We start from the raw sequence: 144,179 nt of genomic DNA, 5'->3' as shown, positions 1-144,179 counted from the left end.
CCAATAAGCAGGATTTCCTATTACCTTTCTGGCCATACGAAATATGACCTGGTTACCGCTTTCTGTTCAGAATCTACCACTCAAACAGTACTTGAGGGTAGTCCTAATGCTATCCTATGAAAGGAGCAGGCCTCACAGTTGTGGAAAACAAATGTATGAGTTTTCCACTACCAGGACATATAAAACACACTTGCATAAGTCCTGCCTTTTACCTACATAGCACTCCTCCCTATAGGTTAACTAGGGCCTACCTTGGGGTGGCTTATATGTAGAAAAAGGGGAGTTTAAGGCTTGACAAGTACCTTTAAATGCCATGTCAAAGTGGCAGGGAAACTGTAACACACTGGCCTTGTAATGGCAGCCCTGAGATATGGTTATGGGGCTACTTATGTGGGTGGCACAACCAGTCCTGCAGACCATTAGTAGCATTCAATTTACAGGCCCTGGGCATATGTGGTGCACTTCACCAGGGACTTACAAGTAAATCAAATAGGCCAATTGGGAATGAACCAATGTTACCATGTTTAAGGGAGAGGTTATAAGCACTTTAGCAATGGTTAGCAGTGGTAAAGTGCGTAGAGTCCTAAAACCAGCAAAAACAGTGTCAGAAAAGTGGAGTGAGGTAGGCAATAAGTTGGGAGATGACTACCCTAAAGGCTTTCAGGTCTAACACACCCCTACCGGGAGAAGATAACCTCCATGCTAACCTCCATCCTAGGAGTACAGATACCTCATGCCCCCATTTCCTCATACTCGGTATACTCACTGATGTAGACCTGCCCAGGAGACAACTCCCATTCGGCTTATTTGGTTTCGCCAGGGCGAAACAAGATATATTTAGGAGCTGGAGCAGTCTGGCCCCTCCCTCCCTGTTTCCCGGGTCTCAGTCATGACATACCGCATGGACGCTGAGAGGGTGGTGTACAGCGCATGAGGCTGCTTGAATAAATTTACAAAAATATGAGGCCCCTGGAGAGCCCAATATGGACTAGAATGGTCCATCCTGTATACACTGGTAGGAGGGTTAATATACCCGGTAACTGGAAGGACTTCCGTCCTACAACCAGAGACCCGACTTGGGGTCTCATGAGACCGGGAAAGAGTGGAGGGATAGACCCCACCTCAGTGTCACAGTTTCAGGGGGCAGTGGGATACTTAATCTAGATATGTCTCGACCTTTAAAATGTACAGTGTTCTGATGGCACAAGCTATGGTGCTGTTTTTTTTATTTTGTGTTGTAAAAATCAAAAAACAATAAAATATTTGTTTTTAAAAGCCTTACCAGTCTCCTTTTACAGGAGTTGTTTACTTCCATCAGTGTGTTATGAGTAAAACGTCTATACACACTGTGGCCCTCGTTATGACATTGGCGGTAAATGGCGCTTACCACCACAGTGACGGCCGCCAACATACCATCCGTTCGCCAAATTATGACACACACCAATCTGACAGAATACTGCCACATACCAAATCCGCCAGCCCAAAGGTCAGTGCTAAAGTGGCGGTACCAACACCCTTACCGTTATGCCAACAAAACAACGCCCACCACATTATGACCCACAAATCATCACGGCGGTAAACCATTGTTGGTACACACCGGCGCGCTCAAAATGGACACCCAAATACTACATTACACATTGGCCAATACCAAAAACACACACCTGACACTCATACACACACACACCACACACACCCACCCCCAGCACTATAAAACACACACACACATTACCCACAACCCTTTACGAATACAAATTATTGCCACCAGACTGACACCAAGACCACTGCGACAACCAGACACACACACCACATATACCCATACATCCCTCAAGCACCCCACTTCACACACCAAACCACAGTACCCAGTACCCACATACTTACACACACCACACAACACCCGTGTCCCCACAAAGACACCCCCGGTTCACAGATGAGGAGTTGCGGGTCATGGTGGAGGAAATTGTCAGGGTAGAGCCACAGCTGTTTGGAGCACAGGTACATCAAATATCCATTGCCAGGAGGATGGAGCTATGGCGGAGGATCGTGGACAAGGTGAACACCGTGGGACAGCATCCAAAAACAAGGCACGACATCAGGAAGAGGTGGAACAACCTATGGGGGAAGGTACGTTCTGTGGCAGCAAGGCACCAACTCGTCATATGGAGGACTGGCGGTTGATCCTCACCTCCTCCCCCACAGCTCACAGCATGGGAGGAGCACGTCTTGGTATTACTGCATCTTGAGGGACTCACTGGAGTTGCCGGAGGACTAGACACTGGTGAGTCAACATTTACTACTTATCAACTCCCATACCTGCATGCCATCTCACCCCCTCACTCCCATCACTCCACTCCATCCCACACACTGCACCTACACATATGACTAACCCGATGCAAAGCCCTGCATGCTATACCAATGCAGGGACAGCCCTCCCAGCCCTACATGGACACCCATCACAAAAACATGCACAGCATGGAGAACTAACAATCATACAATACATCACCATACACAAAAAAAGTGGCAGGGCAACAGCAACGATAGAGGGGAAGATAGGGATGCACAATATGTTGCAGACATGAAGCATAATACATCACTTACATCCCCACAGGTGCCCCAGCCAATGTGGGCACAGAGGAGTTGCCACAACAAACCCGTCCCCCAACAGAAGATGCCCCCAGTGATGACGATAACTCTGGACTTCTGGATGAACTACCTGGCCCATCAGGGCACACCAGTCAGTCGTCACCTCAGCCCACTCCCAGTCAACCACAGAGCATCCTCCTTCAGTATTCAACACCACAGTACCCACCCAGCATCCCCACACCTGTGTCCCCAGAACACGTCAATCAGCAGTGTGCCTAGCTGTACAGGGACCCCAGTCCACACCTCGCCCCCCAAGACAATCAGCGACCTGGGGTCAGTGGCAGTGGGCACACCATTCAAGGGACAGAGGCACAGGGCAACAGGGACACTGGGAGGACCACTGTGTGCCAGGGCGAGAACAGGCCCAGAGAACTGACTCTCCAGGAGGCACTCATCAAGATCCTGGGGGCCTACCAACAATCCCAGGACACTATGGACCAGATCCTTAACAACATGCAGGAGAACAAGCGGCTGCAGCAGGAACACCATCAGGAGATCAGGGAGGACTTGCAGGCATTCAACACCACCATGATCTCCATAGCAGGGGTGCTGGCAGGCATGGCCAACATCATGAGGGAATCGACAGCACACCAGCGGGTCCCTACCATTAGCCAGTCAATTGACCATCCCTCCACTTCCACTGCAGTTAGTGGGCAGAAGACCCTGCCACAGAACCCACAGACCACCAGCACCCCTCCCCCTGCAGAAGGTGAACCACCCCGCAACTGTTCCCTGCGACCCAGACAGAAGCCAAAGACATTTGCCAAGACCAAGACCACTGCCAGGAAATGAGACTCCTGATTGTCCCCCTGTGTCCCACCCTGTCACCTTGTTCACTTTGAACTGCCTTTGCTCCCCTTCCTATGGCCTCTTGCATACTGGACCTGTGCTACAAACAGACTGGAACAATACCCTGGATTTCCCTCTACCGTCACCCCATTCCATTGCACTTTTCAGTTAATTATTTTCACTACAATAAACACCCTTGAACACGACTCGAGTGACACTGTTTTATGTCTTGAAAATCTGCTTTTATGGGAACAGTCACATCTAGTGCAAATGATCTGAACACTGTGATACCATACAAATAATGACCTGTAGCTGTCTGCAGTAAACACATCAGGACACTGTTGTCATATCACCAACATCCGTAAAATTACAAGCCATAGGTGACAGTAAGTCGAGATGCAAAGGAAGCAAACACCTTCATGATGCAGCCACACAGAAAACATCAATAGTCAGAGCAATGGTCAGTTCCACTGTCTCACCTGTGTGTCATTGGAATTATTGTCGTATAACTGATGTTCTGTTGTCCTCATCCTCATCCTCTGCCTCCTCGTCCTCACTGTCCTCAGGGTCCACTGCTGCCACAGTGTCATCTCCAGTCCCCGCCACTACTATCTGGCAGACCTTTTCGGGTGAGTAGTACAGGGATCCACCTGTCAGATGTAGGCATCTGAACTTGGCCTTCAGGATGCCGAAGGTCCTCTTGATTATTCTCCTGGTTCACCCATGTGCATCATTATAACAGTTCTCAGCCCTGTCCTGGCATTCCTCACAAGGGTCAGGAGCCACGATTGGCTTGGGTAGCCAGAGTCACCTGCAAGTATTGAGGGACAAAACTTAGCCTTACACAATGCTATGGGGATAACACTTTGAGGCATCCACTGACATTCAGTGGATGGGGACTCTGGCTCATCTATTAGCCACACCCTGTGCCTCTATAGTTGGGCCATCACATTTGGGATGCTGCTATTCCTTAGAACAAAGGCATCATGCACCTACCCAGGATACTCGTCAGTAACGTGGGAGATGTACTGGTCCACCAGGCCCACCATTTGCACATTGAGTGAGTGGAAACTCTTCAGATTCCTGAACACCTGTTCATTCTGGCGGGGGGGGACAAACGCAATATGTGTACCGTCAATCTCCCCAATAATATTGGGAATATGTCCCATTGCATAGAATCCCGCTTTCACAGTGGCCAAATCTTCTACCTGGGGGAAAGAAATGTAGCTGCACATGTTTCACCAAGGCAGACAATACTATTGCCAGCACGACTGAGAACATTGGCTATGACATTCCTGGTGCCAGTGCCACCGTCACTTGGAAAGAACCAGTTGCCAAGAAATGGAGCACTGATAGAACCTGCACAAGAGGGGGGATCCCAGTGGGAGGACGGTTAGCTGATATCAGGTCAGGCTCCAATTGGGCACACAGCTCTGTGATTGTGGCACTGTCCAGTCCATATGCAAGTATAATGTGCCTTTCCTCCAGTATAGCCAAGTCCACAAGGGGTCTGTACAAGGGGGGTTGTCTCCTCCTCCTATTCATCCACAGTGTTAAGTGTCTAAGGGACACAGGAGTGAGTAGGCTGTCACAATTTGTACAACGGAACCACCACCTCAGTGTTCATACAGCATTAATGTGATGGGGCAGTGGGAATGGCAATGTATGTGCAATTTCCATAAATAACGCAGTTATGGAAGCTCTGTATGTAGTCCGGCACCATGAAATGGCGACCGCCTGTCCTGTATCTAGGGACAGGTGGAAGTGAGGTAACTCCGCTGACGTTGGGCATCATATCGGAAGGCGGTCTTGCACCGCCGTCCAATTCCTCATTGGCTAATATAAGGCTCTGTGGAGTACAGTGGCCAATAGGGATCAGCATTGGCAGTGACGGTGTACACCACCGCGGACGTAACCACCATTTTCTGTCTATAATCTCACTTGATTCCTGACTTTCTACAGGACAACACCTACACTGCGTGTGCTGCTGTGACCTGTGTCTGGAACCTACCATGGCCCATGTGACCAGGGAAAGGGCCCCTGCCTTCACTTCGATGGAGTTGGAGCGCTTGGTGGATAGGGTCCTGCCCCAGTATGGACAGGTGTATGGGCCTCCAGACCAACAGGTGAGTACACCTTGGGCATGATGCATGTGGGAGGGTAGCATGGAGATGTGTGTGCAGGCATCATGTTATATGTAGGGTGGTATGTTTGGTAGTAGTGTACATGGTGTGTGCTGGGCGATGTGTGCCAGTGGATTTAGACACGGGATTTGGGAGCCATTTGTGTCACAGGCTGGATTGTATGTGTAATGCTGGCCTCCTGTCTGTATTACCTCTGCAGGTCAGCGCCCATCAAAGAAGGGATAGTGGCGTGCCATCGCGAAGGACGTGCGGGCCCTGGGGTTCTACAGCAGATGGAGTACCCACTGCAGGAAACGGTGGGAGGGCCTGAGACGCTGGGCACAGAAGGCCACGGAGGCCCATCTGGGGATGGCCTCCCAACAAGGAAGGGGTGCCCGTCAGAACCTGACCCCCCTGATGGCCTGCATAATGGCGGTGGCCTACCCAGAGCTGGATGGGCGCTTGAGGGCATCATAACAGCCACAAGGGGCCTTACTATAATAATTGGTAGGTGGCATGGGATCCAGGTGGTGGTTGTGAGTTAGTGGGTGCCTCTTAATGCCACATTGCAGCGTGATCCAGCTCAAGGGTAATGGGTGTATGGCAAATGCAGGTAACCTAGCTCATTTCCATTCCATGTCATTCAGGGCGTTGTGGGTGCCAGGAGGTGTGCAGTTGGTGGTGTATGGCCCTCATCTTGCTGTGGCATCTAGCCAATTCAATGGCAGTGCAATGCATAGTGCTCAATCCTGATCCCTGTGTGTGACGGTGCTGTGTATGCCAACTGTGGTGTTGATGCTGTAATTGCCCCAGTGCTCCCTGTCTCCCCCCCCTTTCTCCTTCTGTCATCCTGTCCATGTTTGCATTAGCATTATCTGGCAGAGGAGCAGGGGCACCAGCGACAGAGGGAGCTTCATCCCACAGGAACCAGGAGGCAGAGTCCACCGATGCCGAGGGATCCAGTGGGACGGAGGGCGAGGGGAGCACCACAGTGGAGACAGGTGACAACACTGACCCAAATGCCTCCTCCAATGGAAGCTCCCTGGTGGTGGCGGACACCTCTGTGACCACCCCAGCTGCAGGTACAGCTGCCATCCCCCGTACCAGCACCGCCCTCCCAATAGCCCCTCAGCGAGTTGCCCATGCCCGCTGACCCAGGACGGTGGGCATCTCCTTCGCCCCAGGCACCTCAGGCCCTGCCCCAGTGAGCCCTGCTGCCCTGGGTGAGGAGGCTATTGACCTCCTGAGATCCATCTCTGTAGGCAGTCCTCACCTTCAGCAGAGGCTGCCCAGGAGACACCTCCCCCAGCAGAAACAATGCAGACCTCACCTCCAGCAGAGGGCATGTAGGCCACCCTCCAGGGACTGTTGTACATGGAGCCCCCTCCAGGAGCAGTGGGCAAGTTCCCCACCTGAGAGACTGTGACCTTGCACTCCCCAGCATTGGGAAATGGGCATAGAGCCCCCTCCAGAAGCAGTGGGCAAGTACCCCACCTCAGAGACTGTGACCCTGTACTCCTCAGCATTGGGAAATGGGCATGGAGCCCCCTCCAGGAGTAGTGGGCAAGTTCCGGACTTCAGCTGAGGTGCCCCCCACCTCCCTTCCCTGAGGTGCCTGTCCACTTCCGAGATGTTGCCCCTGCGGAGTGTTGTGCGGAATTCGTCAGGATCAAGTTGGGAATTGGACTGTGCCCTGTGGCCATGTGGGTCTTATGTACTTTGGACTGGGCATTGGCCCTTTCTGGACAATTGTTCATGTATCTTTGTTCTAAAATTGGTTAATATGGGGGATGTTGCCTTTATATTACAATGTCAGTGCTACCAAACTGTAGTCTTTGAATTATTATGCCGTGTGTCATGTGCCATTGGTTTACGTCTGCATCTGGTTGTGTGTATGGTGTGTGGTGTGTATCGTGCATGTGTGTGTCACTCTCCTTTCCCTCCCTCCCTTCCTTGTGTGCTAGGCGGCTGTACTCACTGTCGTCGTTGGCGTTGGTGTTCCAGGTGGAGCATGGTGTAGAAGAGCATTGGGAAGACTTGCAGTTCCGGTTTCATGGCGGCTCTGGTCTTCTCTGTGTCTTTTTGGTGAGCGTTGGTCTTCTGTGATGTGTTTCGCCCAGGTTTTGATGGTGTTCGTACAGCCCCGGAAATCGTGGCAGGTTTGCAGTGTCATAATGTGGTGGGCGGCACCTCGGCTTCCGCCTGGCTGTTGATGGCTACCGCCGTGGTCAGTGGTGTTAACGCCCTGGTGGATGGTGTGCTACATTGGCTGTCTATGGGAGGTTTCACCGCCATGGTCATAATTTGGCAGTAATGAGTGTTAAGATGGAGACACCTGCAGAAGGCCTCAGCTCAACTTTTATTGAAAGTGTCAAAAAGGAGTCAGATCCAACCGCACCTGAAAGAGCTGCACTGGCTTCCTATTAAAGAGAGAGTCCAGTTTAAAGGGCTCATGCTGACTCACAAGGCATTTCACTAAAAAGGGTAATGTTATTGAGGAACAGGATCAGATTATATATTTCAGCTGAATTCCCTATGCTCCTCCTACAATCTGATGGTAGTGGTTCTGAAAACTACAAGGAAAAAATGGGGTGGTTCCTCTGTTTCATTTCTCACTGCCACAGCCTGGAATTCCCTCCCTCTGCAACTTCGGGAGTTGAAGGAAGAACAGACCTTCAAACATGAGGCTGAATTTAGCTTCTTATTTGGACAGCATCTTTTTCACAGGCTGAAATTAGCTTCTTATTCGGCTAGCATCTTATTTGTTGGTTGTAGTAAGCATCTTATTCGGCCAGCATTTTAAATATAGGCAACATTTTATATAAAATACAACCTTAAATAATTCAGCTAAGTCCATTTTATCGGGCACTACATTGCCATACTATGAGTATAACAACACATATCACTATTACACCTCTTAAGATTTAGTTTGACACAAGCAACGTTTCCACCAAAGCATGAGACAACTTTATCGCCCCCAAAATTCCAATGCATCTCAAGAAAGGGAGTACTCATTTACAATCCCTATGTGTATGTTGTCTGAGCTGATCATACTTTTGGCACCACATGAGTTGCTCTGACCTCAATGCATCATTAAGCAGTTATCTGCGAATATGTGGTCACACTTTTCCTATTTGAAATTCACATTGGTTCACAAATATGCTAAACACACTACACCACCTGCAAGCTCCATAAGGACTTATATTGAGCTGAGCAATGTTTCCAACTGTGCCACCTGCAAGCTAATGCAGTCCAATGGAGTTATAGATTAATAAGTAATCATCCTTCCTCCCATCAAGATCAACCTGGCTCAACAATTTCCATCCTGATCCCAACAAAGAGCTCACCTCTCCACACTACCTATATGTAAACCCCCTGAGCCGAGCACGATTTGTTACAAGAGGTGGCACCAAACTAGTTACCCTAGCCTTAAAGCATTGCTATGGCGTTACATCCAAATAAGTAAATGTATTCCTCCTATAGGATTATCACATTTGCTCACAAATATGTATTTGTTTTTCACACACACCATACTCCCCTACAAGCGCCTTAAGGATTTAGTCTGAGCCAAGCAATGTTTCCACTTTGCCCACTGCAAGACCCTCAAAACAATGCATTCTCATGGAGTTATAGTCAAATAAGTAGCCATATTTCCTCCAATAAGATCTCTTCAGCTCCCCAATTCTCATATTGATTCTAATACAGGGATCATCCCTCTTTAGTGTTGGTATGTAAATTACCTGAGCTGAGCAATATTTGTCACAGCAGGTGGCACCAACTTGGTTGCCCTCACATCAATGCATTCCTAAAGAACTACATCCAAATAAGTAATTGTGGTTCTCTTATAGGAAAGAAAGACATTGACTTACAAATAAGTCTTTTGTTTTTCAAACACATCACAGCCCCCTACAAGTTCCATAAGGATTTAGCCTGAGCCAAGCAATGTTTCCACCAAAACATGGGCCCACTGTGCCACACAACAGTCAATACATTCCGATGGAGCTATGAGCGAATAAGAAATTATCCTTTCTCCCATGAAGATCAACTTGGCTCAACAGTTTTCATATATATCCTAATAGAGGTAGCTCAGGTCTACACTACCTGTATGTAAATTGCCTGAGCCAAGCAAAATGTTTCACAACAGTTGGCACCAAACCGGTTGCCCTCACCTCAATGCATTCCTAGGAAGTTATGTCGGAATAAATGATTGCAGTTAGGAAAATCACATTGACTCACAAATATGTAATTTGTTTTTCAAATACACAACATCCCCCTTTAAGATCCAAAATGATTTAGATAAGGATTTAGCCTGAGCCAAGGAATGTTTCCACTTTTGCCCACTGCAAGACCCTCAAAACAATGCATTCTCATGGAGTTATAGTCAAATAAGTAGCCATATTTCCTCCAATAAGATCTCTTCAGCTCCCCAATTCTCATATTGATTCTAATATAGGGATCATCCCTCTTTAGTGTTGGTATGTAAATTACCTGAGCATAGCAATATTTGTCACAGCAGGTGGCACCAACGTGGTTGCCCTCACATCAATGCATTCCTAAAGAACTATATCCAAATAAGTAATTGTGGTTCTCTTATAGGAAAGAAAGACATTGACTTACAAATATGTCTTTTGTTTTTCAAACACATCACAGCCCCCTACAAGTTCCATAAGGATTTAGCCTGAGCCAAGCAATGTTTCCAACAAAACATGGGCCCACTGTGCCACGCAACAGTCAATACATTCCGATGGAGCTATGAGCTAATAAGAAATCATCCTTTCTCCCATGAAGATCAACTTGGCTCAACAGTTTTCATATATATCCTAATAGAGGTAGCTCAGGTCTACACTACCTGTATGTAAATTGCCTGAGCCAAGCAAAATGTTTCACAACAGTTGGCACCAAACTGGTTGCCCTCACCTAAATGCATTCCTAGGAAGTTATGTCTGAATAGATGATTGCAGTTAGGAAAATCACATTGACTCACAAATATGTAATTTGTTTTTCAAACACACAACATCCCCCTTTAAGATCCAAAATGATTTAGACTGAGACAAGCAATATTTCCACCTGTGCCCACTGTATCACCCTCAAGCCAATGTATACCTATGGAGCTATAGATGAATAAGTAGCCATCCTTTCTCCCATCAAGATTAACATTGTCTGAGCCGAGCAATGTTTCCATCTGAGCCCAGTGTGCAACCCTCAAACAAATTCATTCCTATGGAGTTATAGACAACTATGTAACCATTCTTTCTCCCATTAAGATCATCTTGACTCACCAATTTTCATCTTGATCCTAGCAAAGGGAGAACCACTATGCACTACCCATATGTAAATTGCCTGGGCCAAGCAAATGTTCTCACAACAGGTGGCACTAAACTGGTTGCCCTAGCCTCTATCCATTCCTACGGAGTCACATCCGAATAAGTAATTGTGGTTCTCTTATGTGAAGAACACATTAGCTCACAAATATGTATGATGCTTTTTAAATACACCACATCCGCCTACAAGGTCCCTAAGGATTTAGCCTGAGCCTAGCAAAGTTTCCCAAAAATATGGGCCCACTGTGTCACCCAACAGCAAATACGTTTACATGGAGCTGTAGGCGTATAAGAAACCATCCTTTCTCCTGAGATCAACTTAGCTCACCAAATTTTCATATTCATCCTAATAATGGGAGCTCCCCTCTACACTACCTGTCTGTAAATTGCCTGAGCTGCTAATTTTAAGAGGGAGGGGGCGGATGGGACACACACGCATACATACACACCCACTTACACTGATTCATTCACACACATGTGCGCACATACTCACATCCATTCACAACACTCATTACAAAATATTCAAACATACATGTACGCAAACACCAAACATTAATTTAAAAAAACCACACACACACACACACTAACCTGCAGCTCTTCCTCGGAGGTCGCAAGAGTGTTGAGTCTGCTGCCTTCCCTCATTGGTTGAACTTACAATAGCCAATGAGGGAAAGCAGCAGCCCCAAGGCTGCAGAGCTGAAGGTAAGTGTGCATGTGTGTTTTTTTTTTTTAATTAATGTTCAGTGCTTGCGTCCAAACCTCTACACAGAGTGGGATGGGGTCAGTAAAAAGCGAGACCCCACCCCACTCTGTGACAAAGTGTCACTGAGCCACACTCGGCCCTGGGCTCTTCATGGCTTAAAGCTGAAGTACCTAGGTCCAAGGCAGTGACTGGAGCTACCCTTCATCATTGAGGGGAAGGGCCTCAAGGACTTTTACTAAGCTGAGGAGGTCAAGCCCACAGGAGCTGTGACATCCTCAGCCCAGAAAAGTTCAGCTTAGGCAGCCAGGAGCCTGCACATTTAGTGCATGTCTAGCTCCTGGTTGCGGACCTGAAAATGAGAAGTGTCTGTCAGGCTGACCTTTTTTCAGCCTCACAAACATGTTAATCCTAATAAAGGGAACTCCCCTCTACACTACCTGTATGTAAATTGCCTGAACCGAGCAAAATTTGTCACAGCAGGTGGCACCAAACTGGCTGCCCTGGCCTCAATCCATTCCTGTGGAGCTTTCTAAATATGTCAGTGTAATTCTCTTATAAGAAAATCACATTGGCTCCCAAATATGTATTTTGGTTTTCAGACACTCCAATTCCCCCTACAAAGATTTGGGGAATTTAGCCCTAGGCAAGCAAGAAGTCCATTAAAAACAAGTGACATCTCAAACACCCAGCTGCCATTTCGGTAAGTGATATCATTTCATCTGAGTTCAAGGAGGTATCATTGACGTATGGGTTTTTTAATACTGTTAGCCGAATGTATGATGGAACAACTAATGCGAGAATCATGCATGCCTGAACAATGCGGTCGGAACAACGACGCATCGTTACCACAAATGCCTTTACCATGCATGCTATTACATCGATTTTAATGCTGTAAAAGCATGCCTAGTAAAGGCATGTGGGAATGGCATGCGTGGTTCTAGCATGCCACCCCCCACCCGTTCTAAGGCCCAAAACTACCCCACCCCTAATATTAAAACTACCTGACCCCCCACCCCTGCCCTTAAAATCAAAAGTACACCAACACCCCCACCCACACTGAGCCCTAAAACCCTCCCCGACCCCCCACCTGCCCTAAAAAAAAATGACTGCCCATCCCTGCCCCTAAAAACAAAACTTCCACCACCTCCCCACCCCAAGCATCAGGTAACCCCACTTACCTGACCAAACTACCCCAATCTCCCTGCCCCTAAAAAAAAAAACTACCCCAACCCTACCACCCCACCCCTGAAAACAAAACTGCCCCTAAAGACAAAACTACCCCGACACCCCCACCTACCCTGAGCCCTAAAACCTTCCCCGATCCCACACCTGCTCTAAAAACAACCAATCCCCCACCCGCCCCTAAAAACAGAACTACCCCAATCCCCCACCCCTAAAAAACAAACTACCTTGATCCCCCACCCCTAAAAACAAACTACCCTGACCCCCCACTCGGCCTCTAAAAACAAAACTACTCTGACCCCGCCCCTAAAAACAGAATGACCTGATACCCCCACCCACGCTGAACCCTAAAAAATTCCCCTACCCTCCCACCTTCCCTAAAAACAACTGATCCCCACCCCATCTCTAAAAACAAAACTACCTCCACCTCACCCCAAAAACAAAACTATCCCGACCCCCCCACCCCTGCCCAAGCCCTTAATCCATCCCCACCCCTAAAAACTACCCCCAACCCCACTTACCTGACCAAACTACCCGATCTCCCCACACCTGCCCCTAAAAACCAAACTACCCTGATCGCCTACCCTGCCCCTAACAACCAAACTACCCCTACTCCCCACCCCATTCCCTTAATCCAACCCATCCCTAAAAACTACCCCAACCCTGCCCCAACCCCACTTACCTGACCAAATTACCCCGATCCTCCCACCCCACCCCTAAAAACCAAACTACCCGACCCCCCACCCTACCCCTAAAAACCAAACTACCCAGATGCCCCACCCCGCCCCTAAAAATCAAACTACCCTGACTCCCCACCCCGCCTCAAGCCCCTAATCCACCCCCACCCCTAAACACTACTCCTAACACTGCCCCAATGCCACTTACATGACCAAACTACCCCGATCCCCCGCCCCTAAAAAACAAACTACCCTGATCCTCCACCCTGCCCCTAAAAACCAAAATACCCCGACTCCTCCACCCCAAGCCCTTAATCCACCCCACTGCTAAAAACGACCCCAATCCCCCACCCTGCTCCTAAAAACCAAACTACCCCAATTCCCCCACCCCGCCCCTAAAAACCAACTGCCTCATCCCCACCCCTAAAAAACAAACTTCCCTGATCCCCCACCCCGCCCCAAGCCCTTAATCCACCTCCACCCCTAAAAACTACCCCCAACCTTGCCCCAACCCCACTTACCTGACCGCGTCCTCCTGATCCACTCTGCTTTTTTCTCAGCCTTAACTACCCATATGTGTTAAGGCAAAGAAAAAGGCAAGTTTGTTCTGGCAAGCGTGGTTACGCTTGCGTTGTGGGTGTCTTCGTTGTTCCGTAGTCGTGGTTCAGGACGTTTCCCCCGTTTAGCCTCCATTATTCCTTTTTGAATAGCTGCTAACAACCTCAACAAGTAGACATTCATAGTTTCTCATTTCTAAATTACATTTTGTGGACATAAATGTTTTACTAACAACCCCTTCTTTACAACTTTAGAATTTTATGTCAGGTATTCACTTTCTAGCTGACATATCAACTCTATCACCATTTGCATTCAAGTTTTCTAAAGTATACTACTCCTCTATCCAACCCAGGAGACTGATCTTGTAAAATGAACCTAGGCTGTATCTGAAACTATGTTAGATTCAGCTGAACCTTCATTGTTGGAGAAGAGTAAGGTACCCCCAATGTAATCTTGGTTATTGAATATTTTCAAGCACTGATTTAGGCCTAATTTTCTTTACTGCAGCTATGTTTGAAAAAATCAATAGGAAAACAATATGGCCCTCCGTACTAACAATATAATTTATCCCTTGGTTACACATTGCTTTGTAAATAACAAAAAATCAGTACAAGAGTATTGATGAAACAATGCAGAACAAATGTAAAACCAGCTAAAGTTGATACATATTTTGCCATGTATCTTCAAGCTGTAGTAGCCCAATCATTTAAGCCCAGACTTACTAAGGTTTTGAGTTGGGTTGTGTTACTTTTTAGGTGCAAAATCCATTATTAACAATTTTGGAATTTACCAAGTCGCACAAAGTGAAATTGCTTGGGTTTGCAAATAAAGAGGCACGCATCACAGCACATTGCGTGGCCCAGGGGTTCTTTTCGTCAGCGAGGTGTTCCATGGGTGAGAAATGGGTGTTCCAGTGCACCCATCCATAGATTTTGATGCAAACCCGTGTTTACAAACAATTGAAGACATGGGTTTGCACCAAAATGTTTTTCCTCACTGAGGCTGGTGTAAAAAGGAGAATAGCTTGTTACACCAGCCTCAAAGGATAGATTTTGTGCAGGAATGTATCCCTTCCTGCACAAAAATGATCCTGACTACAGCACAGGCAGCTTGTGTTGGTGATAGGCAGCCCAAAGTGTGCCAGGGCAATGAGACAGCAGAAATGCACCATACCTTTGTAAATATGCTGCAGTCTGCTTTCTCTTGTTCACGCAATGCAGTGCAGCAACTGACTTGCTGTGCTTTATTATGTTAATCTACCAATCAATCAAGGATTTATAAAGGGCAGCAAATCACCCGTGAGAGTCTCAAGGCGCTGTAGTTGTTAACTGCCTTGTGGTGAACTGTTCCTTCAGACAGACAGGTCTTGAGCCCTTTCATGAACTGCTGAAGTGATGAGGCAGTCTGGAGGTGCCGGGAAAGTTGTTCAAAGCTTTGGCTGCCAGGTGTGAGAAGTAGCATCCTCTGCTGTTGCTTTGGCAGATCCAGAGGGTGTCTGCAAGGAAGAGGAAAGTGGATCATAGGTGTCTGGTCGGTTGGTGGAAGGTCATCCATTTGTTGATGTAAGCTAGTCCTTCATTATGCAGGTCTTTGTTTGGTTGGGTCAACATCTTAAACTTGCATCTCTTCTGGATCGAAAACCAGTGTAGCTTCTGGAGGTGATGTGGGTTCATCTGGGGAGGTTGAGGATGAGTCTTGCTGCTGAGCTTTGTCTTGTCTGTAGTCTCTTCAGGGAGCATGCAGTGATTCCTACATTGAGTGTATTCCCGTAGGCCAGCCTGCTAGGGGCATGGGCATGTGTGATGGGTCTTCTGGTATTGACTGGGAGCCACCTGAAGATCTTGCTGAGCATCGTGGGTATGGAAGCAGGAGGTTGAGACAGTGTTTACCCGTTTCTTCATAGATAGCTTGCTGTCCAAGATGATGCAGAAGTCGCGGGTGTGGTCTGTCAGGGCGGGGGAATGCTGAGTTCAGTACGCCACCTTTCATCGTTCTATGGCGAGGTGCTGTTCCCAAAGATGAGGACTTCTGTCTCGTCCGTGTTAAATTTGAGACAGTCCGTCATCCAGTCAACGACGTTCATCATACATCTCTGGAAGATGGCTCTGATGGGGAGGACTCTTCTGAAATGAGAGAATGAGTTGGGTGTCATCAGCATAGGAGATGATGCTGAGTCCATGTGATCTGATGTATGTCTTGAAGAGTGTGGGGCTGAGGGATGATCCTTAGGGGACACCACAGGTGATCTTCTTGGGTTCCTAGGTAAATGTTTGGAGATGGATCCTCTGAGTTCTTCTGGTGAGGTATGAAGTGATCAATTTTAGGGCATCTCCCTGGATTCTGAGGTGGTGGAGTCTGTTGCTCATGATGGGAGATGGTGTAGAAGACAGCTGACAGGTCCAGGAGGATGAGGGCTGCCATTTTGCTGCAGTCCGTGAGGGCCCTGAGGTCAGTGATGGCTGTGATCATGGCTGTCTCTGTGCTGTGGTTGGCCCCGAATCCGGATTGAGAGGGGTCCTTGAGGTGTTGTGTTCCAAGTGTTCGGTGAGTTGCTGGTTGATTGTCTTCTCTAGAACCTTCACTACAAAGAGAAACAGAGAATGGGCCAGTGCGTGCGTTTGTGAGTGGATGTTGTCTGCGTGTGTGAATGTAAGTGTGTATGCATGTGTGTGTGGATGTTTGTATGTATGATTGCTGAAGTGAGTGCGTGTTGGAATGTTTGTGTGAATGCGAGTATGGATGCATGTGAGTGAATGCATGTATGTAAGTGTTGGTGAATGAGTGTATGCAGGGTGCGTGTGGATGTTTGCGTGTATGCAGTGAGGGAGGTAGGGGTTGGGGAGGGGGGTGCTGTTCTGTTAGGGGGTGTCGGAGAGGGTGCTGTTCTGTTAGTGGGTGTGGGGCGCGGGGTGTTGTTCTGGTGGGGGGGGGGGTATTGGGATTGCAGGGTAGTTGGGGGAGTCATCTACCGGTGACAGGAAAGACATTTCCTGTCACTGGTAGCCTTTCCGCCAGGGTTTTCGTGGTGTGGTACAGCTGCAGAAACCCTGGTGGAAAGCCGACTTGTGATGCCGCCAGCGGTCTTCAGTGGACCACCAGGTCAGAGACACTAATCTCCGGCCCGGCTGTCCACCCGTCCTAGCGGTATAAGCGGGGATGAGGCAGATTGATAGAGGCCAACCCACCACACCCATAATGTAGCGGTCTTCACTGCCGGCCCGTCAGCAATGAGACTACCACCATGGCCCTAGCAGTCTTCAGAGGGCCATAATGTTCAAGCTCTGTACGGAATATTACAGCTCAAAACTAGATGAGCATGAAAAAAACATAATTAAGACCAAACTTAGACATTTCACAGCACTTCATCAAAAACCTGCCAGGACCTACCTATGGTTGTTTGTTAGAATACTAATAACAAAAACATGTCATAAAAAGATACTATTCTCAATATTGTTAATGAGCATATTGTTTTATATACTGTAAATTAAAATATAAAAAATATAGGGCCTCATTAAGACTTTGGATGTCCATGGTGGTGGCGGTCCAACCACCATCAGCATAGTGGTTGGACCACTGTATTATGAGTCATGCAGGCCTATGGATCAAAGACCTGCACCGCCAGGCAGCACTGACCACTGCGGTCATGAGCCAGCACAAACAGGCCGGCGGAGCCTCTGTTTCTGCCAGTCCCATTATGAGGTTGCACACCACCAATGTGACTGTGTCAGCTGGTGAAAACCGAGAGTATAAAGGGAGCAACTCACTTGAAGGCAGCCTTACACGTCCTGTGTGGCCATTGAGCCCATCACACACATCCTGCCGCTGCTGCTGATAATTGAAGGAGCACAAAATCCAGACTGTCATAGACACAACCAACTGTAAGTAAATATAAGTACCTGTGTCATTAAGGTCAACAACAGATCCTCGTGCCATCATCCACATGAGATGGGCGTCACCCTATGGGCACAAAGTACATATTTCAAAGTACACGTTTCATTATGTACAAAGCCCAAGTCATTCACAAAGAAGGACACATTCACAGTCACAATCGCCCCCTTTGGGCAGGTCACTCACACTGCACCTCAAGAGTACACAAAAACACACATCTGCTCACCTCAGACACAGGGACAGTGGAGGGTACACAACATTGACTCACACAACACCAACAACGCACCAGCTTAAAATATTCAAATACCACTCACACACTCACCTTGCATACTTGCCATGGACTGTCATCACATTCAACACACATATGTATGGCTGTGGCATAGAACACAAACAACACTCCCAGCAAACAGCCCTGCAATGGACACATACATTGCAGCACAATGGAGGGACAATGGGATGCACAAGTTATAAAGACAAATATCCAAAGGTCCCTATGCAAACAATACCTGCAAAATAGGGATGGGGCCAGCAGGAACACTCATCCAAAGAGGCTGCACTGGGATACATATTACTTTGCACACACCCCTAAAGGAACATTTGCACAGGAACTGGCCATTTAGGTATCTCTGGGACAGACAATACTATACCCAAATGACATGCGTATCTGCAATGTGGAAGTGAAAGTCTACAAAGCACATACAACTCCAACTGCATGGGACATATATCTACATGAACTAGCTACACACAGCTAAATGGACACATGCACGGTCAAATGCAAACAAGGATAACACAATTGAACACACTCCATGTCTGCACAAACAAAACTCAAGCTGACACACATTACATGAATCCATAATCCATTTCAGGGGGACAACCCTAACACAATACGTGCTCACATTGGACAACACAAGATTAAGGGGGTCATTCTGACCGCGGCGGGCGGCAGTCGCCGCCCGCCATGCGGTTACCGCCGAATGACCGCACCGCGGTCAAAAGACCGCGGCGGTCATTCCAACTTTCCCGCTGGGCCGGCGGGCGACCGCCAAAAGGCCGTCCGCCGGCCCAGCGGGAAAGCCCCTGCAACGAGGAAGCCGGCTCTGAATGGAGCCGACGGAGTTGCAGGTGTGCGACGGGTGCAGTGGCACCCGTCGGGATTTTCACTGTCTGCAAAGCAGACAGTGAAAATCTTTGTGGGGCCCTGTTAGGGGGCCCCTGCACTGCCCATGCCAGTGGCATGGGCAGTGCAGGGGCCCCCAGGGGCCCCACGACACCCATTCCCACCATCCTGGTTCTGGCGGTGGACACCGCCAGAAACAGGCTGGCGGGAAGGGGGTCGGAATTCCCCTTGGCGGGGCTGCAAGCAGCGCCGCCATGGAGGATTCCATGGGCCAGGGGAAAACCGGCTGGAAACCGCTGGTTCCCCTTTTCTGACCGCGGCTTTACCGCTGCGGTCAGAATAGCCCAGGAAGCACCGCCAGCCTGTTGGCGGTGCTTCCGCCGCCCTCCGCCATGGCGGTCATGGACCGCCAGGGTCGGAATGACCCCCTAAATACTTACCATTACAAACTGTATTCAGTGCTATGACACCACTATTGCATTTACACTCACATATCCATACAGTCAACAGATACCCTTGTCTTGAGAGACACCAGTGCTGCACACAAAGTCACACATACTGCAAAGAACAGAAAATGGATCAGCAAGCAGGATGAAACACACACACACACACCTGTAGGCAGACAACAAACGTTTCTCAGGAACAGCATAAACGTAGAAAAGGAATTGCAGGACAAATGTATACCCAAAAAAACAACTATTTCAATTTTCTAAGGTCATTGGCCAATCCATTGGCCTATCATGGTGCTGTCACTTGACTCCTAACTGCCAGAGAAACCTCCACAGGAAGGGGCATCAAGTGGGCAGGCAAGCACCTCAGGGAACATCTTTGGGGGGGTGGGGTCAAATTTGAGAGGGAGTTTGGTCTTGGGTTTGAAAGGGGTAGACTGCTTTTTGGGAGGGGTATGGGTGCTTGCAGGAGGGCAGGGCAGGCCTTGGAGGTGGAAGGGATGGATTGGAAGGTTGGTGGGGCCTCTAGAGTTTAAGACACAAGTGGAGGGAACAGGGGAAAGGTCAAGGGCAAACAAAAAAACTTTCCTTAGGAACACAGGGATGGTCAGCAGAAGGCGATGGGGATTTGGAGGTCGAGGGAGTGGTTGCCTGCTGTGTCAGTGTGGATGTCATGGGTGCGTGCTTCTGAGAGGTATGCTTGTTTGGCTGGTGTCTGTTGCATAGGTGGGTGAGTGTGCTTGTGTGTCTTGGGGCTCTGGGAGCTGGAGGTGCTGGGAGATGTGGGAGTGGTAGATGTGTGTGTGTCTGTTGGTGGATGCTGGCAGTGGAGGATGTCTATGTGTCTGGGTGGTGTCTGCTGATATGGTGCTTGTGGTTGATGTCTAGGTGTCTGTTGGTGTGGTGCCTGTGGGTATGCTGGGTGGGGTGGGTGTGTCACTGATTGTTTTGGTGGAATCTATGGGCGGGGGTTGCCTGGGGAACTGGTGACTGTTGTTGTGTCTGTGGGTGTTGTAGGAAAGTAACATTTTTCTTGGCATGTTACCCCCAATTTCTGCCTGTATGTCAGTGTGTTTTGTCTGCCTGACTGGGATCCTGCTAGCCAGGACCCCAGTGCTCATAGTTTGTGGCCTATATGAGTTGTCAGTATGCTTGACTGTGTCACTGAAGTTCTTCTAATCAGAACTCCAGTGCTTATGCTCTCTCTACTTACCAAATTTGTCACTACAGTTTAGTGACTCCATATTCCAATTCTGATTGGCATACTGGACCCCACCCTTATAAGTCCCTAGTATATGGTACCTAGGTACTCGGGGCATTGTGGTTCCAGGAGATCCATATGGGCTGCAGCATTTCTTTTGCCACCCATAAGGAGCTCAGACAAACCTTTCTTCAGGACTGCCACTGCAGCCTGAGTGAAATAATGTACACACTATTTCACAGCCAAGTTCACTGCACTAAGGGGGTCATTCCTACCCTGGCGGTCCGAGACCGCCAGGGTAGGGGACGGAGGAAGCACCGCCAACAGGCTGGCGGTGCTTCTTGGGCTATTCTGACCGCAGCGGTAAAGCCGCGGTCAGAAAAGGGAAGCCGGCGGTTTCCCGCCGGCTTCCCGCTGCCCCTGTGAATCCTCCACGGCGGCGCTGCAAGCAGCGCCGCCATGGGGATTCCGACCCCCTTCCCGCCAGCCTGGTGGCGGGAACGGGTGTCGTGGGGCCCCCTAACAGGGCCCCACATTGATTTTCAGTGTCTGCTTAGCAGACACTGAAAATCGCGACGGGTGCAACTGCACCCGTCGCACACCAGCAACTCCGCCGGCTCCATTCGGAGCCGGCTTCCTCGTTGCTGGTGCTTTCCCGCTGGGCGGGCGGGCGGCCTTTTGGCGGTCGCCCGCCAGCCCAGCGGGAAAGACAGAATGACCGCCGCGGTCTTTTGACCATGGTACGGTCTTCTGGCGGTTCCCGCCAGGCGGGCGGCGACTGCCACCCGCCGCGGTAGGAATGACCGCCTAAGTAACTTATAAGTCACCTATATGTCTCACCTTCATTTACTGAAGGCTAGGTGCAAAGTTACTGTGTGTGAGGGCACCCTTGCACTAGCAAAGGTGCCCCCATGTTGTCCAGGGCCAATTCCCTGGTCTTCGTGAGTGCGGGGACACCATAATAAGCGTGCACTACATATATGTCATTACATATACGTAGCTTCACAATGGTAACTCTGAATATGTCCATGTGAGGTGTCGAAGATCATGGGATTGACCCCCCAATCCAAATATGGCATTGGGGAGCTAATCCCATGCACCCTGGAGGCTCCACCATGGACCCCCAGTACTGCCAAACCAGCTCTCAGAGGTTTCTTCTGCAGCCACAGCTGCGGGCACCTCATGGACAAGTTTCTGCCCTCCTGGGTATTGAGCAGCTCAATCCCAGGAAGGCAGAAGAAAGCATTTATTTTAAGAGAGGGGTGTTACACCCTCTCCCATTGGAAATAGGTATTTGTGGGAAAGTTTCATCTTGCTTGGCATGTTACCCCCAATTTGTACTTGTTTGTCAGTTTGTTTTTGCCTGTCTCACTGGGATCCTGCTAGCCAGGACCCCAGTGCTCAAAGTTTGTGGCCTAAATGTGTTCCCTGTGTGGTGCCTAACTGTGTCACTAAGGCTCTGCTAACCAGAACCTCAGTGCTTATGTTCTCTCTGTCTTTAAAATTGTCACTGCAGGCTAGTGACCATTTTTACCAATTCTGATTGGCACACTGGAACACCCTTATAATTCCCTAGTATATGGTACCTAGGTACCCAGGGTATTGGGGTTCCGGGAGATCCCTAAGGGCTGCAGCATTTCTTTTGCCACCCATAGGGAGCTCAGACAATTCTTACAGAGGACTGCCATTGCAGCCGGAGTAAAATAACGTCCACACTATTTCACAGCCATTTTACACTGCACTCAAGTAACTTATGAGTCACCTCTATGTCTAACCCTCACCTAGTGAAGGTTAGGTGCAAAGTTACTAAGGGGGTCATTCTGACCTCGGCGGTAAAAGGCGCTTACCGCCGGTCAGAAGACCGCCATAACACCGCCGCGGCCGCGGTAAACCGCCACGGTCATTCTGACCCGCAACTGCCAAACCGCCGAAAACCCGACATCCTCAATAATCCGCCACACCAAAGGTCAGAGAAAAAATGGCGCTGACCAAACCTCCACCGTCACGCCAACAGAAATACGCCCATACCATTCCGACCCACAAATCCACGCGGCGGTCTTTCAAACGCGGTATTCCATTGGCGGTACACACCGCAGCGGTCAAAATACACACACACATAGAAAACTCAGCAACATTGGTCACTTCGAAATACACACACCTGATACACATACTAACACCACTCCCACACACCCAACACAATATAAAACACACACCCACATCACCCACAAGCCCCTACCACCCGAAATCATTGACGAAGGCTAGAGACAGAGCACAGAATAGAGAATCCCACAACACAGAGGCACACAACACCATCACCCACACAGAATCCACGCACCAAACACCACACACCACCACACGCACCACACTCATCACCACAAACGCCACCCCACACCTCAACCACACCACCCCATGGCACCCCAAAGACACCGCAGGTTCAGTGACGCAGAACTCAGGGTCATGGTGGAGGAAATAGTCCGTGTAGAGCCCCAGCTCTTCGGGGCACAGGTGCAGCACACCACAATTGCCAGGAAGATGGAGCTATGGCAAAGGATAGTGGACAGGGTCAACGCGGTGGGACAGCATCCACGCAATCAGGAGGACATCAGGAAGAGATGGAACTACCTACGGGGGAAGGTGCGTTCCATGGTATCAAGGCACAACATAGCGGTGCAGAAGACTGCTGGCGGACCCCCACCTACTCCCCCAGAATTTACCGCGTGGGAGGAGGAAGTCTTGCACATCCTGCATCCTGAGGGCCTCGCTGGAGTAGGCGGAGGAATGGACTCTGGTAAGGCAAATCTTCACTACTGCTTCCCACCCCCACCCCACCTGAATGCCAAATCATACCCCCACCCTCACCCCCTCCCCCATCACACCAACCCCTAGCAAAAGCCTCACCATCACAACCCACCCATCCCAACACCAAGCCCTGCATGCGACCCCAAAGCAAGGACACCCATCACCAAAGCATGCCCACTGCATACACACATCACCCCCACAAGCCACCCTCACAAAAGCCCCCACAAGGTAATGCCTGCACATGGGTACACGGACACCCACCCATCACACGAAATGCCACACACAGAAGCAATAACCATACCTTTATACCCCTGCAGGACCCGAACGCCACCACACCGCCACAGAGGGTCCAGAGATGTCCATCCCACCCCCAGAAGAGGCCCCCAGCGATGACAGCAGCTCTGTCTCCCTGGAGCCAGACGACCAGCCCGGCCCATCGGGGACCTCTGGACAGTCGGTTCCCCACAGACAGCCACAGGCTACACCAGACCCAACCCCCTCTGGGAACACCAGCACAGCTCCCACCCAGCGGGCCCATGCCTCTGTCTCCAGTGCACGTCAATCAGCTGTGTGTCCACCACTACAGGGCACCCAGGTTGACCCACCACCCCAACAACAACAGGGACCTGGGGGCAGTGGTAGTGGGCACACCGGCCAGGGGACAGAAGCCCAGGGACACAGGGGAACTGGGAGGGCTGCTGTGCGACAGGGGGGGGACAGGCCCGGGGAACCGACTCTCCAAGAGGCCCTCTCCACCATCATGAGAGCATACCACCGCTCCCAGGAGACGATGGCGATGGTACTGGCCCGGTTCCAGGAGATCCAGGAACTGCAGGAGGAACGGTACATGGGGTTCATGGAGGAACTGAGGAACTGAGGTTCCGCAATGGGGACCATCATCCTGGCCCTTACCCAGATCGCCACCACATTGCGGGACCATGTGGCACCCCAAAGGGCCCCTGTCACTAGCCCAGGCCAGGAACAGCCTACCACCTCCGCCGGCGCCAGTGGACAGGAGGCCCCCACACAACGACAGGCCACCAGAACCCCACCTCCTGCAGAAGAAGAACCACCCCGCAAGCGGAACCTGAGATCTCACAAGAAGACAGAGTAGGATTGCAAGACCCCCGCCAGCCTAAGATACCCCCTGATGTCATCCCACTGTCCCACATTGTCACCCTGTCCAACCTTGAACTGCCCCTGCTCCATCCTTCCACAGGCATATGGACAATGCACCTGTGCGACTGAGAACTGGACTCTGCCATGGACATTACTCCACCCCCACCCATCCCCGATTCCCAATCATTTACCTATATCTAGCACTTTAAATAAATCACTTATTCCACTTAAATAAACAGGAGTCTGCTTGTATTCTTAACAAATGTATTACACATAACGGTTCAATAATGTCCAGTTACTTTGTGATGACAACATACCAATTTCAATAAGCTTTAGTCCATGGGCAAACAAAGCTGAAGTCAGGCAGTGGGTCATACAGCTCTGAAAAGGGAAGGGAAAGTCACAAATCAGTTAACAGGAACTGGGGGGGAAACATAGACAGTGGAGACGCATGAGGCCTCAAGTAAATGTAAATTGGGGTGGCTGTTTTTTACCTGTGTGCTACTGAAAGTATTGTTGTATGACTGTATCCCTGTTGTCCGTGTCGTCCCCGTCGTCTTCCTCTTCTTCACTCTCCACAGGTTCCACAGCTCCAACAACACCACCATCTGGACCATCCTCCTGCAGAAAAGGCACCTGGCGTCGCAATGCAAGATTGTGAAGCATACAGCAGGCCACGATGATCTGGAACACCTTCTTTGGTGAGTACATGAGGGATCCCCCTGTCATATGCAGGCACCTAAACCTGGCCTTCAGGACCCCGAAGGTCCTTTCTATGATCCTCCTAGTTCGCCCATGGGCCTCATTGTAGCGTTCCTCTGCCCTTGTCCTGGGATTCCTCACTGGGGTCAGTAGCCACGACAGGTTGGGGTAACCAGAGTCACCAATTAGCCACACACGGTGTCTCTGTAGCTGTTCCATCACATAAGGGATGCTGCTATTTCGCATGACATATGCGTCATGCACTGACCCAGGGAACTTGGCATTTACATGGGAGAGGTACTGGTCAGCCAAACAGACCACCTGGACATTCATCGAATGATAACTTTTTCTGTTTCGGTACACTTGCTCACTGTCTTTGGGGGGAACCAAAGCCACATGGGTCCCATCAATGGCACCAATGATGTTGGGGATATGTCCAAGGGCATAGAAATCACCCTTCACTGTAGCCAATTCGCCCACCTCAGGGAAAATAATGTATCTCCGCATGTATTTCATCAGGGCAGACAACAATCTGGACAAAATCTTTGAAAACATAGGCTGCGACATCCCAGATGATATGGCCACTGTTGTCTGAAACGACCCACTTGCCAAAAAATGGAGTACTGACAGAACCTGCACCAGAGGGGGAATCCCTGTGGGTTGGCGGATGGGGGACATCAGGTCTGGCTCCAGCTGGGCACATAGTTCATGTATAGTTGCTCTGTCAAGCCGGTATGTAAGTATGATATGTCGTTCTTCCATTGTCGACAGGTCCACCAGCGGTCGGTACACGGGAGGATTCATCCTTCTCCTCGCAATTCCCAGCGGACGGTGCATAGGAAGGACAACATGGAGCACAGAGTCAAGCAACCCACAGGTTTGTTCACACAGCTTGCACAGTACACAAATCGCTATGCATGGAACGGCTTGTATGAGTGGCAATGGAAGGCCTAGGCCTGTGTGACGCAGTAGAAATCATGCCATGTGGGCCCTTGAAATGGCGTCTGCCTGACCTGTGAAGTGTGACAGTGGGATGTGAGGTCACTGCGCTGGCGTGGCACACCGTGGCGGTAGGCGGTCGAAGACCGCGGCGCAAAGCAGCATTGGTTAACATTGAACCCTATGGGTCGCAGGAGCCAATGACGATGTGCGCCGGCGGTCGCGGTACGCACCGCCGCAGTACACACCGCCGCGGGCGTGACCGCCATTTTCTATCTGATTAATCACTCGAGACCTGATCATCTACAGGAGAGGACCTATACTGCAAGTGCTGCTGTGACCTCGTCTGGGAGATACAATGGCTGCTGCGACTGGGGAAAGGGCCCCTGCCTTCACTTCCGAAGAATTGGAGAAACTTGTTGATGGGGTCCTCCCCCAGTATGCGCTACTCTACGGTCCTCCAGACAAACAGGTTAGTACAATGGGTGCATGCTGAATGGGCTATGCCTGTGTTGAGTGGGGTGTATGTAAGATGGTGGGGAGGGGAGCGAATGAGGAGTGCAACGCACGACAGATGGGAACATGTGCCACATGGCAAGGTTGGGGAGGGGGGGCCACTCACATCTACCATGCTGAAAAGTGATGATATTTCCTTTCCCACCCTGTACATGTCAAATAGGTCAGCGCCCATCAGAACGTCGACATTTGGCGTGCCCTCGCCAAGGACGTCCGGGCCCTGGGGGTCCACCACAGACGGGGCACCCACTGCCGAAAGAGGTGGGAGGACATCCGCCGCGGGACCAGAAAGACCGCTGAGTCTCTGCTGGGGATGGCCTCCCAACGTAGGAGGGGTGCCAGACGCCAATTAACCCCCCTGATGTCCCGGATCCTGACGGTGGCCTACCCCGATTTGGATGGGCGCGTGAGGACATCACAGCAGACACAAGGGGGTGAGTATCAGCACATTCTGCTATCTTTGCGCTCAGTGGAGGTGTCTGGGTGGGGGAGGAGGGCTGTGGGTAACTCAAGGCCAGGGCGCTTTCTGTAGGCTAGTCCCCTCCGTTAGCCATGGCCCTGTGCCCCCGCCCCCCACCTCTGTAGGGTGCCAAGTACAGCTATCCATGGTCCTGCATCACCCATGTGTGCATTTGTCGTCCATAGACCTGTAGGCCAAGTCACGGTGTTGCCAATGCATGCACTCAACCTGTCTTCATTTTTCCCCCCCACCCATTTTCTTTTTCTTCCTGTGCATGTGTGCATTAGCATCATCAGGCGGAGGAGAAGTGGCATCGGCGCACAAGGGAGCTGCATCTCACATGGCCCCGGAGGGCCATGCAACGGACTCCGAGTTCAGCAGTGAGATGGAGGGCGAGGGGAGCTCCACAACGGGGACCCGTGGAGACATCAGCGACACCGACACGTCCTCGGAAGGGAGCTCCCTTGCGGTGGCGGCAACATCCGTGCCCACCGCAACTTCAGGTACAGCCGCCACCCAGCGCACCAGCTCCGCCCTCCAAGCAGCCCCTCAGCGTTCACCCCGTGCCCGCTCGCACACCAAGGTGGGCATCTCCTTCGCCCCAGGCACCTCAGGCCCTGCCCCAGTTACCCCTGCTGCCCTCAGTGAGGAGGTCATTGACCTCCTCCGGACGCTCATTGTTGGGCAGTCTACCCTTTTGAATGCCATCCAGGGGGTGGAAAGGGAGGTGCATCTGAGCAATGCATACCTGGAGGGCATTCATTCGGGTCAGGCTGCCCATCAGCGATCGTTCAACGCTCTGGCCTCAGCACTGACGGCAGCCATTGTCCCTGTCTCCAGCCTCCCTCTTCTAACTCCCTCCACCCAGTCCCAGTCTCCTGTTCCTCAGCCTATCCCATCCACACCATCAGACCAGCCTGCACACACCTCAACACCCAAAGGCAGCTCATCCAGACATAAGCACCACAGATCCCACAAGCATTCACACAAACAACATCCAGATGCAGACATGCCAACAGTCACTACCACCTCTGTGTCCCCCTCCTCCTCGTCTCCCTCCTCCCTCCCTGTGACGTCTCCACTCACACCTGCATGCACACCACCATCAGCCAGTACTTACATCACCAGCACACCCTCCATTACAGTCAGCACACGTGCAGTCACCACCCCCACTGCCATTTACACGTCCCCTGTGTCCTCTCCCACTGTGTCTGTCACCCCCTCTTCCAAAGCACACAAACGCAGGCAGCCACCCACCCAACAGCCATCCACCTCACGGCAGCCTCCAGCCCAAGCACCTGCACCCAAAGACAGCACACTTGACTCTCCTACAACCACATCCTCTTCCTCCACTCCCATACCCACTGCACCTACCCTTCCCATTGCTCCTAAAAAACTTTTCCTCTCCAAAATTGACCTCTTTGCATCACCTGACCTACCCCCTCCATCTGGTAAGAGTCCAAAGAGCACCTCAGCCACCACCAGCCCTGCATCTAGTATCACCATAGTGCCGGGCTACTGGAGTCCACCAGCTCCTAGGGAAGGAACATCGGCCAGCAGCAAGGGGACAGCCAGCCAACCCCCTGGGAAGAGGACAAGAAAACTTAAGGGCCGGCGCGAAAAGCCTGAGACGGCTGCCACCACGGAGAGTGGCCTTGCCACGTCACCTGCCACATCATCTAAGGGAGGCAAGGGCCCGAGAGCTGCAGCGAAGGAGGGAAAGGGCAGCAGGGCGGAGAAGACATGCAGCAGCCGAGCGCACCAGGAGGGCCCCACCAGCCCCATACCGGGTGTGACGGACGACACCCACGGGCACAAGACTCCATCACCGGAGGGCCCCGCTACCGCAAGGTCGGAGGGCGACTAAGCGGGGAGTCTTGGCCAGGTCTGGCTCCCTTGAAAGACAGGACAAGCACCGCTGAAGAGGGCCCCGCCAAGACAGGCACCGCTGAACAGGGCCCGGCGTGAAGAGCACCGCTGAACAGGGCCCTGCCGTGAGGAGCACCGCTGAACAGGGCCCCGCCGTGAGGAGCACCGCTGAACAGGGCCCGCCGTGAGGAGCACGCTGAAGAGGGCCCCGCCAAGACAGGCACCGCTGAACAGGGCCCCGCCGTGAGGAGCACCGCTGAAGAGGGCCCCACCAAGACAGGCACCGCTGAACAGGGCCCCGCCGTGAGGAGCACCGCTGAAGAGGGCCTCGCCAAGACAGGCACCGCTGAACAGGGCCCGCCGTGAAGAGCACCGCTGAACAGGGCCCCACCGTGAGGAGCACCGCTGAAGAGGGCCCCGCCAAGACAGGCACCGCTGAACAGGGCCCCGCCGTGAGGAGCACCGCTGAACAGGGCCCCGCCGTGAGGAGCACCGCTGAACAGGGCCCCGCCGTGAGGAGCACCGCTGAACAGGGCCCGCCGTGAGGAGCACCGCTGAAGAGGGCCCCGCCAAGACAGGCACCGCTGAACAGGGCCCCGCCGTGAGGAGCACCGCTGAAGAGGGCCTCGCCAAGACAGGCACCGCTGAACAGGGCCCGCCGTGAAGAGCACCGCTGAACAGGGCCCCACCGTGAGGAGCACCGCTGAACAGGGCCCCGCCGTGAGGAGCACCGCTGAAGAGGGCCCCGCCAAGACAGGCACCGCTGAACAGGGCCCCGCCGTGAGGAGCACCGCTGAACAGGGCCCTGCCGTCTCAAGCACCGCTCCGCTGGGCCCTTCATCTCAAGCACCGCTCCGCTGGGCACCGCCGTCTCAAGCACCGCTCCGCTGGGCCCTTCCTGTCAAGCACCGCTCCGCTGGGCCCTTCATCTCAAGCACCGCTCCGCTGGGCACCGCCGTCTCAAGCACCGCTCTGCTGGGCCCTTCATCTCAAGCACCGCTCCGCTGGGCTCTTCCTGTAAGCACCGCTCCGCTGGGCCCTTCATCTCAAGCACCGCTCCGCTGGGCCCTTCCTGTCAAGCACCGCTCCGCTGGGCCCTTCCTGTCAAGCACCGCTCCGCTGAGCCCTTCCTGTCAAGCACCGCTCCGCTGGGCCCTTCCTGTCAAGCACCGCTCCGCTGGGCCCTTCATCTCAAGCACCGCTCCGCTGGGCACCGCCGTCTCAAGCACTGCTCCGCTGGGCCCTTCCTGTCAAGCACCGCTCCGCTGGGCCCTTCCTGTCAAGCACCGCTCCGCTGGGCCCTTCATCTCAAGCACCGCTCCGCTGGGCACCGCCGTCTCAAGCACCGCTCCGCTGGGCCCTTCATCTCAAGCACCGCTCCGCTGGGCCCTTCATCTCAAGCACCGCTCCGCTGGGCACCGCCGTCTCAAGCACCGCTGGTTCATTGACAGTGCCGGTTCTGTGTCGATCAGGTGTTCACGAAGCACTCTGGGCACCATGCCTCCTCCACTACCAGTGGAGTCGGTTATCCATCTGATGGACTGTGGCTTTGCACTCCCCAGGATGGTACAGTGGGCATGGAGGCCCCTCGTGGATCTGGCGTCGTGGACTCATGTGGCTGAGGTGCCCCCCTTTCCCTTCCCCCTGAGGTGCCTGTTGTTTTCTCATCTGATGCCCCAGCAGTGTTCTCTCCAATGGTTTCCGGTCTCCTGTGTGGGCTTTGCCCATGTGTTTGTACACATTGGCCCACGGACTATGGATATTGAACGGACTGTGCAGGACTTATTGACTATGTTTATACTTTGCACTATGTTCATTATTTCGTTTGTATATTTCATATGGCATATTTACCATGACTTAAATGAACCTATTTGATACATAAATTTTAAACTTCATTTGAATTATGTCTTTGCATTCTTCCGGGGGGGTTGGGGGGTGTCACTCTGACTTGTTGCTCTGCATTGGTGTGTAGGTATTGGGGGGGTGGGTGTATCGCGTATGTGTGTGCCCGTAAGCTTTCATCCTCCCCCCTCCCCTGTGTCGTAGGTGCAGTACTCACCGTTGTCGTCTGCGCCGGCGTTCGTACTCCTGGTAGATGAGCAGGTAGACAATAGCCGGTAGGATGTGTAATTCGGGCTCCATGCTGTCCTCCTTCCTCGTGGAGTGTGTATAGGTGAGCGTTTTCCCGTTCGTAGTCTGTTTCCGCCGTGTTTTTATCGGCGGGGCTCCCGCCCTGGAAAAGGTGGCGGATTGGTGAGTTGTGATAGGGTGGGCGATACATTGTCTGCCACCTGCCTGTTGGCGGTGACCGCTGCGCTATTTGTCGGTCCCGCCGTGGCGGTTGGAGTGTTAATGTGGCGGGCGGTGTTGGCGGTTCCCGCCAGGGTCCGAATTCCATTTTTTTGGCCGTCTGCCTGTTGGCGGGTTGCCCGCCGCTTTATCACCAACCGCCAGGGTTGGAATGACCCCCTAAGTGTGAGGGCACCCTGGCACTAGCCAAGGTGCCCCCACATTGTTCAGGGCAATTTCCCCAGACTTTGTGAGTGCGGGGACACCATTACACACGTGCGCTACATATAGGTCAATACCTATATGTAGCTTCACAATGGTAACTCTGAATATGGCCATGTAACATGTCTAAGATCATGGAATTGTCCCCCCATGCCAAATCTGATATTGGGGTGCCAATCCCATGCATCCCGGGGGCTCCAGCATGGATCCCGGGTACTGCCAAACTAGCTCTTTGGGGTTTTCACTGCAGCTACCGCTGCTGCCAACCCTCAGACAGGTTTCTACCCTCCTAGGGTCTGGGCAGCCCAGTCCCAGGAAGGCAGAACAAAGAATTTCCTCTGAGAGAGGGTGTTAGACCCTCTTCCTTTCGAAATAGGTGTTAAGGGCTGGGGAGGAGTAGCCTCCCCCAGCCTCTGGAAATGCTTTGAAGGGCTCTCCTTGCATAAGCCAGTCTACACCGGTTCAGGGATCCCTCAGCCCCGGCTCTGGCGCGAAACTGGACAAAAGAAAGGGGAGTGACCACTCCCCTGTCCATCACCAACCCAGGGCTAGTGCCCAGAGCTCCTCCAGTGTGTTGCAGACCTCTGCCATCTTGAATGCAGAGGGGTGAGGGCACAATGGAGGCCTCTGAGTGGCCAGTGCCAGCAGGTGATGTCAGTGACCCCTCCTGAAAGGTGCTTACCTGTTTAGGTGGCCAATCATCCTCTGAGGGCTATTTAGGGTCTCTCCTGTGGGTTCCTCTTCAGATAACGAATGCAAGAGCTCACCAGCGTTCCTCTGCATCTCCCTCTTCAACTTCTACCAAGGATCGACCATTGACTGCTCCAGGACACCTGCAAAACCACAACAAAGTAGCAAGACGACGAGCAGCAACATTGTAGCGCCTAATCCTGCCGACTTTCTCGAGTGTTTCCTGGTGGTGCATGCTCTGAGGGCTGTCTGCCTTCACCCTGCACTGGAAGCCAAGAAGAAATCTCCCGTGGGTTGAAGGAATCTTCCCCTGCTAACGCAGACACCAAACTTCTGCTTCACCAGTCTTCTGGGTCCCTTCTCATCTCAACGACCGTGGTCCCTGGAAAACAGGAGCTGGATCCAAGTGACCCCGACAGTCCAGTGGTCCTTCTGTTCAAATTTGGTGGAGGTAAGTCCTTGCCTCCCCACGCCAGACGGTAATCCTGTGTACTACGTGAACTGCAGCTGCTAGGGCTTCTGTGCACTTTTGCAAGGAATCCTTCGTGCACAGCATAGCCCAGGTCTCCAGCACTCCGTCCTGCATTGCTCAACTCGCTGAGTTGACCACCGACTTCGTGGGACCCTCCTTTGTAGTGTTGAGACGACTGCTGTGCTCAGATTTCTTGAACGCCTATTCAAGTGCTTCTGCGGGTGCTGCCTACTTCTGCGTGGGCTTTCTGTGCTGCTGAGCGCCCCCTCTGTCTCCTCCTCCAAAGGGGGACCTCCTGGTCCTGGGCAGGAATGTATGTCGGAACAACGCATGCTGGAACAACGCATGCCAAAACAACGAGGTCGGAACAACGACCGCGTTTTTACCACTAATGCCTTTACCACGAATGCCTCAACAATGTTTTTTTGTTGTAAAGGCATTCCTGGTAAAGGCATTAGTGATAGGCATGCATGGTTCCAGCATGCGTTCCTCCTGGCCCACCACCTCCACTCCTAAAAATTACCGCAACCCCCCACCCCTACCCTAAAACCACACCAACCCCCCACCCTTGCCCCTAAAACTACTCCAACCCCCCTCGTCCCTAAAATTACTGCGACCCCCACCTTGCCCCTAAAACAACCCCAACCCCCACCCCATCCCTGAAACCTAAAGTACCCCAACCCCACCCCTTAAACCTAAAACCTCCCTGCCCCTAAAACTACCCGAGCCCCCACCCCTTCACCCCACCCCTAAAACCTAAACTCCCCCAACCCCTGCACCCGCCCCAAAATTACCCGACCCCAACCCACCCCTAAAACCACCCCAATCCCCACCCCTAAAAAAAAACCAACCCCCAACCCATCCCTAAAACCTAAACTACTCCAACCCCCACCCCTAAAACCACCCCAACACCCCCACCTCTAAAACTACCCCAAGCCCCCACCCCGCCCCAAAACCTAAAACCCACCAACCCCCACCTCGCCCCTAAAATTACCCGACCCCCAACCCACCCCAAAACCTGAAAACACCCCAACCCCCACCCCTAAAATTACTGCAACCCCTCACCCCGCCCCTAAAACCTAAAACCACCCACCCCTAAAACCTAAACCACCCCAATCCCCCACCCCACCCCTAAAAACCTAAATCACCCTGACCCTCCACCCCCAAATATTAAAAATACCCGACACCCCACCTCACCCCTAAAACAAAAAATACCCCTTCCCAAACCTAAACCGCCCGACGCCCCCACCCCTACAACTAAAAATACCCCAACCCCACCCCTAAAACTAAAACCCCAACCCCCCACCGCCCCTAAAACTAAAAATACCCCAACCCCCCACCCCACTCCTAAAACTTAAAATACCCGAACCCCCCACCCCGGCCCTAAAACTAAAACCCCCCAAACCCCCAGCCCCTAAAACTAAAAATACCCCGACCCCCACCCCGCCCCTAAAACTAAAAATACCCCTCCCCTCCCCCGCCCCTAAACCTAAACCGCCCGACGCCCCCTCCTCTAAAACTAAAACCCCAACCCCCCACACCCTAAAACTAAAACCCCAACCCCACCCCACCCCAAAACTAAAAATACCCCAACCCCCGCCCCTAAAACTAAAACCCCCACCCCCGCCCCTAAACTAAAAATACTCCGACCCCCCCAGCCCCTAAAACAGCCCCACTTACCTGACTCATCGCGTCGTCCTCCTCAGCCGACCCCCTTGTTCTGTGCCTTAACCACGCATGTGCGTGGTTCAGCACATGCGTGGTTAAGGCACAAAACAACAAAGTAGTGGTTTAAGAAAGCGTTGTTCCGCTTTTGTTATCCACGACTTCGTTGTTACGGAGTCGTCGTTCAGGGAGTTTCCCCCCGGGCAGCACTCATTTTCTTCAACCATGACCTTTGCAGCTAGCAAGGCTTGTTTGTGGTCTTTCTACTCCTTGTGTCTTCCGTTGTTGCAGAATCTTCAGCTTCTTCCACCCGGAGGCAGACATTTTGCACCTTCATTCGGGGTTTAGTGGGCTCCTGCCGCCCCAGACACTTTTGTGACTCTTGGACTTGGTCCTCTTCCTTTGCAGGTCCTCAGGTCCAGGAATCCATCTTCAGTGCTTTGCAGTCAGTTGTGGTCTTTGCAGAATCTCCTATCACAACTTTAGTGTGTTTCTGGGGCAGAAGGGTAACTTTACTCCTACTTTTCAGGGTCCTAGGACCTAGGTACCATATACTAGTGAATTATAAGGGTGTTCCAGTGTGCCAATCAGAATTGGTCAAATTAGTCAGTAGCCTGCAGTGACAATTTTAAAAGCAGAGAGAGCATAAACACTGAGATTCTGGTTAGCAAAGCCTCAGTGATACAGTTAGGCACCACACAGGGAACACATAGAGGGCACAACTTATGAGCACTGGGGTCCTGGCTAGCAGGATCCCAGTGACACAGGCAAAAACAACCATACATATAAGTCAAAAATGGGGGTGAAATGCCAGGCAAGATGGTACTTTCCTGCAGGTATCTTGGACACCCTCAGTGTTTTCTTACACTCCCAGCGACCCTCTACACACTACACTAGGCCTGGGGTCCCTAAGTGGTTCGCATTCCACTTTCTTAGTATATGGTTTGTGATGCCCCTAGGCCTAATGCATCCTATTGTATTCTACAGTGTTTGCACTACTTTTCTAACTGTTTACTTACCTGATTTTGGTTTGTGTGTATATTTTGTGTATTTTACTTACCTCCTAAGGGAGTATATCCTCCGAGATATTTTTGACACATTGTCACTAAAATAAAGTACCTTTATTTTTAGTAACACTGAGTATTGTGATTCTTATGATATAGTGCTATATGATATAAGTGGTATAGTAGGAGCTTTGCATGTCTCCTAGTTCAGCCTAAGCTGCTTTGCTATAGGTACCTCTATCAGCCTAAGCTGCTAGAACACTACTAATCTACTAATAAGGGATAACTGGACCTGGCACAAGGTGTATGTATCATCAGGTACCCACTATAAGCCAGGCCAGCCTCCTACAGTATTGCAGGCATGGGGGGGTATCCTCCTAGAGCCTCTGGAAATGCTTTGAACTGCACAAACAGTGCCCTCCTTGCATAATCCAGTCTACACTGGTTCTCAGCCCCTGCTCTGGCGCAAAACTGGACCAAGGAAAGGGGAATGACCACTCCCCTGTCCATCACCACCCCAGGGGTGGTGCCCAGAGCTCCTCCGGAGTGCCCCTGGCGTTGCCCACATGACTCTCAACTAACTCATACAACATGCATACATAGCTCACGCTGTCACGCACATACATGCTGTCTGGCATTTACAACACTCAAGAGGAAAGAGATGTCAGTAGGTGGTAGTAATGTCTCCTCACCTAGTTATGTGCATCTAACACAAGGAGGACATAGGAGTCCAAAACCCTCAAAATGTGACTGAACTTAAAATATAGCACTGGCCACCAATACCTGCATGTTGTCCCTCCCATTAATGCCACACAGCCTGCAACAACAGGCACATGAGTAATCAAATTGGCAGACATGGTCACATTCTAGCCTGTGAGGAGAGTAATGATGGTAAAGTGCAGAGACAATTGAGGACTTGAGGGACTTACCTGCTCCATAGAGCTGTCCATACAGCGGTAGGACCTCATTCACTAACCGCTCCAGCTCCTCTGGAGAGAAAGCAGAGGCCCAATCACCTGCTGGACGTGGCATGATTTCTCCCAGAGGCCGCCTACAACAGCTCAGGTCATGAGGTCCTACTGACAGCAGTCAGGAGTCGAGTGAGTGAATCTGCAGAACATGGGAGTCATGTCCACCACATCCGTGGTGGTAACTGCCAGCAAACACCTCCATTGGCCCACGACCACCACTGGCAACAGCGTTAGCCTATGGCTGTGTCTGCCACGGTTGCAACCTCCTACTGTTATGACAACTTCCGCTGGTGGTCGCGGGCGGTTCCTAATGTTCAGCGGAGTAGGTCAGGCAGTTTCTTTTTGGTGGCCTGAAATGCTGTATTTGGCTTTAGAAACTGTGTCACACCTGCGAAAATGTATTTTTGACTTCACAAACCATGCTTATCCTGTCTTGTCATGGTGGTCCTGCTACTCAAACACCATTGTAGTATGTTGCAGGACACAGATGGCATTAAACAGTTGGGCACAGTCCACCATCTCTGACAGTCATTTTGGTGGTAGGGACATTGTGTTGAACATCTCTAAGTTTGGTCCATATACATGTTGTGACCACATGTGTGGAAAACCATGCTGACTCCATGTGACCTTTGTGTAATATAGAGATGTGATGTGTACTGGCTGCAATGTCTATCCATTCAGAAATGCCTTGTCACCTGATATCATTGACTTGCATTAAGTATGTTGCTGTGGACACAATGGCTAATGTTACAAATCGTGTCTTGTCATACATAGGTACCCAGGGAAAGAGAGCATGCGACAACGTCCTGTCTACTATCCACTACCAGACCCTCAGACCATGGAAGAATGACACATCATCCAGCTATATCGTCTGAATAGGCAAACAATAGTAGACTTATGTTGTCAGTTGGAGCAAATCTGATGCCAGATATTAGTTATCCAACCAGCATACCATCCATTGTACAAGTCATGTACGTATTGCACTTCCTAGCCACAGGGTACTTCCAACATACAGTGGCCCTATCAGTTGACATGTCCCAACCTATGTTTAGTCTGGTGTTGAAGGATATCCTCTCAGCAATGCTGAAACACCTGGTAAGCCATATCCAGTTTCCCTGAGATTTAGCCCATGTGAAAGCTCATTTTTAAGGTTTTGCACACATCCCACATGTGGTGGGAGCCATTGATGGCACACCTGTAGGCTTGGTCCTACCGCACCCCAATGAGCAAGTATACCGCAACAGAAAGAACGTCCATTCCATCAATGTACAAGTTCTCTCTGGCAGATCTCTACATTTTACAGGTCTTTGCCAGTTATCCGGGTTCAGCCCATTATTCCTTCATAATGCTGAACAGCACCATACCCAAGCTGATGTCACAACTGTACCCAGAGAAGGCCTGTCTGGTTGGTAAGTCACATCTGTCCTGATTGTGTGTGTGCAATTTCTGGTGCTACAATCATGAGCTGAGTGACTCGTTGTAGTACATATGTCCCGTCCCTTAACAGAAGGCTTTACATATCCAAACTGTCCTTGATTGTTGATGCCAATAAGAAATCCAACTATGGCAGAGGAAGTCCACTTCAATGAGGTCCATGGAAGAACAAGGTGGCTAGTGGAGTGGGCTTTTGGGTTCCTAAAGGACATTTTTAGGTGTCTTGACCGGACTGATGGAGTCCTCCTCTACTCACCCGATAAAAAATGTGTCAGATCACTGTGGCATGCTGCATGTTCCACAACACCGCCCAGCGGAGGAATATCCTGTACATCCCAGAGGAGGGGGAGCCTGCAGTGCCAACGGGTGAGCCCCCTGCTATTTTTAATGAGTGTAAGTATGTCAGATGATGTCATGACTGTAACTGTACAATGTACTGCAGGTCTGAGAACGTGTGGAGTTGAGTGTTTTGGTAACAACTAAGGAGGTGATACTCCTCAATACTCAACCAAAGCTGCTTGAAGAGTTAGCCTTTGACATGTCCCCACCTTGATGATACACTATTCTTGTATGATCTGTATATAGCTGTAGATGTGTTTCGTCATTGTAGGCCACAGTGCCTGTGCCACAACATTGACATATGTTTGTGTCATACCACAAGATGCATGGTCATTGGATAATGATGGGCCTGTGATCAGGGACTGTCATACTGCTCTCTGTCTGTACCTTGGTTTATGTGATGGTGGATTACTCTGGTGTGGTATGTGATAAGGCTCAAGCTGGTGACACCATCCACTTTTTTGTTTGTTTATTCCACATGACAGTCTCAGACAAGGCCATTCCTTCTGTGATTTCGGGGGCTGTACCATGGTATGTATACCTTGACTCAATATGAGTCAGCCATTCTTGGCTGTCATAGTCCAGACATTTCAACAGCCTATGTGCTGTAAAATGCAATAAAATGTTTGGTGTGACCAGACACGTATATCAGTGTGTTTGTGTATGTTGGTAGTAGTCCTTAGCAGGGCACTGTAACTGTAACATATCCCTCATTGTATTAGTATCTTGTGTCCTCCTCATTTGCTTCATATGGCCTTAAATCTCCACAGAGCAAAATGTGGAACAGAAGCAAGCAGACAATGACTTTGTGATAGGTGGATTTATTGAAAATTAGTGCAGAAAATAAAATTGGGGCATGATGGGACAGAAAAGTGAAGGGGTCAGTCATGGTAGGTAAAATCATTGGAGTAGATGCCACGCCATTGGAAGTGCAACATACAGTATATTCCTCCTATTGGAAGTGGAAGATGGTTTAAGAACAGTCAACAGTGTAAATATGTGGCACACAAAGGAGGTCATTTTGAAAGCGGTCACTTGCTGGCAGTGGTGGGCCTCTTGCCATCCGCATCTCCTGCATTCCTCGCTGGACATCCCCGCTTGAAAGGGAGGGGGATCTTCTGCTACAGAGATAGGGCTATCTGGGGTAGGTTCTCAGAACCCCTGTTAGGAAGACTATGTTGTTATTGTGAGCCTCTCGCTGTTCACAAATTTCCCGATGAAAGTCCCTCTGCAGCTGCTTCATTTCCCGGAGTTCAGAAAGTACCTGACCCATTGCGGCTTGGGACTCCTGATAGACCCCCCGAGACGTGGCTGATTGTGTCATGGCCAGAAGCAGCCCCAGTGGCCTCCCCCTGCAGACACAGCATTCCCCCCCCCTACGCACCCTACCCCCACAGCCCTGGGCCCTTGCCACAGAGTGCCCTCTCCTACTGGTTCCTAGACCATCATTGTCAGAGGTTTTGTGCTGCGACTCAGGATTCATGACTGGGGGGCACAAGATGGTTGACACTGTGCTAGGGACACAGGTTGTGGGGGGCATGGTTGCACGTGATGTGGAGGCAACCGGGCCGGGAGGTCATATGGTGGCCACAGTGAGACTTACTGTTGGTGTCTGACCAGGTTTCCCAGATGGGCCAGAACCATCTTCCACGGCCAGATGTCCAGGAGCATCTTCTTCACTGAGGGCTTCATCCAGGGATGTAGTGGTGGTCTCTTCTGTGGCCTCTCTGTAGCCAGTGGCAGCCAGACCTGTTGATGTGAAAGATACAATGTTACTGGTTGTATTGTGACATCTACCTCCAAATGTTTACAGTGACATTTTTCAAAGACCTTGTACATAGAGTTGATTTGCAATTAATCCTACTGTGATAGGTAAACGTGGTATTAGTTGTATTGACATGACATTTGTGGAGCATGCCAGATCTCTTTGCCTGAAACAGCTGCTGAGATGTGCAAAACATTGTCCCTTGGGGGGATGGTCTGAGAATGTCATCTTGCCACCAGCACAGGCTAAACAAGCTAGGTTTTTGGCCCAATTTTAGGCCTAGTCGAATATGATGCATGCCGACACATGAGTTTGTAGTATACAGTATGTGTCAGGAGTCATCATGTGGTTACTGCAGTGCTAATGTGTCTGCTGCCAATTCCATTCTGGTGATGCATCTTGAGGTCTTTGGGATCATTGTTTTGCACACTGGATAAGCTACCCTTCCTGTCCTCAATGGTTTCATGTTGGGTGAGCAGGTCAAGATGGAGCTAGGTAAACAGAGACATCTCAGATTTGGGCATGATCTGTATCCTGGTCACTCCCAGATTAGTAAATCTCAATTATGACTTAGCAGGCAAGGGTATTTGATCAAGTGACCACTGGTGTTGTGTTTTGAGTGGGGGAAACAGTGTAGTGGTTCATGGGAATTACAGTCATGTCACTGTCTGCTGTACACACTTGACAATTTTCATCCTCTCAGATGTGTAGAGTTAATTTGGGTGTTGTGTACTAGACGGATTTGGGCAAGTGAAACTGGTTTTGTTGTTCGAGTTAGGGAAACAGGGCCAATTGGAATTTTCATTCTGGTCACTCCTTCTACTTCTCACCATTTTTCATATGGTATCCTCCCAGGGAGTGAACTTCAATTGGGATTTCACAGACATGGCTATTGCAGCATATGGACCTTAGGCTTATGTCTTGAGTGAGAGATAAGCGCCCCCTGGCCTTAGCAGTCAAGTCACTCCCTTTACTACACACACTTTACGAGTGGTATCCTCACATCTGAGTGAACTTATGTTGTGATTTGCCAAACGTGGTTCTTTGATTAAATGCACACTGTTCTGGTATTTGGAGTCAGAGAAACAGTGCATCCTTTGAGTTGCAGTCAGGTTATTCCATCTAATTCACACACTTGATCAATGTCATCCCCCAAGCTGGGTAAACTTCATTTGTGAGTTGACAAACAGGAGTCTTTGGACAAGGAAGCACTGTGCTGGTGTTTGGAAACAGTGCCTTCTGGGATTTGCAGTCATGTCATTTCTTCCCCTACACACACTATTAATATATCATCCCCCGGGGGGGTAAACTTAATTCGGGAGTTACCAAACAAGGATATTTGGAGAGGAGGTGTAGGAGGCTGGCCTGGTTTGTGGTGGGTACCGTAGGTACTTACACCTTACACCAGGTCCAGTTATCCCTTGTTAGTGAATGTAGTAGTGTTCTAGCAGCTAAGGCTGATAGAGGTAGCTATAGCAGAGCAGCTTAGGCTGAACTAGGAGACATGCAAAGCTCATGCAATATCACTTATAGGTACACTGTACTTATACACAAGTAAAGACAATAGTCAGTGTTACCAAAAATATAGGTATTTATTTGGGTGACACAGTACAAAAAATATCTTAGAGACAATACTCCTTCTGGAGGTAAGGATTATACACAATATATACACTAGACACCAACATTAGACAAGTAAATATTCATAGAACAATGCAAACAGTAGTAACTCCTATAGAATGCAATGGGAGAAAATAGGTCTAGGGGCAACACAAACGATATACTAAAAAAGTGGAATGTTGTAATGCTTTCCTCTTATCTAGTTTCTAAGCACTAACATAACACAACAGAAATGCACTTCTGAGGTCAAAGAAGACTTTTATTGTTGTTAATTCTTCCCCAGACCCAATTTTTATGTATGACGAATTAGTAGCTTTCAAGTCCGCGTTAATCAAACAAAATATATCAGTTTGCAATATACACAGCAGGTTGTATTTATAAGATATTGAATGCAAAGCAAAACAAATACTTCACCGTGTGGGAACTATCTACAGCTTCATCTTTCTAAGGTCTGCAAGCTGATGACCCCTGTCAGCCGCGAGAAAGAGAGATTCATCTACCCACACGGGATTGCTGGCAGCCTGCGCCAAGCTCCAGCACGAGGTCCGGCAGATTCGAATCTGACCCTCTGCAGCCTGTTACATTCGTTACAAAGGTGTGCCCCCTCCTCTCAGACCTGGGAAACTGAGCAAGCCTTTTGGAGACTGGCCAGGTCTCCAAGACTACTCCTGTTCCCAAGCTCAAGCAGAGAGAACAACACCCATGTACTCTCTCTTATCATGTCTAGTCTACTGTGAGAAAAACATCTTGGTTCTCTTGTGCAAAAACACAGCTTGGAAAAATACAGCTTGGATTCTCAACTGCAATGTCTAACTCCACGTTAAAGACAATGGGCAGCTAACCTAAATATCAAATGCAATGTCTAGTGTCATGTCAAAGCCAATAAGCATCTAAGCTGAATACAAAATGCAATGTCTTATATCATGTCAAAGCCCATAGGCAGCTGAGCTGAATATAAAATGCAATGTATAATATCATGTCAAAGCCAATAGGCAGCTGAGCTGAATACAAAATGCAATATATAATATCATGTCAAAGCCAATAGGCAGCGGAGCTGAATACAAAATGTAATATATGATATCATGTCATGCAATGTCAAAGCCAATAGGAATGCAATGTCAAAGCCAATAGGCGGCTAGACTGGATACAGCATGTCAAAGCCAATAGGCAGAATACAGAATGTAATGACTAATGCAATGTCAAAGCCCATAGGCGGGTAAACTGAAAGTAATGGCTAATGCCATGTCAAAGCCAATAGGCGGCTAAACTGAACAAAACATACCATGTGCTACTGGTGAACATTGAGCAACTAATATGCGCAGTGGTGAAACACAAAGTCATTGGTCAAAACAAACTCCATCAAATAGCAGTACATTCCGCCCTTTGACCAATGAATTTTTGTTTCACATATCTCTTGTTTCAAACAAAAACAAAAAAAACATCAGCACAAACAAAAAAAACATTATGATCAAAGCAATCCCTGTAAAGCAATAGAAGTGAATTAACACATTGATTTCATAACCTTTCACATCAGATACATCTACATAGAAAAGACTGGGCAATTTTTATACTCTGAATGAGTCTCTAATTCAACAGTGTTAGCAATTTGATGTGGAATGAGTTCTACTCATGTAAAGATGCACGGTCCACCTGAAAGGTTTTCTGGAAGATAAGCAAAAGTCAGAGTTCCATACGAGAGGGAAAAAAAAAAAAAACACAGCTTAGTTCCAGTGGAAGAATACAATCAAACAAGTTGAACTTGAACCGAAGGCGCAGTTTGCGCAAAATGGATCCATGGTGCTGGCACTTTACTCAGCCAGGTTCAGGTTGGGGATTCGGTCCCTTCCCCGACCCCACACGCACACACCGGAAGGGGGACCACACAGCACACTCAGGGACAGTGGCGAAACGTGGTAGGATCTGCAAAAGAAACAAGTATGACTTTTCTTGCAAATAACATTTTTCATTTAAACTGCACCCTTCCTCTTTCTTTCCCTGTTTTATAATCAGCAGGACGTTTTTGAGGCCCTTTGTTATATTTTCTGCAGGTTCTGGAGGATCACTTGGGGCTTCAGCCCACACATCAGCACTGAGGTTTTTATCTGCTGCACCACAGCTTCCCTTTTCTTGCACTGTCAGAAGGGCTGGGGCAGACTCATTCTTTACCAAACCTCCATTCACTGCATTTTTGTCAATTTGGGCCATTCTGTCTCCAATTTGTATGAATGAATCAGATTCTTTTCTAGGTATCAGCATCATTTCGATTTTTCCTTGGTAATTTGCAGCAATCACTCTCCCTAAAACCTGATCAATTTGCCATTTCTGATCTGGTAACTTTCCTCTCCCCAACTGCTCTGTGACTGCTTGCATGACAGATTGCTTTTGTGCGTGCTGCACAGTTTTTATCAAATCTAGGGGAATGTGCATCTCTCTGATCTCTGCCCACCCGTAAGTGGCTTTTTCTCTCAGCTGTTCACATTTCTGGGACACCCACTTAGCCATCCCCACTAAGGCAGAATTCTGGGTGAACACTTCTCTCTCTGAATTTTTCTCATTAACATCTGCAAGGTAATTGAACCAGTTAGGTGCTAAAACATTAGCAATGAACCAAAAATCAGCGTAAAAATGACACATCTCACGTAGCTCTTGCTTTAAAATCTGACACACATTATACAACGCTGTTCCTTCTACTGTGCCAGAAAACCACATTTCAGTCAATGAATCATTAGTAAAACAAACATGCTTTTTATCTTCAGTGGACACGAATTCAAATGGTGCACACAATTTCATCGGTAATTCTTTTATCTGTGGTACTCTAGCCCTGTCTTGCAAGTACCATATCCATTGTATGATTCTAGCTAGGGGCACTATTTTCTTCCCTTGTTCTTGAATTACATGTACATCAGTATTTCCTTCTTGCACTGCGCAGAAACCTAAAGTCTGCATTATTTCATTTGCCAAATCACAAGCGCGCAGCTGCATATAATTTTTCACAGTGATCATATACAAAAGTGTTAGGATTTCACTCAAATGAGGGCTATTCTTTTTCCAAAAATCAAACAAGCTAATGAAAGTCGGCTCTTGCTCTAAAATCTTTAGTTTTACTTGTGCATTTTGCAACGGTAACTCGTAAATCACATTCTAGTCTCTCTCGTCCGTGTTATCAGTTAAGGAATGCATTTTGTCTGCCAAAAACCCTGGCTCACACGAAAACTCAGTGCAGCTCGGAGCTGTCTTAACCCCCTCATTACTGGAATGGGACAAGAAAGATTCTTCATTTTTATAACTTTCAGCATTATTTTGAATTATTGTATCCTGGCTAATTTGCTCACGTAAATTCCTATTTTCATGTTCCAACTTCCTACATTTCTCCTGCATTTCTCTGTAAGCAGATAAAGGTATCCAGACCTTTCTGTCATCATTACTTCCAAAACACACGTTAGCTACACATGCATTTTCTTCTGTAATTCCCCAAACAGAAAACAATTCACAGTTTTTCTTAGCACCATCAGGCAGTTTATCAACACATGCATCAGACATGGTCTGCCGTGCTACTGTGATTCTCCAAACAGAAAACAATTTCTGTAATTCTCCAAACAACAAAAAAAAACAATTACACTTTTAAAGTGTGCACTTAGAAATCTACCAACTCGTCAACACCCTCTTAATCACCTCTTAATGACCGACCCCACTCCTGGTACCAATTGTAATGCTTTCCTCTTATCTAGTTTCTAAGCACTAACATAACACAACAGAAATGCACTTCTGAGGTCAAAGAAGACTTTTATTGTTGTTAATTCTTCCCCAACCCCAATTTTTATGTATGACGAATTAGTAGCTTTCAAGTCCGCGTTAATCAAACAAAATATATCAGTTTGCAATATACACAGCAGGTTGTATTTATAAGATATTGAATGCAAAGCAAAACAAATACTTCACCGTGTGGGAACTATCTACAGCTTCATCTTTCTAAGGTCTGCAAGCTGATGACCCCTGTCAGCTGCGAGAAAGAGAGATTCATCTACCCACACGGGATTGCTGGCAGCCTGCGCCAAGCTCCAGCACGAGGTCCGGCAGATTCGAATCTGACCCTCTGCAGCCTGTTACATTCGTTACAAAGGTGTGCCCCCTCCTCTCAGACCTGGGAAACTGAGCAAGCCTTTTGGAGACTGGCCAGGTCTCCAAGACTACTCCTGTTCCCAAGCTCAAGCAGAGAGAACAACACCCATGTACTCTCTCTTATCATGTCTAGTCTACTGTGAGAAAAACATCTTGGTTCTCTTGTGCAAAAACACAGCTTGGAAAAATACAGCTTGGATTCTCAACTGCAATGTCTAACTCCACGTTAAAGACAATGGGCAGCTAACCTAAATATCAAATGCAATGTCTAGTGTCATGTCAAAGCCAATAAGCATCTAAGGTGAATACAAAATGCAATGTCTTATATCATGTCAAAGCCCATAGGCAGCTGAGCTGAATATAAAATGCAATGTATAATATCATGTCAAAGCCAATAGGCAGCTGAGCTGAATACAAAATGCAATATATAATATCATGTCAAAGCCAATAGGCAGCGGAGCTGAATACAAAATGTAATATATGATATCATGTCATGCAATGTCAAAGCCAATAGGAATGCAATGTCAAAGCCAATAGGCGGCTAGACTGGATACAGCATGTCAAAGCCAATAGGCAGAATACAGAATGTAATGACTAATGCAATGTCAAAGCCCATAGGCGGGTAAACTGAAAGTAATGGCTAATGCCATGTCAAGCCAATAGGCGGCTAAACTGAACAAAACATACCATGTGCTACTGGTGAACATTGAGCAACTAATATGCGCAGTGGTGAAACACAAAGTCATTGTTCAAAACAAACTCCATCAAATAGCAGTACAAATGTGAATCACAAATTCCCCACTAGACACTTGTAGTGTGTGTAGAATCGCTGGGAGAGTAAGAATACAGTAAAGGTAAATAAATTACCCCACCGCAGAGCCCATAAAAGCAGGAGTAAAGTACTACAACTTTCCTTAGGACACACTACACCTCGTTTTTGGGATTTTGCAGGAGCTAACCAAGACTGCAAAGAACAACTGCTGGATTCTTGGACCTGAAGACCTGCAAAGGAAGGGGACCAAGTCCAGAAGTCAAAAGAAGTTCCTGGAAGGACAGGAGCCCCTGCCAACCCAGAAGAGGGTGCAAAAGAAGAGTCCCTGGTCAGTTGAAGACTGCCGAAATGCACCCTAGGAAGATGTCAGCGAGTTTCTGCATGATGCAAAAGATGTCCCACGGCGTGAAGATCGTTGCAGATGAGATTTCATGTTGGAAGGTGCCAATAAGCCTTGGCTACAGCAAAAGTGCGTTTTTCATCAAAATGGAACTAGATGGACCCAGGAGGGACCTGGGGGCCTTACCTCTGTGTGAGGAGGAAGAGGGGGCTCCCAGCACTTTAGAGAGCCCTCAGGATGCCAGCCAGCACCCCCAGAAGCCACAGGATCCGGGTTCAAAGGAGGTGCAAAACACGGTTGATGCAGCACAACAAAAGAAGGTCCCACACCACCGGAGAACAACTCAGTGAGTTGAGCGTCACAGGGTGGAGTGCTGGGGACCTGGGCCAGGATGTGCACAAAGGAATTTTTCAAAGAGTGCACAGAGACTCAGGAGGGGAAGAAGACACAAAACACAAGGGTACCATCGTTCTCAGGGAAGGCAAGGTCTTACCTCCTCCAAATTGCATCAGCAGGACCTCAGGACCGTCTATGTTGATGATGTCCACCCTCTGTGTCCTTAGGAGCATGCTCGTCACCGTGAGAGGAGTCCCAGGGTACAAGTCATTGACTTGGAAGGTGCCTGCTTGAAGCAGGAGAGTGACTCCGTCACTCCACGGTAGATTTTTTCGGTCCTTTTGGTGCAGGATGAAGACAGGGAGTCCCCAGAGCATGCACACCATGGAAACTGTTGCAGTTGCTGACTTGGAGCTAAGGTTACTGAAGAACAGTGTCTCTTGTAGACACTTTGTTGCAGGTATAACGTTTCTTGGAGCAGGCTGCTGTTGATCCGAGGTCAGAGGATGTTGAAGTTGTTGCAGAGGATTCCTGAAGGAAACTTCCAAGCAGAATCTGAAGAGAACCCACAGGAGAGACCCTAAATAGCCCTGAGAGGGGGATTGGCTACCATATCAGGTATGGACCTATCAGCAGGGGTCTCTGGCGTCACCTGCTGGCACTGGCCACTCAGAGCCCTCCAGAGTGCCCCCACACCTTGCAAAGCAAGATGGCTGAAGTCTGGGACAATCCAGGAGGAGCTCTGGGCACAACCCCTGGGGTGGTGATAGACAGGGGAGTGGTCCCTCTCCTTTCCTCTGTCCAGTTTCCCGCCAGAGCAGAGGGGGAAGGGGTCTCTGAACTGGTGTAGACTGGTTTATGCAAGGAGGGCACCATCTGTGCCCTTCAAAGCATTTCCAGAGGCTGGGGGAGGCTACCCCTCCCCAGCCTGTAACACCTATTTCCAATGGGAGAGGGTGTAACACCCTGCTCTCAGAGGAAATGCTTTGTTCTGTCTTCTTGGGACTGGGCTGCTCAGACCCCAGGAGGGCACAACCCTGTCTGTGAGGTGGCAGCAGCTGTAGCTGCAGTGCAAGCCTCAGAGAACTGGTTTGGCACTACTGGGGGTCCATACCAGAGCCCCCAGGATTCATGGAATTGGCCCCCCAATACCAGATTTGGAATGGGGGGGACAATTCCATGATCTTAGAGATGTTACATGGCCATATTCGGAGTTACCATTGTGAAGTTACATATAGGTTTTGACCTACATGTAGTGCATGCTTGTAATGGTGTCCCCACACTCACAAAGTCCGGGAACATGGCCCTGAACTATGTGGGGGCACCTTTGCTAGTGCAAGGGTGCCCTCACACTTAGTAACTTTGCACCTAACCTTCAGCAAGTGAAGGTTAGACATATAGGTGACTTATAAGTTACTTAAGTGTAGTGAAAATGGCTGTGAAATAGTGTGTGCGCTAATACACGCAGGCTGCAATAGCAGTCCTGTGTAAGGGTTTGTCTGAGCTCCCTATGGGTGGCAAAATAAATGCTGCAGTCCATATGGATCTCCTGGAACCCCAATGCCCTGGGCACCTATGTACCATATACTAGGGACTTATAAGGTGGGTCCAGCATGCCAATTAAAATTGGTAAATGAAGTCACTAGCCTACAGTGACAAATTTAAAAGCGGAGAGAGCATACGCACTGAGGTTCTGATTAGGAGAGCCTTAGTGACACAGTTATGCACTACACAGGCATACACATTAGGCCACAAACTATGAGTCTGCTAACCAGAACCTCAGTGCTTATGCTCTCTCTGCCTTTACAATTGTCACTATAGGCTAGTGACCATTTTCACCAATTCTAATTGGCACGCTGGAACACCTTTATAATTCCCTAGTATATGGTACCTAGGTACCCAGGGTTTTGGGGTTCCAGGAGATCCCTATGGGGTGCAGCATTTCTTTTGCCACCCATAGGGAGCTCAGACAAATCTTACACAAGACTGCCACTGCAGCCTGAGTGAAATAACACACACGTTATTTCACAGCCATTTTACACTGCACTTAAGTAACTTATAAGTCACCTATATGTCTAACCCTCACTTAGTGAAGGTTAGGTCAAAGTTACTAAGTGTGAGGGCACCCTGGCACTAGCCAATGTGCCCCCACATAATTCAGGGCAATTTCCCCAGACTATGTGAGTGCAGGGACACCATTACACGTGTGCACTACATATAGGTCAATACCTATATGTAGCTTCACAATGGTAACTCCAAATATGGCCATGTAACATGTCTAAGATCATGGAATTGTCCCCCCATGCCAAATCTGGTATTGGGGTGCCAATCCCATGCATCCTCGGGGCTCCACTATGGACCCCAGGTAGTGCCAAACCAGCTCTCTGGGGTTTTCTCTGCAGCTACCGCTGCTGCCAACCCCCAGACAGGGTTCTGCCCTCCTGGGGTCTGGGCAGCCCAGTCCCAGGAAGGCAGAACAAAGAATTTCCTCTGAGAGAGGGTGTTACACCCCTTTCCTTTGGAAATAGGTGTTAAGGGCTGGGGAGGAGTAGCTTCCCTCAGCCTCTGGAAATGCTTTGAAAGGCACAGATGGTACTCTCCTTGCATAATCCAGTCTACACCAGTTCAGGGAACCCCCAGCCCCTGCTCTGGCGCGAAACTGGACAAAGGAAATGGGAGTGACCGCTCCCCTGTCCATCACCACCCCAGGGGTGGTGTCCAGAGCTCCTCCAGTGTGTCCCAGACCTCTGCCATCTTGAATCCAGAGGTGTGAGGGCACAGTGAAGGCCTCTGAGTGGCCAGTGCCAGCAGGTGACATCAGAGACCCCTCCTGATAGGTGCTTACATCACTAGGTGGCCAATCCTCCTTTGGGGGCTATTTAGGGTCTCTCCAGTGGGCTTTTCCTCAAATAATGACTTGCAAGAATTCACCAGAGTTCCTCTGCAGCTCCCGCTTCGACTTCTGCTTAGGATAGACCGCTGACTGCTCCAGGACGCCTTGAAAACTGCAACAAAGTAGCAAGAAGACCACCAGTGACATTGTAGCGCCTAATCCTGCCGGCTTTCTTGACTGTTTCCTGGTGGTGCATGCTCTGGGGGCTGTCTGCCTTCACCCTGCACTGGAAGCCAAGAGGAAATCTCCTGTGGGTCGACGGAATCTTCCCCCTGCTCCAGCAGGCACCAAACTTCAGCGTCACCAGTACTCTGGGACCCCTCTCATCCTGACGAGCATGACCCCTGGAACACAGGTGGTGGACCCAAGTGACCCAGACTGTTAAGTGGTCCAACTGTCCAAATTTGGAGGAGGTAAGTCCTTGCCTCCCCTCTCCGGACAGTAATCCTGTGTACTGCGTGAACTGCAGCTCCTAGGGCTTCTGTGCACTTTTGCAAGGAATCCTTCGTGCACAGCATAGCCCAGGTCCCCAGCACTCCGTCCTGCATTGCTCAACTCGCTGAGTTGACCACTGGCTTCATGGGACCCTCTTTTGTAGTGTTGAGATGACCGCCATGCTCAGTTTGCTTGAACCCATGTTCAAGTACTTCTGCAGGTGCTGCCTTCTTGTGCATTGGCTCTCTGTGTTGCTGAGGGCCCCCTCTGTCTCCTTTTCCAAGTGGAGACCTCCTGGTCCTTCCGGGGCCCGGCAGCACCCTTTTTCTTCAACCGCGACCTTTGCAGCTAGCAAGGCTCGTTTGCGGTCTTTCTCCAAAGAAGCAAAGCTGCATCCTCCAGCATGCTGTGGGACATCTTCTGCACAAAGGAGAAGTTCCTGGCACCTTTCGTTGTTGCAGAATCTTCAGTTTCTTCCATCCGGAGGCAACCATTTTGTACCTTCATCTGGGGTTTAGTGGGCTCCTGCCCCCCCTGGACACTTTTGTGTGTTATGCCGCGGCGCTCCCCGCGGCCGCGGGCTTCGGTTACCGCGGCGCGGCACGTTTTTTCTGCCGTGGCCGGCACCCCGGGTCGCAGAGAACGCCGCGGCCGACGCTCAGGTCGCAGGGGTTGCCGCGGCCCGGGCGGGAGCCATGGAGGCTCCAGGGAGCCGGTCTAGGGGTTGCGGCACTCGCCGCTTGCCATATTTTAAGTTCTGCCGTAAAGGCAGAAGCGGCAAAGTCTGAGACCCCGAGGGGGTTCAGGCATGGCCGCATCAGCGCAGTTTGCGCTCAACATTAATTTTCTTACATGTCCGTTTCCTGTCATTTACTTACTGATGTTTCCTGGAACAAACCGAACCCTTACACTTGGGGTACTTTATACTTGTCTCTTTTCTTCCCAGCATGCTGACCACTTCCTGTCTGCCCAGCATGCATTGTTTTACACACATACCTAATTCACTCTTGTTGTTTTCTCCCCAATCCAAGATGGTGGTGTTCTACTTCCTGTTTCCTACTTCCTGTCCAGGGGTATATAAGGGGATTCCAATTGCTTGTTCATTGCGTTGCAACACTCCTTGGTGGTAGTCACACTCCGATTGATCTCCTCCTGCGAATCCTGTCTGTTCCTGTCCTGCCTTGTTTTTCAGTCTTCCTGATCCTTGGTCCTAACGCCCTGGTGTCCTCCTTTCATTTCAGGGAGTTCCTGTGGAGGTTTTTTACCCTACGGGGGTTTTTCCTCTGGGACTCCTTCTGGAGGGCACGGACTGTAGTGGTTTGCTCATACCAAACAGCACCGTGGCTACTGGAAGGGGTCGCCCCTACCTCGGCCAGAGCAGAACCTGCCGGAACAAGGGTCGTTCCCCTACGCCTCTCAGCTTCGACGGTAAGACCATTGAAAACCGCGACAGATTGCAACGCCAAAAATTCCAGTTGCAGTCCGGAACTATGGATAACCCAGTGGCAAACACGGAACCTACTAACCAGGACCTACTGGCGACGATACAACAACAGGCTCAAGAACTCCAGCAATTACGTACTGAGAATACTGTTTATCGACAAGCCTTTGCCTCCAGGACCACAGATGTCCCTGCAGTAGCCGCCTCTACACCTCGATTTTCCGGGGATCCCACCACATTAAAAGAATTCCTGGATGCCTTGACGGTGTACTTTGCCTTTCGCCCCTCGCAATTTGTACAAGATAAGACCAAGGTGGGGTATTTGATTAGTGCCTTATCAAGACCAGCCTTGGCCTGGGCCACACCTCTAGTAACCAGAAACGATCCCTGTCTATCTAATTATTCCACCTTTATCACTACTTTTAAACAGATGTTTGAACGCCCTGGACTCGAGGCGTCAGCAGAAGAGGCTCTTTGTGAAGTCCAACAAGGGAGTCAAGATGCATTACAATACAGTACATCACCCGTTTCAGACAATTAGCTGCAGAAACAACCTGGGTGGAACGTACCTTGGTGACACTCTTCCGTAGAGGTCTCAGAGAGGACATCAAAGATGAACTAGTACATTCTGCCAGGATAGAAAACCTCAAAGGATTGATGGACCAGGCACTAACGATAGAATATCGGTTGAATGAACGAAGAATGGAGAAAAAGAAGAGTCGTTTGCCTTCTCACTCAGTACCATCTCGTCCCTTCGCCCATCGTACCGAGGAAGTCCGTCCTGAATCCAAAGGGAATACCGAGGAAGAGCCCATGCAGATTGACACAGCTCGCGGACCTTTATCCGCCAGTGAAAGGGAACATAGACGAAGGAAGGGGCTTTGCCTATATTGTGGTGCAGCTGGTCACCTAATTCGCGCTTGCCCCATTCGTCCAACCAAGCCCTTGGGAAACGCCATCTCCCGTCCCCAGTAAGAAGGGTGAGGACGGGATATCGTGATATACCTTCTATTTGCTCTTCCAGGGAGGAAGGAACTGCTCTTTTTCTCTTACCAGTTACCCTCCATTTAACTGATGGCCGCGAAGAAAGAACTTTGGCCTTATTGGACTGCGGAGCCAGTGGCCTCTATTTAGATGAAACCTGGGCCAAAGAACGACAGATAACACAAATACCCAAAGAAGTACCAGAACAGGTACATACCGTTGATGGGTCACTCTTGGCCTCTGGACCTGTACAATACACCACCCCTACCTTCTGTTTACAGTTTGGAAAACATCAGGAAATTCTCTCGTTTGACTTAATTTTATCACCACACCACGTCATGATCCTGGGAATTCCATGGCTTACACGGCACAATCCTTACATTAACTGGGAAACAAAAACCATTTCGTTATCCTCCCATTTTTGTCAACACCACTGCTATCCGGCCGGGGATTATTGGTCCCCAAAAAGTCTCTCAACAGCACCCTCTCAGGTGGGAGGATCCATTAATGTCCTACAGGGAGTTTCCAGACATTATCAGGACTATATCGATGTATTGCAGAAGCCTGAAAAGCCTGAATTGCCACCCCACAGAGAATACGACTGTGCCATTCCTTTAGAACCAGACACCGTAGTTCCTTTTGGGCGGATGTACTCTCTCACAGAACCAGAGAAACAAATTTTGAAGGAGTACCTAGATGAGAATCTACAAAGTGGGTTGATAACTCCCTCCTCTTCACCCGCCGGGGCTCCTCTTTTCTTTGTACCAAAGAAAACCAAAGATCTGCGTCCCTGTATCGATTTCAGAGGGTTAAACAGGATCACTATCAAAGACCGGTATCCGTTACCCCTCATCAAGGACATCTTAGAAGCAGTCAGAGGAGCCCAGAGATTCACCAAGCTGGATCTCCGAGGAGCCTATCATCTACTAAGAATCAGAGAAGGTGATGAGTGGAAGACCGCCTTTAGAACACCTTTTGGTCACTACGAATATAGAGTAATGCCCTTCGGACTCACTAATGCCCCGTCCATCTTTCAAAGATTCATGGATTCTATCTTTTCTGATCTTTTGCAACAAACAGTGGTGGTGTATCTTGACGATATCCTAATTTATTCGGTTCATCCAGAGGAACATTCCAAGCACGTTCGCCAAGTCTTAGAGAGACTCCGACAACATCATTTGTTCTGTAAGCCTGAAAAATGCGAGTTTGATCAGATAGAAGTAAAATACTTGGGATACTGTATAAACCAAACCGGAGTTGCCATGGACTCAGACAAAGTACAGGCTATATTGAATTGGCCATCTCCTTCTTCCATCAAGGAGACTCAATGTTTTCTGGGACTAGCCAACTTCTACCGACAGTTCATAGCAGACTTTGCCCAGAGAACCAGCTTCATTACTCAAACCCTCAAAAAGGAACATCTAAAGAAAGGTTTTTGTTGGACACCAGGCGCTGAGTTAGCTTTTTAGGACTTAAAGAAAGCCTTTATTCAAGCCCCTATTCTTCGACACCCAGACACCAGCAAACAATTCATTGTTGTCACAGACGCCTCATAAAGAGCCATTGGGGCTGCCTTGTTACAAAAACAAGACGATGATGACCTAGAACACCCTGTATTTTATCTATCACACATTCTATCTGATTCTGAACGAAACTATTCCGTGCTAGAACGCGAATTACTCGCCTTAAAGGTCGCGTGCACCGAATGGAGACACTTTTTGATGGGATCAAAGGAGCCCTTTGAAGCCCGGACCGATCACAGAAATCTACAGTGCTTAAGAAATTTCCAGTGCCAAAATAGCCGGCAGGCTCGATGGGCCTTCTTCTTCAGCCAATATGATTTCTATATCACCTACATCCCTGGTTCTCAGAACATCCTGGCGGATGCCCTGTCCCGACGTTATCCTGGGTGCGGTGATTCCGCGGTTCAAAATTTATTTAACAACAATAAAATCATAGGGGTAGCACAGACTTTTTTAGATCAAGTCAAGTCCGAATATGCCCGTCTACACGAAACAGAACTAAAAAAGTTACGTCCACAGCTGCACATAGATCATGACTACTATTATCGTGATAAGGCCCTGTTTTTACCACTAAAACAGTGCAAATCGAAGCTTTACGCATGTGCCATGATTCCCCTATTGCCGGTCATCGAAGAATGAAAGCGACTCAAGATCTTTTGCTTCGCTCTTTTTGGTGGCCAACTCTCAAGGCTGACACTGAGGCATATGTGTTATCCTGTCCTACATGTGCTCAAGCCAAGACACCCCGAACCAGACCTGTGGGGTTACTCCGCCCATTACCTGTTACCCCAGGCCCATGGCATACCATATCCACCGATTTTATGTGCGCATTACCTTCCTCAATGGGAAACCACGTCATAATGGTAACTGTGGACTCCTTCACCAAGATGGCCCACTTCACGGCCTTGAGAAAGTTACCAACGGCAAAGGAGTTAAGTCAGATCTTTACTCAAGAAATCTTCAGGTTACATGGGTTACCCCAAGTTATTATATCGGACAGGGGTCCTCAATATATCTCCCGATTCTGGAATCAATTCTGCAAGACCTTGGGGATCCAGGTGGCCTTATCATCCGGGTTCCACCCTCAAACCAATGGACAAACGGAACGACTCAATCAGGGTCTCGAACAGTACTTACATAGCTTCTGTAACGCTACACAAAGTAATTGGGCTCCCTACTTACCGCTTGCAGAATTCTCCTATAACAACTCTCTACACAGTGCCTCTAAAGTCTCGCCTTTCTATGGCTCTTATGGTTTCCATCCCAGGGCCTTCCCAACTCCCCTGAGAGACAACTCCAATCTTCCCGCCATCTCCTCCTTCGTTCGACAGCTACGGGGTATACAACAAATTATCCATTCCAACCTTGTGTCCACCAAGTCCCGCATGAAGAAGATAGCAGATAGGAGACGCTGTGCGGCTCCTCTATATCAGGGCCATGATAAGGTCTGGCTCTCCTCTAGATTCCTACCTCTCTGACTCACCCAAAACAAATTCAAACCCCGCTTTTATGGTCCCTTTCTAATTCTCAAGAAAATCAACCCTGTGTCTATGCGTCTTCGCCTACCTCGGACATGGAAGATCCACCCGGTATTTCATGTCTCGCAATTGAAACCCTACTGTCCTGATCTTTTTCATAGGCAGTTGCCCTGTCCCCCTCCTCTGTTGGTTGACAATGTGCCTGAGTACGAAGTACAGGAGGTCTGTGACTCTCGGTTTTTCCATGGGTGCCTCCAATACCTTATTCATTGGAAGGGATACCCTTTGAGTGAGTGTTCCTGGGAGGATGCCTCTTCAGTCCATGCTCCTCTTTTGCTCCACCGCTTTTTTCGGCTCTTCCCCCACAAACCTGGGGCCTCGGGGGGGGTCATACTGTTATGCCACGGCGCTCCCCGCGGCCGCGGGCTTCGGTTACCGCGGCGCGGCACGTTTTTTCTGCCGTGGCCGGCGCCCGGGTCGCGGAGAACGCCGCGGCCGACGCTCAGGTCGCGGGGGTTGCCGCGGCCCGGGCGGGAGCCATGGAGGCTCCAGGGAGCCGGTCTAGGGGTTGCGGCACTCGCCGCTTGCCATATTTTAAGTTCTGCCGTAAAGGCAGAAGCGGCAAAGTCTGAGACCCCGAGGGGGTTCAGGCATGGCCGCATCAGCGCAGTTTGCGCTCAACATTAATTTTCTTACATGTCCGTTTCCTGTCATTTACTTACCGATGTTTCCTGGAACAAACCGAACCCTTACACTTGGGGTACTTTATACTTGTCTCTTTTCTTCCCAGCATGCTGACCACTTCCTGTCTGCCCAGCATGCATTTTTTTACACACATACCTAATTCACTCTTGTTGTTTTCTCCCCAATCCAAGATGGTGGTGTTCTACTTCCTGTTTCCTACTTCCTGTCCAGGGGTATATAAGGGGATTCCAATTGCTTGTTCATTGCGTTGCAACACTCCTTGGTGGTAGTCACGCTCCGATTGATCTCCTCCTGCGAATCCTGTCTGTTCCTGTCCTGCCTTGTTTTCCAGTCTTCCTGATCCTTGGTCCTAACACCCTGGTGTCCTCCTTTCATTTCAGGGAGTTCCTGTGGAGGTTTTTTACCCTACAGGGGTTTTTCCTCTGGGACTCCTTCTGGAGGGCACGGACTGTAGTGGTTTGCTCATACCAAACAGCACCGTGGCTACTGGAAGGGGTCGCCCCTACCTCGGCCAGAGCAGAACCTGCCGGAACAAGGGTCGTTCCCCTACGCCTCTCAGCTTCGACGGTAAGACCATTGAAAACCGCGACATTGTGACTCTTGGACTTGGTCCCCTTCCTTCACAGGTCCTCAGGTCCAGGAATCCATCTTCAGTGCTTTGCAGTCTGTTGTGGTCTTTGCAGAATCTCCTATCACGAGTTTAGTGTGTTTCTGGGAAAGTAGTATCACTTTACTCCTACTTTTCAGGATCTTGGGGTAGGGTATCTTGGACACCCTTAGTGTTTTCATACACTCCCAGCGACACTACACACTACACTAGGCCAGGGGTCCCTAAGTGGTTCGCATTCCTCTTTCTCAGTATATGGTTTGTGTTGCCCCTAGGCCTATTGCATCTTATTGTACTCTACAGTGTTTGCACTACTTTTCTAACTGTTTACTTACCTGTTTTTGGTTTGTGTGTATATTTTGTGTATTTTACTTACCTCCTAAGGGACTAGTAACTCTGAGTATTGTGTTTCTTCTGATATAGTGCTATATGACAGAAGTGGTATAGTAGGAGCTTTGCACGTCTCCTAGTTCAGCCTAAGCTGCTCTGCTATAGCTACCTCTATCAACCTAAGCTGCTAGAAAACTACTAATCAACTAATAAGGGATAACTGGACCTGGCACAAGGTGTAAGTACCATCAGGTACCCACTATAAGCCAGGCCAGCCTCCTACAAGGGGTGCCTAATTTATAGTGTGTGGATTAGTAAATTCACTCTGTCTTGAAGGGTCTTGTTGTGAAAATGCAGAGGATTGTGGTTTGTGAAGGGGTGTGTTTCAGAGTGTCCTTTGCAGGTGTGTCCAGTGTGGCAATATGTGTCAGCTGTGTTGTTTTCAAATTCATCCAATGTGCCGTTATGTATTATTTTGGTGACCGCAAACCACCATGGCTTGGACCGCCATTGACTGACTGCCATGGGTGTCCACCACAGCAACTTTATGCTTGTAGTAAGGTCAGTGGTTGGTCACGGTGGTCTCGGCGTTGGAGGTCAGACCATCTATTTGCAGTCCTCTGTGCTGCTGGCAGTCTGCCTTTTTTGGTTGGCGTCAGCGGTCCTGCCTGTATGACTTGTACTAAGGCAGTCTGTAAGACCATCAACATGGTGGTCTTTTCAGGACCACCAACATGGCGGTCTGGCGGTCCAACCACCAACTTGTTATGTGGCCTACAGTGGCAAACAAAATATATATATCATTGTGTATTTTAGTCATATTTTAGTTGTCTATGCTTTATATTGTATGTATATTTGTTGTTAATATTTTTAACTATAGTTTGTTATTTTATGGAATTTATACTTTTTATTTTAATTGTTAATAGTACTTTATAGTGTAGTGAATGGTTGTGAGGTTTGCAGGGGTACGTGGTGGAAAGTTAATTAAGTATAATTAACTAACTTTTTTATTATTATTATTAATTATTTAAGTGATAATTATTAATGTGAATTGTGAAATTATTATGGCCCTCATTATGACAATGGCGGTATTGACCGCCTATCGCCAAGGTTATGTTATGTTGCTTGACAATATATAACGGCTAAGTGCCTATGCTCTAAATTAGGCTCAACATAAACGAGTAAAATTCATACATTCAACTGTCTACCACTGCAATACCTGCTAAGTGCCTATTGTAGGAAAGTACCATCTTGCCTGGCATGTTACCCCCATTTTTCACTGTATATATGTTGTTTTAGTTGTATGTGTCACTGGGACCCTGGTAAACCAGGGCCCCAGTGCGCATAAGTGTGCCTGAATGTGTTACCTGTGTAGTGACTAACTGTCTCACTGAGGCTCTGCTAACCAGAACCTCAGTGGTTATGCTCTCTCATTTCTTTCCAAATTGTCACTGACAGGCTAGTGACCATTTTTACCAATTTACATTGGCTTACTGGAACACCCTTATAATTCCCTAGTATATGGTACTGAGGTACCCAGGGTATTGGGGTTCCAGGAGATCCCTATGGGCTGCAGCATTTCTTTTGCCACCCATAGGGAGCTCTGACAATTCTTACACAGGCCTGCCACTGCAGCCTGAGTGAAATAACGTCCACGTTATTTCACAGCCATTTTACACTGCACTTAAGTAACTTATAAGTCACCTATATGTCTAACCTTTACCTGGTAAAGGTTAGGTGCAAAGTTACTTAGTGTGAGGGCACCCTGGCACTAGCCAAGGTGCCCCCACATTGTTCAGAGCCAATTCCCTGAACTTTGTGAGTGCGGGGACACCATTACACGCGTGCACTACATATAGGTCACTACCTATATGTAGCTTCACAATGGTAACTCCGAATATGGCCATGTAACATGTCTATGATCATGGAATTGCCCCCTCTATGCCATCCTGGCATAGTTGGCACAATCCCATGATCCCAGTGGTCTGTAGCACAGACCCTGGTACTGCCAAACTGCCCTTCCTGGGGTTTCACTGCAGCTGCTGCTGCTGCCAACCCCTCAGACAGGCATCTGCCCTCCTGGGGTCCAGCCAGGCCTGGCCCAGGATGGCAGAACAAAGAACTTCCTCTGAGAGAGGGTGTGACACCCTCTCCCTTTGGAAAATGGTGTGAAGGCAGGGGAGGAGTAGCCTCCCCCAGCCTCTGGAAATGCTTTCTTGGGCACAGATGTGCCCAATTCTGCATAAGCCAGTCTACACCGGTTCAGGGACCCCTTAGCCCCTGCTCTGGCGCGAAACTGGACAAAGGAAAGGGGAGTGACCACTCCCCTGACCTGCACCTCCCCTGGGAGGTGTCCAGAGCTCCTCCAGTGTGCTCCAGACCTCTGCCATCTTGGAAACAGAGGTGCTGCTGGCACACTGGACTGCTCTGAGTGGCCAGTGCCACCAGGTGACGTCAGAGACTCCTTGTGATAGGCTCCTTCAGGTGTTAGTAGCCTATCCTCTCTCCTAGGTAGCCAAACCCTCTTTTCTGGCTATTTAGGGTCTCTGTCTCTGGGGAAACTTCAGATAACGAATGCAAGAGCTCATCCGAGTTCCTCTGCATCTCTCTCTTCACCTTCTGATAAGGAAACGACTGCTGACCGCGCTGGAAGCCTGCAAACCTGCAACATAGTAGCAAAGACGACTACTGCAACTCTGTAACGCTGATCCTGCCGCCTTCTCGACTGTTTTCCTGCTTGTGCATGCTGTGGGGGTAGCCTGCCTCCTCTCTGCACCAGAAGCTCCGAAGAAATCTCCTGTGGGTCGACGGAATCTTCCCCCTGCAACCGCAGGCACCAAAAAGCTGCATTACCGGTCCCTTGGGTCTCCTCTCAGCACGACGAGCGAGGTCCCTCGAATCCAGCAACTCTGTCCAAGTGACCCCCACAGTCCAGTGACTCTTCAGCCCAAGTTTGGTGGAGGTAAGTCCTTGCCTCACCTCGCTGGGCTGCATTGCTGGGAACCGCGCCTTTGCAGCTACTCCGGCCCCTGTGCACTTCCGGCGGAAATCCTTTGTGCACAGCCAAGCCTGGGTCCACGGCACTCTAACCTGCATTGCACGACTTTCTAAGTTGGTCTCCGGCGACGTGGGACTCCTTTGTGCAACTTCGGCGAGCACTGTTTCACGCATCCTCGTAGTGCCTGTTTCTGGCACTTCTCCGGGTGCTACCTGCTTCAGTGAGGGCTCTTTGTCTTGCTCGACGTCTCCTCTCTCTTCAGGTCCAATTTGCGACCTCCTGGTCCCTCCTGGGCCCCAGCAGCGTCCAAAAACGCCAAATGCACGATTTGCAGCTAGCAAGGCTTGTTGGCATTCTTTCAGCGGGAAAACACTTCTGCACGACTCTCCACGGCGAGAGGGATCCGTCCACCAAAGGGGAAGTCTCTAGCCCTTTTCGTTCCTGCAGAAACCTCAGCTTCTTCTGTCCAGTCGAAGCTTCTTTGCACCCGCAGCTGGCATTTCCTGGGCATCTGCCCATCTCCGACTTGTTTGTGACTTTTGGACTTGGTCCCCTTGTTCCACAGGTACCCTAGATTGGAAATCCACAGTTGTTGCATTGCTGGTTTGTGTCTTTCCTGCATTATTCCTCTAACACGACTACTTTGTCCTTAGGGGAACTTTAGTGCACTTTGCACTCACTTTTCAGGGTCTTGGGGAGGGTTATTTTTCTAACTCTCACTATTTTCTAATAGTCCCAGCGACCCTCTACAAGGTCACATAGGTTTAGGGTCCATTCGTGGTTCGCATTCCACTTTTGGAGTATATGGTTTGTGTTGCCCCTATCCCTATGTTTCCCCATTGCATCCTATTGTAACTATACATTGTTTGCACTGTTTTCTAAGACTATACTGCATATTTTTGCTATTGTGTATATATATCTTGTGTATATTTCCTATCCTCTCACTGAGGGTACACTCTAAGATACTTTGGCATATTGTCATAAAAATAAAGTACCTTTATTTTTAGTATAACTGTGTATTGTGTTTTCTTATGATATTGTGCATATGACACTAAGTGGTACTGTGGTAGCTTCACACGTCTCCTAGTTCAGCCTAAGCTGCTCTGCTAAGCTACCATTATCTATCAGCCTAAGCTGCTAGACACCCTATACACTAATAAGGGATAACTGGGCCTGGTGCAAGGTGCAAGTACCCCTTGGTACTCACTACAAGCCAGTCCAGCCTCCTACATTGGTTGTGCAGTGGTGGGATAAGTGCTTGAGACTACTTACCACTCTTATCATTGTACTTTTCATAAGAGAAAAATATACAAAACAAGGTCAGTGTATATACACATAGCCAAAAAGTTTTGCATTTCCTCTTTTCACTCTTTTCTAAGTGCTGAAAAGTACTTCTAAACTTTCAAAAAGTTCTTAAAAGTTTAAAAAGTTTTTTCTGTCTTTCCAAAAAGTTCTGAAAACTTTTTTCTCTTTTTCTATCACTTTAACTCTCTCAAAAAAATGTCTGGCACAGGCCAAAGTGTTGATCTGTCCAAACTTGCATATGACAACCTTAGCTGGAAAAGAGCAAGGAGTCTCTGTATAGAGAGAGGTTTGAGTGTAGGGAAAAATCCTTCCTTGGAACTGTTACTTAACATGCTTAGAGAACAGGATAAGGCCATAGGTGCCCCATCTGTTGAAAAAGTACCTAATAGTTCCCAATCTGATTCAGGGACTCCCCCAGGAAAAGATTCAGGAAAGAAACTTCCTAGCCTGCCCATTACTAGACAATCTAGCATAGATGGTAATGATGATGAGCCACACCAAATAAATAGTGTTGTCTCACATCATAGCAAAAGCATTTATTCTCACCATACTGGTAGTAATGTTTCTGTAAACCAAGCTGTTAGGGTGGCTTCTGTAAGGGACAGGTCTCCTTCTGTTCATTCCTATCATAGCTCTGTTTCTAGAAATGTCCCTCCCACCAACCCTGATGACAGAATGTTAGAGAGGGAACTCAATAAGTTGAGGGTGGAACAAACCAGACTGAAGCTTAAAAAGCAACAGCTGGATTTGGATAGACAGTCTTTTGAATTAGAGAAGGAAAGACAGAAGTTGGGTTTAGATACCCATGGTGGCAGCAGCAGTATTCCCCATAGTCATCCTGCAAAAGAGCATGATTCCAGGAATCTGCACAAGATAGTTCCCCCTTATAAGGAGGGGGATGACATTAACAAGTGGTTTGCTGCACTTGAGAGGGCCTGTGTTGTACAGGATGTCCCTCAAAGGCAGTGGGCTGCTATCCTATGGCTATCATTTAGTGGAAAAGGTAGGGATAGGCTCCTTACTGTGAAAGAAAATGATGCTAATAATTTCCAAGTTCTTAAGAATGCACTCCTGGATGGTTATGGCTTAACCACTGAACAGTACAGGATAAAGTTCAGAGAGACCAAAAAGGAGTCTTCACAAGACTGGGTTGATTTCATTGACCATTCAGTGAAGGCCTTGGAGGGGTGGTTACATGGCAGTAAAGTTACTGATTATGACAGCCTGTATAACTTAATCCTGAGAGAGCATATTCTTAATAATTGTGTGTCTGATTTGTTGCACCAGTACTTGGTGGACTCTGATCTGACCTCTCCCCAAGAATTGGAAAAGAAGGCAGACAAATGGGTCAGAACAAGAGTGAACAGAAAAGTTCATACAGGGGGTGACAAAGATGGCAACAAAAAGAAGGATGGTAAGTCTTCTGACAAGGGTGGGGACAAATCTAAAAATGAGTCTTCATCAGGCCCACAAAAACACTCTGGTGGGGGTGGTGGGTCCAAATCCTCCTTTAATCAGAACAAGGAAAAGAAACCATGGTGCTATTTATGTAAAATAAAAGGCCATTGGACAACAGATCCCAGTTGTCCAAAGAAAGGCACCACTGCTCCTACCACTACAACCCCTACTGCTACACCTAGTGTCCCTACTAATAGCAGTGGTGGTGGGAGCAAACCTACTAATAGCCAATCCAAGGGAGTAGCTGGGCTCACTTTTGGTAACTTAGTTGGGGTTGGTCTGATTAGGGAGACCACAGAGGCTACTTTAGTCTCTGAAGGGGCTATTGATTTAGCCACTTTGGTTGCTTGCCCCCATAACTTGGAGAAGTACAAGCAACTAACCCTAATAAATGGTGTTGAGGTCCAGGCCTACAGGGACACAGGTGCCAGTGTCACAATGGTGATTGAGAAACTGGTGCACCCTGAACAACACATACTTGGACACCAGTACCAAGTAACCGATGCTCACAACATAACACAAAGCCACCCCATGGCTGTTGTAAATCTCAACTGGGGGGGGGTAACTGGTCCAAAGAAAGTTGTGGTAGCTTCAGATTTACCTGTAGACTGTCTATTAGGGAATGATTTGGAGACATCAGCTTGGTCAGATGTGGAGTTGAAGGCCCATGCAGCAATGCTGGGCATCCCAGGGCATATTTTTGCTTTAACAAGGGCTCAGGCCAAAAAGCAAAAAGGACAGGGAAGCTTGGATCCTGGAACAATGGACCAAGTGCTCCCTAAAGCTAGGGCTAGTAGAAGCAAACCACTTCCTACTATCCCTCCCTCTACAGTGGATTCAACTTCTGAGGAAGAAGAATTCCCTCCCTGTGCAGAACCTACACCAGAGGAGCTGGAAGCAGACACTGCTGAGCTTTTGGGTGAAGGGGGGCCTGCCAGAGAGGAGCTGAGTGTGGCACAGCAAACCTGTCCCACATTAGAGGGTCTCAGACAGCAAGCTGTCAAACAGGCTAATGGGGATGTCAGTGACTCTCACAGAGTTTACTGGGAGGACAACCTCTTGTACACTGAGCATAGGGATCCTAAACCTGGAGCTGCCAGGAGATTAGTGATTCCTCAGGAGTACAGAAAGTTCCTCCTAACACTGGCACATGACATTCCCTTAGCTGGGCACCTAGGACAAATGAAAACTTGGGACAGGCTTGTTCCCCTGTTTCATTGGCCTAGGATGTCTGAGGACACAAAGGAATTTTGTAAGTCCTGTGAAACCTGTCAAGCCAGTGGCAAGACAGGTGGCACCCCAAAGGCACCCCTTATCCCACTGCCTGTGGTTGGGGTTCCCTTTGAAAGGGTAGGGGTTGACATAGTTGGCCCCCTTGACCCTCCTACTGCTTCAGGCAATAGGTTTATCTTAGTGGTAGTGGACCATGCCACAAGATATCCTGAAGCTATTCCTTTAAGGACCACTACAGCACCTGCAGTGGCAAAGGCCCTCCTGGGAATATTTTCCAGGGTGGGCTTCCCAAAGGAAGTAGTATCAGACAGAGGAAGCAATTTTATGTCTGCATACTTAAAGGCCATGTGGAAGGAGTGTGGTGTAACGTACAAGTTCACAACACCCTATCATCCACAAAAAAATGGACTGGTGGAGAGATTTAATAAAACTCTCAAAGGCATGATTATGGGTCTGCCTGAAAAACTCCGCAGGAGATGGGATATCCTTCTACCATGCCTCCTTTTTGCCTACAGGGAGGTACCCCAGAAAGGAGTGGGCTTCAGCCCCTTTGAACTTCTTTTTGGACATCCTGTTAGGGGTCCACTCACACTTGTAAAGGAGGGTTGGGAACAACCTTTAAAAGCTCCTAAGCAGGATATTGTGGATTATGTACTTGGCCTCAGATCAAGGATGGCTGAGTACATGAAAAAGGCCAGTAAAAACCTTCAGGCCAGCCAAGAGCTCCAGAAGCAATGGCATGATCAGAAGGCTGTTTTGGTTCAGTACCAACCAGGGCAGAAAGTGTGGGTCTTGGAGCCTGTGGCCCCAAGAGCACTCCAAGATAAATGGAGTGGTCCCCACACAATTGTTGAAAAGAAGGGTGAAGTCACCTACTTAGTTGACTTAGGCACTGCCAGGAGTCCCCTTAGGGTGCTCCATGTCAACCGCCTGAAACCCTACTATGACAGGGCTGATCTCACCCTGCTCATGGCAACTGATGAGGGACAGGAAGAAGACAGTGATCCTCTACCTGATCTCTTCTCTTCCACAGAACAAGATGCTCTTGTGGAAGGTGTAGTTTTGGCAGATTGTCTTACTGCTGAGCAGAAAGACCATTGCATAAATCTCCTAGGACAATTTTCAGAACTCTTCTCTACTGTGCCAGGCACCACTTCTTGGTGTGAGCACACTATAGATACTGGAGACAGTTTACCTGTCAAAAGTAAGATCTATAGGCAGCCTGACCATGTCAGGGACTGCATAAAGCAAGAAGTTCAGAAAATGTTGGAACTAGGAGTGGTTGAGCACTCTGACAGTCCATGGGCTTCTCCTGTGGTACTGGTACCAAAACCCAATTCTAAAGATGGAAAGAAAGAAATGCGGTTTTGTGTAGACTATAGAGGTCTCAACTTGGTAACCAAAACTGATGCTCACCCTATACCCAGGGCAGATGAGCTTATAGATACACTGGCATCTGCCAAGTATCTAAGCACTTTTGATTTGACTGCAGGGTATTGGCAGATCAAATTATCAGAAGATGCTAAACCTAAGACTGCATTTTCTACCATTGGAGGACATTACCAGTTTACTGTAATGCCTTTTGGTTTGAAAAATGCACCTGCCACTTTTCAGAGGTTGGTGAACACAGTCCTGCAAGGGCTGGAAGCTTTCAGTGCAGCATATTTGGACGATATAGCTGTCTTTAGCTCCAGCTGGGATGATCACCTGGTCCACCTATGGAAAGTTTTGGAGGCCCTGCAAAAGGCAGGCCTCACTATCAAGGCTTCAAAGTGCCAGATAGGGCAGGGTAAGGTGGTTTATCTGGGACACCTTGTTGGTGGGGAACAGATTGCACCACTTCAGGGGAAAATCCAAACAATTATTGATTGGGTTCCCCCTACCACTCAGACTCAGGTGAGAGCCTTCCTAGGCCTCACTGGGTATTACAGGAGGTTCATTAAGAACTATGGCTCCATTGCAGCCCCTCTTAATGACCTCACATCCAAGAAAATGCCTAAAAAGGTATTATGGACAGCAAACTGTCAGAAAGCTTTTGAGGAGCTGAAGCAGGCCATGTGCTCTGCACCTGTCCTGAAAAGCCCTTGTTACTCTAAAAAATTCTATGTCCAAACTGATGCATCTGAATTAGGAGTAGGGGCAGTCCTATCACAACTTAATTCTGAGGGCCAGGATCAACCTGTTGCTTTTATTAGTAGAAGGTTGACCCCTAGAGAAAAGCGTTGGTCTGCCATTGAGAGGGAGGCCTTTGCTGTGGTCTGGGCTCTGAAGAAGTTGAGGCCATACCTGTTTGGCACTCACTTCATTGTTCAGACAGACCACAAACCTCTACTTTGGCTAAAACAAATGAAAGGTGAAAATCCTAAATTGTTGAGGTGGTCCATATCCCTACAGGGAATGGACTATACAGTGGAACATAGACCTGGGAGTAGCCACTCCAATGCAGATGGACTCTCCAGATATTTCCACTTAGACAATGAAGACTCATCAGGTCATGGCTAGTCTTATTGTCCTTCGTTTGGGGGGGGGTTGTGTAGGAAAGTACCATCTTGCCTGGCATGTTACCGCCATTTTTCACTGTATATATGTTGTGTTAGTTGTATGTGTCACTGGGACCCTGGTAACCCAGGGCCCCAGTGCGCATAAGTGTGCCTGAATGTGTTACCTGTGTAGTGACTAACTGTCTCACTGAGGCTCTGCTAACCAGAACCTCAGTGGTTATGCTCTCTCATTTCTTTCCAAATTGTCACTGACAGGCTAGAGACCATTTTTACCAATTTACATTGGCTTACTGGAACACCCTTATAATTCCCTAGTATATAGTACTGAGGTACCCAGGGTATTGGGGTTCCAGGAGATCCCTATGGGCTGCAGCATTTCTTTTGCCACCCATAGGGAGCTCTGACAATTCTTACACAGGCCTGCCACTGCAGCCTGAGTGAAATAACGTCCACGTTATTTCACAGCCATTTTACACTGCACTTAAGTAACTTATAAGTCACCTATATGTCTAACCTTTACCTGGTAAAGGTTAGGTGCAAAGTTACTTAGTGTGAGGGCACCCTGGCACTAGCCAAGGTGCCCCCACATTGTTCAGAGCCAATTCCCTGAACTTTGTGAGTGCGGGGACACCATTACACGCGTGCACTACATATAGGTCACTACCTATATGTAGCTTCACAATGGTAACTCCGAATATGGCCATGTAACATGTCTATGATCATGGAATTGCCCCCTCTATGCCATCCTGGCATAGTTGGCACAATCCCATGATCCCAGTGGTCTGTAGCACAGACCCTGGTACTGCCAAACTGCCCTTCCTGGGGTTTCACTGCAGCTGCTGCTGCTGCCAACCCCTCAGACAGGCAGCTGCCCTCCTGGGGTCCAGCCAGGCCTGGCCCAGGATGGCAGAACAAAGAACTTCCTCTGAGAGAGGGTGTGACACCCTCTCCCTTTGGAAAATGGTGTGAAGGCAGGGGAGGAGTAGCCTCCCCCAGCCTCTGGAAATGCTTTCTTGGGCACAGATGTGCCCAATTCTGCATAGGCCAGTCTACACCGGTTCAGGGACCCCTTAGCCCCTGCTCTGGCGCGAAACTGGACAAAGGAAAGGGGAGTGACCACTCCCCTGACCTGCACCTCCCCTGGGAGGTGTCCAGAGCTCCTCCAGTGTGCTCCAGACCTCTGCCATCTTGGAAACAGAGGTGCTGCTGGCACACTGGACTGCTCTGAGTGGCCAGTGCCACCAGGTGACGTCAGAGACTCCTTGTGATAGGCTCCTTCAGGTGTTAGTAGCCTATCCTCTCTCCTAGGTAGCCAAACCCTCTTTTCTGGCTATTTAGGGTCTCTGTCTCTGGGGAAACTTCAGATAACGAATGCAAGAGCTCATCCGAGTTCCTCTGCATCTCTCTCTTCACCTTCTGATAAGGAAACGACTGCTGACCGCGCTGGAAGCCTGCAAACCTGCAACATAGTAGCAAAGACGACTACTGCAACTCTGTAACGCTGATCCTGCCACCTTCTCGACTGTTTTCCTGCTTGTGCATGCTGTGGGGGTAGCCTGCCTCCTCTCTGCACCAGAAGCTCCGAAGAAATCTCCCGTGGGTCAACGGAATCTTCCCCCTGCAACCGCAGGCACCAAAAAGCTGCATTACCAGTCCCTTGGGTCTCCTCTCAGCACAACGAGCGAGGTCCCTCGAATCCAGCGACTCTGTCCAAGTGACCCCCACAGTCCAGTGACTCTTCAGCCCAAGTTTGGTGGAGGTAAGTCCTTGCCTCACCTCGCTGGGCTGCATTGTTGGGAACCGCGACTTTGCAGCTACTCCGGCCCCTGTGCACTTCCGGCGGAAATCCTTTGTGCACAGCCAAGCCTGGGTCCACGGCACTCTAACCTGCATTGCACGACTTTCTAAGTTGGTCTCCGGCGACGTGGGACTCCTTTGTGCAACTTCGGCGAGCACCGTTTCACGCATCCTCGTAGTGCCTGTTTCTGGCACTTCTCCGGGTGCTACCTGCTTCAGTGAGGGCTCTTTGTCTTGCTCGACGTCCCCTCTCTCTTCAGGTCCAATTTGCGACCTCCTGGTCCCTCCTGGGCCCCAGCAGCGTCCAAAAACGCCAAACGCACGATTTGCAGCTAGCAAGGCTTGTTGGCGTTCTTTCAGCGGGAAAACACTTCTGCACGACTCTCCACGGCGAGAGGGATCCGTCCACCAAAGGGAAAGTCTCTAGCCCTTTTCGTTCCTGCAGAAACCTCAGCTTCTTCTGTCCAGTCGAAGCTTCTTTGCACCCGCAGCTGGCATTTCCTGGGCATCTGCCCATCTCCGACTTGCTTGTGACTTTTGGACTTGGTCCCCTTGTTCCACAGGTACCCTAGATTGGAAATCCACAGTTGTTGCATTGCTGGTTTGTGTCTTTCCTGCATTATTCCTCTAACACGACTACTTTGTCCTTAGGGGAACTTTAGTGCACTTTGCACTCACTTTTCAGGGTCTTGGGGAGGGTTATTTTTCTAACTCTCACTATTTTCTAATAGTCCCAGCGACCCTCTACAAGGTCACATAGGTTTGGGGTCCATTCGTGGTTCGCATTCCACTTTTGGAGTATATGGTTTGTGTTGCCCCTAGCCCTATGTTTCCCCATTGCATCCTATTGTAACTATACATTGTTTGCACTGTTTTCTAAGACTATACTGCATATTTTTGCTATTGTGTATATATATCTTGTGTATATTTCCTATCCTCTCACTGAGGGTACACTCTAAGATACTTTGGCATATTGTCATAAAAATAAAGTACCTTTATTTTTAGTATAACTGTGTATTGTGTTTTCTTATGATATTGTGCATATGACACTAAGTGGTACTGTGGTAGCTTCACACGTCTCCTAGTTCAGCCTAAGCTTCTCTGCTAAGCTACCATTATCTATCAGCCTAAGCTGCTAGAAACCCTATACACTAATAAGGGATAACTGGGCCTGGTGCAAGGTGCAAGTACCCCTTGGTACTCACTACAAGCCAGTCCAGCCTCCTACACCTATTGCTTGTTTGGTATCTGCCTTTGTCAGGCAAATCAACCTGAAACTCCGTGCATCCTACTTTTTATTTCAAGATTCTCACATAAAATTTGATATCAGTCATATTGGCCCTCAGTATGACATTGGTGGTAAATCCCACTTACCGCTATGCTGACTGCCATCAACATACCACCGCCGCGGCTGATATCCGTTCACCATATTATGACACACACACACCAGTCTGTCACTATTCAGCCATAGACACAACTCCACCACATCAAAGGTCAGTGATAAACTGGCAGTATCCAAACCCACACTGTTATGCCAACAGAACAACGCCCACAACATTATGACCCACGAATCACCACGGCAGATATTCAATGGTGGTAAACCATTGGCGGTACATACCGCCACGCTCAAAATACCACACACTCAAACAAAACAACACCACATTGGACAATTCAAACTACACACACCTGACACCCATACACACCCCACTATAAAACACACACCCACAGTACCCACAACCCCTTACGAATACAAACAATTGGCACAAGACTGACAACACGACCACAGACAAGACCAGAGACACACACCACCATCACTTATGCGCCACCCACTCAACTCACAACACACACCCCAACATATCACCCTACACACCCTCACCCACAATACTCACACAACCCCCATGGCAACACAGCGACACCCCAGATTCTCTGAGGAGGAGTTAAGGGTCATCGTAGAGGAAATCATCTGGGTAGAGCCACAGCTGTTTAGATCACAGTTTCAGCAGATATCTATTGCTAGGAAAATGGAGCTATGGTGGAGGATCGTGGACAGGGTCAACGCCGTGGGACAGCACCCCAGAACAAGGGATGACATCAGGAAGAGGTGGAACGACCTATGGGGGAAGGTATGTTCCATTGCAGCAAGATACTAGTTCGCTATCCAGAGGTCTGGCGGTGGACTCCCACCTCCTCCCCCACAACTAACAACATGGGAGGAGCATGTCTTGGCAATCATGCATCCTTAGGGCCTCGCAGGAGTAAGAGGCAGACTGGACTCTGGTAAGTCAACTCTTTACTACTTTCACCCCTCTACCTGCATGCCATCACATACCCCCACCCTTACCCTCACTCCCATCACTCCACCATCTCCCACACACCCACCACCACTACCCACTAATCCCAATATCAAGCCCTGCATGCACCAACAATGCATGGACACCACTCACAGACCTGCATGGATACCTGTCACTAAAGCTTGCGCACTAGAGAGAATCAGCTAGCCTACCACATAACAACTCACACGAGGTAAAGCTGCCAGGGCAATAACAACCATAGAGGGCAACCCACCCATGCACAATATGTCACACAGAGAAATTATAACACTGCATTTATATCCCCACAAGTATCCCAGTCAATGTCACCTGAGAAGAGGTGCCAGCAACATCCAGTCCATCCTCAGAAGAGGCCCACAGTGATGACAGCGACTCTGCTCGCCTGGATCTGGATGTCCAACCTGGCCCATCACGGTGACCCAGGCACAGTCATACACCACCACAGAGCCTCCCCCTCAGGAAACACCACCACAGAAGCAACCCAGCGTGCCCATACCTCTGTCCCCAGGACACATCAATCATCAGTGTGTCCACCACTACAGGGACCCCAGGGCAAACCACAAACCCAGTGGGGCAGTGGGCACACGATTCAGGGGACAGAGGCACAGGACAACAGGGAAGCTGGGAGGACTGCTGTGCACCAGGGGGAGGACAGGCCCAGGGAACCGACTCTCCAGGAGGCACTCACTGAGATACTGGGAGCATACCAACAGTCCCAGGATACGCTGGGGAAGATCCTGAACAATGTGCAGAAGAACAGACGGCTACAGGAGGGAGAGTACCAGGGGATCAGGGGATCAGGGAGGACTTGAAGGCCATTAACACCACCCTGGTCTCCATTGCAGGGGTTCTGGCAGACATGGCCAACATTATGAGGGAGGCAGTGTCACAACAGCAGGCTCCTGCCACTAGCCAGACTACTGAACAGCCCTACACCTCCGCTAGTGAACAGGAGGCCCTGCCACAGGACCAACAGGCCACCAGCACCCCTCCCCCTGCAGAAGGAGAACCACCCTGCAAAACGTTCCCTGCGATCCAGGCAGAAGCCAGAGACTATTGCCTAGACCCCCACCAGGAAATGAGACTCTCCTGATAGTCACCATTGATCTTCACTCTGTCACCCTGTTCACCTTGAACTGCCATTGCTCCCTTCCTATGCCCCCTTGGACAATGCACCTGTGCTACAAATAGACTGGACTTTACCCTGGACATTCCTCCATCATCACCCCAGCCCATTGCACTTCCCCCTTTTCTTCATAGCACTGCAATAAACACACTTTGAAAAAATACAAGTATGGAGTATGTCAAATTATTTAAGTATGTATTTGTTTAACAAGGTTTAAACATTGCAATTCAACTGTACAGTAATGGTAACATAGGAAAGACCTGTAGTTGGCTGCAGTGAACACACCAGGAGCAATAGTGGGGCACCAACATCTGCAAAAAGAGTTGCCAAAGGGTACAATGAGTGGCCATAGAAGTGGGAATTCACAGCCTGCCAATGACAATGTGAAACAAAAAAATGACAATGAAATGTGAAGTAACACTGTCTTACCTGTGTGTCATTGTAAGTATTGTCTAATCCCTGCAGTTCTGTTGTCCTCATCCTCTGCCTCCTCATCTTCACTGTCCACAGGGTCCACTGCTGCCACACGGCCATCTCCAGCCTCCTCCTCCTGCAGCAAAGGCACATGAAGTCTCAAGGCAAAGTTATGCAACATGCAGCATGCCACGATTATCTGGCAGACCTTCTTTGGTGAGTAGCACAGGGGTCCACCAGTCAGGGAGGCACCAAAACCTTGTCTTCAGGAGGCCAAATGTATGTTCTATAATCCTTCTTTTTCACCCATGTGCCTCATTCTAACGTTCCTCAGCCCTTGTCCTGGGATTCCTCACAGGGATCAGTAGCCATGATAGGTTGGGGTAACCTGAGTCACCTGCAAATATCGAGGGACAACTGTTAGCCACACACTATACCTTATGGTCCACACCATACCCATACACCGACATCCACTGGGTGGGAACCAGGGCTCACCTATTAGCCACACCCTCTATAGTTGGGCCATCACATTTGGGATGCTGCTATTCCTCAGGATAAAGGCATCATGCACAGACCCAGGATACTTCGCATTGACATGGGAGATGAACTGGTCCGCCAAACACACCATCTGCACATTCATCGAGTGAAAACTTTTACGATTTCTGAATACCTGTTCTTTTTGCCGAGGGGGGGAGACAAATGCAATATGTGTTCCATCGTTCACCCAAGTGATATTGGGGATATGTCCTATTGCGTAGAAGTCAGCTTTCACTGTTGCCAAATCCTCCACCTGGGGGAAGACAATGTAGCTGCACATGTCTTTAATCAGGGCAGACAACACTCTGATCAGCACTATTGAGAACATTGGCTGTGACATTCCTGCTGCCAAGCCCACTGTCACTTGGAAAGAACCAGTTACCAAGAAATGGAGCACAGATAGGACTTGCACAAGAGGGGTATCCCAGTGGGGTGACGGATAGCAGATATCAGTTCAGGCTCCAGTTGGGCACACAGCTCTGTGAATGTGGCCCAGTCAAGTCTGTAGGTGAGGATAATGTGCCTGTCCTCCATTGTTGCCAAGTCCACCAGAGGTCTGTACACGGGGGATGTCTCCATCTCCTATTCATCCGCAGCAGTTGCAATCTATGGGGCAAAAGAGTGATGTGCCGGTCATAAACTGTACATTGTAGCCACTACAGTTCAATGCATGATGCGAATTGTAAATGTATTAGTGGCACCTGTTATGTAAGTACAATTGTGATCTGTGACGCAGTTATGATCCATGCCCCGCCCCACTCCGAAATGTCGTCCGCCTGTCCTGTGTGGAGGGACAGGGGAAAGTGAGGTCATTCCGCTGATGTTGTGCACCGTTGCGGGAGGCGGTTTGCATTCGCCGTGCAACGCTTCATTGGGCCCTATGGGGTACAGTGGCCAATGGTGATGTGCGCCGTTGGTGACGGTATGCACCGCCGCAGTCTCACCACCATTTTCTATCTGTTCACTCACTTGCTACCTGACCTACAACAGGAGAGGACCTACACTGCATGTGCTGCTGTGACCTGTGTCTGGAACCTACCATGGCCCATGTGACTGGGGAAAGGGCCCCTGCCTTCACCTCAGCAGAGTTGGAGAGACTAGTGGATGGGTTCCTACCCCACTACAGACTGCTGTATGGGCCTCCAGACCAACAGGTGAGTACATTGTGAGCACGATGCATGGGACGCTGGGCAAGGAAGACGGTGGAGGCCCAGCTGGGGATGGCCTCCCAACGAGGAAGGGGTGCCCGTCAAACCCTGATCCCCGTGATGGCTCGCATACTGGCGGTGGCCTATCTGGAGCTGGATGGGCGCTTGAGGGCATCACAGCAGCCGCAAGGGGGTGAGTACAGTGCCCACAATTACAACTTACGCCTAGTGGGTTGGTATCCGGGTGGGGATGTGTGTCTGTGGGTGTACTAGACCAGGCCTGACATTGCAGAGTAGGTCCCATGTTGGGCAGGGATCTGATCTGAAGTTCCTCCAACCTAGCTAGTAGGCGTCCACTACTGAGCAAGGGTTTGTGGGCCCCAGGTATGCTGCAGTTGGGGGTTTGTGTCTCTCCCCATGCACTGGTGACTAGCATTGTCACTGGTAGTGCATTGCATAGTGCGTAGGGCTTTTCATTGTGTGTGAGGGTGCTGTGTACACCAACGGTGCAGCCATTGACCTAGTGTATCCTTTGTCTCTTCCCCCCTTTTTGTTTTGTCACCCTGTCCTTTTGTGCATTACATAATCTGGCAGAGGAGCAGAGGCACCGGCGACGGAGGGAGCTGCATCCCACAGGACCCAGGAGGCAGATTCCCCCAACGGTGACGGCACCAGTGGGACTGCGGGCGAGGGGAGCACCACGGCAGAGACTGCAGGGGACAGTTAGGACACGGATACCTCCTCTGATGGAAGCTCCCTGGTGGTAGTGGACACCTCTGTGCACACCCCAACTTCAGGTACAGCCACCACCCCCATACCAGCAGCTCCTCAGCGAGTTGCCCGTGCCCTCTCGCCCAAGAGGGTGGGCATCTCCATTGAACCAGACACCTCAGGCCCTGCCTCAGTTATCCCTGCTGCCATGAGTGAGGAGGCTATTGACCTCCTGCGATCCATCTCTGTTGGGCAGTCAACCATTGTGAATGCCATCCAGGGGCTGGCAGCCCAAATGCAACAGACCAATGCATTTCTGGAGGGCATTCACACTGGCTTGGCAGCCCAACAGAGATCAATCCAGGCTCTGGCCTCCTCTCTGATATCAGCCATTGTCCCTGTTTCTCCCTCCCCCCTCCAACTTCCTACACCCAATCCCATTCCCCTCAACCCCAAACTATCCCAAGCACACAGGCAGATGAGCATGCTCACAGGACAACACACAAGAGTGGCACAGGCAAACACAGGCACCGCACTTCATCCCACAGGCACTCACACAAACACCATCCAGATGCAGACATACCAACATCCATTGCCTCCACTGTGTCCCCCTCCTCCACATCCTCTATCTTCCTCCCAGTTCCGTCTAAACTCACACCTGCAGGCACTACAACCTCATCCACTACCGCCATCACCAGCACACCTATAGGAACACACACCTTACTGGCAGTCACCACCCCAGCAGCCATGCACACATCCCCTCTGTCCTCTCCCACTGTGTCTGTGTCCCCCTTCACAAAGTACACATACACAAGCACTCAGACACCCGACAGCCATCCACCTCACAACAACATCCAGCCCACACACCTGCACCCAAACACAGCAGACAGACACCTCCTACAACCACTCCCTCTTCCTCCACTGCCAAACCTTCTCCCTCTTCCCGCCCCAATGTCCCTAAGAAGCTTTTCCTCTCCACCATTGACCTCTTCCCTACCCCTCCCCTCCATCCTTCACGTCTGGCCAGGGTAGGTAAAACCCAGGCAAGCACCTCAGCCACCTAGTCCACGGGCCCAGTAGTGTCTACAGCAATTCGTGGTGGGAAAGGATCCCGGGCACCAGTCAGCCACACGGAAAGGGTGCCTGCCCCACGTTTTGCCAGGAAGGGCAAGGAGCCCTCCCCAGCTGCTGCCATGAAGGTCAGGTTGCTTTCCCCAGCTGCTGCCAGGAAGTGCAAGGAGCAATCCCCAGCTGCTGCCAGGAAGGGAAAGGAGCCAGCCCCAGCTGCTGCCAGGAAGGGCAAGGACCCATCCCCAGCTGCTGCGAAGAAGGGCAAGGGGCCTGCACCAGCAGGCAGAAAGGCCAAGGGGCCTGGTGCTGGGACTCAGTTGGAGCCCCAACCACCAACCATTGTGCAGCAGTCTGAGGCTGCAGGGGATGGGCAGGAGCCTACCACCACCAGCACCACCACCAGCAAAACCATCAGCAGTGGGCAGCCATCCGAGGCTGCAGGGCATGGGCTGGAGCATCCCCCCACCACCACCAGTACCACCACCAGCACGACCACCAGCAGTGGGCAGCCGTCTGAGGCTGCAGGGGATGTGCTGGAGCTTCCCCCCACAAGCATCAGCAGCAGCAGCACCACCACCACCACCAGTGGGCAGCCGTCCGAGGCTGCAGGGGATGGTCTGGAGCCTCCCCCCAACACCACCAGCAGCAGCTGCAGCACCATCACCACCAGTGGGCAGCCGTCCAAGGCTGCAGGGAATGGGCTGGAGCCTCCCCCCACCACCACCAGCAGCAGCTGCAGCACCACTACCAGCACCACCACCAGCAGCAGCAGCACCAGTGGGCAGCCGTCCAAGGCTGCAGGGGATGAACTGGAGCTTCCCCCACCACCAGCGGCAGCATCAGCAGCACCACCACTGAGCAGCCATCACCGCCGGCGGACAGTGTGTAGTAGTCCTGCGTCCATGGGCTGTTGTGCGGCCTGCCCCCTGTAAATCCTGTGGGTATGGCACCCACCTGAGAGACTGCGACCTTGCACTCCCCAAGATCTGCATCACGGGGCTCAATGCCCCCTCCAGAACCAGTGGGGATGACACCCACTCACCCCATCCTCCCCAGAATGAAGATCACAGGGCACAATGCCCCCTCCAGAACCAGTGGGGAAGACACCCACTCACCCCATCCTCTCTAGGATGAAGGTCACAGGGCACAATACCCCCTCCAGAACCAGTGGTAAAGACACCCACTTGAGAGACTGTGGCCTTGCACTCCCCAGGACCAAGCAGTGGGCAAATCACCCACTTGAGAGACTGTGGCCTTGGACTCCCGAGGACCAGTCAGTGGGCAAATCACCCACTTGAGAGACTGTGGCCTTGCACTCCCCAGGACCAAGCAGCGGGCAAATCACCCACTTGAGAGACTGTGGCCTTGCACTCCCCAGGACCAATCAGTGGGCAAATCACCCACTTGAGAGACTGTGGACTTGTACTCCCCAGGACAGCGCACAGGGCATGTTGCCCCCTCCAGGACCAGTGTTGTGGTTCCATCTGCGGCTGAGGTGCCCCCCCGTTCCCCGTCCCCCTGAGGTACGTGTCTATTTTCGAACTGGTGCCCCTGCAGCTTTCTCTCTGTGTTGTTGCAGGAGTCACGTGGGGCCTTGGACTTTGTAATGTGGCCCTGTGGCCCACGAACATTGAGGACTGGGTAGTGTCCCTTGATTTGTGCATATGTATATACTTTTAGATTGGATGTACGAATTTCTACTTTATTTCTGTTATTACACTCCCTTTCATCTATTTGTTATTTAATATACATTATATGATTGTTTTTTTTAAATATTTAACATTAACTATTTTAAACTGTATATATTGGAAAAAATTTTTTGCCTTATTTGTTTTCAATATTAGTGTGAGATAATACTTTTTTGATATTTTTGTACTTACCCTTATAAGTGTGGGGAAACAATATTTGTGTCAACGATATTTTTAACACAGTATTTGTGTATCACAATATTTTTAGACTTTATATTATGTCACTGATTTCCATTGAAAGAGATAATGCCACATATCACATCCCTATCCCTGTTGATCTTCAAGTTATTAGTTTTTAAGGCTGCAGTCTAATAACATACATGCTCACATTGGACAACACAAGGTGAAATACTTAACATACCAAACAGAGCACAGAGCTATGACATAGCAACTGCATTAACACCTGCATATCCATACAGTCAACATATACCCTTCTCTTGGGGGACACCAGTAGTGCCAACTGGTTCAGATACTGCAAAACACAACTGTAGGCAGATAACCCAAGTTACTCAGGAACAACATAAAGGTAGAAAAGGAATTACAGGACAAATGTGTACCCAAAAACACAACTGTATGGGTTTATTTTTAACCACATTTGAAAAATGTCCAAGCCCATTGGCCAGTCCATATGGAATTGTCCATGCACATCACTGTGCTCTCACTCGACTGCTTTATTGCCAGGGAACTTCCACAGGAAGGGGCATTAAGTGGGAAGGCAGATACCTCAGGGATCATCCTTGGGGAAGGGGAGGGTTGGATTTGGGATGGGTGGGTTTGGGTTTGGGTTTGGGAGGGATGGACTGCTTCTTAGGCGGGGTGGGCTTCTTCAGGGAGGGGTATAGGTGCTTGCAGGGGGCAGATGTGACAGGAGAGAACTTGGAGGTGGAAGGGATGGGTTGGGAGGGGGGTCGAGCCTTTTGGGTTTGGGATGAGGTGGAGGGAAGAGGGTAAAGGGAAAGCTCCAACAAAAAATCTGTTTTAGGAACATGGGAACAGTCAGCAGAAGGAGGTGGAGATTTGGCAGTTGAGGGAGTGGTTGTCTGCTATGTCAGTGTGGATGTCTTGGGTGTTTGCATTTGTGAGGTACGCTTATGTTTACGAGGCAGCACAATGGTAATTTTAAACTCTAAGTAATGGTATATAAAATTAGGACATTTTGTGTCCTTTTTTCTCAAAAGGTTGCTCTTTTCCATTGTGAGTCCTGATGAAGACCCACATTTGAGTCTAGAACTGGCCCTTTCTTTTTTCGCTGGGTCAAAACCTCGACAATTATATGGAGCCTGGATTGGTTTATGAAAGGGCAATTTTGATTAGGACATTTTACCTTTAGGGAATGTGATTTATATTCATGTGATTGAAAAATGGTTATCCTGCAGACTCTTTAGTACATCATTTTTATATAGAAACGAAGATTTCCCCTTTTTTACTTTTCTTTATTCACAAGAACTTCTCATAAACACGTTCTTTACCTTTCTGGTACTATCTGTCATGGGGGAACTATGTTTTCAACTCAATGAATAATTATGTGTATGATTGTATGGCAATACAATGATTAAATTTCGTATTTATGAGCTAATTTGTGTATCAAAAGTTTTGAAATAATAAGATATTTTTGTGCTACACTTGTATGATTTAATTAATATCTAACTTAAAAGACGGAGTTGTGATGATGAAAAACAGCTGATTGTTTTTTTGCTTCAAAATAGAATCTTTTTTCGATCGGACCACCATAGTTATCTATTATGATGTGGTTTGTAGGCCAGTGGGGGTAGTGGGGGAGCCCGAAGAAGTGGTGGCTGATGTGTGTGTGGGTGTCTGTTGAGTGCTTGCGTGCCGGTGTTTTTTGTGGTGTTTGTGTTTATGAGTGCTGCTCTTGTGTGTTGAGGTGGATGCTTGTGGATCGATCTGTGTGCTTGGATGATAGGTAGAGGAATAGGGATTTGGATTGGGAAGAGTGAGGTGGAGGGTAGGCAGAAGGTGGGGGGGGGTGACTGGCTGCCATCAGTGTGGAGGCCAGAGCCTGAAAAGATCTCTGTAGGCCAGACATTGCAGTATGAATGTCTTCAGGAATGCATATGTCTGCTCCAGCTGGGTGAACAAGCCCTGGATGGCATTCACAATGGCTGTCTGACCCACAGAGATACTCCTCAGAAGGTCAATAGTTTCCTCACTGAGGGCAGCAGAGGTAACAGGGAGTGGGGCGGAGGTACCTGCGGCAAGGAGATGCCCAACTTTGGGTGAGTGGGCATGGCTAACTGGGTGGGGAGCAACAAGGAAGGTGGTGATAGAACTGGGGGTGGCAGACAAAGATGGTACAGGGGTACGTCCGGATGGGTCTGCCACCACTAGGGAGTGGACACTGAAGGAAGGATCCGACGATTACAAGGATGCTGATCTGGTCTCCCCCATGGCACTCCCCTTACCTTTCGGGCCACTGGGTCCCACTGTGTCGTGGTGTCTTGACCCAAGGTCCCATGGACAGATGCTTCCCCACTTGGCTGTGCCTTGTTTCCTTCGCTACCCTGGGCTGATGCTGCAAATATAAAGAGAAATGGGGTCATCACATATCAATGAACAGACTTGAACAACAGCTATGATTAACAAACATTACCATGATGTCAAGTAGGCCCCAGAAACAAACTCCACCTAGGTGGCCCATACATGTACCATTCCATATGCATGGCATGCATGCCATCTGAACTATCAACATTTGCCCAAAGGAAAATAAGGATCTCACTCAACTACAATTGCATGACTGAAGCTGTGCACTCAGAGTAACCACTGAACGAGTAGGAGACAAGTAGGCAATGTCAACTCCATTCTCACAGATCCCACACAAGGTCATGCACACATCTATTTATCATATACACAATGACACAACAATAATAAATGCTCCCAGAATATGCTGTGTTGCTGACAACAGTACAATAGCCTGGAGAAGGTGACATGGAAATATTCATGTCACAATGGAAACAGTTCCACAATGCACACTTTGCCAAGTGATATTCGTCCCAAGGGAGATCTGCAGGTAGTCCTAATATTGCTCAGATAGGCCACACATTTGGCACGGAAATGAAATACAGTAGACAAAATGTTCACACTGTCAGGGAGATATGTCTCTAAAATCCACAACCCAATGAATCAGCGGGTCCCAGAGAAATCACCACTGATGTCTGGCACCCCTTACAATGACATACTCTGAGTGCATCAGTAGGTGCCATTAGTCCCTTGGAAGCTGAAGAGGCCCAGACATTTGTAAGTACTTGTTGAAGGCCCTCAACATGTGGAAGCTACATCATTGTCTCTATTTTAGTCATGCAAACCCAGATGTCTGTGGATGAATGCTTGTACCCAAACACATGTGTTTCCAACATAATTGCTAGTCACTTAACAATACATTCTAACAGTCAGGTTAGAAACTGTCCCCATTTCACATGTGCAAAGCACTTTGAGACATGTTTCTACATCAATGGCATGGAAATGCACATTGTGGGTTAAAATTCTAGACCTACTCGCCATGTTCCTCATTGCTACTGCATTTGTACATGCCAAATAAAAATGCTATGACGGGTGAGAGTATGTGTCAGTCAATAATTAATGGTGACACACTGCTGTCTGTGGCACAATATGAAATGTACCCCCATTGTAAATGTCCTATTCCACACACAGATTGGCATGCACATATATGTAAGGGAATACAGAAATTATCCCCTCAACACAGGTAGACCATGCATGAAACAGAAGCTTACAAATGTTTTCCTAAAGAGAAAGAGACACATGCTGACATGTAGGCACAAGGAATGTTTGCAACAGTGATGGCACATAAATCATGTCAATGAACATTCCCCACTTACCAAGGGGAAGGATTGATCTACAGATGCACCCCCAAAAATGGATGCATTGTCACATGTATGATGGCCATCTTCACATTACAGACAGTAATGAGGCACTAGCACATGTCAAATGCTGAAGACAATTACCCTCTGTGTGGCAGAGACCAATATACTCATTTTAGCAGGTACATGTCTGAGGACAGTGGCCCATCACTACCTTTCTTTTGGCCTCCAACACTCAGGAGTAGTGGTCTTTTGCATGGAAATTACACCCACTACAACAACAAACAGTACTTGATTGATCATTGTACACAGCCATATGTTGTCCCTGGAGAGCAGATTGCTTGTGGACTGTGCACAGTTGTGTCCTAGGTCCCTGTGCCAATAGGCAAGGCACACAAGAATGCAACACATAATATATCTGCACAAGCAATCACTCACCTACTGAGTTGCACATGGCTCATCTCTAAACATCAGGGGGAGTTGTCAGAACCTAACACATTTACTTGGCAATGCAACAGGCAGAAATATGCCCTGTACCCCCTTGTGGCTGCTGTGCTGTCCTCAAACGCCCATCAAGGTCTAGGTAGGCCACCACCAGAATGCGAGCCATTAGAGGGGTTGTGGTCTGATGGGTACCCCGCCCACATTGGGAGGACATCCCCAGCTGGACCTCAGCATCTCAGGTCCTTCCACCTCTTGCAACAGTGGGCGCTCCACTGGGTGTGGACACGCAGGGTCTGCACCATCTTGGTGTTGGCTCTCCATTTTCTGATGGGTGTTAACCTGCATGGATGCAAAAGACAAATCAAGAGATTACAATCACAGGTTTTGTCACAAATGGTTGAGAAACACCAAGCTAGAACATTTCAATTTGTTAAACCTCCACAAGTGTGAAACACACAAACACATAAGTACAGGGACATGACCACAGACAAATGTATTCGCATCTGCAGACTAACCCACTACACTGCTCATGGCCTACAATGACTAAGCAAGCTTACTGACATCAGGAAGCCCCTGCTCCAGCAACCTGTACTGTGATGTGAGCCACAATGAAACACTACACACCTATGTGGCTTCTGAAGGGTAAACTCTTTAGGCCTAAATGGACGAACACATTCACACTCTGTGAGACTGACTCACTGCATACAGTCCCTACAGGCAACTGCCATAGTACAAACTTCACCATTACACTTGAGTAACAATCAAGGGCTGGCATTGTGGGTACAGAAAATGTCTTCCATGTCCATGTGTGGACATGTGGAACAACAAATTCAGACTCATGCCACTTTAGGGGATGGGTTCTGTGGTATGTACATGTATCACATAACAGTCCTTTGGACATATGTGTCTATCCTACAGACGTGGCATCCAACATACAAAGGCATGCATTGTACAGTTTCTGCTATGTGACCAAGCTACTGAGTCACATTTCATGGCCTTCCAGAAATCAACACACTGACTGCAGTGTGGGACTGTCATTTATGTAATAAGCCTGTGAAGGACAAATTTGACATGTGTGAAGGTGACAACAGAGCTGTGGGAGTAAGGGGCCATACTGGGAGATACATTTGACAGGCCCTGGTCCCTGCAGGCTGAGCCTACAGAACCTACATGACACACCATTCCCATCACTTTCATGCATGACAGAATATCATGTGGCCATCAGCAATTTGGCATGTGGTGTGTGTGGCAACCTGAACGGCACGGTGAGTCATGATATGCCTTCAAGACTAGATGTGGTTTGAAAGATTTGTGGCACTATACACATTGCTCTCATGATTCTCAAATGACTCATAAAACATGCATACACAGCTCATGCTGTCATGCAGATACATGTTATCCAACATTTGCAACAACCATGAGGAAAGAGATGTCATGGGATGGCAGTAATGTCATCCAACACAAGGATGATCTAAGACCCCAAAAAGCTCACAAAACACAATGTGACTGAACTTAACATCTGGTTTTGGCCACCAGGTCCTGCACATTATGCATCCAATTGATGCCACACAGACTGCAACAACAGGCACACAAGAAGTCTAACTGGTACACGATTGTGGAAGCCTGAAATGCTGTATTGGGTTTTATAAATTGTGTCACACCTAGAAAACATGTTTTTTTTACCTCACAAACATGCTTATCCTGTCTTGTCATGTAGGTCCTACTACTCAACCACCACTGTAGTGTGTTGCAGGGCAGAGATGGCATTTAACAACTGAGCACAGTCACATTTTGAGGGGCAATTGTGTTGCACATCTTTGAGTTTCGTCCAAATCCATGTTGTGGACACGTGTTGAAAACCATGGGGGTCACATTTGACCCTTTTATTATTGTCAGCTGTGATGTGTTCTGTGTGTCATCTATACAGTCAGAAATGCTTTGTTACCTTATATCATTGACCTGCATCATGTATGTTGCTGTGGACATACTGACTAATGTTAGAAATCATGTCTTGTCATACATAGGTACCCTGGAGGATGCGACAACCTCCTGTCTACCATCCGTTGCCAGATCTTCAGACCATGGAGCAAAGGCACATTATCATGTACTATCACCTGATAAGGCAAACAATAGTGGACATATATTGTCAGTTGGAGCCGGATCTGATGACAGCTATTAGTTATCCAACCACCCATTGTACAAGTCAAGACAGTATTGCACTTCCTAGCCACAGGGTCCTTCCAACATATAGTGCGCTGCTTGTATGTTGCAACCTATGTTCAGTCTGGTGTTGAAGAATATCCTTTCAGCAATGTGGAAACACTTTGACAGCTATATCCGGTTTCCCCAGCGAGAGGCTTTAGCCCATGAGAAGGCTGACTTTTATGGTTTTGTACACCTCCCACATGTGGTGGGGGCCATTGATGGTACACATGTTGGCTTGGTGCCACCGCAGGTTAATGAACAAGTTTATTGTAACAGAAAGAATTTCCGTTCCATCGATGTACAAGTTGTCTGTTTGGTGGATCTCTACATTTCACATGTCTGTGCCCATTATACGGGTTCAGCTCATGATTCCTTCATAATGCAAAACAGCATCATACCCCAGCTGATGTCACACCTGTCCCAAGAGAGGGCCTGGATGGTTGGTAAGTCACATCTGTACTGATTGTGTGTGTGCAATGTCAGGTGCTACAATCAGTAAGTGAGTGCCTCATTGTTGCACCTATGTCCCATTCCTTAACAGGAGGCTGCACATCCGAACCATCCTTGGTTGCTGATGCCACTAAGGAATCCAACTATGCCAGAGGAAGTCCGCTTTAATGAGGCCCATGGAAGAACACGGCAGGTAGTGGAGTGGGCTTCTGGGCTCCTGAAGGCCAGATCTGGACTGGAATGGTGGAGCCCTCCTCTACTCACCTGGAAGTGTGTCAGATTACTGTGGCATGCTGCATTTTTCACAAAATCGCCCTTCGGAGGATTATCCCATACATCCAAGAGGAGTGGAAGCCTGCAGTGCCACTGAGTGAGACTCCTGAAATGCCAAGTGAGGATGGTAGTGGTAAAGAGGAAGCAGCTGACTTACGGGAAGATTTCATTAACAGCTACTTTTCATGAGTGTAAGCATGTCATGTGATGTAAGGACTGTCACTGTACAATGCACGGTAGTTGTGAGAATGTGTGGGGTTGAGTGTTTTAGAAACAACTAGGGAGCTGATTCTCTGCAATATTCAGCCAAAGGCTGCTTGATGAGTTAGCTTTTGACATATCCCCTCCTTGATGATGTTGCTTTGTTTGTGTGAGTTTCCTTGCAATGTATTTTTATTTCCAGATGCTTGCTACGCTATTTGTGTAATAGGTATGTTTTCAAGCTTATACTTCTTGTTTTGTCTTTGTACAGGTACCTTCACCATGACATCCTCGTGTGGGTATTTCAAAGTTGTGACATTGGCAGGTATCTAATCATGTTCTGACATACAAAGTGAACATCGATTGTTCCAGATAATGTAGGTCACGGATTTGAGGTGTATGAGACCTATGCCAAGTCAGCTTGCACAGTGTTTGGGTGGAAGGTCAGAAGTGCACAATGGACTTGTTTTGTGTTCTGTGGTGGGCTGATTGCATCATGTGTGTCATCTTGTGGGCATGAACTATGTAGTCATAGATTGCGACCAAGTCAGTTTCCATTTACATTGGCTAAACACTATTTTTGTGTGACCTGTTTGTAGCTGTACATGTGTTTCATCATTGTAGGCCACAGTGACTGTGCCACAAAAATGACATATGTTTGTGTCATACCACCAGATGCATGGTCATTGGATTAGGATGGGCCTGTGAACAGCGACTGTTGTGCTGCAATCTGTCTGTATCTTGGAATATGTGATGCTGAATTTCTTTTGTGTGGCATGTGATAAGGCTCAAGCTGATGACATCATCCACTTTAATGCTTGTCTATTCTACAGGAAAATGTCTGCCAAATCCCTTCCTTCCGTGATTTTGGGGGCTGTACCTTGGAATATGTACTTTGGCTCAGTATGAGTCACATATTCTTGTTTCTAAATTCCAGACATATTGACAGTCTAAGTAAAGTACACTGGACTTCAATTTTTGGTTTGACCATCCACTTGTACTCATGTGTTTGTGTGTAATTGTGGTAATCCTGAGCAGGACACTGTGTACCTGTAACATATCCCTCTTTGCACAAGTAGCTTGTGTCTTCATCATATGGTTCACATGGTCTTACATCTCTACAAAGCAAAATGTGGAAATTTAGTAAGCAGACAATGTGTTTGTGATGTGTGAATTTATTACGATGCAAATGCAAAAAATAAAATTTGAACAGAAAGGAAAAATAAAGTAAAGTGAATGTATCGGTCATTGTGAATGAAATCATTGTAGTAGATGACACACCATTGGGAGTCCAAAGTCCAGAGTACTCCTCTCATTGGAACTGGGAGGTAATTGAGGATCAGTCAACACAGTGAATATGTGGCACAGAGAGGAGGTCCTTTAGGAAGAGGTCACTTGCAGGCAGTGATGGGTGTTTTGCCATCTGCACCTCCTGGATTCCTTGTTGGACATCCCCACTTGTGTGTGGGTGAGATTTGCTGCTACAGAGGCAGGAGTGTCTAGGGCAGGTTCTTCCCTTGGCAGGGCCTCACTTTCAGTGGCTGGTACCGATGTTGATGTGCCTTGTGTTAATGAGCCAAAAGAAGGGGAAGTTTGGTTTTGAAAAGCCGTGCTCAGGACTGTGTGTATGTCTCTCATCACCCCTGGTAGGGAGGCCCTGTTGGTACTGTGGACCTCCATCTTTTCCTGCGTGTCTCTGTGCATATCCCTCTGTAGCTGTTTGATTTCCTGGAGTTTTGTCAATACCTGGCCCATCACGCCTTGGGACTCTTGATAGACTCCCAAAGGTGGCTGATGGTGTCCTGGCCAGGAGCAGCCCCAGTGGCCTCACCCCACTGGCCCATAGCATCCCTCCCACACACCCTACCCCCACAGCCCTGTGCCCTTGCCACAGGGTGCCCTCTGCCACTGGGTCTGGAACCTCATTGTCTGAAGTGTTGCACTGCAACCCAGGATCCAGGACTGAAAGGCACAAGATGGTGGACACTGTGCTTGGTACACAGGTTGGGGGGGCGAGTGGCTGCCTGTGATGTTGAGGCAGCCGGACTGGGAGGTGTTGATGTGGCCACAGTGACACTCACTGTTGGTGTCTGACCAGGTTGCCCAGATGGGCCAGAGCCGTCCTCCACATCCAGAGATCCAGATGTGTGTTCTTCACTTTGGGCTTCATCCAGGGTGGTTGTGGCAGTCTCTTCTATGACTTCTGTGTGCCCAATGGCAGCTCAACCTGTTGATGTGAAAGATACAATGTTACTCGTTATATTGTGATATCTAACCCTAACCGTTTAGTGTTATATTAAGCAGAGACCTTGCACAAAGTTAAGTTGCAGTTAATCCTGTTGTGACAAGTGCCCATGGTATTGGTCGTATTGACATGACATTTGTGGAGCATGCCAGATCCTTTTGACTAAAGCAACAGCTGAAATGTGCAGATCATTAGCCCTTGGGAGGATGGCCTAAGAATTACATCTTGCCACCAGTGCAGGAAAAACAGTGGCTAGGCAAGATATGGCTTTGGCGATTTTGAGGCCTAGTTGATTGTAATGCAGGAAGACCCAGAAGTTTGTTGTATATGTGGCTGGAGTCATCATGTGGTCAGTGCAGTGTGAATGTGTCTATTGCCAGTGCTGTTCTGGTTATACATCTTGAGACATTTGGGATCCTTGTTTTGCATACTGGGTAATCTATCCTTCCTGTCCTCAATATTTTCATCTTGAGTTAGCAGGTCAAGATGGAGTTAGTTAGCCAGACACATCTCTGAATTGAGCATGATCTGTATTTCGGTCACTCCCAGGTGAGTAAACCTCAATTGAGAGTCAGCAAGCAAGGGTATTTGGACATATATATAGTGGACTGGTGGTTGGAGTGATAGTAACAGAGCATCCTAGGAGTTGTAGTCATGTCAGTCTCTCTACACTATACAAATATTTTTCCCCCTGGTGAGTACACTTCATGTGTGAGTTACCAAACAAGAGTCTTTGGAGAAGAGGACACTGGGCTGGTGAGTGAAGTAACAGTGATGGAGCCTACTGGCCTTAGCATTCAATGCACTCCCTCTATTAAACACACTATACAAATGGTATCTTCCCAGCTGAGTGAACCTACACTGAGAGTTGCTAAAACAGAGGTCTTTTGAAGAATGAACACTGTTCTGGTGTTTGGTGTTAGTGAAACAGTGCCTCCTGTGAGTTGCAGTCAGGTTATTCCATCTACTTCACACATTGACCAATGTTATCCCCCCAAGTGAATAAACTTTATTTGGGAGTTGACACACAGGGATCTTTGGACAAGGGAACACTGGGCTGGTGTTTGGGCTTATACAAACAGTACCTACTGGAAGGTAATCATGTCACTGACTCTACTATACACACTATACAGATGTTATCCACCCAGGTGAGTACACTGCAAGTGATAATTGTGAAACAGATGTATTGGGGTATGTGACCACTGTGCTGGTGGCTGGAGTTAGAGGAACAGTGCCTTCTGTGAGTTGCAGTCAGGTCACTCTCTCTACTACACACACTATCACCAATGTTCTCCCCCCAGGTGAGTACACTGCAATTGAGAGTTCACTAACAGATGTATTGTAGCATGTTCCCACTGTGCTAGTGTTTGTGATTACAGGAACAGTGCCTGCTGGGAGCTGTAGTCATGTCAGTCCCTGTACTACACACACTTGACAAATGTAATCTCCCCATATGTGTTACCTTAAATTGATAGATAACAAGCAACGGTCTTTGGACAAGTGAACACTGGTCTGGTGTTTGGAGTTATATAAACAGTGCCAGCTGGGAGTTGGAGTCATGGCAGTCCTTCTACTACACACACTATAAAAATGTCATGTAACCTGGTGAGTACACTTCAATTGTGAGTTGCTCAATAGAGGTCTTTGGACAGGTGAACACTGGGCTGGTGAGTAGAGTAACAGTAAATGAGGCAAAAGGTGAGCTATGGGCATGCATGACTGCATTTTTGTGACTTGTTTTGTGTTGTAACTGTAAAGGGGCGCGTATGGGTCGCGATAGGGTATCCTAGTTAAGTATAGTGAGGAAAAGACATTCAAAATAATTCAATCCAATCAACTCTAAATATCATGAACTATTCTAATCAAAAATAACCACCATCATTCAAATGGAAGTTAGTTCATGTTATTCCCTATTAGTTACAATTCTAATCGAAATCCTTTATTCAGTGAAACCATAATTGTCAAACTTTATTAGCAATATGAGCAACGAATTATCAGGATTTTTATTAATTTGCAACCAACATTAATCAACCGTAGCGATTCATGAACATTGAATAATTCAGCAATATGAGTCGACCAGTCTTAGTCAAAGTCACCCTCAAATTTCCCTCGTCAGCCTACCTATCTCAAATTAGCATCAGCATGTGGGTCTTCATGCGAAAAACAATTTAGTCAAAAATCGATAATATGGAAAATCTAACTAAAGAGGAATTTTTTTTTTAAAACAGCGCAGTTGGTACCTAGAAAGAAAAGCATTCATTAGTCAGTCAGATTATAGCCACTTATCCAAGATAGATCAGCAACGAATCAGTCTTCGTCACTGGGTCATCAGTTATCAGCAAGGCTCAGGCTCACAGAACCAAGCCCAAGTTTCAGCACTTCGGACAGCGTCTCCTGACATCATCAACTTTTGCCTCTCCTTTCTGATTTTTTTCCTTCATGTCATGACTTTTTATTAGGGTCCTCAGTCCATCCCACAATTTGCCCATTGGTCAACCTTATCAGGGGTTATGACTCTAACCGATAATTTTTGTTTACCACTTGTCTACGTTATTTTGAGAATCAAGCTCCATTAATTGACATGATTTGTCCTTTAATCGATGAGGACATCATCCGGCTCTTCAGGTAACAAAATTGTTGCTCCCAGCTCTTAGTCTGTAGCTCCATTGTTCAAGTCCTGGGAAAGTACATTTAGCCTACTCTACACATAATTGTATCAATTTGTGCTGACCGTCTCCTGTCCGCTGGTGAGTTTGCAGATTTCTCTAGCAGAGCTCATCGTTGACCTCTGTACAGTTCAAGGTCCCTTTCTCCAGGTCCAGTCTGCGGCAGCTCATCGCGTCTCCATGTTTAAGCAGGCAAGGCCCAGCGCTGACTAGGCCTCTGGCTAAGATAAGAACATATGGCATTACAAAACATAGATTATCTTGTTAATTAGGATATATTAATACAAAACTTTAAAACATTTCACATTATTTAGTGCTGTAATCACAGATAGTGACCACTCCCCGTGGGCACACTTTGTACATTACACGTTATTTTCATTTATTAATATCGTTGCTGCAACAGTCCCTCCTCTGATGACCAAATATGTCATCACACCTTTCTCGTCAAGCATTACAAGTTACTTTCAGTTACATTTTGATCTCTTCTGTTTCTATCTTCCCTATAGATTCTTCTTCTGGGCTGTTCTTCCCTCCTCTGTTTATTTTTAGCTCTTTTTAATTGAATTTTGTGCCATAATTTGCATGCCCCCCATAATCCTATTATAATCGAGATCACAATTAATATTACTTGAACAATTTTCCACAATATCCCACCCCAAATTTGACTGAACCAATTTCCTAGTGTCGCAAATCCCTTTCCCACTTTTTCCCAAACTCCTGGTTCTTTCAATTCTTTCAAATCCTTACCCGGATTAGTTAAGTTAGTAAGCAATTCTTTTGCTTCTTTCTCATTTGCAGGAATATAGGAACAACAGTGCTTCTCATGAATCATTTTGCAGGCTCCTCCGTCTTTCGCCAATATTATGTCTAAAGCGAGCCTGTTTTGAGGTGTCATATCTCTATATCCGCAGCTCTTCCTGGCCTGCAGCTGGTGCCTGGAGACCAGGGAACGGGCCTTGCTCCTGAGGTCATTCCACCTCTTCCTAATGACCTCCTTTATGCGCAGGGTAGTGCCTACGGCATTCACTCTGTCAACTATCCTGTCCCACATTTTGTTCTTTCTACTGAGAGGAGTGTGCTGGACTTGTGCTCCAAACAATTGTGGCTCATTCTTATGATTTCATCCACCATGACTCTCAACTAACCTTCGGAGAAATGGGGAAGTGCAATAGTGTGTGAATGGACAAAAGTGTGTGAAAGGTGTTCAATGGGGTGGTGAAAAAAGGGGTGCCTAATCTATGTACTCTACAAAATATGGTGCTTGGGCTTTGTTGTCTTGCAGTGGAAATGCGAAGGATTGTGGTCTATGAAGGGATGTGTTTTATAGCATCCTTTGCAGGTGTGTCCAGGGTGGCAATGTGTGTCAGCTTTGTTGTTTTTAAATTCATCCAGTGTGCCTTTGTGTATTACTTTGCTGACTACGGACTGCCGTGGGTCACAACGCTGTTGGCTGACCGCCATGGCGGTCCACCACGGTCACTGTGTTCTTCTAATAAGGTCAATGGTTGATTGTTGTGCTGTCGGGGTTGGACCGACCTCCTATTTCCAGGCCGACGTACCGCTGGCAGTCTGCCTTTTTTGGTAGGCAGTCGGCAGTCCTGCCTGTGTAACTCATAATAGGGCGATCTGAAAGACTGCCAACACGGCGGCGTTTTCAGGACCGCCAACATGGTGGTCTGGCAGTCCAACCGCCAAACTCGTAATGAGGCCCTTTATTTTTTGAAAAATTCTATCATAATAATTGCTACACAGTTCTTCTTATGGTACATGCATCGACTCCTTGATAGTTTTGGATACATTTTAGCATGCCATAGATTAATTTCTGCAGTAATACGCACACAGATAGCATGCACCTATTTTCCTACGACAAGTGCACCGTTTTCTGACAACAAGGGCCTCATTGAAGGAAGTTCCATTGGGGACGCACACCTATATTCCCCAATGACTATTTCTAATACATTTAAGGGTCTTATCCTAGGTCTTTAGGGTCTTGTATCCATTGTATCAAAGAACTTTATCTTACCACAACTTTCCTGGGTTTGGTAACATTATGGCTGCCATGAACTTCCCAGCACCCCGACCTTTTATGGCGCGTGAGGGTGAATCTAATGTGAAATGGGAAGAATAGAAGGAATATTTTGTCAACTATATTGCCACATTTGAAAGTGAGGAAATATCCCCAGAAAGAAAAAAGAAAATTCTATTACATTGTCTGGGACCAGGCGGTTTAAAACCATACAACTGTGTGGGGAAAAAAGTCAGGTTCAGGGGATAAAGGGGACACATTTGTACATGCAATAGCAGATTTAGATGCATATTTCTACTGAGTAGGGGGACCAGCTGCAGTATAGTCACTCACCCCTTGTTTCCAATATCCGCAACCAGGGGTGAGTGACTACTGTTTGTAAGGCTATAGATAGATATTGTGTTTTTCATAGAAAACAGGGAACAGGTGAGAAAATAGAAGATTATGCAGATGCTTTAAGGAAATTTACCTTGTCATGTAAATTTGAAAGGTTAGAGGAGGAGTTAATATGAGACCAACTCATCATATATTGTAATAACCCCAACTTACAAGACAGATTGTGGATACATGGAGAATACACCTTACAAGAAGTTATTGTGATAATAAGTAAATCAGAACTCACAACTAGGTGTTTGAAGGCTGTAGTATCTAACAGCAAGAGTGAAGTAGGGGAGGATATGGTTAAAATGGTCAAAAAGAAAATTCAGAAAAGGAATCTTCAGGAATGTAGTGAAAAACAAATAAGTTGTTCAGAGAAACAAAGAAGAATACAAGGGTTGATGAATTGAGGGGCAAGCGTCATCAATGTGGTAGCTCGTCTCATTTGGCCCACAATTTTTTTTTTTACTGCTGTAGGACAAAAGTACCCAAATGTGGAATTAAAGGACACTTTGCAAGAGCGTGTCGGAAATCAAAGGTTATTAAATGCATTGTGGATGAGGGAGAACAGGAAGATGACCAAACCAGTTCCGATACAGATAGTTCCCAAGTCTTGAGCGTACCGGAATATGTAATGGAAGTGAATGGTCAGAATAGGAAAAACCTATTTGTGAAATTGTAGTCCGAGGTGTCTAAGTAATGTTAGTAGCCGACTCAGGCTTATCCTACACTATTATTAATGAAAGAACATGGAAAATACTATTTCACACAAAGTTTGGATCCGAACTGGAGAAACCAGATATTCAACCACAAAGTTTTACTGGAGAAGCAATAGATTTATTAGGTTATCACAAATTAATATTTGAATTCAAAGGAAGAAAAACAGAATGTAAGTTATATGTGGCAGTTAAAGGTCCATGTGTTCTTGGATGGTGGGACCAATGGGAATTAGGTATCATACTAGATTCCAATAGCCCCGACCCAGTGCTTAGTGTGCCTATGAACATGGAAGAAGATGTGGCTTGGGTAAAAACATTTCCAAAATTGTTTTCAGGAAAAGTGAGTGAGAGAAAGATTTCGTACACAAGATTATAATAAAAAAATGTGTGCCTAAAAGTTCACAAACTAAGGAACATTCCATTGAGTGTGAAAGAAAAGGTAGTTAAGGAAATCAATAAATTGGTTGACACATGTGTAAGAGAGCAAGTGGAACCTTCTGATTGAATATCCCCCCTCATAATAGCACGGAAAGCAAATGTTTGCATCCGCTTGTGTGTAGACTTGAGAGACTTAAATAAGAACATGGATATGTTTCCCTTACCATGAATGGATGTTCATAAATGTTTTCAGAGGAGATGGAGGAGCCAGGTTTATTATACAACCTTTTCCGCCTATGCTTGGGGTACCCTCATTTGGATTAGGGCGGGAGTCCCATTCCAGAAAACAGGGGCAGTCATAGTCCCAAAAGGGAACTTTGTGGTGGTCACCAGCCGCTTGGAGGGTCGCAATATTGCTCTTACTAGCATCTATGCACCATACACTGACCAGGGAACGTTTCTGGCACATCTCTTGGGGACACTGACCCTTTATCTATTACAATCGCTATTGACGAGGGGTGACTTCAATTGTGTGGCAGACCCTGACTTAGATAGGTCACATCCCCCTTTCAATAGTTCCCCTGCCCATGAATAAATGAGTTGTTATCATTTACAAAGGTGTGAAGTGGTTTTCCACAATTGACCTTGCATCCCCCTATAATCGGGTGCTGTTACTTCATAGTAGTAAACATCTTACAGCTTTCACTGCACCTATTGGGTGTTTCATTTTAAAAGAGTACCTTTCAGGCTACCCTCAGCTCCTGCAATGTTTCAATGCCTCATGTATAAATTGTTCTAGCATGAAAAAGGGTCATCTTTTTCAAGACAGCATCTTAATCATGGGAAAGGATAAACAGGAATGTGATGTAAAACTGGAACATGTACTAAAGACTTTGGAGCAGTATGATTTAACAGCTGAGGAATCTAAACGTGGTATTGCTAAGAATAGTGTGACATACCTAGGACATGAAATCAGCCACAGGGGCATTAGACCTAAGACTTAACTTGTGGATGCTATACAGAAATCACCAACTCCACAGAACGAAGATGAAGTAAGATCTTTTTGGGGGATAGCATTTTATGCTAAATTTGTAAATAGTTTCTGCCGTCACCCGTGCCCCAATGCTCCCAGTGCCGCCCAGCCGACAGACCCCTGGCCAAGGCCTCAGGAGCAGGGGAGGATGGCTCCCATCAGCTGAGCTCCTCCATCAAGTTCTCCCGCTTCCCGGCCTTCTCACTGGGCAGGGCGGCCTGAAGTCACAGCAAGCCGGGACATCTGCATGTGGGTGCCGATATTGGCAACCAGGGGTGAGTGACTATACTGCAGCTGGTCCCCCTACTCAGACGTCAACACCCCATAGTCTGTCGCACTGGGCCTAGATGGGCCTTGGGGTGGAGGGGACGTGCAGCACATCTTGACCAAGTGTCATGCCAGGTATTGGGAGCTGCAGGGGCCACAAATGATGAAGATCTGATGAGCAGTGACTTGGGGCCTACAATGACATTGGCTAAGCTGCTCTGACTGCCACAGGTGGCGCTGGGTGTTGCTCGGGGCCTCCCCACCCAGTTCTGAAGGTGCATTGATAGGCACTGTTTGGCGGTTCCCGCTCCTTCACCGAGGACAGTGGAGGCTGTCACCATGGGGGAATAGCGAATTTGACTACATTTAGTGGGACTTGAGCACCTGGTGCGGAGGGCGTGGTCGGGTCCCTACTGGCAGCTGCATCCGTCATTGTCACCTCCTAACCCGCCATACACCTTGACGGCACCTGAAGGCCACACCCTAACTGTTATAATGGGAAAATCAAATAGAAAGACACATCCCAGAACAGACACTTACCCAATGGACAACAGCAGGAAGATTGTTCATGGGACAGGGGACAAGGCATCCATTGAGGGACTTCCTGCGAGCCAGACTCTCCAGGACATTCTCCAAGATGTCACAGCCTCCCGTGAGGCCCCGAGATCAAAATAGACACCTTGGCAATGGGCTTGAACATACTATGAGAAGACTACAGGCGACTCGCAGAAACAGTCACATCAACGGAAAGGGACTTAGCAGAGAATCCCGTTGGCGCTCTCCTCCACTGATAGCCACCTGTCTACAATGGAACGAAAGGTGAAGACACTTGAAACTCGCGCACAGGATGTGGAGAACAGGTCCTACAGCAACAATATCCGAATTGTAGGCCTGTTAGAAAAGATTGAACATAATGACATGCCTTGCTTCTTGAAGAACTGTGTCTGCACCAAGGTAGCACCTGAGGGCCTATCCCCTTTCTACGCCTTCAAGAGGTTGCATAGGTAACCGGCTAAACCAATGCTACCAAGGTTTCTTCTTTGGCCGGTGGTGGCCAGGCTGTTATACTACAGGGATCGGGACTATATTATTGGTGAAGGCAGGAAGAGGGGAGTTCTGATGATGGAGAACAGTACTGTACATTTTTTCCCTGACTTCTCACTGGAGGTGCAAAACCAACTGGCCACTTTCCTGGAAGCAAAGAAAATGCTTCGGTCCTTGAACATTCCTTAGGCCATGCTCTTCCTGGCAATGCTGAGGATGGTGGCGAGAGAGGGTGCACTTTTCTTTCAGACCCCTCATGAGGTTTGTGACTGGCTAGATCAACAACTACCAGCAGACTTGAAACAGAAACACTGGAGGGACTAATCCCAGAACCACCGGCTGGGGTCCAACGGACCCCAACCCAGCTGTGCCACTCCATCTGCTGAGGAGGCACAGAGAGAGGCAGAGGATTACAGTGGCGGTGGCATTCTTAAGTGGGGGTGAGCCAAGTCCTCTGTCCACCGTGCCTGGTGAGGGCGAACAAAACTCGAAGTCTGACATCAAATCCGGAACCTTGATGGTTACCAGCGTGAAGCTGCCGGTGGTGATGCCGGGGACCTCAGACAACATCATCTGAAACTTTCAGCTGAGCAAAGGAGAAGACCTTTGAGCAGTGCCACCCAGTAATTTTAGGTGGGAGGGGGTGGGCGGGAAGCACACTCACACTCACACTGATTCATTCACACATGCATGCACGCACATCCATTCACAACACTTGTCAACAGTCAAACATACATGCATGCACCAAACATTCATATAAAAAACACACACACACTTAACTTCAGCTCGAAAGTCCCAAGAGGGTTGGGACTGCTGCCTTCCCTCTCTGGCTGACCTTAGGTCAGCCAATGAGGGAAGGCAGCAGTCCCAACTTCGTCACAGTGTGGGATGGGGTCAGTGAGACTGCTGACCCCTCCCCACCATGTGACGAGGTGTCCCTGATTGACACTCGCCCTGGGCACTTCAGGGCTTAAACCTGAAACACCCAGGTCGAAGTCAATGGGTGACGCTTCCCCTCATCACCGAGGGGAAGGGCCTCGAGGCAGCTTTGCTGAGCTGAGGAGGTCACACCCATAGGAGCTGTGACCTCTTCAGCCCAGCAAAGTTCAGCTCAGGCAGGAGTTTGCGCAAATCGTGCATGTCTCGCTCCTGGCTGCCTGATCTGAACATGAAGAGTGTTTGTCAGGCTGACCTTTGCTCAGCCTGACAGACACTCTTCATGAGGGGCAAAAGGTGGGAGGGCTTGGCCCCTCCGCCCTAAAGAACAGGCCGCTGCTGCCTTTGAGGACACCTCACATCATCCATGGGGGACTATTGCTCAACTACCAGTCAGATCGGGTGGGGGGACACGGGCAGGGGGAGCCTGCATCACCACAAGCCTCACCTTGTTAGCCTTACAGAACTTCTTGAGTGCTCTTAGTTATGTTACCAGTTTAAATGGGGGGTTGTTTCTCACTTGTCCTGGGAAATGGGAGTTGTGATGTTTATGGTTTGTTGATGTAGTGGGATTAATGCCACCACATCCCTTGGAGATTGATACTACTAAGGGGTGGTTGGTCGAACTGAGTTATATGCAGATGAGGTACAAGCGGCAAGAACTATACAGCAGACTGATCAGATGGGGTCATCATTAAACTATAAGATTGTATCATGGAAAATCAAATATCAGGGGCATGCATACCATGTCCAAACGTTACAAAGTGTTTTCCTAACTACAAGGAAGGGGCACCCACATAGCAAAGCTGCAAGAAGCACACATGACAGCCAAAGAAGGAGCGGCTTTGCAGAGGTGATGGAGGGGCCAGGTTTATTATACATCCTTTTCCACCTATGCTTGGGGTACCCTCATTTGGATTAGGGCGGGAGTCCCATTCCAGAAAACAGGGGCAGTCATAGACCCAAAAGGGAACTTCGTGGTGGTTACCAGCCACATGGGGGGTCGTGATATTGCTCTTACTAGCATCTATGCACCAAACACTAACCAGAGAACGTTCCTGGCACATCCCTCCGGGACACTGACCCTTTATCTACGACAATCGCTATTGATGAGGGGTGACTTCAACTGTGTGGCAGACCCTGACTTAGATAGGTCACATCCCCCTTTCGGTAGTTCCCCTGCCCATCAGGCTGCCCGTGAATTCTGGGTCAGGCAAACCAATTGGGGATCAGTGGACTTGTGGCGCTGCCTCTACCCACATACGCTTGACTATTCCTTCTTCTCTACCTTGCATGACTTACATATCAATTTGGACACAATCTTTGTACACCAGAGGTACATAGCCAGATACTGGATGTCGAATACATTGGGAGGACAGTCTACGACTACAACCCCATCCTTCTCCACCCACATTGGGAACGGGCCAAACCCTATATACAGACTTGGAGCCTGAAACCAGAATTGCTGGAAGACTTGGTATTCTGAGAAGCAATGAGGGGCGCATCAGACGCTATTTTGCAGAAAATGAGGGCACTGCCTCCTCCCTCCAGATCCTATGGGACCCCTTCAAAGTAGTGACCAGAGGTAGGTACATTGCCGTTGGGATACGGAGGACATTGCTCTGGGAGGTCGCATACGTGGAGGGTGAGTTATGTGACAGTGAGAAACAGAGACCAGGTCACCCTGAGCTGCAGCAGGAGGTGCTTGAGAGGAGGGAAAGAGTCGCGGAGCATACAGAGAGGCTCCATTGCTTTGACTACAAGAACTATATGATAATTGTGCATGCCAAAAGGGATAAAACAGGCACCCTTCTAGCATGATTAGCTAACCCCTCAAAAAGGGGGTCACCCATTGCAGAAATTGCCACCATGGAGGAACAGAGGGTGTACCGACAAGAGGACATGAATCAGCATTTTTATAGATATTATACCTCTCTCTATATAGCAGCCAAGTACAATGCAAGGAGGCTGATGATGGCTTTATTCGATCAATAGATCATCAAAGCAAATATACAATAAAAAATTAAATCCGAAAGGTATAAAATACAAATCAGTAAAACCATATAAACAATACACAATAGAACAGCTGGATCCCACTATGACAGGTAAAAGGAAGCTTAACCACTCAAAATTGAGACACATTGCTGATAACAGAGTTACGTATGCGCCATGCTGCCAGCAAATACTTGCTGACAGCATGTATTAGAACCTTAGAATGATGACTTTTTAAAATTCTCAGAGCAGAGGCACAGGGGGTCATTCCAACCCTGGCGGTCGGTGTTAAAGCGGCGGCCAACCCGCCAACAGGCAGGCGGTCAAAAAAATTGAATTCTGACCCTGGCGGAAACCGCCAACACAGACCGCCACTTTAACACTCCGACCGCCACGGCGGGACAAACAAACAGCGCAGCGGTGACTGGCAACAGACAGGCGGGAGACAATGTACCGCCCACCCTATCACAACTCACCAATCCGCCACCTTTTCCGGGGCGGGAGCCCCGCCGATAAAAACACGGTGGAAACAGACTACGAACTGGAAAACGCTCACCTCTACACACCCCACGAGGAATCTGGACAGCATGAAACCAGAACTACACATCCTACCAGCTATAGCCTACCTGCTCCTCTACCAGGAGCACGAACGCCAGAGCATGAAGACAACGGTGAGTACTGCACCTACGACACAGGGAAGGGGGGAGGAGAAAAGATTACGGGCACACACATACACGACACACCCACCCTCACCCACAACTACCTACACATCAACGCAGGGCAACAACTCAGAGTGACACCCCCCAAACCCCCCGGAAGAATGCCAAGACAAAATAAAATGATCATGAAATTCTAATATATTGTAAGGCTAAGTAAAAAATTATTTCCAACATCTATAACTATATACACATATGTAAATTGTCCTGTCCAAATTGGGTTTCAGTCATTGTACGTGGGCCAATGGGCCTCAACACATGGGCAAAGCTCACACAGGAGACAAGAATCCATTGGAGAGAACACTGCAGGGGCATCAGATAGAAAAACTACAGGCACCTCAGGGGGAAGGGAAGGGGAGGCACCTCAGCCACATGAGTCCATGACGCCAGATCCACGAGGGGCCTCCATGGCCACTGTCCCATCCTGGGGAGTGCAAAGCCACAGTCTCACAAGTCTCTACAGTGGGTGGCTTGCCCACTGTGCCATCCTGGGGAGTGCAAAGCCACAGTCTCACAAGTCTCTACAGTGGGTGGCTTGCCCACTGTGCCATCCTGGGGAGTGCAAAGCCACAGTCTCACAAGTCTCTACAGTGGGTGGCATGCCCACTGTTACATCCTGGGGAGTGCAAAGCCACAGTCTCACAACTCTCAAAAGTGTGTGGCTTGCCCACTGTGCCATCCTGGGGAGTGCAAAGCCACAGTCTCACAAGTTTCTACAGTGGGTGGCTTGCCCACTGTTACATCCTGGGGAGTGCAAAGCCACAGTCTCTCAAGTGGATTACAGACTCCACTGGTACTGGAGGAGGCATGGTGCCCAGAGTGCATTGTGCAGCCCTGCCCGACACAGATCCGGGCCTGCCCCTTCTGCCAATGGGCCAGCGGTGCTTGAGACGGCGGTGCCCAGTGGAGCGGTGCTTGAGATGAAGGGCCCAGCGGAGCGGTGCTTGAGACGGTGGTGCCCAGCGGAGCGGTGCTTGAGATGAAGGGCCCAGCGGAGCGGTGCTTGAGACGGCGGTGCCCAGCGGAGCGGTGCAGAGATGAAGGGCCCAGCGGAGCGGTGCTTGAGATGAAGGGCCCAGCGGAGCGGTGCTTGAGACGGCGGTGCCCAGCGGAGCAGTGCAGAGATGAAGGGCCCAGCGGAGCGGTGCAGAGATGAAGGGCCCAGCGGAGCGGTGCTTGAGATGAAGGGCCCAGCGGAGCGGTGTTTGAGACAGCGGTGCCCAGCGGAGCGGTGCAGAGATGAAGGGCCCAGCGGAGCGGTGCTTGAGATGAAGGGCCCAGTGGAGCGGTGCTTGAGATGAAGGGCCCAACGGAGCGGTGCTTGAGACGGCGGTGCCCAGCGGAGTGGTGCAGAGATGAAGGGCCCAGCGGAGCGGTGCTTGAGATGAAGGGCCCAGCGGAGCGGTGCTTGAGACGGCGGTGCCCAGCGGAGCGGTGCAGAGATGAAGGGCCCAGCGGAGCGGTGCTTGTCTTGAAGGGCCCTGTTCAGCGGTGCTTGTCTTGAAGGGCCCTGTTCAGCGGTTCTTGTCTTGAAGGGCCCTGTTCAGCGGTGCTTGTCTTGAAGGGCCCTGTACAGCGGTTCTTGAGACGGCGGTGCCCTGTTCAGCGGTGCTTGTCTTGAAGGGCCCTGTTCAGCGGTGCTTGTCTTGAAGGGCCCTGTTCAGCGGTTATTGTCTTGAAGGGCCCTGTTCAGCGGTGCTTGTCTTGAAGGGCCCTGTTCAGCGGTTCTTGAGACGGCGGTGCCCTGCTCAGCGGTGCTTGTCTTGAAGGGCCCTGTTCAGCGGTGCTTGTCTTGAAGGGCCCTGTTCAGCGGTTCTTGTCTTGAAGGGCCCTGTTCAGCGGTGCTTGTCTTGAAGGGCCCTGTTCAGCGGTTCTTGAGACGGCGGTGCCCTGTTCAGCGGTGCTTGTCTTGAAGGGCCCTGTTCAGCGGTGCTTGTCTTGAAGGGCCCTGTTCAGCGGTTCTTGTCTTGAAGGGCCCTGCTCAGCGGTGCCTGTCTTGAAGGGCCCTGTTCAGCGGTTCTTGTCTTGAAGGCCCCTGTTCAGCGGTGCTTGTCTTGAAGGGCCCTTTTCAGCGGTGCTTGTCTTGAAGGGCCCTGTTCAGCGGTTCTTGAGACGGCGGTGCCCTGTTCAGCGGTGCTTGTCTTGAAGGGCCCTGTTCAGCGGTGCTTGTCTTGAAGGGCCCTGTTCAGCGGTTCTTGTCTTGAAGGGCCCTGTTCAGCGGTGCTTGTCTTGAAGGGCCCTGTTCAGCGGTTCTTGTCTTGAAGGGCCCTGTTCAGCGGTTCTTGTCTTGAAGGGCCCTGTTCAGCGGTGCTTGTCTTAAAGGGCCCTGTTCAGCGGTTCTTGAGACGGCGGTGCCCTGTTCAGCGGTGCTTGTCTTGAAGGGCCCTGTTCAGCGGTTCTTGTCTTGAAGGGCCCTGTTCAGCGGTTCTTGTCTTGAAGGGCCCTGTTCAGTGGTTCTTGTCTTGAAGGGCCCTGTTCAGCGGTGCTTGTCTTGAAGGGCCCTGTTCAGCGGTTCTTGACATGTGTCTCCAGGGCACCATATCCAGCCAATATATGGAGTTCACTCGCCATCCGACTTCTCGCTTGCAGGGCCCTCCTGTGCTGGAGTCCCGGGCCCGTGGGTGTCCTCCTTCACACCCGGAATGGGGCTGGTGGGGCCCTCCTGGGCAGCTCGCCTGCTGACGGACTTGTCGGCCGTGCTGCCCTTGCCATCCTTCCGTGATTCTCTGTGGCGCTTGCCTCCCTTTGTAGATGTGCCAGGTGGCACCCCACTTCCTGACGGTGCCAGGGTAGTGCCTTTGGAGGCTGCTGTCTCTGCCCTCTCGCGCCGGGCCTTGCCTTTCTTGTTTTTTTTCCCAGGGGGTGGGCTGGCTGTCCCTTTACTGCTGGCCGATGTAGCTGCCCTTGAAGGTGGTGGACTCCAATATCCTTGTACAATGGTCCTTGTAGGTCCAGGGGTTGTGGTGGCTGAGGTGCTGATTGGACTCTTACGAGATGGAGGGGGGGGTCAGGTGAAGGAAAGAGGTTAATTTTGGACAGGAAAAACTTTTTACGAGCAGTGGGAAGGGTAGGTGCAGTGGGTATGGGAGTGGAGGAAGAGGATGTGGTTGTAGGAGAGTCAAGTCTGGTGTCTTTGGGTGCAGGTGCGTGTGACGGAGGCTGTCGTGAGGTGGATGGCTGTTGGGTGGGTGGCTGCCTGCGTTTGTGTGGTTTGGAAGAGGGGGTGACAGACACACTGGGAGAGGACACAGGGGACGTGTAAATGGCAGTGGGGGTGGTGACTGCACATGTGCGGAGTGTTCTGGTGGGTGTGCTGGTGATGGACGTAGTGGCTGATGATGTTGTGCATGCAAGTGTGAGTGGAGACGTCACAGGGAGGGAGGAGGGAGACGAGGAGGAGGGGGACACAGAGGAGGCAGTGGCTGTTGGTATGTCTGCATGTGGCTGTTGCTTGTGTGAATGCTTCTGTGATGTGTGGTGCTTATGTCTGGATGAGCTGCCCTTGGGTGTTGAGGTGTGTGCAGGCTGGTCTGTAGGTGTGTCTGGGATAGGCAGAGGAACAGGGGAGAGGGACTGGGTGGAGGAAGTTGGAGGAGGGAGGCAGGAGACAGGGACAATGGCTGCCGTCAGTGCTGAGGCCAGAGCGTTGAACGATCGATGATGGGCAGCCTGACCCGAATGAATGCCCTCCAGGTATGCATTGCTCCGGTGCACCTCCCTTTCTACCCCCTGGATGGCATTCAAAAGGGTAGACTGCCCAACAATGAGTGTCCTGAGGAGGTCAATGACCTCCTCACTGAGGGCACCAGGGGTAACTGGGGCAGGGCCTGAGGTGCCTGGGGCAAAGGAGATGCCGGCCTTCGTGTGCGAGCGGGCACGGGGCGAACGCTGAGGGGCTGCTTGGAGGGCGGAGCTGGTGCGCTGGGTGGCGGCTGTACCTGTTGTTGCGGTGGGCACGGATGTTGCCGCCACCACAAGGGAGCTCCCTTCCGAGGACGTGTCTGTGTCGCTGATGTCTCCACGTGTCCCCGTTGTGGAGCTCCCCTCGCCCTCCATCTCACTGGTGAACTCCGAGTCGGTTACATGGCCCTCCAGGGCCATGTGAGATGCAGCTCCCTCGTGCTCCGATGCCACTTCTCCTCCGCCTGATGATGCTAATGCACACATGAACAGGAAGAGCAGCAAAAAAGGGGGGGAAATAAAGACATGTTGAGTGCATGCATTGGCAACACAGTTGGCGGAGAGGACAGACACAGAAGCCCCCTGCACTACACCGCGCACTTGGGGTACACTACTCAATCATTGGGACTTGGCCTACAAGCCTATGGACAACAACTGCACACATAGGTGACACAGGGCCATGGATAGCTGTACTTGGCACCCTACAGAGGTGGGGGGCGGGGGCACAGGGCCATGCCTTACGGAGGGGCCTAGCCTACAGAAATCGCCCTGGCCTAGGGAGACCCACAGCCCTCGTCCCCCACCCAGACACCTCCACTGCGCGCTAAGATAGCTGAATGTGCTGGTACTCACCCCCTTGTGTCTGCTGTGATGTCCTCACGCGCCCATCCAAATCTGGGTAGGCCACCGCCAGGATCCGAGACATCAGGGGGGTCAATTGACGAGTGGCACCCCTCCTACGTTGGGAGGCCATCCCCAGCAGAGCCTCCGCGGTCTTCCTGCTTCCGCGGCGGATGTCCTCCTACCTCTTGCGGCAGTGGGTGCCCCGTCTGTTGTGGACCCCCAGGGTCCGGACGTCCTTGGCGATGGCACGCCAAATGTCGATTTTCTGATGGGCGCTGACCTATGTCACATGTACAGGGGGAGAAATAACATTGTCATAATTTTCTGCATGCTCGATGTGAGTGGCCCCCCATCCCCACCCTTGCCATGTGGCACATGCTCTCATCCGTCGTTTGATGCATGCCTCAATCGCTCCTCTCCCCACCATCTTTCATCCACCCGACTCAACACAGGCATTGCCCCCAAAGCATGCTCCCAGTGTACTTACCTGTTGGTCTGGAGGACCGTAGAGTAGCGCATACTGGGGGAGGACCCCATCCACGAGTTTCTGCAATTCTTCAGAAGTTAAGGCAGGGGCCCTTTCCCCAGTCGCAGCAGCCATTGTATCTTCCAGACCGAGCTCACAGCAGCACTTGCAGTAGAGGTCCTCTCCTGTGGATGATCAGGTCTCGAGTGATTAAGCAGATAGAAAATGGCGGTCACGTCCGCGGTGGTGCGTACCGCGGCGGTGCGTACCGCGACCGCCGGCGCACTTCGTCATTGGCTCCTGAAACCCATAGGGTTCAATGTTAACCAATGCGGCTTTGCGCCGCGGTCTTCGACCGCCTACCGCCACGGTGTGCCACGCCAGCGCATTGACCTCACATCCCAATGTCGCACTTCACAGGTCAGGCAGCCGCCATTTCAAGGGCCCACATGGCTTCATTTCTACTGCGTCACACATGCCTAGGCCTTGCATCGACACTCATACAAGCCATTCAATGCATTGAGAATCGTGTACTGTGCAAGCTGTGGGAATGTACCTGTGGGTTGATTGACTCTGGGCTCGCTGTTGTCCTTCCTAGGCACCGTCCGCTGGGACTTGCGAGGAGATGGAGGAATGTTCCCGTGTACAGACCGCTGGTGGACCTGTCGACAATGGAGGAACGACATGTCATTCTGACATACAGGCTTGACCGAGCCCCTATACAGGAACTGTGTGCCCAGCTGGAGCCAGACCTGATGTCACCCATCCGCCAACCCACAGGCATCCCCCCTCTAGTGCAGGTGCTGTCAGTACTCCATTTTTTGGCAAGTGGGTCATTTCAAACAACAGTGGCCATTTCATCAGGGATGTCTCAGCCTATGCTTTCAAAGGTGTAGTCCAGAGTGTTGTCTGCCCTGCTCAAACACATGCGGAGATACATCATTTTCCCTGAGGTGGGGGATTTGCCCACAGTGAAGGGTGATTTCTATGCCCTTGGACATATTCCCAACATCATTGGTGCCATTGATGGGACACATGTGGCTTTGGTACCCCCCAGAGAAAGTGAACAGGTGTACAGGAACAGAAAAAGTTATCATTCCATGAATGTCCAGGTGGTCTGTTTGGCTGACCAGTACATCTCCCATGTAAATGCCAAGTTCCCTGGGTCAGTGCATGACGCGTACATCATGCGAAATAGCAGCATCCCTTATGTGATGGAACAACTACAGAGACACCGTGTGTGGCTAATGGTGACTCAGGTTACCCCAACCTGTCGTGGTTACTGACCCCAGTGAGGAATCCCAGGACAAGGGCAGAGGAACGGTACAATGAGGCCCATGGGCGTACTAGGAGGGTGATCGAGCGGACCTTCGGCCTCCTGAAGGCCAGGTTTAGGTGCCTGCATATGACAGGTGCATCCCTAATGTACTCACCAAAGAAGGTGTGCCAGATCATCGTGGCCTGCTGTATGCTTCACAACCTGGCTTTGCGACGCCAGGTGCCTTTTCTGCAGGAGGATGGTCCAGATGGTGGTGTTGTAGCAGCTGTGGATCCTGCGGAGAGTGAAGAGGAGGAAGACGAAGAGGACGACACAGACAACAGGGACACAGTGATACAGCAGTATTTTCAATAACACACAGGTAAGAATCAACACCGGCATTTTACAATTACTTACAGTCTCCTGCCTCTCTACTGTCTGTCCTTTTCACCCAGTGTATGCTAACAGAGTTGTGACTTTCCCTTCCAATTTCAGAGATGTGGGCCCCACTGCGTGACCTCTGCTTTGTTTGCCCATGGACTACAGCTGTGTGACAGTGGTATGTTGTCATCACAATGTAACTGGTCATTTTGGCACGTTTATGTCTAATACATATTTTCAAAAATACAGGCAGACTCCAGATTATTTGTGTGCAATAAGTGTGTTTATTAAAGTGCTCAATTTTGGGACATGGTTGAAAATCGGTGATGGGTGATGGTGGAGGAATGTCCATGGCAGAGTCCAGATTCTCAGTCTCACAGGTGCATTGTCCATATGCCTGTGGAAGGTGGAGCAGGGGTAGTTTAAGGTTGGACAGGGTGACAATGTGGGACAGTGGGATGACATCAGGGGGTATCCTTTCCTGGCGGGGGTCTTGGCATCCTACTCTGTCTTCTTCCTAGATCTCAGGCCCCGCTTGCGGGGTGGTTCTTCTTCTGCAGGAGGTGGGGTTCTGGTGGCCGGTTGTTCTTGTGTCGGGGCCTCCTGTCCACTAGCGCCGGCAGAGGTGGTAGCCTGTTCCTGGTCCATGCTAGTGACAGGGGCCCTTTGTGGTGCCACATGGTCCCGCAATGTGGTGACAATCTGGTTGAGAGCCACAACGATGGTGCCCATTGCGGAACTAATTTTTCTCAGTTCTTCCCTGAACCCCATAAACTGTTCCTCCTGCAGTACCTGGATCTCCTGGAACCTGGCCAGTACCGTCGCCATCGTCTCCTGGGAGTGGTGGTATGCTCCCATGATGGAGGTGAGGGCCTCGTGGAAAGTGGGTTCCCTGGGCCTGTCCCCCCCCTGTCGCACAGTAGCCCTCCCAGTTCCCCTGTTTCCCTGGGCCTCTGTCCCCTGGACCGTGTGCCCACTACCACTGCCCCCAGGTCCCTGTTGTTGTTGGGGTGGTGGGTTAACCTGGGTGCCCTGTAGTGGTGGACACTCCGCTGATTGACGTGTCCTGGAGACAGAGGCATGGGCCCGCTGGGTGGGTGCTGTGCTGGTGTTCCCAGAGGGGGGTAGGTCTGCTGTGGCCTGTGGCTGTCTGAGGGGAACCGACTGTCCTGAGGTCCCCGATGGGCCGGGCTGGTCATCTGGGTCCAGGGAGACAGAGCTGCTGTCATCACCGTGGGGCCTCTTCTGGGGGTGGGATGGACATTTCTGGACCCTCCTGGGCGGTGTGGTGGCGTTCGGGTCCTGCAGGGGTATAAGAGTATGGTTATTGCTTATGTGTGTGCCATAGCGTGCAATGGGTGGGTGCCCGTGTACCCCAGTGCTGGTATTCCTTTGTGGGGGCTGTTGTGACGGCGGTTTGTGGGGGAGATGGGTATGTGCAGTGGGCATGCTTAGGTGATGGGTGTCGATGGTTTGTGGTGGCATGCAGGGTTTGGTGTTGGGATGGGTGGGTTGTGATGGTGAGACATTAGCAGGGAGGATGTGTGATGGGGGTGGGGGGGAGGGTGGAGGTATGAGTTGGCATGCTGGTGGGTGGGGGGATGAAGTAGTTGAGATTAGACTTACCAGAGTCCATTCCTCCAGATACTCCTGCGAGGCCCTCAGGATGCAGGATGTTCAAGACCTGTTCCTCCCATGTTGTAAATTCTGGGGGTTGAGGTGGGGGTCCGCCGCCAGTCTTCTGCACCGCGATGTTGTGCCTTGATACCATGGAACGCACCTTCCCCCGTAGGTCGTTCCACGGCTTCCTGATGTCGTCCCGATTTCGTGGATGCTGTCGCACAGCGTTGACCCTGTCCACTATTCTTTGCCATAGCTCCATCTTCCTGGCAATGGTGGTGTGCTGCACCTGTGTCCTGAAGAGCTGGGGCTCTACCCGAACTATTTCCTCCACCATGACCCTGAGTTCTGCGTCTGAGAACCTGGGGTGTCTTGGGGGTGCCATGGGGTGGTGTGGATGAGGTGTGGGGTGGTGTTTGCGGTGATGGGTGTGATGAGTGTAGTGGTGTGTGGTGTTTTCTGCGTGGTTGTTGTGTGGGTGATGGTGTAGTGTGCCTCTGTGTGACGGTGTTCTCTATTCTGTGCTGTCTCTCTCTGGGCTTCGTCTCTGATTTGTGGTCGTAGGGGTTTGTGGGTGATGTGGGTGTGTGTTTTATAGTTAATTGGGTGTGTGGGAGTGTTGTGTGTATGTGTCTCAGGTGTGTGTATTTCAAATTGTCCAATGTGGCTGTATGTGTATTTTGAGCGGGGCGGTGTGTACTGCCAATGGGATACCGCGGTTGAAAGACCGCCGTGTGGATTCGTGGGTCGTAATTGCATGGGCGTATTTCTGTTGGCGTGACGGTGGAGGTTTGGTCTTCGCCAGTTTAACGCTGGCCGTTGGTGTGGCGGACTTTTGTGGATGTCGGGTTTTTGGCGGTTTGCCTCTTGAGGGTCAGAATGACTGTGGCGGTTTACCGCGACCGCGGCGGTGTTGTGGCGGCCTTCTGACTGGCGGTAAGCGCCTTTTTCTGCCAAGGTCAGAATGACCCCCACAGTCTCTTATTCCCATTTCCCAGCAAATGTTACAGATCCACATAGACCTGGGGGAAGAATAAGCGGAGCAAAAAAACATAAAATGTTCAACTGTTTCAGATGTTGTACCACATACAGGACATATATCGGTTGCTGTTTTTGTACCCCATCTACACGTCAAGGAGGCTGAAATACGGGCCTTTCTGGAACCACTCCCACACCTGAACGTCACTAGCAAGGAAAGGGAGGTGCTGGGGGGGACATCGAACTACCTGAAATCCGAGCAGCAACAAAGAGCCTTGCGAGGGGGAAAACACGGGGCACCAATGGGCTCCCTATTGAATCCAATGTCACATATGTGGATGACCTAGCCCCCAGACTTGTAGAAATATACAAAGCAGCCAAAGGCCAAGGCCAAGCAGCCAAAGACCAAGGGCGTCTACATGACACAACCAGAGAAGCATTGATAGTTCCGCTTCTAAAGCACGGCAGGCCAGCAATGACAGTAAGGTCTATAGGCCATTGTCAAAGCTTAATACGGATTATAAAATCCTCAGTCAGGTTCTAGCAACAAGACTAATGCCTTTCATGACTCGCCTGGCCCACCCTGATGAAGCAGGTTTTATTCAACCATGGAATACAGCCCAGAACATAACACACTTTATCAATCTTCTTGATGCTGACATCCCAGGCAGAGTCTTGGCTGCTGTATTCGCTGTCAACATAGAGAAGGCCTTTGACAGCCTGGAGTGGAGCTACCTCTATAGAGGGCTGGAACACCTGGGGCTGGGAGGCGGTTTTCTTGGGTGGACGCAACTTCTATACTCTGACCATAGAGCACATGTGCAACCTGGTAAAGGATCTCTGAAATATACAGAGTGGAGAGAGGCACCAGACAGGGGTGTTCCCTGTCGCCCATGCTGTTCGCGCTGGCTATGGGGCCATTGGCCAGTCAGGCGAGGGTAGCTCACTGGTACCAAGGGCTACTACACGGAGATACCTTCCACTACATAGCACTCTATGCGGACAATTTGCTTGTGTTCCTACGGAATACAGAATCAGAACTGAGGGGAGCCAGGGCTCTCTCTCGGGCCTGCAGGTGAAATGGCAGAAATGGCAACTGCTCCCACTAATGGCAGACCAGAAACCACCTGTTGACTTGGACCATGTCCCCTGGGAGCCTAGATGTATACCCGATCTGGAAGTCAGAATTTACCGTTCTAGAGCTGACCTCCAGGAGGGAAATATAGGCCAAGCAAACAGAGTGCTGAAAATTAATCTAGACTTCTGGAAGATGCTCCTGTTGGTGACAGGGAGAGTGGCTTTGCTCTAAATGGTGGCCCTTCCTAGGCTATTGTACTATTTTGCAGTCCTCCCGCTTTGGATCCCCACTGCTTTCAGGAACTGGACTCTTTGATCACTGCCTTTATATGGGGTCTTGGACAGTGCTGGGTAGCGCTGGCTACCATGAAGAGACCGAGGGTGGAGGGGTGACTAGCGGTTCCTGACTACGAGTTATATCTTCTGGCAGCCCAACTGTAATGGTTTACCCAATGGATTGCAAGGCGTAAGGCACCGAATGGTGGTGCAAACCCGCTGGTGCCACACCTCCCCCAGTTAGTGGGAACCCTACTGAAATTTACATGCCCCAAAACTAGAGGTTTGGGTCATACAAAAATGTGGAATCCAGGGCCCTCATCATGACATTGGCGGTAAATCCTGCTTACCGCTGTGGTGACAGCCGCCAACATATCGCCACGGAGGCAAACATCCGTTCGCCAAATTATGACACACACACCAAGCCAACAGAATACTGCCACATACACAAATCCACCAGCCAAAAGATCAGTGCTAAAGTGGCGATACGAACACCCATACCGTTACGCCAACAAAACAACGCCCACCACATCATGACCCACAAATCACCACAGCAGAGATCAATGGCGATAAACCATTGGCGGTACACACCGGTGGGCTCAAAATGGAATACCCAACTACTAAACTATACAACATTGGCCAATGCCAAAAACACACCTGACACTGATACACATGCCACACCCACCCACAGCACTATAAAACACCCACCCACATTACACACAACCCTCTATAAATACAAATCATTGGCACCAGACTGACACAAAGACCACTGCGACAGCTAGACACACATGCCACATACACCCATACATCCCTCACGGACCCCACTTCACACACCCAACCACAGTACCCAACACCCACACACTTACACACACCACACAACACCCGTGTCCCCAAAAAGGCACCCCTGTTTCACAGATAAAGAGTTGCGGGTGATGGTGGAGAAAATAGTCAGGGTAAAGCCACAGGTGTTTAGAGCACAGGTACAGCAAATATCCATTGCAAGGAATATGGAGCTACAGCAGAGAATCGTGGACATGGTGAATGCTGTGGGACAGCATCCAAGAACAAGGGATGACATCAGGAAGAGGTGGAACGACCTATAGGGGAAGGTACGTTCTGTGGCAGCAAGGCACCAGCTCTCCATACAGAGGTCTGGCGGTGGACCCCTACCCCCTCCCCCCCAGCTCACAGCAAGGGAGGAGCAAGTCTTGGCAATGCTGCATCCTGAGGGACTCACTGGAGTTGCAGGAGGACTAGATACTGGTGAGTCAACATTTACTATTTATCAACCCCATACCTGCATGCCATCTCACCCCCTCACCCTCACTCCCATCACTCCACTCCATCCTGCACACTGTACTTAGACATATGACTAACACCAATGGCAAGCCCTGCATGCTATACCAATGCATGGACAGCCCTCCCAGCCCTGCACGGACACACATCACAAAAACATGCACAGCATAAGGGAACTAACAATCCCACAATACATATCCATACTCAAAAAAAGGTGACAGGGTAACAGCAACGATAGAGAGGAAGCTAGGGATGTACAGTATGTCACATAAATGAAGTATTATACATTACTTACATCCCCACAGGTGCCCCAGCCAATCTCAGTGGAGAGGAGTTGCCATGACAAACCAGTCCCCCAACAGAAGATGCCCCCAGTGATGACAGTAACTCTGGACTTTTGGATCTGGATGAACTACCTGGCCCATCAGGGACCACTGGTCAGTCGGTCACCCCAGCCTACTCCCAGTCAACCACAGAGCCTCCCCAATCAGTCTCCCACACCACAGCACCCACCCAGCGTCCCCACACCTTTGTCCCCAGGACAGGTCAATCAGCAGTGTCCCACCTGTACAGTTACCCCAGTCCACATCTCACCCCCAAGACAATCAGGGACCAGGGCCCAGTGGCAATGGGCACACTTTTCAGGGGACACAGGCACAGGGCAACAGGGATACTGGAATAACCACTCTGCGCCAGGGGAGGACAGGCCCAGGGAACCGACTCTCCAAGAGGCACTCACCAAGATCCTGGGGGCCTACCAACAATCCCAGGACAGGATGGGCCAGATCCTTAACAACATGCAGGAGAACAAGAGGCTTCAGGAGGAACACCATCAGGATATCAGGGAGGACTTGCAGGCTCTCAACACCAGCATGATCTCCATAGCAGGGGTGCTGGCAGACATGGCTAACATCATGAGGGAATCGACAGAAAACCAGCGGGCCCCTACCACTAGCCAGTCTATTGATCAGCCCTCCACTTCCACTGCAGCTAGTGGACAGGAGGCCCCACCACAGGACCCACAGGCCACCAACACCCCTCCCCCTGCAGAAAATGAACCACCCTGCAAATGTTCCCTGCAACCCAGACAGAAGCCAGAGACACTTGCCAAGACCAAGACCACAGACAAGAAATGAGACTCCTGTGTACCACCCTGTCACCTTGTCCACTTTGAACTGCCTTTGCTCTCCTTCCTATGGCCCCTTGGACACTGGACCTGTGCTATAAACAGACTGGAACAATACCCTGGACTTTCCTCTACCATCACCCCATTCCATTGCAATTTTTAGTCAATTATTTGCACTACAATAAACACCCTTGAACACAACTTGAGTGACACTGTTTTATGTGTTGAAAATGTGCATTCTCATCTAGTGCAAATGATCTAAACACTGTGATAGCATACACATAATGAACTGTAGCTGTCTGTAGTAAACACATCAGGACACTGGTGTCATATCAACACAATCTGTAAAAGGACAAGCCAGAGGTGAAAGTAACTTGAGATGCAGAGGAAGTGAATGCCTTCATGCTACAGCCACACATAAAACATCAATAGTCAGAGTAATGGTCAGTTCCACTGTCTCACCTGCGTGTCATTGGAAATATTGACGTATAACTGATGTTCTGTTGTCCTCATCCTCTGCTTCCCCATCCTCACTGTCCTCAGGGTCCACTGCTGCCACAGGGTCATCTCCAGTTCCCTTCCCCTGCACAAAAGGCACATGTCTGAGGGCCAGGTTGTGCAACATGCAGCATGCATCTACTATCTGGCAGACCTTCTTGGGTGAGTAGCACAGGGATCCACCTGCCAGATGCAGACATTTGAACCTGGCCTTCAGGAGGCCAAAGATCCTTTAGATTATTCTCCTGGTTCGCCCATGTGCATCATTATAACAGTTTTCAGCCCCTGTCCTGGCATTCCTCACAGGGGTCAGGAGCCATGATAGGTTTGGGTAGCCTGAGTCACCCGCAAGTATGGAGGGACACAATGTAGCCTTACACATTGCTAACAGTTGAAGGCATACACTGACATACAGTGGGTGGGGACTCTGGCTCACCTATTAGCCACACCCTGTGCCTCTGTAGTTGGGTCATCACATTTGGATGCTGCTATTCCTCAAAACGAAGGCGTCATGCACCGACCCAGGATACTTGGCAGTGACGTGGGAGATGTACTGGTCAACCAGGCACACCATTTGCACATTGAGTGAGTGGAAACTCTTCCAGTTCCTGAACACCTGTTCATTCTGGCGGGGGGACAAACGCAAAGGGGGTCATTCTGACCCTGGCGGCCGGTGGCCGCCAGGGCCACCGACCACGGGAGCACCGCCAACAGGCTGGCGGTGCTCCCGAGGGCATTCTGACCGCGGCGGTTCAGCCGCGGTCAGAAAGGGTAAACCGGCGGTCTCCCGCCGGTTTACCACTGCCCGTTGGAATCCTCCAAGGCGAGGGGATTCTGACACCCCCTACCGCCATCCTGTTCCTGGCGGTTCGCCCGCCAGGAACAGGATGGCGGTAGGGGGTGTCGCGGGGCCCCTGGGGGCCCCTGCAATGCCCATGCCAATGGCATGGGCACTGCAGGGGCCCCTGTAAGAGGGCCCCGCTTGTATTTCACTGTCTGCTTAGCAGACAGTGAAATATGCGACGGGTGCAGTAGCACCCGTCGCACCTTCCTACTCCGCCGGCTCGATTACGAGCCGGCTTCATCGTGGGAAGGACGTTTTCCCCTGGGCTGGCGGGCGGCCTTTTGGAGGCCGCCCGCCAGCCCAGGGGAAACCTCAAAATACCCACTGCGGTCTTCCGACCGGCGGTACGGTATTTTGGCGGCTCCCGCCGGGTGCGCAGTGACCGCGCCCGGCGGGAGTCAGAATGACCCCCAATATGTTTACAGTCAGTCACCCCAATAATGTTGGGTATATACCCCATTGCATATAATCCCGCTTTCGCAGTGGCCAAGTCTTCCACCTGGGGGAAAGAAATGTAGCTGCACATGTGTTTCACCAAGGCAGACAATTGAGAACATTGGCTGCAACATTGCTGCTGACAAGCCCACAGTCACTTCGAAAGAACCAGTTGCCAGGAAATGGAGCACTGATAAAACCTGCACAAGAGGGGGATCTGTAGGAGGCTGGCTTGGCTTATAATGGGTACCTTGAGGTACTTACACCTTGTGCCAGGTCCAGTTATCCCTTATTAGTAGATTAGAAGTGTTCTATCGGCTTATGATGATAAAGGTAGCTATAGCAGAGCAGCTTAGGCTGAACTAGGAGACATGCAAAGCTCCTACTATACCACTTATATAATATAGCACTATATCATAAGAAAAAACGATACTCAGGGTTACTGAAAATAAAGGTACTTTATTTTAGTGACAATATGCCAAAAGTATCTCAGAAGATATACTCCCTTAGGAGGTAAGTAATATACACAAAATATACACACAAACCAAAATCAGGTAAGTAAAACACTTAGAAAAGTAGTGCAAACAACGTAGAACAGAATAGAATGCAATAGGAGACAATAGGCCTACGGGCAACACAAACCATATGGTCCAAAAGTGGAATGCGAACCACTAATGGACCCCAGGCCTAGTGTAGTGTGTATAGGGTCTCTGGGAGTATAAGTAAACACTAATGGTGTCCAAGATACCCCACCCCAAGACCCTGAAAAGTAGGAGTAAAGTGACCCTACTTCCCCAGAAACACACTAAAGTTGTGATAGGAGATTCTGGAAAGACCACAACTGACTGCAAAGCTCTGAAGATGGATTCCTGGACTTGATGACCTGTAAAGGAAGGGGACCAAGTCCAAGAGTCACAAAAGTGTCCAGGGGGGGCAGGAGCCCACTAAACCCCGGATGAAGGTGCAAAAGGGCTGCCTCCAGGTGGAAGGACCCAAAGATTCTGCAACAACAGAAGGTGCCAGGAACTTCTCCTTTGGTCAGAAGATGTCCTACGACGTGCTGGAGGCTGCAGAGTTGTTTCCATGCAGAAAGACCACAAACAAGCCTTGCTAGCTGCAAGAGTCACAGTTAAAGAGTTTGGGTGCTGCTAGGGCCCAGGAAGGACCTGGAGGTCGCCCCTTGCAGGAGGAGACAGAGGGGGTGCTCAGCAACAGAGAGAGCCCACGCAGAAGCAGGCAGCACCCGCAGAAGCACCTGAACAGGTGTTCAGAAAATCTGAGCATGGCAGTCATCTCAGCACAACAAAAGAGGGTCCCACGAAGTCGGAGTCCAACTCAGTGAGTTGGGTAATGCAGGACTGAGTGCTGGGGACCTGGGCTGTGTTGTGCATGAAGGAAGTCTTCCAAAAGTGCACAGAAGCCTTAGCAGCTGCAGTTCACGCAGTACACAGGATTACTGTCTGGCGTGGGGAGGCAGGGACTTACCTCCACCAAATTTGGACAGAAGGACCACTGGACTGTTGGGGTCACTTGGATCCAGCTCCTGTGTTTCAGGAACCACGCTCGTCAAGGTGAGAGGAGACCCAGAGGACCGGTGATGCAGAAGTTTGGTGCCTGCCTTAGCAGGGGGAAGATTCCTTCGACCCACTGGAGATTTTTTCTTGGCTTCCAGTGCGGGGTGAAGGCAGACATCCCTCAGAGCATGCACCACCAGGAAACAGTCAAGAAAGCCGGCAGGATGAGGCGCTACAATTTTGCTGGTAGTCTTCTTGCTACTTTGTTGCGGTTATGCAGGCATCCTGGCGCAGTCAGCGGTCTATCCTTGGCAGAAGAGGGAAGTGCAGAGGAACTCTGATGAGTTCTTGCATTCATAATCTGGTGAGATGCCCACAGGAGAGACCCTAAATAGCCCATAGAGGAGGATTGGCTACTGAGAGAGGTAAGAACCTATCAGGAGGGGTCTCTGACGTCACCTGCTGGCACTGGCCACTCAGAGGTCTCTATTGTGCCCTCACACCTCTGCATTCAAGATGGCAGAGTTCTGGGACACACTGGAGGAGCTCTGGGCACCACCCCTGGGTGGGGATGGACAGGGGAGTGTTCACTTCCCTTTCCTTTGTCCAGTTTCACACCAGAGCAGGGACTGGAGGATCCCTGAACCGCTGTAGACTGAGTTATGCAAGGAGGGCACCATGTGTGCCCTTCAAAGCATTTCCAAAGGCTGGGGGAGGCTACTCCTCCACAGCCCTTAACACCTATTTCCTCTGGGAGAGGGTGTAACACCCTCTCCCAGAGGAAATCCTTTGTTCTGCCTTCCTGGGACTGGGCTGCCCAGACCCCAGCAGGGCAGAAACCTGTCTGAGGGTTGGCAGCAGCTGTGGCTGCAGAGAAAACCCCAGAGGGCTAGTTTGGCAGTACCCGGGGTCCATGCTGGAGTCCCGGGGATGCATGGGATTGTCACCCCAATACCAGAATGGTATTGGGGGGACAACTGCATGATCTTAGACATGTTACATGGCCATGTTCGGAGTTAACATTGTGAAGCTACACATAGGTATTGACCTATATGTAGTTTACGCGTGTAATGGTGTCCCCGCACTCACAAAGTCTGGGGAAATTGCCCAGAACAATGTGGGGGCACCTTGGCTAGTGCCGGGGTTCCCTCACACTTAGTAACTTTGCACCTAACCTTCACTAAGTGAGGGTTAGTTATATAGGTGACTTAGAAGTTACTTAAGTGCAGTGTAAAATGGCTGTGAAATAACGTGGATGTTATTTCACTCAGGCTGCAGTGGCAGTCCTGTATAAGAATTGTCTGAGCTCCCTATGGGTGGCAAAAGAAAATGCTGCAGCCCATAGGGATCTCCTGGAACCCCAATACCCTGGGTACCTAGGTACCATATACTAGGGAATTATAAGGGTGTTCCAGTGTGCCAATCAGAATTGGTGAAAATGGTCACTAGCCTGCAGTGACAATTCTAAAAGCAGAGAGAGGATAAACACTGAGGTTGTGGTTAGCAGAGCCTCAGTGATACAGTTAGGCACCACACAGGGAACACATATAGGCCACAAACTTATGAGCACTGGTGTCCCAGTGACACATATCAAACACACTGACTTTCCACTATGAGCACTGGGGCCCTGGCTAGCAGGATCCCAGTGAGACAGTAAAAACACCCTGACATATACTCACAAACAGGCCAAAAGTGGGGGTAACAAGGCTAGAAAGAGGCTACCTTCCTACAGGATCTCAGTGGGATGACGGATAGCTGATATCAGGTCAGGCTCCAATTGGGTACACAGCTCTGTGATTGTGGCCCTGTCCAGTCTATAGGTGAGTATTTTGTGCCTGTCCTCCAGTGCAGCCAAGTCCACAAGGGGTCTGTACACGGGAGCTTGTCTCCTCCTCCTATTCATCCGCAGTGGTAGGTATCTAAGGGACACAAGAGTGAGTAGGCTGTCCCAATTTTAACAATGGAACCACCACCTCAGTTTGCATACAGCATTAATGTGATGGTACAGTGGGAATGGCAATGTAGGTGCAATTTTCGGCAATGACGCATTTATGGAAGATCTGTATGTAGTCCACGACCATGAAATGGCGACCGCCTGTCCTGTATCTAGGGACAGGTGGAAGTGAGGTAACTTCGGCAACATTGAGGGTCATTGCAGAAGGTGGTCTTGCACCGCCATGCAATTCGTCATTGAATAATATGGGACTCTATTGAGTACAGTGGCCAATGGGGATCAACGGCAGCGGTTACGGTGTACACTGCCGTGGACGGGACCTCCATTTTCTGTCTAGAACCTCACTTGATTCTTGACTTTTCACAGGACACCACCTACACTGTGTGTGCTGCTGTGACCTGTGTCTGGAACCTACCATGGCCTGTGTGACCGAGGAAAGGGCCCCTGCCTTCACTTCGATGGAGTTGGAGAGCTTGGTAGATGGGGTCCTACCCCAGTATGGACATCTGTATGGGCCTCCAGACCAACAGGTGAGTACACCTTGGGCACAATGCATGTGGGAGGGTTACATGGAGATGTGTGTGCAGGCATCGTGTCATATGTGGGGGGATGTCAGGTGGTAGTGTACATGGTGTGTGCAGGGCGATGTGTGTGCCAATGTAATTGGAAATGGGATTTGTGGGCCATATATGTGACAGGCTGGATTGTATGTGTAATGCTATCCTCCTGTCTGTATTATCTCTGCAGGTCAGTGCCCATCAAAAGAAGGGACTGTGGCGTGCCATCACCAAGGATGTGCGGACCCTGTGGGTCTACAGCAGGCGGAGCACCCACTGCAGGAAATTGTGGGTGGACCTGAGATGCTGGGCACGGAAGACCACAGAGGTCCAGCTGGGGATGGCCTCCCAACATGGAAGGGGTGCCCGTCGGAACCTGACCCCCCTGATGGCCAGCATACTGGTGGTGGCCTACCGAGAGCTGGATGGGCGCTTGAGGGCATCACAGCAGCCACAAGGGGGTGAGTACAGTGGGCATTACTACAATAATTGGTAGGTGGCATGGGATCCGGGTGGTGGGTGTGAGTTAGTGGGTGCCCCTTAATGCCAGGACAGACATTGCAGTGTGATCCAGCTTAAGGGTTATGGGTGTATGGTAAATGCAGGTAACCTGGCTCGTTTGCATTCCATGTCAGTCAGGGCTTTCTAGGTCCCAGGAGGTGTGCAGTTGGCCGTTTTTGGACATCATCTTGCTGTGGCATCTAGCCAATTCAATGTCAGTGCAATGCATAGTGGTCAATCCTGATCCCTGTGTGGGACGGTGCTGTGTATGACAACTGTGGTGTTGATGCTGTAATTGACCCAGTGCTCCCTTTCTCTCCCCCCCTTTTTTCTTCTGTCATCCTGTCCATGTGTGCATTAGCATCATCCGGCAGAGGAGCAGGGGCACCAGTGACAGAGGTAGCTGCATCCCACAGGACCCAGGAGGTAGAGTCCACCAAAGCCGAGGGAACCAGTGGGACGGAGGGCGAGAGGAGCACCACGGCAGAGACAGGAGGTGACAACACAGACTCTGATTCGTCCTCGAATGGAAGCTCCCTGGGGGTGATAGACACCTCTGTGACCACCCCAGCTGTAGGTACAGCCGCCACCCCCTGTACCAGCACCACCCTCCCAGTAGCCCCTCAGCGAGTTGCCCATTCACCCAGGAGGGTGGGCATTTCCCCATACCCCAGGCACCTCAGGCCCTACCCGAGTGAGCCCTGCTGTCCTGAGTGAGGTGGCTATTGAGCTCCTGAGATCCATTTCTGTAGGGCAGTCAACCATTGTGAATGCCATCCAGGGGCTGGCATCCCAGAAGCAGCAATGCAATGCATTCCTGGAGGGCATCCACGGTGGATTGGCGGCCCAACAGAGATCGATTCAGGCTCTGGCCTCCTCTCTGATGGCAGTCATTGTTCCTGTTCCTACCGTCCCCCCTTCAACTACCACTTCCCAGTACCAGTCTCCTCAACCCCAATCCATCCTATGCACACATACAGATGAGCATGCACACAAGACATCACACAAGAGTGGCACAGTCAAACACAGTCACCATACTTCAGTCCACAAGCACTCACACAAACAGACAGTTGCCAACACATCCACATCCACTGTCTCCCTCTCCTCCTCCTCCTCCACCTCCTTCACAGTCACGTCCATACTCACACCTGCATGCCCTGCTTCAACAGCTACCACCAGCATCACCACACCAAGCAGCACACACACCTCAATAGCAGACACCTCTACAACATCCAACCACGTGTCCCCTGTGTCCTCTCACATCCTGTCTGTGCCCTCCTCCTAAAAGACACAAATGCAGGCACTCAGACACCCAACAGTCATCCACCTCACATCAGCATACTGCCCATGCACCTGCACCCAAGTCCATCAGACTTACTCCTCCGACAACCGCTCCCTCAACCTCCACTCCCATGCCTCCTCCCTCATCCTGCCCCACAGTCCCTAAGAAGCTTATCCTTGCCCAACGTGACCTCTTCCCTACCCTCTGTCCTGCCAAGAAGAGCAGGGTCCCAACGACCCAGCCCAGCACCTCAGCCAAACAGTCCACAGGGACAGTGGAGGCACCTCCTAGTGGTGGAGGCAAAACAGTGAAGGATCCCACTCCACCAGCCAGGAAAGGGAAGGATTCCATTCCATCAGCCAGGAAAGGGAAGGAGCCCTCTCACCAGCCATGAGGGGTAAGATTCCCACTCAACCACCAATGACAAAGAGGTTTCCACTCCACCACGAATGACAGAAAAGGTTTCCACTCAACCACCAATGACAAAAAAGGTTCCCACTCAACCACCAATGATGGCAGCAGGTCCCACTCAACCACCAATGACAGAAAAGGTTCCACTCAACCACCAATAACAGAAAAAGTTCCCACTCAACCACCAATAACAGCAGCAGGTCCTACTCAACCATCAATGACAGAAGAGGTTCCCACTCAACCACCAATGACAGGCAAGAAGCAATCACCTCCAGCTGGGACACAGCAGCCCTCACCTCCAGCAGAGGCTGCCCAGGAGACACCTCCCTCAGCAGAGACAATGCAGCCCTCACCTCCAGCAGAGGGTGCCAAGGAGACTCCTCCCCCAGCATAGACAATGCAGCTCTCACCTCCAGCAGAGGCTGCCCAGGAGACACCTCCCTCAGCAGAGACACGGCAGCCCTCACCTCCAGCAGAGGGCATGTAGGCCACCCTCCATAGACTGTTGTACTAGGAGCTCCCTCCAGAAGCAGTGGGCAAGTTCCCCACCTCAGAGACTGTGATCTTGCACTCACCAGCATTGGGAAATGGGCATGGAGTCCCCTCCAGAAGCAGTGGGCAAGTTCCCCACCTCAGAGACTGTGACCTTGCACTCCCCAGCATTGGGAAATGGGCATGGGGCCCCCTCCAGAAGCAGTGGGCATGTTTTCCACCTCAGAGACTGTGACCTTGCACTCCCCAGCTTTGGGAAATGGGCATCGAGCCCCCTCCAGAACCAGTGGGTAAGTTCCCGACTTGAGCTGAGGTGCCCCCAACCCCTTTCCCCCTGAGGTGCCTGTCCACTTCTGAGATGTTGCCCCTGCACAGTTTTGTGTGGAGTTAGTCAGAATCAAGTTGGAGCGTGGACTGTGCCCTGTGGCCATGTGGGCCTTATGTACTTTGGACTGGGCATTGGCCCTTTCTGGACAATTGTTTATGTATCTTTGTTCTAAAATTGGTTAATATGGTGGGTGTTGCTTTGAAATTACAATTTCAGTACTGCCGACCTGTTATCCTTGCATTATTATGCCGTGTGTCCTGTGACATTGTTTTTCCTCTGCAGCTGGTTGTGTGAATGGTGTGTGTGTGTGAATGGTGTGTGTTGTGCGTATGTGTGTCACTCTCCTTTTCTTCCCTCCCCCCCTTGTGTGCTAGGCAGCTGTATACACCGTTGTCGCCTTTGTGGGCGTTGGTGTTCCAGGTGGAGCATGGAGTAGAAGAGCATCGGGAAGACTTGAAGTTCCAGTTCCATGACGGCGTTGATCTTCTCTGTGTCTCTGTTGGTGAGTCTTTGGTCTTCGGTGATGTGTTTCCACCAAGCTTTTTCCTGGAAATCAAGGTGGTTTGCAGTGTCATAATATGGTGGGCAGTACCTTGTCTTCCGCCTGGCTGTTGATGGCTACCGCCGTGGTGAGTGGTGTTAACACCCTGGTGGATGGTGTGGTACACTGGCTGTCTATGGGAGTTATCACTGCCATTGTCTTAATTTGGTGGTAGTTACCGCAAGCCTGTAGGCGGTATTACCGCCACTTTAACAGTCACCGCCAATGTCATAATGACCACCTATGTCTCTAAAAACATGTACAAACATCCCTCACTCCCCTGACATCCCAATGGCTTGGCTACTCTGGCTACCCCATCGGGGAGACTGAAGGGGCATCACGTCCTGAACTAATGTGGTGGCCGCACGGCTGGGGGACGTGTATAGGGATGGGGAGCTTCCCCTCTTTGTAGAGTTCCAGCCGTACTATGATCCCCCACGTGGACATTTCCTCCTGCATCACACTGTTACCCTCTCAATTCAAAAACCTTTGCAAGCTCGATGAACAGAGCCATGCCTCCACACTGTCAGCAATTATGTAGTATTATCAGCAGGTACTTTCAGAGCAGTAACTTGCTTATATATGGCACTACGACCCCTGGAGGGTTTTAGAGTGCGATGGGAAGACGACCTAGGGATTTCAATCCCAAAGGAGGACTGGGAGCTAATCCTGGAAATGAACACCAAAACTATCCAGAAATGCCCAATTCAAATTGATACATATTACACATGGCTGATCTCACCCCCCGAACGCTTTTGCGAGCACTTCTACTTAACTGAGGTGAAGTGTCCACGATGTGGAGAGGCAGCAGCTGAGTCCCTACACATGATATGGTCCTACCCAATCCTCACCAGCTTTTGGGGAGAGGTGACAGCCTTCATGGCTGAGGTTATCTCCTGTAACGTTCCTTGTACCCCCGGGCACTGCCTCCTCCACTGGTTCCCCATACCCGTAAGAATAGGCCCTCAGTGGACTCCAGGATCTAGCCCATATCCTAGCTAGGAATTGGACCTAAGATTAGTTGCTGGAAGAGTGAGTTGGAGTGTTGGGTGGGATAAGAAAGCATGGTACTGAAGTGTGAGACCAGAGAAGGTAGGATTTGACCCAGGCCAGGGAGTACCTGGTAGGTAGCCTGAAGAATGGGGGCCAACCATCCCCGGGGAGCTCTCCTGAGGCATCTATCAAAGCCTCCTGCCATTAGCACTCCCCTGTCATTTAAATAGGCTGCACACCGCCAGTGGGAGAACGGCCTGCAAGAACGTCCCCATCACACACTCCTCTGTAGCTTCCGAAAAACACAAGCATACATCGACACCACCCAATAGATTTACACTCACACAGACTGGGATAGCGGCAAGGGGCTAAGGGTGGGAAGGGGTGGGGGAAATGTTTCAAGAAATTTGAAGGAAGTAAAGATGTATTGATTTCCCTTTTCTATATTGTGATGTCTACCAATTCTTAACCGTTACAAACTTCAATGAATTCTGTTAAAAAAAATAGAAGACCATAAGTGCCTACAGAGTGACTGCGAGGTGACTAGGCATAATCCATTTGAATTAACGAGGGGGAGGGTCCCTCGTACTAAGGATAGTATTGGATGGTTGAAAAACAATGAAATGGTTGAATGGTCTTCAGCTGAGGTGAAAAATCACATATAGGACAAAGGAAATAGAAACAAAGATATGATGATTTACATGTAGGAAAAAAGTGAATCTTTAAGTAGGGGATGTCATAAAAGTCAAAAGAGGAAGAACAGTAGTGTGGTCATAATCTTGTGTAACTCTGCACTGACAGTAACAGGCAAGAAAATACACAATAATTGAGGAAAGATATAGGTCCCGAAATAGGGGATAGCACTGCATGTGTAATGACCAGAGATGAGAATGAAAGAAACACTAGTACAACAAATGTAAAAGGACAGAAATTAACCAGGTCAGGAAGTTTTAGAATGAAACCAAAACATTCTGATGATTTTGTAACAATAGCAAATACTGTGAAATAAAGAAAATGTAATTAGGAATGTGTATCCACCTTATTGTATCATTTGTATAATTGTAATCTATGTTCTCAAAATGTATGTTATCGTATGTCTCACTTTTAGGGCATGTTGGTTTTAGTTAGACTTGCTTATAGTGTTCCTTTTAGAGGGGAGATGTTTTGGGTTTGTACTTTATTGAAATGGTATGTATTCATTTTTATATTGTACAGCTAGCATATTATGTTAATTCCTAGGATGTTCTACAACATTAAGCTTTTAGCGTTGGAATGTTCAGATCTTAGAATGTGTTATGTCACAGATTGTATGATGCCCTGGAGTAGTATGCTGTGAGTAGGGAGAACAGAACAGGGAAGCTGAACTGTTGGATCACAGCCGGTGCCAGGGGTTTGAGCATTATGGAAATGAAGCTAACAACCTGAAGTATTGTTTCCAGTGTCTGACGTGAACACAAGAAATAGCAAAACACAAATATTCCTTTTATAGATGCGCTACTGCCAAATAAACAAAGCAGCACGTACTCCGAACTCCTAAACCACATGAAACATTAAACAAATAACTGCCCACAACATGGTCGTGGGCAGTACAGGGGCCCCCCCTGAGGATCAGCACTGCCTTTCCGCCACCCTTTTCATGACAGGGACCCCGCTATGAAAAGGCTGGCAGAAAGCAAAGTTGTGATGAGCACAGCGGTGCCGAACTCAGCATTGCTGGCCATGACTTTGACCATTGACAACCCGATCCCACTGGAGGTGGCGGTCTCCTGGCAGATCGTAATCCGGTGGTCCAACCTCCAGGATTGCGGCGGTCTCACTGCCACCGTGAGTTTGGTGGTCCACCTGAGACACCTGCATTGGCTCCCAGTCAGCAAAAGGATCACCTTCCGTCTTCTCACCCACGCACACAAAGCCCTCCACAACAAGGGACCGGAATACCTCAACAGACGCCTCAGCTTCTACGTCCCCACCCGCCCCCTCCGCTCCGCTGGCCTCGCACTTGCTGCCGTCCCTCGCACCCGCCGCTCCACGGCGGGTGGGAGATCTTTCTCCTTCCTGGCGGCCAAGACCTGGAACTCCCTCCCCACCAGCCTCAGGACCACCCAGGACCACTCCGCTTTCCGGAGACTCCTAAAGACTTGGCTGTTCGAGCAGCGATAACCCCCCCTTTCCCCCCTAGCGCCTTGAGACCCGCACGGGTGAGTAGCGCGCTTTATAAATGTTAATGATTTGATTTGATTTGATTTGATTTGATTTGAAGGACCACCAAACTTGTAATTAGGCCCTAAGTGTAGAATTTGCTACGAACAGCCAACTTACTCTTGAAATAAACAAACGTTAGCACTAGTGTACATCCCTGTCACAGAGGTAGCTAACTACTACAATTTACTAATACAAATCCCTTTCTATCATCAAAACAAAAACAAAATAAGCCCCCTAAATGATTATTACCATATACACTAGGGTTAGCAGAATACATTGCTCTGGATACAGACCCCAAACTAAATTACAGATATCATGGTGACCGAAGCACAGGAAGCCAAAACAAACAGGAAGGTATTTTGCTTTTCACTAGTGACCGAGTTGATACACTCATGCACTGACAAAAATCTCTGGAACACGCTTCTTAATCCAAAGTAGACATTTATTATTTCACTACGCAAGGTTCCTAAAAAAGGGATTAACATGTTTAAAAATGGTGACAGCAATAATGTACAAATGATTCTCAACTGCAAGGTACACAGCAAATATATGTATCTATATTACAATGCAAAGCAAATAATGAATTAAAAAGTATGCATCACCATGAGACAAGGGCAACCCTCCTTCATCTCTCTCCTAATCAGCATCAAATCGCCAGATCCCAGAATCTATCAAGAGAGAGAGATCAATTATCCTCACGGGAAGAATGACACACTCCAGTGTCCTGGATTCACCTGAGATCTGCTCTGTCCCCGCTCCATCTGGTCTCAGCCTCTTATACTTTGAAAAAACAAGAGAGGAAAATTCCAGACTTTCCTCTCCAGGCAGAAGTTTAGTTATTATAAAAAATGCTGATTGCTTTCGGCTAGCTTTGAAAATAACATGTTGTGATGTGGCCACAATCCAAAGGTGCCAACCCAAAACAAGGCCGCTCCCTGCCGGCTGAGTACATTCTTATCAACCAAAGCCCTTGGTGGGAAAAGGTACGAAAACAAGACAGAATGCAAGTTGCACAGTTAGGAAAATCACTTGCAGCTTTTAACGTGGCAGTGAAGCTAAGGCTAAGCTGAATACAAAATGGGGTCTGTAACTGGTGACCACTAATGTGACGATGGACAGCTAAGCCAGGTGCAAAGTGGTGCAATACAAAGTCAGTGGTAATAACACACATATAATCACAGAAGGATGACACAATGCCTTCCAGTGCACACTAAGCAGAACCCAACCTACACTCTAGAAGCATTGCAAAAAGAGCAAAGCTACCAACAACTATGAATTGAGCAATCTGTCACCCAAATGTACTTAAACTTAGCAAACAAACCAAAATAATGTACAACGTGCTACTAGTTAAAGTAAAACTCTTCATAAACAACCAATGAGTAGATCACTTAAAAGTAATAGATAAAAGCACATTATAAAATAAATACTAAACTAAAAATCTTCCAAAAAAGTGTAGCATAATCTTAACCAACATTACAAATTGTTTTTGCAATAAGTAATAAACATATTTTATTACATCAGTATAAACATTGAATAAAACTCCAATGTTAAATTAGACTGAGATAATACAATTGTAGATAAATAATGTACAAGAAAAATCTAAACCTCACCAACCAAAAGCTCAAAGAACAAACTGATTCCATCATGTAAAATACATACAATACATAAACCACACATTTCCCACTAACAATCACATAATATTCATATAAACAATAAAATATAACATTTTCCACGCAAAACAAATAAAATAGATATAACTTACTGTTTTGTAGCTGCAGATCTGCCTCTGTATCCATGCAGTCAAAAATAATAATCCACTAAAATGGGAAAAAGATTCCCAAAAAGCCCCCAAAAATAAAATGACATCAATAGAGAGCCTCTGAAGCAATCTAAAGTATCTAGGAACTTTAAAAAACATAAAACATAAAAGTGCTAAAACAACACTCCTGGAAAAAAGGAAGTCAAGATTAATTATGTTTAAAATAAACAAAAGATGATAAAAAAAAAAAAGTAACTCCCAAGGCTCATAGGACACGTTCGTAGACAAAGACCTGTAAAGTAAACCAGATATCTCACCAGTGAAACACATTACATTTCCAAAAATATATACACATTACACTTAATCACCAAAAAATAAGTAACATAACAAAAGATAATGATAAATTACTAAAACAGTGTGCAAAATGCCAAAACTATACACTAGTGGAAAACACTACTGTTAATACCACTGAACATAACCTCAAAACCCTTGAAAAATCTTTAAAAAGAAATTGCCTATTTCACGACCTGGCTACCAGAAAACAGATTTAAAATTACACAAATAGACTACAAAATAGAAGGTAGCTGAAGGGCATATTAATATTGATGGGTTTTTTTCATATCACATTCCAGCCCAATTACCAGAGAAGGGCTTAGGCCGTGCTAAAGGGGGATTACTAGAAACTGCAATGCGAGCACCTGCTATTAGAAATAGATTCAGTGGACCTAATGGGAGTCCAACTCACATTTTATCGGGAATGTAAAATCATCCTTATTAATGTATACGCTCGATCTGTTCCTCAGGGTTCTGAGTCTCAAACCCTGGTACAGTTGACTGATCTTCTGGATTCCTTACATCCGCTGTTCTTTTTAATAATAGCAGGAGACTTAAATTGTACATTTGAACCCTCTCATATGATCAATGGACTAACAGATGAAGAAGACTAAATGTGGGGAATTCTCCTGCTAATGAATAACCGCAAATGTATTCGATCACATGTGGCCCTCCAGCTAGCTATGATAGGTTTAAAGTATGGACTCAGGGCTTGCAATGGTCGCACAGCCTCTGATCCAAATATGGCTCCCACCTTCAAACGAGGGATGTCTTCAAGTGTAATAGATTATTTTTTATTAGACGTTAGATTGTGGCCTCTATTAAAGGACATGATGGTAGAATCTCGATGTGAAAGTGATCACAACTCCTTGTTACTTACCATGAATGGGGATGTGTTTAGGAGAACACTGAATATACAACACACAGTGGTTCCCTCACCACTGCTGAATAATAACTATACTAGGGTCTCATGGCCCAAGGTTCTGTCTAATCCCTACTCGATAAACGAGATCTATAAATTGTTTATAGACGAGCTGGCAATTTTTGAGGAACACGAAACTGATGACATCCCTATCCTGGATATCCACCAAGAGTTGTTAAAGGAATTGCAGAGGTTCTTCCATAAAAAGTCTAGCTTCAAATCCTGCGATGATCCCTCCAAGGACGACAGAGGATGGTTTAATGAGGACTGTAGTAAGGCCAAACTTGCACTAAAAGTTGCTATTAAGAGTGGCTCCCTATCAGAGATTCAACCAGCTAGGTATTCTTATAAAAAGGCACAAATACTAGCAAAACAACTATGGGAGGATTTGATATGGCAGGGCTTAGTTCTTGCAACAAAAAATAATAATAACATGATGTTTTGGGAATTACCCTCCAGAGGGCAAGGATGGGGCAGGAGGCGCATAAGGAATCATATCCAACCTGAGATCTGGGTGGACCACTTCTCTCAACTTTATGCAGCTCCTTGCATTGCCTGAGCTGGCCACTCACCCTTGTGTGATTCAACTATCTCACGGTTGGATGGCTTGGGTGATTGTCCCGATCCACTTATCTTCTCTATAGAGGAAACTAAAGCTGCTATCAATTCCATGAAACCAGGCAAAGCTCCCGGGCCTGACAAGATACCAGGTGATCCATATAAATCTGAAAGAACTATCTGGTCCTGGTATATCAATCTGATTTCAAATAAAATTGCCGGCGGTGGCGAAATTCCTAACACCTGGAAGGGCGCTGAAATAATTCCCATTTTCAAAAAGGGCAATGCAAATTCTCCTGTCAATTATAGACCTATAAGTTTGATTGATAATCTGCAGAAAAGTTTTGCTAAGCAATTGTTAGAGAGGTTAGTAAGCTGGGTCCAAGATCACCAGGCCCTCTCTACGCTGCAAGCCGGCTTTCGCCCTCAAACCAGTACAATAGATCAAGCTTTCAGGCTGGTTCTCTTGTACTGGAAATATGTGGTTCTAGCCAAACAATCCCTATACGTCGTTTTTGTGGACCTCAGATCTGCTTTTGACCTGGTCTCAAGGGAAAAGCTTTGGGAAGCATTACTCCTGATGGCCGTCCCTACCAATATTGTTCACCTTTTACAGCGCTTACATGCTAACACGTATGCACAAGTACGATGGGGCGATCAAGGAGAATTGTCAGATAAAATTCCTATACAGAGGGGAGTCTGCCAGGGTTGTGTTTTGGCCCCCATTTACTTTATTCATTAACAAGGTGGTATCAATTTTAGCCTCATGTTCTAATGATGCCCCTACCCTGAACGAGCAGAAGATCCCAATATTACTATTCGCTGATGATTCCCTTTTAATTTCTAAGACTCCCCTGGGCCTCCAGATCCTTGTAGATAGATTTAAATCCTTCTGTGACGATCAAGGCCTAGAACTGAATGCTAAAAAAACAAAATTGATGGTGTTCGCCTACGGCTCTTCTCGGAGATGTACCATCAATTTGGAAGGGCCCCATTAAGTAAGGTTAAGACCATAGATTATTTGGGTTTGAGGCTATCTAACAATTTGCACTGGGAGGAAAAGATCAATAAAAGTACTGGGCTTTTACAGCACAGAGCGGCTGCTATCCTGCGCTTCTATAGGAATTCTTTATCCAAAGTCGTAGCTCCAGCTATTAAAATTTATTTGGCACAGGCGCAGGGCGCTGCTGTTTATGGTGCTGAACTATGGGGATTTTCCGAGAGCAAGAGACTATCGGTAGGAGAAAATAACTTTGCTAAGGCTCTAGTTGCATGTCCCCGTGGCACACCCTTGATTTCCATGTTTCTGGACTTAGGTTTTAATTGCATAGCTGTTCTGATAGCCTTAAGACCCTTGTTATACTGGGTGAGAATTTGGACTGTTCCGGAACTTTCTGTATATAGAGATTCAGTCCTTGATGTATTAAAGAGGCCGAAAGCGGCCACCATCCCATGGGTCAAACATGTATCAAATTGGTTTTGTACTCTTGGACTACAAAGGTTTTGGGAGGAGCCACATAATTTGGAACAATCCCATAAGACCACTCTGAAGACAGTATATTGTTCTTATGTGAGAAGTAACCTGGTCAGTTGTATATCTTAAGGTCGGCTGACTAATTTATTTATTGATTTAAAGTGGTGCCCCCTGAAACAACAATAGCTTGATTTGATTCCTGATCTATTGGGGAGGGTCTTTATGCACGCTTTCACTTTGGATGCCTTCCGCTGCTAGCCCTATCAAAAAATTGGGGAGCTACTTCATCTATTGATCTTTGTCCAGCTTGTCTCCGCAGCTCTGAAACCACTGAACATTTTATGTTCTTTTGCCCCGCATACACTATTCCAAGGACAAAATTGATTGGTGCAATCTGCCGAGATTTGGGCCTGAGGCAGTGTTCCACAGCTATTAGGATACTCAAGAGTGATTCCTCCAAACCTATAATCCTCGCGGTTAGCAAGTTCCTTGCGACCGTTGGCATATACAATGTCAATCATTGAAATACATTTTTCCATCTTGTATTTTTAACCATTTTAGGATCTAGTAATTTGTGATATAAAGCAAAGGGGCGTATTTTTACTGCTGTCATGTTTTAATTATTGTACATATATATATCAAGTATTAAGTTTGGATGTACTATCTTATTTATGATTTGAATTTTAATTATGGTATGTACTGTATTTTCTTATGCTTTGATGGCCTTAAATGACCAAATAAAGCTGCTGTTGACTGATTGACTGAGAAGGTAGCAGTAAAAAAAATCTGCAAAATGAAACCAAAGAAGACCATCTCCCCATAAAAATGAAAGGGAAACAACAAAAAAATGCTTAATGAATGTATTAAAAATATACAAAATATTAGACATGTAAAACATATAAAAAATGCTGTAAGCAATGTTAAATAATTGTAATATATAAGTTAAATATTTGTATAAAATATGTACAATTATTTATAATCTACACAAAAAAGCCTTTGTTAAAATAATGTTAATATGTATATTAATCAGTTTCAGAAATGTTAAAAAAGTCAATAATGAAAGAAAAAGTGGAAAATGCGCAACATATGATACTATTTAAATATGACTTTCATTTTGTTTTTAATGATAAAAGTATATTAAAAATTATTTTATTTATATTTATTTTAAAGTTTATTGCAAAAATATGCATTAAATAAACTTTATAAATATAATTAAAATTAGATGAATGGGCTACATTCCTTTATTCAATAAGATACGTAATTAATAATAATATTGATTACAAACATAGAGCTATCTTTAATATATTTGTAAACACCAACAATACTAATTAAATGACAAACTGTTTCAACCACATATACATGCATTAAAACAAAGGATTACACACTAGAATTATAAAATTAAATAATCACACTCTAACATAAACCTTTTTTATGTACAGTCTGGACACTAAAGGGGTACATTTACTATTGCCACTCCAATCTAAACCATATTGGGAAAGTAGGTGGACACTAGAGGGATAAGATTTACTATTCCCACTCAAATCTAAACCAATTTGGGAGAGGTGTTGGGCACTAAGTGGGTGACATTTACTATTCCCACTTCAATCTAAATGAATTTGGGGAAGATGTTGGTCTCTAAAGGTTATAATTTACTATTGACAATCCAATTTAAACCAATTTTATGGAAGGTGTTGGACACTAAAGAGGTGACACTTACTATTTTCACTCCAATCTAAAGCAATATGGGACGGTGCTAGACAATAAAGGGGTGAAGTTTACCATTCCCACTCCAATGTATACCAAATTGGGGAATGTGTTGGACACTAAGGCCCTCATTACAACCCTGGCGGTAAATGCCACCGACCGCCGTGCTAACGGCCTCCACCATACCGTGACCGCAGCGGTATACCGTTACGGGTATTTTGACCCACACAGAGAAATCCGTCACTATACAGACACCCACACAAGTCTGCCAGACCAAAGGTCAGTGATAAACTGGCGGTACCAAAACCTACACCGTTACGCCAACAGAAATACATCCATAGCATCAGGACCCACGAATCACCGTGGGGGTCTTTCAACCGCGGTAAACCAGTGGCGGTACACACCGCCGCGCTCAAAATACACACACACTAACAAAACTGCACCGCATTGGACAATTCAAACTACACACACCTGACACACATACACACACTACACCCACACACCCCATCCAATATAAAACACACACCCACATTACCCACAACCCTTCATGGCGAAAAAAATAAATTGCCAACTGAGAGAGAGAGACAAGCCAGGAGCACCCACTTAATCTAAGCCACATAACACCATCACCCATACACCATCCACGCACCTCACAGCACACACCCCAATACATCACCCCAGACACCCTCACACATACCACTCACACTACACCCATGGCACCACAAAGACACCCTAGGTTTTCAGAGCTAAGGGTCATGGTGGAGGAAATCATCCGGGTAGAGCCACAGCTATTCTCATCACAGGTGCAGCAGACGTCCATTGCAAGGAAGATGGAGCTATGGCGGAGAGTCGTGGGCAGGGTCAATGCCGTGGGACAGCACCCAAGAACAAGGGATGACATCAGGAAGAGGTGGAACGACCTATGGGGGAAGGTGTGTTCCATGGTTGCACGACAACAGGTAGCCGTACAGAGAACTGGCGGTGGTCCCCCACCTCCTCCCCCACAACTAACAACATGGGAGGAGCAAGTCTTGGCGATCATGCATCCTGAGGGCCTCGCAGGAGTAGCAGGAGGATTGGACTCTGGTAAGTCAAATCTCTATTACTATACCCCCTACCCTACCTGCATGGCATCACAAACTCCTACCCCTACCCTCACCCCCATCACTCCACCACCTCACACATACCCCACTATCACAACCCACCCATCCCAATACCAAGCCCTGCATGTATTAACAATGAATGGACACCCATCACAGACCTGCATGGACACCCATCACCACAGCATGCACACTAGTGACCATCACTTAGCCAACCAAATCACAACTCACATAAGCCAAAGCTGCCTTGCTAAGAACAACCATAGAGGGAAACATACCTATGCACAAGATGGCACACGCAGATACAATAACACTGCATGTCATCCCCACAGGACCCCCCACTCAACGTCACCGGAGAGGAGGTGCCGCCAACATCCAGCCCCCCCACAGAAAAGGCCCACAGTGATGACAGCAGCTCTGCACGCCTGGATCAAGATGATCAACCTGGCCCATCAGGGACCTCTGGACAGTCGGTTACCCTGCCACAGTCCCAACCCTCCACAGAGCCTCCCCCCTCAGGAAACACCAGCACAGCACCCACCCAGCTGGCCCATACCTCTGTCCGCAGGACACGTCAATCAGAAGTGTGTCCACCACTGCAGGGACCCCAGGCAACCCCACAAACCCAAGACAATCAGAGACCTGGGCTCAGTGGCAGTGGGCACACGGTTCAGGGGACAGAGGCACAGAACAACAGGGAAGCTGGAAGGACTGTGCGACAGCGGGAGGACAGGCCCAGGGAACCCACTCTCCACAAGGCACTTGCAGAGATCCTGGGAGCATACCACCATTCCCAGGAGACCATGGGCCAGATAATGTACAAGTTGCAGGAGACCTAGCAGCTGCAGGAGGGACAGTACCTCGGGATCAGGGAGGACCTCAAACACATCCACACCATCCTTGTCACCATTGCACGGGTGCTTGCAGACATGGCCAACACCATGAGGGAGGCTGTGGCACACCAACCGGCCCTTGACACTAGCCAAACTGAAGAACAGCCCTCCACCTCTGCCGGCGCTAGTGGACAGGAGGCCCTGCCACATGAACAACAGGCCACCAGCACCCCACCCCCTGCAGAAGGAGAACCATCATGCAAACGGTCCCTGTGATCCAGGCAGAAGCCAGAGAACATTGCCAAGACCCCCACCAGGAAATAGGACTCTCCTGATTGTCACCCTTCTCTCCCACTCTGTTACCTTGTCCACCTTGAACTGCTATTGCTCCCCTTCCTATGCCCCCTTGGACAATGCACCTGTGATACCAATAGACTGGACTCTACCCTGGACTTTCCATTTATTAGCTTATAAATAAACACCCTTGGAACAAATACAAATATGGAGTCTGTCAATTGATTCAAATATGTATTCGTTTAACTAGCTGTAAACATTGCAATTCAACTGTACAGTCATGCATACATAGGTATGACCTGTAGTGGGCAGCAGTAAACACACCGGGAGCCAGAGTGGGGCACAGAGATCTGAAAATAGAGATGCCAAAGGGTACAGTAAGTGGCCATAGAATATGTAAAATCAGGCTGCCATGTACAATGTCCAACACAAAACTGCAATGGAAAGGGAAGTTACAGTGTCTTACCTGTGGGTCACTGGAAGTACTGTTGAATGAGTGAACTTCTGTTGTCCACATCTTCTTCCTCTGCCTCCTCTTCCTCACTGTCCACAGGCTCCACCGCTGCCACAAGACCTCCCCCAGGCTCATCTTTCTGCATTAAAGGCACCTGGCGTCTCAAGGCCAGGTTGTGCAACATGCAACGATGATCTGGCACACCTTCTTGGGTGAGTAGTACAGGAATCCACCTGTCAGATGGAGGCACCGTAATCTGGCCTTTAGGAGGCCAAAGGTTCTTTCAATTATCCTCCTTGTCGTGGCATTTCTCACTGGGGTCAGTAGCCATGAGAGGTTGGGGTAACCAGAGTCACCAGCAAATATTCGAGGAATACCTGTTAGACACACTCACCCATATACCTACATCAACTGGGTGGGGAACATGGGCTCACATATTAGCCACACCCGGTGCCTCTGGATTTGAGACATCACATATGGAATGCTGCTATTCCTCAAGATAAAGGCATCATGCTCAGAGCCAGGATACTTGGCATTCACCTGGGAGATGTACTGGTCCGCCAAACACACCCTCTTCACATTCAGGGAGTGATAGCTTTTCCTATTCCTGAACACTTGTTCATTTCACTGGGGGGGGGACAAATGTAATATGTGTACCATCAATGGCACCAATGATGTTGGGGACATGTCTCAGGGCATAAAAGTCAGCCTTCACTGTGGCCAAATCCTCCACCTGGGGGAATACGATGTAGCTGTGCATGTGTTTCAGCAGGGCAGACAACACTCTGGTCAACACGTTGGAAACATAGGCTGTGACATGCCTGATGCCATGGTCACTGTCGCTTGGAAGGAACCACTTGCCAGGAAATGGAGCACTGACAAGACCTGCACAAGAGGGGGGATACCTGTGGGCTGGCGGATAGCTGAAATCAGGTCTGGCTCCGATTGGGCATACAGCTCTTGAATTGTGGCCCTATCAAGTCTGTAGGTTAGGATAATGTGTCTGTCCTCCATTGTCGCCAGGTCCACCAGGGGTCTGTACATGGAGGGATGTCTCCATCTCATATTCATCATCAGTGGTTGAAGTCTAGGGAGAAAAACTGTGAGCAGAGGGTCATATTCACACATATGTGAAAATAAAAATGCATTTTTTCCTTTACAGAAACAGTATGTGAATTCGAGAGTCAGTTGATGTGCCAATGTCTGCTGTGACGCAGTTAGGTGCCATGGCTTGTGTCCCCCTGAAATGGTGGCTGCCTGACCTCTGAGGAGAGACAAGTGGAAATTAGGTAATTCCATTGGCGTTGTGTGGTGTAGTGGTCGGCGGTCGATGACCGCCGTGCAACTTCACATTGGTTAACATTGGGCCCTATGTGTTCCAGAAGCCAATGGCGATGTACGCCGGCCGTGACAGTACGCACCACCACTGATGTGACCGCCATTTTCTATCTGTTCACTCACTTGCTACCTGACCTTCAACAGGAGAGGACCTACACTGCAAGTGCTGCTGTGACCTGTGTCTGGAAGCGACAATGGCTCAAGTGTCTGGGGAAAGGGCCCCTGCCTTCACTTCGGAGGAGTTGGAGAGACTGGTGGATGGGGTCCTACCCCAGAACACTTTACTCTATGGTCCTCCAGACAAACAGGTGAGTACACTGTGAGCATGATGCGTGGGCCATAAATGTATGGATTGCTGTGTGTGTGTAAGCCTCATGTAGGGGGGGCTGAGGGGTCCTGGTCAGAGTGCTGCATATATGGTGGTCAATGTATGTGCGTAAGGAGATGGGGGGATATGGTGGGCCATGAGTATAACAGTCCATATGGTATGACTAATACCTTTTCTGCTTTATTGTTTCTGCAGGTCAGCGCCCATCAGAAAAAGGGTATTTGGCATGCCATCGCCATGGAGGTGCAGACCCTGGGGGTCTTTGACAGGCGGAGCACCCACTGCTGCAAATGGTGGGAGGACCTGCACCGCTGGGCAAGGAAGACGGCGGAGGCCCAGCTGGGACTGGCCTCCCACTGAGGAACGGGTGCCCGTCATACCCTGACCCCCCTGATGTTCCGCATCCTGGCGGTGGCCTATCGGGAGTTGAATGGGCGCTTGAAGGCATCACAGCAGCCACAAGGGGGTGAGTACAGATTCAGAATCTTGACTTTGCATGCGTTAAGGTTTTACCTGGGTTTTACCTGGGGGATGTGGGCTGTGGGTGCCCCGAGGCCAGGGCGAACATGGCAGAGTAGGTCCCTTGTTGGGCAGGCCGTGAAGCACTTCAACCCAAATAGTGTTAGTGGCCATCTACTACTGGGCAGCGTCCTGTTGGTTTCAGGTGTGCAACTGATGGCGTTCGGCAATGTACCCCATGGGCTGGTGACTAGCTTTGTAACTGGTAGTGCATGGCCTAGTGCATAGGGCTGATCCCTGTGTGTTGTGTACGTCAACGGTAGTGTTGTTGCTGACACTGACCAGGTGTATCCTCTATCTCCCCGCTTCTTGTTTTGTCACCCTGTCCTTGTGTGCATTAGCATCATCTGGTGGAGGCCGAATCCACCGACGGTGAGGACACCAGTGGGACGGAGGGCGAGGGGAGCACCACGACGGAGACAGGAGGGGACACTACAGACAGTGACTCCTCCTCCGATGGAAGATCCCTGGCGTTGGCGGACACCTCTGTGCCCACCCTAACAACAGGTACAGCCACCACCCCCGTACCAGCACCACCCTCCCAGCAGCCCCTACGCGTATTTCCCCTGCCCGCTCACCCAGGACGGTGGGCATCTCCTTAGCCCAGGCACCTTAGGCCCTGCACCAGTCAGCCCGGCTGCCCTCATTGAGGAGGCTATTGACCTCCTGAGATCCCTCACTGTTGGGCAGTCAACCATACTGAATGCCATCCAGGGTGTCGAAAGGCATTTGCAACAAACAAATGCATACCTGGAGGGCATTCACTCGGGCGTGGCAGCCCAACAGAGAGCATTTCAGGCTCTGGCCTCCGCACTGATGGCAGCCAATGTCCCTGTCTCTAGCCTCCCCCCTCCAACTTCCTCTACCCAGTCTCTATCCCCTCAACCCCAACCTATCCCAAGCACACCTTCAGACCAGCATTCATCCAAATCAACACAGAGAAGTGGCTCTGGCAAACACAAGCACCACACTTCATCTCACAGGCACTCACACAAGCACCATCCCCATTCAGACACACCAACATCCACTGCCTCCACTGCGTCCCCCTCCTCCTCATCGCCCACCTCCCTCCCAGTTGTGTCTCCACTCACACCTGCATGTACTACATCCTCCATCACCAGCACGCCTATCACCTCATGCCCCTCACTGGCAGTCACCATCCCCACATCCATACACACATCCCCTGTGTCCTCTCCCACTGTGTCTGTGACCCCTCCTCCCAAAGTACACAAACGCAAGCACACGCCTACCCAACAGCCATCCACCTCACAACAGCATCCAGCTCGTGCACCTGCACCCAAACACAGCAGACTGACACCTCCTACAACCACTTCCTCTTCCTCCACTCCCAAACCTTCACTGTCTTCCCACCCCAATGTCCCTAAGAAGCTTTTCCTAGCGAACATCGACCTATTCCCTACCACTCCCCCCATCCTTCACCTCGTGCCAGGGTGGCCAGAACCCAGCCCAGCATCTCACCCACCAAGTCCACGTCCACTGTGGTTTCTGCAGCTGTCAGAGGCTCTAAGGAGGCACCCGTCAGCCCAGCCAGTGTGCCACCAACACCTGCCAAGGCCAAGAAGGTTCCGCCACCTGGCAAGGGCAGGAAGGGGACAGCATCCAGGAAGGTGAAGGAGCCACAACCACCCAGCAAGGCCACGTCGAAGACTCCAGCTGCCAGACCCAAGGAAGCACCACCATCTGCCAAGGTCAGGAAGGGGCACAGAACACCAGCCAGGGCGCTTCAGCCATCTGAGGCTGCAGGTGAAGGCCTGGTGGCTATCATCACCTCAGCCAGGACTGCCACCTACACCGCCGCAAGCACTGCCACCTGCACTGCCGCAAATAGCACCACTGGCAGCAGCAGCAGCTCCAGTGGGCAGCCGTCTGAGGCTGCAGGGGAAGGACTGGTGCCTCCCCTCATCCACTGCCAGCACCCCCACCAGCACCGGCACTACCACTACTGTGCAGCCGTATCCGCCGGCGGATGGACTGTAGTCCTGCCTCCATGGAGTGTCATGCATCCCGCCTACTCCAAATCTCGTGGGTCTGACACCCAGGTGAGGGACAGTGACCTGGCACTCCCCAAGTGCTGCATCACTGGGCACACAGTCCCCTCCAGAACCAGTGGAAGAAGGCATCCACTCGCCCTATCCTTGGCAGGATGAAGCACAATGGGCACAAAGCCCCCTCCAGAACCAGTGAAAGAAGGCATCCACTCACCCTATCCTTAGCAGGATGAAGCACACTGGGCACAATGCCCACTCTAGAACCAGTGGAAGAAGGCATCCACTCACCCAATCCTTGGCAGGACGAAGCACACTGGGCACAAAGCCCCCTCCAGAACCAGTGGAAGAATGCATCCACTAGAGAGACTGTGGCTTTGCACTCCCCAGGACCAAGCAGTGGGCAACCCACCCACTTGAGAGATTGTGGCTTTGCACTCCCCAGGACCAAGCAGTGGGCAAACCACCCACTTGAGAGACTGTGGCTTTGCAGTGGGCATGTAGCCCCCTCCAGGTGTAGTGGCATTATACCATCTTCCAGCTGAGGTGCCCCCCCTTTCCTGTCCCCCTGAGGTGCCTGTGTGTTTTCGACCCGATGGTCCTGCAATGTTCTCTCCGTATTAAGGCAGGAGTCAAGTGTGGGCTTGGCCTATGTGTTTTGGGCCAGTGGGCCACGGACAATTTTTGTGTGGACATTGTCCCTCCTTTTGTATATATTGTATATATTGTACATACTGTTTCTATTTTTATGAACGTATTTCTAAAATTTCTATTATTACACTCATTTGACTCCATTCCTTTTGTCCTTGCGTTATTCCAGAGGGTTACAGGGTGTATATGTAATGTTGTTGCATGTGTTTGTGTGTATGGTGTTGGGGGTGAGGGTGGGGGTGTTGCGTGTTACATGTGTGTGTCACTCTCTTTTTCCTCCCCTTTCCCTTGTGGGCTAGGTGCAGTGCTCACCGTGGTCATCGTCGCCGGCGTTGGTGCTCCTGGTATATGAGCAGATACACCAGCTTGGGGAAGACCTGCAGCTCAGGCTCCATGGCGTCCTGGTTCTTCCTTGAGTGCAGAGAGGTGAGTGGTTTCCCTTCAGAGTACTGTTTCTGCGGTGCTTTTGATGGTGTTGGTACCGCCCCGGAAAAGCTGGCGGATGGGCGGGTTGTAATGGAGTGGGTAATACATTGTCTTCCATCTGGCTGTTGGCAGTTACCACTGCAGTGTTTGTTGCTACCGCCGTGGCGGTCAGAGTGATAAAGTGGCTGTATGTGTTGCCGGTTTCCGCCATGGTCATGATTCCAGTTTTTTTACCGTCGGCCTGTTGGCGGTGTAACACCGATTGCCAGGGTTGTAATGAGGGCCTCAAGGGGTTACATTTACTATTCCCACTTCAATCTAAACCAATTTGTGGAAGTTGTTGGACACCAAAGCGGTGATGTACTATTCCCACTCCAACCTGTAGCAATATGGAAAAGGCACTGGGCACTAAAGGGGTGACAGTTACTAGTCTCACTCCAATCTAAACCAATTTGGGGAAGGTATTGGACACTAAAGGTGTGACATTTACTATTTGCAATAAAATCTAAAAGATTTTATGCAAAGCACTGCACACTAAGATTGTAATATTCACAATCAATATACCATACTCACAGATAATTAGCTATGAAATAAAATTAAACAAATTACTTGAAAAACACAATAACCCAAAATACAAACAAATGTATTCATAATTAAACATTTACATATCATGGATTATTCTGATCACTATTAATAATTAATATATTTAAAAAAATATTTACTGCCTAATATATTAATGTAAAAAAATGTACTCCACAATTAACAATCATAAAAACAAATATTTTTCTTCATGTTTGCTGCAGTTGTTGAGGACTTTAGGCATGCTGGCAGGGTCTGGGCTAAGTCAGTTGCTGCTCCTCAGTTCTTGCTTTTCGCTTCTTTTCAGTGTCCTTCTTCCCTTTGGGTCTATTGAATCTGGTTTCTGGTGTTGGGGAGCTAACGAAATACTCAATTTAATGGTATTTAGGAGTGTGCCAGGTAGTAACCAATGGGCTGCTTACCATTGGGGGTGCTGACATCCCCTATCTGACTACTTTCTTTGGGGGGTGGGCATATTCCAATCCCAGAACGCCTAGTTCCAATCAAAAACTAGATGGTGGAACTTCAGGTAGCCCACCCTAAGGGTGTGGTTAGCCCAGAGGTGATACACACCTACTGACTAACTAATTTTCCTGCCTGTCCTGGTGCCAGAATGGCCTCATGGAAACGGGGCTACACCCAGGTCTCGGGACGCCAGCGGTTGCATACTAAAGGTAGCAGCACCTTTGAAACCCCTGGCCTTGTTATGCAGATCTGCTAGCTATCCTGCTGAAGTGGGTGACAACACTCCTCCCTGGAGCAGGCTATGTTTCTGACCTCTGAAAGAACAGGCTCTCACCTGCAGAGAGGTCAGGAACCTGTCTGTAGTGGCAGACTGGTCGGAACCAGTCAGCCAACACACTCATTGACTAGTGGGGATCAGGGGGCACCTCTAAGGTGCATGTCATAATAAACCTGAGGGTGACATCACCCTAAATTTATTAAGACAAGGTGTTTGATACCAAACACCATAGGTTTCAGTGAAGCCACTGTGTGACTGAGTCATATGAGAGGAGTGTTCAGCACATACCTTAAAATGGCTTCCCTGTTCACTTGTAATGCTCAGCAGTGGGGTTGGCATCATAGGGTCATTTCTGCTAGTGAGTATAGTACCACACATCAAATATAATGCACCCTGCCTTAGGGCTCCAAGGCCTGCTATGGGGATGACCTACATATAGGCACAGTGATGGTTACATGGCATACAATGGCTGTGCCATGTGGCGTTTTTGCTTGGCTTGCACCAGGACACGCAGACTGCAATAGCAGCTTTGTACATCCTGTTTTTAGGGGGGTCCCTGAGAGTGGCACAATATGTGCTGCAGTCCTTAGGGACCCTCTCCCTAACTCATGCCCTCGGTGCCAGGGCTACCACTTATGAGGGAGTTAGGTAGAGGAGTGTGCCAATTATACACATTGTTACCTGTTTTAGGGCAGCAGCACTGGCACTGGGGACCTCTTTAGCAGGGACCCAGTGTACCTCAGTCGAAAAACCTCGGTACCAGTGAGAAACGTGGGGGTGACCATGTCAAAAAGGGGCACTTTGTTACACCATCAACAGAAATTATACAAATATTAAACATAAACAAATCTGATTATTGATTTTGTGTTAACAAATTGTTCACATATAAACCAAAAACATATAAATATAAATTCATACACCATACTTAATACATATTTATATTATTTTCATATTATAATTAGGCTCCCAGTTTTCCATTTCTACAGATTTTTACAGATAAATACAGACAAGAAACTGTGTTTCCTGCCTGTATTATTTTTTAAAGTGTAACAATATGGAAAAATGTGCTTCTTGTGGTCACTTTCCATGCTGTATTTTGTGATTTCAAGGACAATAGCTGAGCAAATAGATGGTATGGGAAGTTAAAACAAAGGTTGAGATTCCCCTTAATACAGGCATATGTTAACATATATTTGTATTATACCAATGATATTTACCTGTGGGTGTAACGTTTTGGTAACTTCAGCTGCTTAATTTGGTAAAACATGATAGGCAGCAAAGTAAGAGTGAATGTTTATCAGTTAAATAAAAATGGAAATATACCATTTCACAAGTCAATTTATTCTCAAAACACAAAATAAATATGGATAAATACCAATAACATGGCAAAAAAATAAATATGGATAAATAAAGACGGAAATGTTAAAAAACAAAGGGCTCCATAACGAGTTTGGGGGTCGGATGCCAGACCGCCATATATGAGGGCCTGAAAAGACCACCATGCTGGCAGTCTTCCAGACCTCCGTATTACGAGTCATACAGGCTGGGCCTCCAATCGCCAAGCAAAAGTAGCAGACTGCCAGCAGCGCAATACCCTTGATATAGGTGGTCCGACCTCCATCGCTGTCAATACTACGGCCAACCACTGAGCTTGTACAAGCACAGAGTTGTCATGACGGTACCTCCATCGCAGTCAGCCAATGGCAGTCAGGACCACAGCAGTTCATGGTCAGCAAAGTAAAACACAACTGCACATTCGATGAATTCAAAAACAACACAGCTGACACACATTGGCCAAGTGGACACACTTGCAAAGCACATTATAAAACACACCTATTTACAGACCACAATCCTTTGCACTTACACAGCAAGACAGAGAAGCCCTAGCAACTCAAATCCATTGATTATATAGATTAGAAACCCCTATTCTTCACCAACCTTTTGAACACCCTGCACACAGTTTTGTCGATTCACACCCTATTGCACTTCCCCTGGTAAGTAAGTCCCTGTCACCCTTAATATTTTCTTCTTCCACCATGTCATGTCCAAAAAATTCCAGTTTTTCCTAAGATGAATTAAGAGTCATGGTGGATGAAATCATAAGAGTAGAGCCACAATTGTTTAGAGCACAAGTCCAGTTACACCCCTCTTAGTAGGAAAAAGTAAATGTAGGACAGGATCCTCAACAGAGTGAATGCTTTAGGCACCGCTGTGCTCTCAAGGAGGACATCAGGAAGAGGTGGAACAACCTCCAGCGCAAGGTCTGTTCCCCCGTCTCCAGGCACCAGCAGCAGGTCAAGAAGACTGGCAGTGGCCCTCCCAGTGCTGCATTAATACTCTTTCCCTGGGAGGAAAAGGTCTTGGCCATCCTGCATCCTGTGAGCTTGACAGGAATATCTGTGGGAGTACTGTCTGGTAAGTCACAACACAAAAACTGTCACAAAACTGCAATGTTAATGCATGCCCATAGCTCAGCTTTGCCCACTGTCTTATTCATGTACCTCACTAACATTCAATATCCAGAGTATCTGAGTGTCAACACTGCAGTTGTGCATCATTGGACCCAACATCACAGTTACCAAGGCCCATCACATGCCATATGTCCAAATGGGGCATGGAAATCTCACAAAATCAGAAACACATTCAAGGATCCATGGCATGTCCCAAAAAAACATTATGGGGGTCATTCTGACCTCGGCGGTAAAAGGCGCTTACCGCCGGTCAGAAGACCGCCATAACACCGCCGCGGTAAACCGCCACAGTCATTCTGACCCGCAACTGCCAAACCGCCGAAAACCCGACACCCTCAATAATCCGCAACACCAAAGGTCAGCGAAAAAATGGCGCTGACCAAACCTCCACCGTCACGCCAACAGAAAGACGCCCATACCATTCCGATCCACAAATCCACGTGACGGTCTTTCAAACGCGGTATT

The sequence above is a fragment of the Pleurodeles waltl genome, chromosome 4_2 (assembly GCF_031143425.1).
Source record: "Pleurodeles waltl isolate 20211129_DDA chromosome 4_2, aPleWal1.hap1.20221129, whole genome shotgun sequence".
NCBI classification, from domain to species: Eukaryota; Metazoa; Chordata; class Amphibia; order Caudata; family Salamandridae; genus Pleurodeles; species Pleurodeles waltl.
This window is presented reverse-complemented; position numbering follows the sequence as displayed.